Source organism: Tetrao urogallus, assembly GCF_951394365.1.
Source record: "Tetrao urogallus genome assembly, chromosome: 17".
Taxonomy (NCBI): domain Eukaryota; kingdom Metazoa; phylum Chordata; class Aves; order Galliformes; family Phasianidae; genus Tetrao; species Tetrao urogallus.
The window spans coordinates 12,361,675-12,504,049 of NC_136830.1; the positions used below are offsets into that span (position 1 = coordinate 12,361,675).

The following is a 142,375-nucleotide window of genomic DNA, read 5'->3' on the forward strand; positions in this document are numbered from 1 at the left end:
CCTGTCCTGCCTCTTTCTCAGTGACCTTAGAGGTTTGTGACTGATGTCCCACACTTTTGCTCCTTGCTTCTCTGCTTGCTTCCTGTCTAAACTGCTCTCCTGCCTCCAGCAGCTGAGTTCCATCACACTGGGGAGGTCTGGTGGCCCATAACCTCATAACCCACAGCTCCCAGAGCACATCAGGTGGGTCACAAAATGCTGCAGCAATATTTTAGCCCTAAGCTCTGAGTCTTCTTCCCCAGCCTCTCTAAATCCCACTGAGATGCTGTTTCACTCTGTGCTTTCTCCAGGGCTACCAACAGGAGCTGACAAACGCCTTCCCAAGGTGCCTGCTCTTGCCGGCAGCAAAAAACATGTGGAGTTCGGTCCTAATTTGGGTTGAATCAGCTGCACTCCCAAGGGAAATGCTGGGCAGTGGCACCAAGCTCTCTGGTGATTCTGGACATGGCCGGACCTGACATATCTCACCTGTGGGAGAGGAGATGTTTCATCAGCAAAGAGCGGTTGGAGGCTCAGTCTAGCTGCTTGCGGTCTTTTGGGAGCTGCTGACACCTCCCCTTCCCCTCTCCCATGATCCCCTGGGGCTCTGGAGCACCGTTCTGAGCTCCTGACTGCAGCTGTGCTCTCCCAGGTGTCCCATGGGTCCCCTCATGCCTGTGGTCCATAAGGGTTCCATAGCTACAGCTTGAGAGCAGTGCAGTGTTGGATGACACACCGAAGGCTATACGTCTGCTTTGCCATGTTGTTCCCTGGCTGATGACATATACGTGATGCCTTTTTAGCAGCATATGCAGCCAAAAAAAGCCCACACACAACAAAACCAGTAGTTATTTTTGGTATTATATTGATGACAACTCACTTTATGGGTTTATTACAAAATCTGCTTGCAGTGTCAATCTCAGTAGCTGGGAGCTGTATTTGCTAAGGTTGGACAAGAATGTGTTTTCTTTCTCTTACAGCAAAGAGACTGAGAAATACTGTGGTGATGGAGCAGAGTCCTAACTGCCAAAGCTGGTACGAGTCCAGAACTGCACTCCAAGGTGAGCAATGATGTGCTGTGTCTCTTAGCTGACTTATGGGCAGCTAAAGTTTACTGCTTAATTGTGAACCATGTGTTTCTTAGAGCCAATGGAGCGATGCTGTCGGATCTCTCCCCCTGCAGATGCAGATCTTCTGTCTGATGGCAAAAGTTGGCCACACAGCCGGCCGAGATGAGACACTTCTCTGCAGATGGTTAAGCTTAAGCAAAATGCATCTATGCTACACTCTTTGTTGAATTAAATCCCAATCATTTTGGGAAGCTATTGCTTAAAGGAAAAAGTAGATCACATTTCATTAGACGATGCCTGAGATGAGAAACTGGAGCTGGTTTTATAGAAAACAAGGCTAACCTTCTCCCAGCGTGTATTCTTCTCCTGCAGAAGGTGGGAGAGGAATCCTGCAGCTGAGAGCAGTCCTAATGGAGACAGGGAGCGAGTGTGAAGGCAGAGCACAGCAGGGCAGTCACTCCCATCCCAGCAGCACCGAGAGCTGCTGTTGTTCCTCTGGGGCTGAGAGCCACAGGTGGACCCTATAGGAGAGGCTACGAGCACAGAGATAATGGTGACCTGCAGGGTGAACACTGTGTCTGCCGGGTGCTAGCTGAGCATGCACGGTTGGCTTGTGCTTTTCTTTTTTTTCAGAGGCAGTCTATTGTAGGCTTAGGACTGGGACAGAAACAGAAAAAACATTGAGAGATTAGGTAAGTATCCCTGCAGGGTGAGCAAAGAAAGGAGGACAAATGCAGGTAAGAGTACAGCCGTGGCTGTGCAGAAAATGAGTCTATGACTTGCTAGAAAAAGAGCTGGTTTTTCTCCAATCCCCTCCTGACTCAGGAGCAATCCAGAATCCTACAGCTTCTACACAGTCCATTCCAAAAGGAAAAAGCCTTTTACAGAAGTTGACAAATCCTGCTTTCGTAGAAAAGTTGATTTGTTTTGAATTGAACATAGAAAATGAATGTCAAGGAAAAGTCATTTCGAAGCAAGCAAGTCCATCCTTTTCGTTGGGGAAAATGTCAAAAGGGCACGTTGACATTTACATTTTTTTTTCACTCTCCACTTTGTTCCTGAACAAAAATTTGCCAAAGCCAACAGGGTGTCATTTTCTGATGGAAATCTGTTTTGACAAAAATTTTCCAACCAGCTTCATGAGCTATGCACAAACATTTCCGCTCTCGATTCCAGCCTGGATTTGGCAGGAGGGGGAGGGGCTGATGGTTGGAGAGGGGCTCTGCTTTTTGGTACCCACTGGTGATGTATCACCGTGCCCCAAGACCTACTGCTGTCAGAAACATCGCTGCTTCTGATGCTCTGGGCCCAAGGCTCACCCCATTTGACTGGCTGGCTAGCCTGGGTGAAATTCCAAAACCCCCTTAGTGGGAAATGCTCACATGTGAGTTGAATTATAGCTTGATAGTTGTTAATTTGAAGTTAGGTTCCATTTAGACTCCAAATGGAATGGAATGGAATGCAAATATGTTTTTCCTGTGCAAACCTATTACTACTACTAGCAATACTGGGTGTCTTGGTGTGTGTGCTGTGCCTGGGATGGGTTCAGAAACACACCTAGGCTTCACACCAGCTGTAGCCCATTGGCATCTCCCACCTGGCAGCATGGGCTGGAACACTGCTGGGAACAAAGTCAGCAGAAGTTTTCCTTCAACTGGGTTGACCATTCAGGTCAGCTGCAGGTGGTGTGTGAGGGGCTGTTCTGCCATACTGCAGGGATTTCTTATACTTTGGGTATGTTTTCTTTAGGTTGGAGTTCACAGATTGCAGTAGAGATATGAAACAAGGACATCTTCTGGCTCTGGCTGACGGGATAGTGAGTGTCAGCTGCAGCTGTTCCCATGCTTCTTTTGCCATCCTTGGCACAAAACTGGCACCTCTGGAGGTGGCTAAGAAGGGGGCAAGACTCTTCTTGAGGAGACTCCTCACTGCAGGGAGACTAAACGTTATCTTAGATTAGATGTCACTTTCACTTTTCTGAGTTCAGTGGGATTAATTCCACTCCATCTCATGGAAGCATTACAGAGAATACAGGGTGGCCTGTGGAGTTCTCTCTTCCTTGGTGGAGACACCAAGGCATGCACTGGTGAAGTATTTGGGGAACAGATCCACACAACCGTTTACTTCTGGCTGACATCGTCAACTTGTCTTGGAGGGAATGTCCTGGTTGACTGCAGGCTACAGATCTCAGCCAAGTCCTACCTGCTGACAAGGCGCTGCTGAGATATGCGACAACTGCAGATGGCTATCAGCTCTTAGAGAACGCCTGTCTGTGCTCTCCTGTCCCCTCATTTCACTGAATGGCACCAGGAGAAAGTGACAGCTGGAGCACCACCTGACCAGACAAGAAAAACACCAGCAAAAATGCAAGGGGAAACTTTCGGAGTTCTTTCTTTGTTTCTTCTATGACCAGCTCACGCATGCATAGTTGTGATGGAACATCATCCCCACATTGGCTCAGCTGTTCCTTGGCCCAAAACTGGATCTATGAATATCATCTTACAGAGCACAGCTGCTTCGCCCCCATCTATTCACCTTGCTTTAAAGATGAGCCTGAGATCAGCTGAGCCATGGCAATGCTTGCAGCAATCCGCGAGGTCTAGCAGCTCATCTCTCTACGTTACTTGAAACCAGCATTTGTGAAGGAAGAGGTTTGAGTCTCTCCCGCTCCCCTGTAGGATGGTGGAGAGAACCACCAACCTGTGGGCAGACGCAAGGGCCTCAGCCACGCTGGCTGCCCAGCACCTACCCTTGTGGAGAGCCCAGCTTGTGCATCAGCTCAGCACAAAAGGGCTTAGGACAAAACGTAAGCACAAGGCATTGGATCTTACTGGTGGGGGTGGGTGGGTGGAAAGCCACAGAGGCAATAAAATTAATTTCCTTCTCTAATATATACAAGACTTTCTCCAGGAGAATTATGACCCAAGCTGATCAAAGTCTGTAAGTGGTACTTATGCTATCAGTTTCACCCCCTTAATGCCCTCCTGTCAAAACAAAATCCCTTCGAAAGGCTTTGAGGAAAATCACATGAGCATAATGGCTTTCAAAAAAAGGGCCCTAAGTACTCAGTAACATATACAGAGAAGACTATTAGATCGGCTGGTGTAATTGTACTTATATTCAAACGTAAACATTCTTATATGAGCAAGTTACTGCTTACCCACAGAGCAGAGCGTAAGCTGCAAATGCTTCAGTTATCAGCAGAGAGAGGAGGGGCTGGCAGCAGTGGGAACTTTGCCCTAAGACAGGATGGTGACTTTGGGCAGAATTAGATAAAAGGGGAAGGGAAGGAGTGGGGGAAATGATGGGGCTCATTAAAAACTGTTTGGAGATGTACACAGAGAGTGTATATATATATATATATATGTGTGTGTGTGTGTGTATTTCTTTGGAGGGGGGCAGGTGTCATAACTGCAGTGCCATGCTGCTCGCAGGTAGGAGTTGGACACATCAGACTATCTGATCCTTTATCTGTATTTGTTCCAATATGTCCTCCGTGGACTTAGTGCTACTCTGACAGCTCTGGGAACCACTATTCTCCGTGTGTTCCCAGGATGGGGGCACAAGGTGGTGCTGCGAGGTGATGAGGTGCAGCCCAACCAGACCCCCAGCCAGTGGTGCAAGAAGGTTGATGCCTGGGGCAGCCACTGCCCACTGGTACTGGGAGCAGGCTGCAGAGCCATGGGAATGACCAGCCCACCTGTATCTTTGCACAAAATAGACCTGAGGATTTACTGATACACCTGCAGGGATACAGTCTCAGTACTTGCTCTGTGTGCAGCTCCCACTGTATGTTCAGCCTTTTTGCTTTACTGTTTGGGAGTCTTCAGCTCCTCAGACCCCCTTTGCTAGTATCAGCAATGCTTCAAGGGTGTTCCATAGCTGGGGAAGTCTGAAGAGCATCAGTGGCTCAGGGTGAGTCTGGAGAGTAGGGACAGTGTTTGAGCAGATGTGATATTAGAGCAGCACAGCTGAGCGCCATTGGTGACGTGGGCACTTCTGGGTGGAACAGCTCCTTCGAGGGGCAGTGCCACGTGCTTCACCCTGCACAAACCGACAGCAGGCACTGAGAGCAGCTCCCATTCCTTCAGTCCCTCTTCTCTCCTTCAGTTTGCGGTTTGCTCCCCCTGACAAGCAGAGCCCAGAAGTTATTTCTTTGGAGTCTCCTTTCTCTTTCCCAGGGTTTCCACCCTCTTTGTGCCCCAAGGACCATTCATTCTCATTGCCATGTTGCTTTATTTATTTATTTATTTATTTATTTATTTATTTATTTATTTATTTATTTTCACGAAAGCCTGAAATATTTCAAAAGCTTTCTTAGAAAGACAAAATGATACCAATAAAACCATACGTTTTCTATTACTCTTTTTCTGGTGAGTTGAAAACAAATCTTCCCTGGCCATCCCTCTTGCACTACAGCAGAGACAAAGTCTGCTGGAGTCAATGAAAAGATGTCCATAGATCAGGCTAGTCCAGATTCCTAACATCTTATGGAGGTATTTCCCTATCTGTCCCTCCTTCCTGGACTTACTGTCTTGCTCTCCCTTTGGAGGAAATTCCTTTTCTGGTGATAACCATGTCTCTAGCTCATATTTCCTCTTTCTTGTTGACAGTTTTAAACCAATAGATTTATGAACTTTGAAGTAATAGAAATATTTAAGACATACCTACTCTCCCTTATCTAGAACAGGCTGGGATTATTATTCTTCTGGACACCGCACTTGTAAAGGGAGACATTTGCCTTTCAACCCATCTTCTGGACAGCCAACCCCACTTTGCTTAATGAGGACTCTGCTAACCTCTGGCTGTAGATGTACAGCACAAAGCGTTACCACCAGTCTCATCCCAGTGCTGTTGTACTGAATTTTATCCCAGGCATGGTGAACCAGCGTTCGGGGTGGCCACGGCAGTGCCCAAGTGATTACAGTGTGCTTAGGGAGTGGGTGAGGGAGATGGGATTGGTGAAGTGCTGAGCTTTTGAGCAATGTGATTCAAAGGTCTTTTCCTTGGCGGTACCCAGATCTCTGCCCCCTCCATGTGGGATGCTCTAGCCTGGGAGAATTAGACTCTTCACAGGTTTTATTTGTTAGTTGAGAAGGTTTCTGTCTCTTCAAACTCCATGGGGCTTTTATCATACCAAGAAAACAAAGCTTTCAGTTGGGAGATGCCATGCTGCCTCCAAACTCCAGCTGTTTCCCAAGCTTCATGCTGAGGCATTACCTACGTTATGATGGGCAGAGAGGGGTTAGTGGTAGGGGAACTGCCCCAGAACAAAACCCCGCAGCCAAAGAGTGGGATCCGGGAGTCCTGGCTGTGACCTCATGGTTGAGCCATTGAGCACATCAGTACATCAACCCATTGAAAACATCAGCACAGCAGCTTCAGAAACAGAAATACTCCCCCTCACAAAGTGATGCTGGCTGCTGGCCGGGTCAGAAGTAGCCACAGCACCGACAGCAGCTTAGAGCTGTCCTTGTCTCTGTTAAATGGGCAAGGAGGATGCTGCAGTTTGTGCCTGTCCTGGGGGACAGCCTTGTCCCTAGCTCCCAGGGATGGGCATACTGCAGCATCACTCTCCTGTCTCTGAGAGCCTGCTGGGTGTCACTTTCTCCCTCAAAGGCTTTGCAGATGGGTACAGAGTATCTCCACCTTTTGGTTCCTGCTCTCTGCTGGTTTCCTGCTTACTGGATAGAAGCAGAAGGAGTAGTCCTGCCTGACGTACAAGGGTGGCTGGATACCTTCAGGGCATGTTAACTGCTGATTTAATGTTGTCAGTCCCCAAGAAGACAGGGGCTTAAGGTGATTACAGAGGCGGGGCAGCAACCTCCCACCTTAACCTGAGCACTGCAGTCAGGGCTGTGCAAACTACCTGACACTGGTGAGCAAGACTTCCCAGCATCCCCAGAGAGTGGAGCAGGAATTTCACAGCTGAGACAACTTTGTGGTTAACAAGGATTTTCTCATCTCTGATGAGCATCAGCTGACAAATGCCTGCGGCAACATTTCTGTGGCTATGGTGGAGCTGGGGGAGGCAGCACCTGTGCTTCAGCAGTTCTGGTCGCTGCTGACCTGGGGGTGCTATGCTGCTGGCCACCTGCTGAGCACCCTCCTTGGGTCAGGAGGTCTTTATCAGCCCCACTCCCAGTCTGTTACTCCGCTCTCTGAAGACAGCTTAGTGGTGGAAATGGAGCAGGGTGGCTGGGTCTGTGCCCAAACAGATCTATGAAATGATGTTTGCCACTGTGACGAGCAACAGATTTGTGGCTGTTTTCATTTATGCTTTTATTCCTTCTCTGTAGTGCTGGCGTCTCCGAGATGAAGCACTGATCTAAGAGGCAGTGCAGGGAAATCGCACCCTGGCGTTTCCCCAGCTTTATCAGCTACAGGGCTTAAAAAAAATAATCATTTTCCAAGGCCATAAATCTCAAACCTTTCATCAAATCTTACAGTAAGGCACACGTGCAAAACAACAGCAGGCTGTTTACCCCAAATCACCGCAGTGTTTGTAGTGGAGCTGATGAGTTTGCAGCGATGCATTTCCACCCCAGCTGTGGGGCTGGAGCTGTGCTCCAGGGGAGAGGAAGATGCTCTCCCAAAGCCCACACTGGGATATTTCAGTGAGGATAATTTTAAGAGCCCCATTTTTAATTTCTTGCTTCATTATATGTTGTTTTTTAGCTGCGATTCTTCCAAGTCAGCTTTCAGAGCTGTAGAGCTCAGTACTGTAAGGGTTAACTGGGTGTGCTGGGAAGCGCCTCTCTCCTCTTGATCCACAGGTCCTGGCTCTGTTAAACATCTCTCCCTCTCTTTTACATCCAACTCCTTTTTTACAAGGCTGAGCTTGGGAATCAGCCCAGCCAGGAGACGTCTTCCCATCCATTAAGCTGTGTGACAGCAGGTAACCATCACTTCAAAAAAACAAAATCATTCCATTTCTCTCCCTAAATTACACTCCTGAAAAACAACATTCAAGCACGACATAGGAAGCAGCAGCTGTCATTTCCCCTTGTGAGACCTGTTTGCCTCTGCATCCAAATGGACTGTCTTGAGGGACAACAGCAGAAATCTGTGGCCACCGGGGGCCTTTGGGGCTACATGTCAGGGACTGCAGGGCTCTTTGCCCAGAGAGCTTTGCAGCTCCACTTTTATCCCTCACCCTACGGAGGAGCTGAAATCGCTCTGTTTTATCAGCGTGCTGCTGACCTCTTACCCTGGATCAAGCCAGCAAAGGCTGGATCATGTCTTGGCTAATCACTGCAGCTGCAGATCGTAGCCCTAAAGCTCTGCATCTTCCACGGGGGTGCACTGAGCTCAATTTCTCAGCCTGCCTGGAGCTTTTTTCCAACTTCTTCCTTCCCTCCACCTTTGTTGACTCAGTGCAATGTTTCCCACGTCACTTCTCTGCCTGGCCATGCTGGCTGTGCAGCCTGCTGTGTGCAGTGCATCCCCCAGCACACAGGTTGCAGGGCTTCGTGCTGTTCGTGTGTGGTCCTTCACCTGGGAGCAGTGTACAGCTTCACCTCTCGTGCTCGGGCATTACTTGGGATAGCAATAACAGTGGGAGAAAGATCTCCTGTGAGGAGAGATCAAACGGGAGGGGACTGCTATCCTTTAATAAGAAACGCATAAAGAAGAGGCATTGGGGTCATTTATTTCAGTTTTGAGGTAGAAGCTTAAAAAGAAAAGCCTGAAAAATCAAGGAAGCATGCACTGAGCTGATAGATTGGCTACAATATGTATATATTTTTTTCTTTTTAACACTTATTTCTCCTAACAGTTCAGGTAAGACACATTATATTCCTAAGAATCTCCCCTGCCCCTCTCACTGCAGAGGCAGAGCCTCAGCCACCATAGCACACCCTCACTGCAAGGGCTGATCCTACCTGATTTGAGAGGCTGCAGCCCTCTGGCACTTTCCCAGAAGCCCAGGTGGGGTAAAGATGTTTCCTGTCATGTGTTACAAGGTGAATGCTGAGCACCAGGGTGGTGGTCCCCAGACCTGTCCGAGTGTCCACCTGCTGCTGACATGTCGTATTTACATTGTTTTAAAAAATGGAATGGCTTTGAAGTGAGCCCTTGGGAAATTCTTTCAGTCTCTCCTAGGCTTCCTGATGTCTTCTCTCTTAGCAGAGACAGGCCTACCTAAAGGACAACACTCCCGTATTTACGGGCTCAGCACCAAAAACACAACCAATCCAATTGATGAGTAGCCTGGAAATGGCTTTTACAGGACCCTTCCAAAGCAGCATTTTCCAGAAACATGATCCCTTGTGCTGCACCACTCATGGCACTGATCACTCCTATCACAGGATCACAAAGTATTTGTCTGCTATCAGAATTCCTTCTGTTCTAAAGGAAACGGGACTGTAGACAGCAGGCAGTGAATCCCAGTGCCCATGAGGAGCTGGGCTCCCCAAATAGGCAGCAGGTGCAGCCCCTGTGCAGCTGTGGGCAGTGCACAATAAAGAAGAAGGCAGAATATAGCTGATAATAAAAAGGATTTAGGGCACTCCTACAACCTCTGATTTATTTCTTTATCCTAACACCTTAAGGATGCAGCAGAAAACACAAGTGTCCCACAAACACTGATGTACATGAAGTAACCTGTTTCCAACAGCTCCTCACTGTCTCAGTCTCTTCTCTCACCAAAACCAATCCAATATGACATGTCAGCAGCACCTTTCCCAATTATCCCTCCACAATGTGAATATCAAGTTAAAAAGGGGGAGAAAGCAGAGCTCGGAGCTAGCACTGGAGCTTGCATCCTTAGGGCTGTGGGGCTGCTGCTGTGCTTCCCTGGGTGGAATGCCAGCAGCTCATCTGCCCTCTCTCCTGGTCTGCCCAGGAGTCAGCTGCCAGGCATTGGCACTTCTTGTCACATAAAGCTGCTGGGAGCCCCGTGAGATGTGAAAGCCATTTTGGCAGCTTCTCCTCCTTTTGTTGGCACAAGCCATCCTGCAGCACTCACCCCTGCCAGCAGAGCAGGGTGCAGTGCTAGAATGCTGACCCACCAAAGAGCCTCGCTCTCCTGGCTTTTCTCTGTGACGACCCACCTCGACCCTCATGGTCAGAAAAGGGGCTGATAACTGTCCTGAAAGTCATCGTGATCTTGGGTTACAAAGCCTTGAAAAAAAAGAACAACAGGAGGCATTTCAGCAGGAAAAGACACAAGGAGAAATGCTCGTTACCTGCACAAAGAGGGAAAAAGGTGATCAGCGTGCATCCCAATGCTCCTGGTCATATCTCCATCTGCTCTGTGCTCTCCTGAAAGAGTTAACTCCCCAGCCAGTGCACTAAGTGGTCAGCAGCCCAATAAATTATGCCCTCGAAAGACAAACCACAATCATCATTAGTCACGGCTCATTGGCCTGTTAAGGCTCCTCAGTGAAGTTTATCTCTTCCCTCCTGTCCACCGGCAGCCATATTTCATGCTCCGAAAACAGATGACCCCCGAGGTCAGCAAAATGAAAGCCCCATTCAACAGGTCTGCGAAGAGCTCGCCGCGGAAAAAAACGGCCGGGGTCAAAATAACATTGAGATACGGCCAGACCTTCAGCCGCTGCCCTCCTGGAGCAGACACACACCACACGCTCAAGTGACCAAGACATGTTAATCCGTTTCAGGATCAGGCAGGGTCAGGCTGGGGCTGGGAGGAACAGTGGCATAATTAGGTGAGGGTGACCTCCATAAAACAGTAATGGGCTTCCAGAGGTGCCCCGGTGCCCTATCCACAGTACGGCAGAGGTGGCTGTGGTGGGACACTCCTGTCCCCACTGGATGTCCCTGTCCTCAGATCGTGGCTGGTCTCATGGGCAAGTGCACGGCACCCATGTACCTGGATGGGGAGGACATCACAGCCTTATGTGACCTCCCAGGAAAGTGTCAGTGCAAGGCTTTATGAAGAAGGCAGAGGAGGAATCTCCCCAGCTGGAGCTGGAGGAGGAGGAATGAGGAAGGCTCCCAGGCACCGTGTCCTGTGCACAGGTTCCTCACCTCTGGGCACTGACCCTCATTTCATAGGAAAGGACAACCAAGTCTGTCCAGCTTCTGCCATCAGCATCCTCCTTTCTGAACCTTGAGGCCTAGGGGGCAGCTGGGGCAGCACCTTTGCTCCAGGCTTCTTTTTTGTTCTGTTTCTCACTCTAGAAAAATTCTTCTGTGTGATAGAAAGGCAGAATAATAAAGGTGATAAGGAAAGGACCTTGATTTTTTTTTACGTTACGGATTTCTGTTTTTTGGAACAAAATGGCATTCAGTTCTTTCCTATAAAAGAAGCATTATGACTGAGTATTAAGTGGGAAGTCGTAGTCTTAATTAAATGAGTCAGACTTCAAGTGTTTGAGCAACAATACTTTTCAGACGTCAAATTACTTTTGTTCCAAATACTTTATGTAAATTTTTACATGCCCAATATGTGAAATAAAAGATTTAAAACCAAACTGTTACAATCCACTGTGAAGTATCAGTCCAAATCATCACCAGCAGAGCTGTGCATGAGAAAATCCCAGCCAGTGGTCAACCCTGACTCTTCCTTGTAGAAAATGAGTTGCCACCCCCAGTGCAGAATTTTCAGAAGGGATTTGGGTGGGTTTTTTGAGCCTCTGTTCTATGAGCTCCTTAGTGAGTGACAGCACCATTGTATGGAAGCTATAGCTGAGCTGGAATTTGAGGACAGCCCTGGGAAGGACAGCTCAGCTCTTTGAGGACAGGGCTTCCCCAACAGCACCTCTCTGAATGTTAATGGACCTTAAGACTCTTCAGGGCACACTGTACCCAATGATATCATTTTCATGTCACCGGAGGTCAAATCAGAGGCTGAACCCACCTTGACATTTGTGTAGCTATAAAGGAAGGGCTTTAAAACCAGTTTCCTTAATGAAACCCTCTAATTGGTGTCTTTGAGCACTGTAAATCAGGAGTTTCTGGGTCAGGGCTATACCAGCAAAAGAGAACGGAGCAACAGGGGTAATTCTAGATAACACTCCAGTGAGATAATTCCTTTACAAATAGCTTGCGGGGATCATATTTTAAAACTGCTCTTTATCTGCATGTTTACTGCAGCGTGTGTCACGGGCTGCTGTAATACCAAGCAATGGGGATGATGTGGTTGGGGATATTCAATCTCCCAGCTCCCTCCCTCACCATTACAGCTGCGTCCGGGTGCAAGTAACGGCCGGGGTGGCTGGGTCAGGTACAACACATTGCAGATGCCAATGCTGGTGTTGGAGCTGGAGCACTTAGAGGCTTTGAGATTGGTTTGCAGCAAAGGATCCCTGAAGGAACTGAGTACCTGTCCCCAGGGGCAGAGCTTGCAGGAGTGAAGGGGAAGAGAGGTGCTTTCGAGGTTTGCAGGAACACGGTCTGAGGGTCCCTGCCCTCCCCTAGGGAGATGAGGTGTTGGAGTGCTCTGCTGTAAGGTTCTAGGTGGCAAAAGGAGGTGTTAGGGAGCTGAGAAACTGAGCATTTCTCTCCACCCTCTGGGATCCCAGTTCTTCACTTCTCTGCTGCATAACTCAGGCGATTCAGCTGAACAGTAGCATCCCCTTCCCTTGCACCGACCCACCAAACTTCAGTCACACAAAGAACAAATCTGGTCTAGCCAAAGTGTGGGGATGTTATCCCCAGCTGGGGACAGGGGGTTGTGCTGCAGATGCTATCTCCTGGGAAGGAGGGCTGCAGCAGTGCGGGGCTCTGAGCTGTGACTTCCCCAGCTCCCCCCAGCAAAGCAGCCGCCAACACATGCTGGCCATCTCTGATGACATGGTGCAGTCAGAACAAGGTGTGAACTGATGTGGTATTGATTCATTTCTGGGTGAAGGAGAAGAAAATGGATATCAAAGTGAGAGCATACGTGACACAGAGTGAGCAGCAGGTAAGGCTTTGTTACTTAAATATGCTCTTTACAAGCCTGCTGAAAGCAGGCACAGATGTAAGACCGACAAGTCAGGACGGTGTGTAATACATGTGGCTTTTCATTCCCTAGTAAATAAAAAACCCAATTAGTTATGTTGCAGTAATTAGCATCTTATTGTGGTGTTCCCTGCTGCAGACAAGCCTGGGCTGAGTGCTGCCAAGACGTCCCCGCCGCCTGCACGGAGCAGAGCGCATCTGTGCTCCCTATGGATGTGCCTCCCTTCAGTCACCTGCCCGTTGGATAAGGCAGCCTGAGCATGCTCTATTTCTGTTCCCCTTTTCCTCCAATTAACCTTGACCAGAATGAAAGCCCTGTTGCTCGAGTTCTTTCGCAAAGCCTCAATCAGGGAAGCAAAGTGACTGCAGACGGGTCTCAGGAGGAGGTGCGGCTGAAGCCTTGTGCAGGATGACATTGCGGTGCTGGTAGAAAACTTACAGCCTCAGGGTTGGGCTCTGGGCCCCCATTTTATTGCATTTTACACCAAGCAAGCTAGATTGAGTTACTATTGTGTTTTCATCTGCTCTCAAAACCAGAGAGCACAGAGATGGGAACGGGAAGCCACAGAGATGTCAGTTTGGGCTGTCAGCAAATACATCAGATGTAAAGAAAGAGGAGGTGATATTTCATAAGCTTAGAATGGGATTTAGCTGTCCAGCAGGATCTGGAAGGAAAGGAGCACAGCTAGCACCTCCCCAGGACTGTATCATGAGAAGATTCTCCACTTCGCTGTCATTCCCAGGTGACAGAGGCTCATCTGAGTGTTTGCTGCCCCTCCATCGTTCTGCCTTCGGAGGATGACCCCACAATGCTGGCAGAGCTAGCAATAGGGAATCATCATAGCTGGATCCCAGAACAAGAATCAGGGCTCTGGAGCTTGAGAAGAGAGAAGATGTAGTCTCAGCACTCCAGGTAGGGATGGGTGAGCCTGTTTCTGTGCAAGTGAAGGTGCAAAGAAATGGGATATGTCCCCAGAGCTGCTTGCCTCCTTCCAGGGCTTTAGGTTCTGTGGCTGTGCATGGACTCTTTTCACTTCTTCAACACCTTTTAAAGGTGAGCTGACAAATGCTGGTAGATATGGATCAGTCCTCACTGTCTGTGTTCTGGGTGAGCATTGGTCTGCATGCAGAATGTGTCAAGAGATACAGCCAGGAAGCACTGCCCCGAGGAGACTTTTCTTGAAGACAAATAGCTCATGAATGCAAGTTACATCTTGAGCACCAAATCTCAGAGCATTTGAATTGTGCCTCCTAATTATTTGTAGAACAAGCTAAACTCTGAATCCTGCCCCTTAGACCTGACTTTGCATTGCTCTTCAGCTAGGGACGGTGATGAAGGAATAGAACAGGGTAGAAAGTGGGTTTTGTCCCTTGGAGAATAATGAAGAAGCTGAGCCATCCATCCCCATCTGCCTGCTCCCTCCCCAAGGCCTGCGTTTCATCTCTGGCTTTCAGCTGTGAGTAGCAAGACTTGCCTGGGCTGCAAGCCTCTGGCTCTGCCCTCTCCAGTATGCTGCACATGGTGGTAGCAGCTGCTCTGGCAGAACGACAGCGGTCTTTTTCAACAGACAGAGCAGAGTCTGGCATCCTGCAGCAGGCCAAGTTTAATACGGCTTCTCCACTTACAATTTGTCACAACCTTATCAGAACATCTGCATCCTGGCCTCTTATTAAGCCCGTAGAAAAATAGATATATCTAATGCCTGAATAGCTTTAAATTTGGAAGCAGAGTGGGAGTAGATGGAAGAAAATAAATTCCTCTTCATGTAATCACCAGAGGAGGACAGTTCTGAACAATGACCAGATCGTCCTTACACTGATGATGACAGCAATTTTGGACTTATCACACCCCAGCACTATATTAAGGCACTGAGATTACATTGTTATTCATTAGCACAACATCTGTGGAAAATCGGCTCAGAGAGGGCTGATGCAGATGCTACAAAGCTTTGTGATGGGAGCAAAGAAAATGCTCCTGTGAAGGGAGAGCAGTGTCCTTTCCCTGCTGGCACTCCCCTGGCAAGGCCACTCCTTTCCTTCTCACTCATCTCAGGTGATCTCTGGCTATGGTGAACTCTGTTCCTTGCACAGCACATCAAGGCAGAGGTAAGTCCGTGCTGCACTTGTCACTACAAAGGAAGAAGACCCCATTTCCTATATTTTGAAGTTCTAAAGGAGGACCAAACAGCCATTCTCCATGCATTCATACCAGCGTAATTTAATTCCTCAATTTTCTCTGTGTCCTCTGATATGATAGCCCAGCTTTTGGGCAACTTTAGGAGTGATTTGCTGCCTTGGTTGTTCTCCTGCACTTCAGCAGCCTGGAGCAGCACCTCCTTGCAAGCCTATCTGGATCAGTTGCAGGAGTATTAAGCAATTATTCACACCCAGTACTTTGGTGTTTTAAAGCAATTTCAGTTAGCCAGAGTACGAGGAGTTAGGAAAAGCAGGACTGCAGGGGTAGCCTCTCTGCTAAAAATACAGAAAAGGCTCTTAGCTGAAGATCTCCTGGAACTGCAACAGTGCTGGATTTACTTCTATATATAAGTATGCAGCTCCAAAAGCTCTGCTGCACTTCTAAAGGTGATATCTGAGTCTCTACCAGTCATCACAATCCACGGCAGCACATTATTTGATTTCATATAGCATACGGATGATTCAGGGGATGAGGGGCATTATTATCAGGCTCTGTGTTGATGTGTGGGACTGGCCAATCGCTCAGAAGTACAGCACAGCCTTCCCAGCAAAGCTGCCCTGCTTCTGCTCAGGAGTCACTGATGCTGGTCTGCAGAACCTCCACTCAAAGAGCTTTCAAAGCACTATTTTAGCAGCTGGTGTGAACCATCCATCAGTGCTCCTGTCTTCGCTCTAGCTTGCACCATTCTGGTTTGCCTTACTTGTTATGATGAAATTTAGAGGAATTGCTCCTGACAAATGAGACTCTCTAGTGGGTTGCTTCTTTAAACCATTAACACATGCTTAAACATCAACAGAACTTAGAATGAGAACTTTGAAAAGGAAGATCCTTTATTATCAAAGGCAGCTGGTGGCATGCCTTGGATCAGTACTACGCAGTACTGCATCAGTGCAAGCATGGCCTCATCTGATCAACCCTAGGCACGTCAGGAGAAGAGTGGGACAGACTGATGCTGACCTTTAAAAGTGCCTTCATGTAATAAAAGTGGGGTGAAAGCTGTTCGTTTACAGGCAGAACAGGAAAGAGGTGTAGACACCGGTTGGCAGTGCTGACTTGAGGCTTCTCCATGTTCCACACAGACCTCAAGGAGATTTCAAGGAAATCTTGTACTGAGATCAAAGATTTTTTGCAACTCCTCTTCCAGATCAGGTGCCTGATGACCATCACAATTAAGCGTGTCCTCCAAAAGAACAGCTCCTGAGAGGTTCCCCTCTTGCTGCCCTATGCTTTTCCTCTGATGAGTCCCACTGGTGCTGCTGTGACAAGTCTCTCTGAGTGCACCAAGAACTCTGATGGCAAATACTCATTAATTGATTCACTGGGACCAAGAAAGCATCCAGTCCCATTAGAAATAAATAATTTATGCCATTGAATTCTGAGATTGGGACACTATTGATCAAGGGCAAGAGAGAGGACAGCAGCTGTTTCTGTTGTTACGGAACCTCAACTGAGATGATGATGCTTCATCTGGGGTTAGGGGGAGACCACCAGGCTGAAGGTTGACAGCTGAGATCTCCACATGGTGCAGAGGAAACTGCTTCTGAACCTTTAATCCTCCATCTTTGATGATGCCAAGGGCCTTAGAAGCTGTTGAGCTCCTGGGGGCTTTGAAGGACACCTACCCTGGGCAGAGCAGAGGTTTCAGAAGGAAATACCAGTGTTCAGCTTTTCAGAATGGGACCAACTGCCATAATTTTGAAATTAACATTGGTCATGACACTAAGCCCAGTGCTTTAGAGTGCCCACTCCAAAAGCACCAGGAGGGAACCCAGTCATAGCAGGATGGAGGGGAGAGCATCTCCTTTGAAAGGCTTTTTCAAGGATACTCACATGACAGCAGAACCAGAAAAGGGGAGAGTCATGATGGAAACATAACGCTGTGCTGAGCGCCACCAGAAGGCACTGCCCCTGCCTGGGAGCAGCACTGTGCATCTAGTGCCAGCACCTGCAGAGGCCTTTGGAAGGCAGTACAAAGTGGTGCATTCTAATTCAGTTTTAATTCTCAAATTTTGCTCTATATGAAGCAGCTGAGGGAGAAGGAGAGTAGTTTGGTTTTGGTATGCAAAAAGAAGAGGAGAAAGAAAGCGTAGTTCCCACTGGTGGTATTTTTAAGCCGATCTGGAGAGGATGGAGGGATATTTCAGGGATGAGGCTGAAGAATGGGCAAAGATTTTCTGATGAGGTCCAGAGCTGGTTGGACTTTACCCATTCAACCTTCTCAGCAATTGTATTGTCCAGGGACTGTTGAAACCTATGTGAGCCAGCTGGAAGCTTTCCTCTGACTTCAGCTGAGTTTGGATCCAATACAAATGGGTCCTTGCAGAACTCCAGGAGATGAGGGGGAAGCTTTGCGAGGTCCAGCTGATCTGGAGAAACAGGATCACTCAGCTGACATCCCCCTGGAATGAGCACATGCTTATTTCAGGCAAAGGCAATCTGTTATTTCCACTCCTGAACATTTACTTGGGTCTGGGTGGGAAAGTCTGATTGACTTGCCAAAGTCCCTCTGGGGTGGTAACAACCTAAATACCACATATTACTGTGTGTGTATTCTGAAGAGTGGTTAGCGACTGTGTGTTTATTACATTTAGGCTCTCATTGGAAGTTACTCTCTCTGCCCCCTCCTCTAAATTCACGTGTACACTGAATAGGAGTCCCTTAAAACCACTGCAGGGGAAGGAGGCGGAGCAGCTCTGTGTCCAGCCCCTGGCAGGGTTTTCTGTAGCCTGCGGGGGCAGTGAGATCCTTCCAAGCCATCGGTCCAGCCGGGTCAAAGCTGGCGCATGGACAGAGGGTGATGTTGTCCCAGCATTAAAGCTGTGTTGTCTATGGAGACCCATTCTGTACTTCACTGCCTGAGGGTGCACGTAGGTCTCCATTCTTGGAGCTGTAGCAGGGCAAAGGTTTCACCCTGGCAGTGCAGATTTTGGCTTGTGGTGGAAGGGGTGAAGTGGAGGGCAGAGAGGATGAGTGCTACGAGGGTGCTGTTACTACACTTCACCAATAAAAAGAATTCTTTGCTGATTTCCCAGAATGGATGGCAATGGAGCCCTGGATGGGATGCACAGCCCACCCCAAAACCCAAGTTCCTTTTGCAGAGCATCACTTACAGGCTCAGTTCTCAGCCTGTCCTCACCCTGGCCAGGCAAGAAACAGCACAAGCCTACACAAGTTTTGGCAGTGCTAGGAATGGATCGGATCCATGTTGCTACAGCCTAAGAATGCATCATCTGCATCCAAGAGCTACAGCTGCCCATTCCAGAGCTGTTTCTGGATGCGTCTTCCTACCAGAGGAAACTTCAGCTGGAGAAGACAGACTTTCTAACCTCTGTCTCCAAAAAGATGTGATTGCACCTCGGTTTTGGGTGTTACATCGGACACTATGGCTTTCTAAGTATGATTTAAACTGGCTTTATAATATAAGTGCATTGATACCATGGGAAGAGTTGGGGCATGTTTGCAGGCTAGGCAGCCTCTGAACAGGATGGATAATCCCAAATATTCCTCTCCTGGCTATTTGGAACTGCCAGTAGATTGGTGCCTCTCATTCAAATGGTACTTTCCAGCCCTACAGTCCATTTTGGGCCAGAGTCCCTTACAGGCAGCTTTTTATACCCCAGGTCTGTCTTATAACCTACACTGGATATGATTAATTTGACTCCATGCCATTCCCTTCTCTCATCTACTCCTTACTGCAGGGAGATTTGGTGCATGTGTTAGCACTGGGATTTGAGCCTCAGCGTGGGTTTGAGGCTCCTGCTAGTGGCTTACCTGACTTTGTCTGAACCCTGCTGCCTCTGCAGACTGGGGCTGGCCTTTCTGGGGAAAGAGAAAGCTGATTTTCATACTGTGGTTAAAACCCATCAGCACCTGCACTACAGCAAAACCTAAGAATCCTGGTGGATCAGAAACACAAGTATAAGAACGCAAGCTCCTACTAGAGGAGGACTGTGTCTTTCAAGCTTGCATAGCCTTCTGAATGTATTTCATGATGCAGCCCAAGGCATCAGCCAATTCCCATCCCCACGCAGCCATCTGGGGTGGAAGGAGTGCTGCTGCACCAACCAAGTGTTACACTGCCCCATGCTCGCATCACTATCCTCAGCTCAGGGCTGCGTGTGAGCCTTCGGTGCTGAAGTGAGAGCCACAGGGGCTCCTCCACCCCCTGCACTGACAATCCTGCATTTAGCTCTCACCCAGCGCACTTTGTGAAGCACTGAACAGCATAAAAGCAGTGGGGAGGCATATCCCAGCCTGACCTCGGCCTCACAGGGCCCCGTGGACTTGCTCCTTTTTCCTCTGCTATGGAAGCTGGCGTGCATGCTTGCAGATAACAGCTTTCACAAAGAAAACCTGGCATCCTCAGGCACAAAGCACAGGTGATACAGAAAGCAGTTGGCAGAGCCTGCAAACAGGGAGTTCCCTCTCTTGCAGGTGGGAAGTGTATCTTGCAAAGCCTGGATGGGTCTGGCTTGCACTGAGGTGCAGATAGCAGACCCAGTGGTTTGCATTTTGGGGGAATTTCTGCACGTCTCCATACCATCAGCTCCCAGGAGCAGCTTGCTGTTTGCATGCACAGCGAATTTAAAGCTCTCCTCACAGCCTGCTGCTTGCGGGGAGAGGGCCACAAGCACACTGCAGTGAAGGATGCAGCCCATGGGCAGACCCTGTGCCATGCAGACCCCACGCCTGCAGTGAGGACGGTATTACTCCAGTACCAGCAATGTGCTCTTAAAATATATTGAAGGAGAGATTGGGAAAATGAAGTGTGTAAGATTTATCCTGCACCAGAGGATTTCAGCATCCAAGAAAGTCAGAGAGTCCAGTCCCTCAGACTTAATAGAAACCTCCTGCTTTATTAATGTTGCTTTGCTTTTTGCTTTTTTTTTTTTTCTCCTTGTCCACAGGTCCTGGGCAGAATGTCAAAGCTGTACTTGAGGAGTTTTCCTGGAGGTTTTCATTAATAACAGGGCCAGGGAATCCGCTGCAAATGTAAAAATAATAGATCTGAGAGCCCTAAAAGGATGAAGATTTACTTTCTATGGAAATACAAGGGAGAAGGTGGCAGCGAGAGGTTCCTGTGGCTCAGTGCTGCCTGCCTACAGCCAGGGAGCTGCTGGGCATGGGGCTGTGTTGGTAGAGGTCTGAGCCTGAGTGTTTCCCAGTTACAGAGGAAAGAAAAAGGGGACAGAGAGCTCCCATCAACCAAATCTGATTGGCTCCAGGTCCAGATGCCTTGCTCATCTCTCCAAAAAACAGAGGTGCAGAATAATGCTGGAGAGTCACACAAGCATGGATGTGGGCTAGGGTGAGGGATGCTGCTTGGTGCCAGTCCACCAGCATTCAGTTCTTGGGGTTTCTTCCTTCCAAGTGCCTCTGGGACAGTGCCACTCCTGTACTCCACAGCTGTCTCATGCTCACATAGTCGCAAAAAAAGGTGGCACCATGTCTGGATCGGTCAATGGAAAAGGCACAACAGGCAGCAGAGAGACCAGGAGGCCACTGCCCACCTTTCCACCCCTACAGAGATGTCAGCCCCAGCATCTCAGGTTTATAACTTGGGACTCCAGCACTATGGGGGCCACAGGCACTGGGCTCTGTGAGTTGAAGGCTCAACTTACCAGCATACAACTGATTACAACGTGGTCTGAACAGATGACTGCACAGCTTGCAGCAGCAGGAGGGATCCCCACTGCTGTGTGCACCAGGAGTTTGGGAGTGGGCAGTGCTGTTCCTGTGCTGGGTCGCACTCCCCCATCAGACACCCACCCTGATGTTCCTTTGAGATGTTTATGAGCTGCTTCAGCTCTCTGTGAGTGCTGCAGTTAGGGCTGGATTTGAAACCTTCAGCAGTGTGCTTTGGGGTGCTGAAGGGAAGGGTTTGTTCAGGTTGAACACTGCTGTGCTCTGCTGAGGTGCTCCAGCCCAGTCTATCTGCACTGACCAGTCTCACTTTCCAGATCCAGCTCTAGGATCTCTGTCACCATACCTATCTCCAAACCTGAACACAGATTAATTCAGTGCAGGGCTGAGGTGTCACAGAGCCAGGAGGAGCTGCTGCATGGACAGAGCCCATCTCCCTCCATGACAAACTGCTTGCAGCTCCTGCGCTCCCCGCCCCAAATCAAACCCCTGCATGTGGTGTGCGACCTGCTGGAGGTCCCTGTGCTCACACCAGGAGCAGGGAAGCCCTGCAGCCGCACTTCAGCCTCAACACAGCTCCTTCTGCCACGCTTTTCAACAGCTCTGAGCCCCCAAGCCCGGCCGCTGCGCTGGTGGCCAGTGGGCTGGAGGCATTTTCCCAGCGCTGTAATCTAACAGCACCAGTGGGAATGTTTACAGCACACTGCCACTTGAGGGCTTATCAGCTCCTTCCCTATCTCCCACCGCTCCAGCCTGATAAACCGAGGTGCTGGTGGCAGCCGGGGAAGCGCCCACAGCTGGGGATGGAGCTGGAGGCAAAGCCGGAGGTGCTTCAGCACTTCCTTGCTTCATGGAGGGTGCTGGAGGAGGGCTGAAGCCCCTGGGGCAACTGGGCTGACACCTCCCCAAGGAGTGGCAGATAGCAAATTGTGTTTGGGAGCAACGTGCATCCAGGCTTGGTGCAAAGGGAGCGTGCCACAGGGGACGTGCTGCTTCGTGGGAGGAAGGGAGCACATCCGTGTAAGGATTGCAGGCGTGCTGGACAGGCTGTGATATCCTTAGCAAGGGGGAAAGCTGCTACTGACACCTGCCTATCGCGGGTGGGAAAGGGTTTTCTCTAATTAACCCCATAAGCAGGGGGCAAAAGGCGTCTCACCTCCCTTCTCTGCTGTAAGGGTGGCTCTGAGCCACCTGCAGTGTCCCAGAAGCCGGCACGGACCTCGCTCCCCTCACTCAGCTGCAGCGCCCGAACTGACCAGAGAAAGTTCGAAAATACCTTCGTGCGTTACGGAAAGAAAAGATGCCCCGAGGTGTCCGTACGGACCGCGCGCATCCCCGCAGCCCGGCCGCGCTCCCGCGTGGGACAAACCGCTACTGCCCCCTAGCGGCGGCGGGCCGGGCCCCGCCCCAGGGTTGGATCGCTTTAATGGTTAATTAGACGGGTTCCTCACAACTTTGCGTGAAGCTCACCTGGACGACAGCCCCCAGCACGAGCAGCGTGCCAGCACCTCTGGCCTGCTCGTTTCCCCGTCTGGTTTTCCCCAAGAAGGGAAACTTAGGTTAGAGATTTCTGAGAACAATTGGAACGGGGAACTTCATAGAATGCTTAATTTTAAATGCATTTTAAGCCATCGTGATGAGAAACGCTGTGTGCTGGGAAAATGCACAGCCAAGAAGTCTGCTGCTCCTCGTGACGACGTGGCCAATGGAGAGGTAGCAAGGCTGCACGGGAGCTGGGGACTGGGAAAACAAAGCGAGCTCAGGGAATGGATGGGTATTTGTAATGGAAATGATGTAGGATTGATAGAGGGCTGTTCCTCCATGGCAGGGCTTGTGAAATGTGGAGGAAAGAGATGGGCTGGAAAGTCCCCGTGCTGAGAATGCTGAAAGAACTGTGCAGGACCCACTTTGTCAGCATTCCCCCTGGATCACCCCTTTTATCTTAATACATAAGGACCCTTTGGAAACCAAAAATACCCTGCTCTTCCCGGAGCATGTTCCCAAAGTGTCCTGCAGCTAATCCATCCGCTAGCAGAACTGTGGTGGGGTGATGCTATTCTGGTCCCTGCAGGAACTGGAACAATTTTGCGTGACTTGTCAGGACCTGCTTTTCATCCCAGACATGAGATCACAGCTTCATTTTTCATTTATAAATAAATACATTCCTCCCAGAGCTAGATGCATGAAGTAAGCATGATCACAGACATCCTGTGCCTGCTGGCAGCCCCAGATGTTACCTCCTGGGTGCAAGCAACCCATCACAACTGTCCCAAAGGATTTCCCCTTGCTACAGATGCTGCAGGAGAGGATGGAAGTCACTGTCAGACCATTCCTTCGGAGCTATCTGGAAGTGTCTGAGATCTTTGGTGTGAATTCAGTAGCTCCATGGGACTCCCAGAAGTGTTTTATGGCCCAGGGCAGACCCTGGTGCCCACCAATATCCACTGGTGGTGGCCCAGCATCTGACAGAGGTGTCCTTAGCCATGTCTGAGATCTCCAGGCTGCAGAGTGAAGGTGTCAGGGTTGTAGATGCTCTGCGATTGCCAGAGTCCATGGTGTCCATGTGACCATTCCCTTTTGGATGATGCTGTCCCCACATGTAAGCTGGCAGATCAGGACCTATCAGCACCCTCTGGACATGATTTAAACTTCTGTTGATGGTCTCTTGGGTGGCCCTGGCTGACTGCAATACAGGGAGCACTCCTAGGGCTGCTTCTGTGGGCAGAGCAGAAGGAGCAGGGAGGTTCTGGTGGCACAGGGAGGAGCTGGGCAGGAACATCTCTAGCACACTCCTGATCTGTTTCTGAATTTTTACATCCCAGGACGGTGAATCCCATATCTAAAGCTGTAGCATTTGTCATCGAACTGGACAACCTTCAGTGTTTTCCCTTTTTCTAACCAAGACACAGGGAGACCAATCTTCCCTGCCCAGTCAGTCTCCTGTGCCCCCACTGCCCACTTGCATACAGCATCTCCCTGGCACGTCCACCACCCCAAATATAGGTAGCTGAGCCCCTACCCCATACTCCCATCCCTCTGGGGCTCATTGGGGTTCCTAGCTCTGGGCATCCAGCAGCAGCTCCTGCTCAAAGCCCACTTTGACGACCCTCCAGTCCAAAGCAGTGCCAAGGGCACCCGCAGCACAAAGGGTGTTGTGTGGCTGCTGTTTGCCCTCCAGGAACTGAAAGGAAACTTGGCACAGAGAAGAACTTTTAGAAGTTACCAGGAAGAATAGAGATTTATGTTTCACTGCTCTCGAGTGGAGAATAAAGGGAAACTCGAGTGTGAGCAGGTATAGCAGCAGTGATGTAGGCACTTTATTTGTGAAGCTCCTACCTGAAGAGAGCAGCAAATGAGATCTGTCTCCATATATCCAAGAGGAGCATCTGATGGTGCATATTTGTATTTTATATCTTAATAAATTGTCTTTGGCATCTGGGGGAGGTTAAATCTGCTCAATTGAGAAAGTGCTTTTAGTTTTCCACGAAGGGAGGAGGCTGTCTGGAAAAAAAAAGAATCTCAGCCCTGTATTTTTGACCTGGATGTCTTTTGCTTTAGATGATGAAGAACAGCATGAAAGATTAAAACAAATTTAAAAAAAAAAAAATTTAAAAATTTCCCTGCAAAAGAGGGCATGGTGCATGCGTCTGCAAGTTGCAGCAGCCTGGAGAACAAAAAGGCTGCTGTTGGAAATTTGGACAGAAGTATAGAGAAGTTTAGAGGAATGGCACACAGAGAAGCCACTGCAAGCCCCATTGGCAGCGCTCCCCAAGAAAGGACAGCTCTGTCCCTGTGTCACTGCACCAGGCTCAGGCAAGATGAACACGCCTGCAGCTGAAAAGCCGTGTTGTGGATTGATTTCATGCTGGCGTTGCTGAAGGGCTAGGTCATGGATTCTTCTGAGCACTGTGGTTAAGCGCAGACCTTCTCCAACCCGAGTCCCCAGCCCAGCCCAGCTGTGCATGGAATGAGCCTCCCATGGTGCTGGGCTGTCCAGGCAGACTGCAATGTGAGCTGCTCCAGCAGCACAGAGCTGTCCTTCACAGAAGGGCTGTAGCAGTGATGCCACACTGACCGTCAGGCTGAATCTCCCTCTCACCATGCTCTGCCCAGTGGTCCAGCTCTCAGAGCCCTGCTGTGAGCATCCCCAGCCAGAGAAAGGTCTGCTACAGCATCCTGCGACTGCCTGCAGTGAGATGGGCATGGCTATTTCTCCTGCTCTTTTCTGCCATTGCCTAGATCCACTGACATCTCCCACAAGGATCTGAGACCCCATAACAAAGGACTCTTCTCCCCACAGCCTTCCATAGATGTCCCCTGCAGCCTGCAGGCTCTGTGAGGTTAGTCAGCTCAACACTTCAGCTCAATGCTGAGCTCTACATAGTCAGGAGCCTCTGATCTAAGGACATTGGTGCCTTGGGATTGTACAAGAGCCTCCATTCTCCCTAGATCACGCCAGTAGTGCCCATCCGTGCTGCTGGGCTCTGGTCTGTGGGCTCACCCTGCACACTGCGGTCTGTCCATGTGGTCAGAATAAGCACAAAAACAACTTTTAAGAGCTGAGGATGGCTCCAAGCTGAGCTCTCCCAGCTGCAAGCCATTCTCACGAGCTGCTTGCACGAACTAACTTTTGCCACCAAACGTCCATATAATTTTATGGCCCTAGTCTATCCATCGCGCCTAATACATGGATACATAACCCACGTTTCAGTAATGAGATATGACAGCTTGTACATTTCTTTGCGATTATGGCATGTGTCATAAAGCAAAACGCTGAAGGCAATAATCCCCTGGAAACACATTGCCCTGGGGTGTCTTGTTACTATTATGAAATAAAATCACAAATGAAAAAATAATGAAAACATTCAAGAAACTTGTGCACTCGAGCTGTAGGTGTGGCAGAACTGACAGGCAATCAAACCTCCAGCCCAGACTGCGAGGATTGCTTCTATGCATGCATCTCCCACGCAGCCTGGCTATGGTGCTGCGGTCACTGCAGTCAGGGGGAAGCAGCTTTTTCTTGCTGGCTCTGGGGTTCACCTGCATGTTCCTTGGCCTGGGTTGATGTTCTACTTCAAAACCCACAGGAACATTAAACTCATTTGATAAAACCTTTTTTTTAAATTTCTTTTCCTCATTTAAGACACAGTATCTTGTGAATTCTTTGGGCTTATAATCTAAATCCTATTTTAACTAGGCTCAAGGCAGAAGCATTCTTACAGAATGGACTCTCTGTGGAGTTGAGGGATGTGCTATCTCAGGATGGATCAACTAAGAAGCATTCGCCTGGGTTTACTTTGATTCCTCCCTGGGGAATCTCCTCCAAGCCTCTGATCCCACATAGAATCACACAGTCATAGAACCGTTAAGGTTGGGAAAGACGGACGTGATCACCTCGTCCAACCACCCGCTTACCTACCACCAGCCCATTTCAGCCACGTCTCCAGGTACCACACCTGCATGTTTCTAACACCTCCAGGGGTGGTGACTTCACCACTCCTTGGGCACCCTGTGCCAGTGCATCACCGCTCTTTTGGAGTTTTTCCTAATACCCAACCTGTACCTCCCCAGGTACAACTTGAGGCATTCCCTCTTGTCCTATTGCTGTTACCCAGAGAAGAGACCAGTGCTCACCTCCCCACAGTCTGCTGTCAGGACTTATAGAGAATTATAGAGAGCAATAAGGTCTTCCCTGAGCCTCCTCTTCTCCAGATGGAACCATCCCAGCTCCCTCAGCTGCTCCCCATAGCACTTGTGCTCCAGACCCCTCACAGCTTTGTTGCCCTTCTCTGGACACACTTCAGGGCCTCAGTGTCCTTCCTGTAGTGAGGGGCTCCAGGCTGAACGTAGCACTCATGGGACTTGGCCTCCTTATGCAGTTACTAGTCTGATGTTTTTCAGAGGAGACTGTGAACAACAGCTAGGCAGCAGCCTGAAAGCAGCGGGACATCTCTGTCCTGCCCCTTGTCTCTCTTTCTTATATTTGTGTATATGTATATGTATATATATGTACATGCACACAGTAGTGTTAGGATGTCCATTTCCAAAGATTCTAGGTGGACTGTCCTGCAGAACCAGAGATATGTCAAGAACCAGAAGCATTGTGGTGAAGCCGGTGCTTGCTGGGCAAGGGTTAGAGCTCCCACCAGGCATCCAGGCCAGCTGTGAGCAGGAAGCAGAGTCAGGGCCCCAGCTGAGAGTGGGAATTGCTCTTCTGCAGTGCTTCCTCCCAGCTCAAACTGCTGCTGTTATGAAGTCAATGGAACATTTTCCAAAGCAGCTTGTCGTGGTTGTGTTGTAAAGCTAACAGCCAATAATGGAGAAAGAGGCTGACTTGCAACTCCATCAGGGAATGCATCGTAGCTCTCCTAGTGGGTGAGTAATGCAGGCACACCAGCCCCTTCCCAAAAAAAACCTCACGGTGTGCCCTGAGGAGGCTCATCACGTGAGGTGACTTAATAATTATGTTGGCAGACCAAGGGTGACTGTGCCGTCAGGTTATGTCCCTTGTTTTGCTTGGTGGCTGATCATCATCTGGGAAAAAAGAGGGGCGCCCAAAGCTGATTAAAAGCACAATGCTGCTGTGGGACCATCCTCTGCCCCAAGGCAGAGATGCAGCGCATGGTGCTGTGAGGTGCTCAGTGGTCTTCAGCGCCAAGGATCTCATTCACATTTGAAAAAAAAACGAATGAACCAACCAACAAAAAACCCACAAAACCAAACAAAAAATTCACCTATTAATCATGAAGGAAAACTGTGGATATGATCATGTTAGGAAAGGAAGAGGTTTTCTGAGTTAGAGTTAGGAGAATGAGAAGCATTGGGTACAAGTTGAGGTGGGAGGATATGACTGGCTTCACATAAAGCAGCTTTTATTCTGAGGATAACTCTTTGCTGGACCCAAGGAGATGGTGGGATCTCCATCCTTGAAGACATGTGAGGAACCAGCTGAACAAAGAAGATGTGTTTTGTTTTTTTTTTTATTTCTCATGCATAGCAACAAAAAGCACCAGCTAATAACCTTGCTAACCAAAGACCACGCTGTGCTGACTTCCATCCCAGAAAGTAAAATGTCTTTGATGTTTGGTATTATCCAGCATTTAGGGATGATCCAACTTTGGCCACCCTCTGCAGTATAGGACTGGAAATCTTTGTCCAACCCGAGTCCTTGTATCAAGGGGTACCTGGCGCTCCATGTGAACACACTTGCACACTTTTGGCTTTTGTGAGAAAAATAAATGTTTGTCACCGGTTCCATTTTCTCGGGTCATCAGAGACCGAAATCTCTTCTATCAACTGCCCCAGTGTTTTGTGTCATTGGTTACCCAAAAACAACGATGGAAATGAATGTCTTTCCCTTCTTCTTTTCCTTGGAGGAGAGAAAAAATATTCTGAGAAGTTCCAGTAGCTTGAGAGTTGACTGAGAACTGCAGTTTTTAGCTGAAAACAATTGAAAAGGAAGTTTGCACATTCTGAAAAGCAATTAGAAGTCAGCATTTTTCATGCAGTAAAAATTGGATAAAAGCAAACAAGGTTTTTGGAACTCTTTGGAAGCTTCCCGACACTTTTAAAAGAAAAAAAAAAAAAAATCCATTAGTTTATATAAAAATCTGACATTTCAATATAAGAAAATATTTTGCTTGGGCATCTGTACACATATTTTAAATTTAAGATCATAAAATGTTTTCTTGCATTTAACATGCAATAATATGACTTCAAATATTTTAAAATCATTCAAACAAAATGCTCCAAGGAAACAATGTCAAAAATGAAAAGAAACATTCCAGCACTGCCCTTGAAAAATCACAGTGAAAGCTTTGACACTCTGGCTATGAAAATTTAGTAGAAATCAACGACTTTGTGCAGAATGTTCTGACTTTTATCCAAATGTGGTTTTGGAAGGCAGACCTCCATCAATAATGTTTACCAACCACTTTTGATGTGTGTTCTTCCAGTGCAACAGCTTTGCTGGGCTGTACCCAAATAAACCAGAGTCCATGCAGCTGGCTCCTATTGCACCTTGGCTTGGTATTCCAGTGTGTTGCAATGACCAGTCCCATTTTGCAGTGACGTTGATTACCCCAGCAAATTGCTGCACCAGCAACGTTGTGTTGGGTGCTCTCTACAGCGTTGTGTTGGGTGCACTTTGATGCTTGATTTTCCCATCCTGCGCTGTGAAGATGGCAGTGGGGACAGTACCGGCCTGGAGAAGACTCAGGGTTGAGCAAAGGTTGTATCCCGTCTCCTGAGGCTCTACTTGATCTTGATGTCTGGAGAAGCTTGCTCAAAATAACCTGACAATTGTCATTTGTCCCATCACAGCTGAGGTTTGTCCCATCAAGTTACCTTCAATGGATCTGCAGCAGATGGGGTGTTGACAAGATTTCTGAAAGCTGGAGCATGTGTTTCTTTTTTATTTTTACAGTGCCTGGTACTACCTCTGCAGTGCTCAGTACAACTAACTGGAATTCATAGCTTCTATCTCTGTATGCAGAAGAGTTAAAACCTGATTGAAGCTAAACGTTAAAAATCTGACTGATTTTTCTTTGAAATTTCTATTGAGGACAAACATAGGCTCACACTGGTGTATTTCCTCACTTGGAAGGACAGAACCTTGATAACCAAACCCTTGCTGAAAGACATTTATGAGCCAGTGTCAGCCTGAAGCCGGTCATGAATGTAACCTTCAGCTCCGAACCCGTCTGCGGTCGCCTCTCAACTGCCGCTCCGTGCAATCAATCACAGCAGTGCACTTCGGGCTCTGACCTTGGTGCACGAGGTCCTTCGACCTCGGACAAACACCCTGGGTATAGTTTGGTGAGACGGGCTCGCTGAGGGCACGGTTCTGGGTATGGCAGCACAATGGGATGTTCTGCCTTCCCAAAGCGCCCATTTCGCTCTTTGGAGGAGCTAACAGGAGCCCAGTGCCCTGCTTGCTTCGTAGGGATCGTGGTCCAGGAATCCATATTTCCTGCTTTTGCTTTTATCTTATTATTTATTTATTATTTATTTATTTTGTAACTGTCCCTTTCTAATGTGCAAAGCACTTGATGCAGTTTTGAGCCATGCAGTCACAGCAGCAATGGGTTGGAATGTACATGAACTCAGCGCTGCGCTTAGATTCTTCACTTCTGACTCAACGGCTTTTGAGCAGCTTTGTGGGTTTCATGTGACATTAATGATAGCACAGAAACGAAATCAACCTTGCACAGAAAGCCCTTATCTGTTCCGACAGGAGGAAATTCCAACTTGTTTCTAAACATACTGACAGTGGGCAATCTGGGAAGCAAGGGAAGCAATATACCTAGAATTTGGCCATAAATGAGGAATTAATTGAACACTTTCTTTTAATTTCCCCCCTTCCCCAAGGCTGAGCTGAACTTGCATCCCTTTGGCTGACAGTGTGCTTCCTGGTGGAGGAGAGGTGTGTGCTGATTGCTTTTCTCTGTTGCCTGATGTTTCATTTTGATCCCTGCTTGCTTTGCTCCTTTCACAGCAGCTCTTACCTCTTGGTGCTCCCTTCCAGGGATGGTAGAGCTGGGAGGAACATTCAAGTTGCATTTTGTGGGTGCTGTGTGAAGGACAGCAGGGATCTGGCCCTGCTTTTACCCCCACTGCCTCAGGTTGCTCATTGCATTGCTCCTGACTTCGTGGAAGTGCATGGAGCCAGCTGTCCTATTTTGCAGCAAAATATGAGTTTACAGGAAGGAAATCTGTCACTAGGAGACCTGGAGATTCCCTTTCCATTTTTGTCTCTCTCTGGTCCCCAACAAGTCCCTGCCTGGCCCCAATTACAGGGGACGAGGAGCACTTCAAACACAGCGAAGCCCCATCGTGCGCCTTTCCTACAAAGACATCTTCTGGCCTTCTGCCCTAATGAGAGCAAATTTTTTGTCCAAACATTTGAAGCGAGGAGGTGCCTTCTCTTGCCAACCCCTGCTGGGATTAATATTATTATCCCATTTGCTCCAGTTAGAAATTAAAACAAGGGTATTGGCCTCTTTTAATGAGACATGACAGTGGCTCCAGCACTTCAGAAGGGAATTAGGCGAGGAGAGCTGGCTGCCGAGCCCGGCTGTGCGCTGCCGCATCCTGCGGCCCCTCTGCCCCAGGATCAAAGGGCTCCTCCTGCTGCTGCAGCCTTCCCGGCTCCCCTCCTGCACGGGAGCAATAGCAATTACCCAGTGCACTAATTCCATCTATTGCATCTATTCTATCTATTGCATTATTCCACCTAATGCTTCTATTATACCTATTTTATCTATTCTACCCAGTGCCTCTACTGTATCTATTGCATCTATTGTGTCCATTGCATTTATTCCACCTAATGCATCTATTCTGTCCAATGCATCTATCGGATCAATTGCATTTATTCCATCTAATGCATCTGTTGTATCTGTTGCATCTACTCTATCCAACGCATCTGTTGTATCGGTTGCAACTACTCTATCCAATGCATCTATCATATCTGCTGCATTTATTCCATTTAATGCATCTATTGTACCTATACATTCACCTATTGCATCTATGCTATCAGATTCCTCTACTGTATTATTGCATGTATTCTTTCCAACATCTCTATTCTATCCATTGCATCTATTCTATATATTGCATCCATTCCAAAATCAGAAATACCCACCAAATGGTCCCCAAGACACACCAGTCCTATTATGGAAAACTAGTGATCCAAACCTGTCCTTGTGTTTTTCTCAGGATAGGTTTGATTAAAAATGTCAAAAACAATATGGGGCAAAAAGGTGAACTTTTAATCCCATTTTAAAGGGGTTTTAGCCATGCGTGAACTCCTCATTTGAAGTGCTGTGTTCAGATCTTCCATGCTCTGCGACCACAGCCTGAACAAAGGGTCCTGGCAGAAGCCTCTGAGCAGCAGCACTGGTTGCTGAGCAGAGCAGGACGCCGCAGTGCTGGCTCTGTGAGCTGTGTGCTTGGCTGGCATCTGGGATGTGAATAGAAAGTCAATTTGCAGGCATGGCACGAAATATCTGGTGCTGCAGGGGTGTGAGGGATGGTGAGGAGCCATCCATAGCAGTCTAAAGCCCATAACACAGACCTTGCGGTGTGAAAGCTGTTTGAACAGACTGCTGGCAGTGACTGCAATGAATTTTGTTGTCTTTTGTGTGTGTGTGCAAGAGTATCTCCTAGCTGCTGTGTGAATGGTGAATAATTTTCTTTGCTCCAGTTCCACCGTGGATGCCTTTCACACAGTTTAACTGCAAGGCTGGTGTCTTATGAGCCAGGATCTTGCTGCCACTGGTACTGAGCTGGCACTGGATAAATTCAGCCCAAAACTCCCCCATCTCATGCAATGATGCTCTTGCAGGGTTGAGCTCCACATGCTGCTGTTGCCAGCGTGAAGCTGCGTTTGAGGGGGGATGCTGAGTGGTGGGTGGAGGCAATGCTGCTGGGGGCTCAGGAACACAGTTAACACTGTCCCTGTTGTGGCAACAGGACTCAATTGCAGGAAATAATGATGGTGGCATCAGGGCACCGGGAAAATGGGAGCAGACAAAAATCCCTAACCCCCTATATCCACCACAGAAGAAAATGTCTGCGCTTTGTTTTATTTTTTAAATGAAAAGATGAAAATAAATGCAGTTTTATGCTTTCGAATGAGGCACATTTAATGGCATTGATAAGGACGTACCCATGCCTCACCCATCCCTGTACGGGGCCAGGACTACTGGCAGCACGGGGAGCAGCACCACTGCACTCTGCAGCACAGCTCTGCTCAGCGCACAGTCAGCCTGTCAGAAGAGAAGGGAGCTATGTGACGGATTGAGCAGAGCTGCATGCATTCAGGAGCCCAGGCACTGGGAACAAGAAGCTGGTGCTGAAGGAGACCAGCACAGAGACTGGGTCTGGATTTTTGTGGCTGCTGGTGTTCTCTCGTTCAACTGTGTGCCTGCGTGCTGAGATCTTTTTTCTTTGGAATTATGGGGGCTGTTTTAAAAACATAAGTAAATGTTCCCAATTTTCATTCCCAAATGAAAATCTTTCTGTGCAGAAAGCATCTGAATTTTTTGTGGATTGCATTTTAATGTCATGTTTTAAAAAGGTGAAAAACATTCGTGTTGAAATGTACGCTCCTAGCTAACCTAACCGTCAGTAAAAAGTGACAATAACAAAGGGAAATGAACCAGCAGTGGCAACGCTCTCTTATGATTCCTCTGGCTGCAGCCAGTGGAGATAACTCTGCATTCAGCCTGGTCATTAAAGCCCAGCTTCTGAGATACTTCAGCTGCTTTTGATTCTGGAGAAATACCTGAGCTCCCAGATGCCAGACTTCGGCTTCTTACCCGGCAGGAACTTGTTAGACTGTCAGCCCCAAATGTTCAAACATCCCAGGTTAACCACCTCCCATCTTCATTTAATTATGTATCCATACCCATACATGCACGTAAACGGTCCTGCAGCTTGTAGGTTGAAACCTATGGCTTTGGAAGGACGGGGTGTAGGAGCACGCTGGTCTTTCCTTTTGTTCTTTGACTACCAGGCAGATGTTAAACTGCGTGCTGATGAGTTTGTGTGTATCAGTGATAGCAGCTTTGCTGCTTGCATGCCTGGTGTGTATGCAGATGTGTTGAGCTGCTTAAATGTGGGGTTTCTTGCTTTGTATATAGGTTTGACATTGAAAAAGGATGTGTTCTTAATTTCAGTGATGGTTTGGGAAGGGAATAAGAGGGTGCTCTAGTTTGAGAAAGGTACTATTTTCACTCTTTTTTTGGAATTTTTTGGGAAATCAGGACGAGAGAACTCTGTGGTTTTGTTCAAACCAAAAGCAAATGGGAATATTATCATGGGAAAGCTTCAGGTTGGCTTGGGTGGTGGTGGTTTGTCCACGTGTACGTCATGCTGCTCAGCTAAGCCTTGCTTCCCCGGTGCTCAGTGTCTGTGTGCAGGAGGGGCTGTCACAGGCAGTGCGCTTTGGGGCATCACTGCGCAGTCCTGCCAAGGCCAGGGGGTGCCCAGGTTTTGGGGAGAACAGGGCAGAGCTTTGGCAGCCAAGCACGTTTCTTTTCCTACCGGCTGCCTGCTTTGCTGGCTGCTCCCTCCCAGCCTACCCCGTCCTGCAGCACGAGCCCAGCGATGTTATTTCAGCAATCAGCTGCAAGACAAAACAGCTGGCCCTGTCAGCCAGCGTGCGGAGGTGTGGAAAGTCCGCCGGGGGATTAAGCTGGTCTTACCATCAGTCCTCACTTGTGAAAATACAACCTACTAAGTTTGCCTAGATGATGCAGTTTTCAATTGCTTTTGTTTGCTTTGCAGACAGGTCCTAAATCACGCTGTCAGTCTGCTCCCCGCCCGCCCCAGCTTCCAGGTGCAGGACCCACAGTGCCTGTCCTGCTGCCGGCGCTGCCCTGGCCCTGCCGGAGGTGCACCCTGCCCTGCTGCCTTTGTGCCCAATTCAAGGTGCCATCCAAATTTCTGCTTTCACAATTCAGATCTGCAGCAAAGTGCAAAGTACGTCCTCAGCCCCCAGCCCTCTTTTCACGGGGGATTTCCACAGAGTGTTACCCACAACTCTCATCTTCCTCCCTTGGCTGCTACATCCATCTTCCCGGCTGCAGTAGAGACCTGTGCTGTCCCACGGGCATAGCAAAGCTGGCTTTGAGATCCCGGCCAGCTTTTTGTATCCTGACTACAGGAGGGTGCCAGCAGGGGCAGTGCTGGTGAAGATGTGGAGGAAGAGTTTTGCAAATTGAGAGGTTGGTGGGAGCCACCAGAGAAGTTCTGTCTCAGCAGACACCTCACTCCATACCTGTAGGTGCCTGAGCACAGTGTTGTCGGTGCCCGTGAGGAGAGGTGGTCCGAGCTGCAAGTGCACAGCCAATGCAGAGCGGTGTAGGGACTGACTGCTTGATGCCAGAATGCAGAACCCTGAGGATGGGTGTTTGGGGCCATGCTGGGTGAGCCCTGCATGTTTCCATGCATCAGCTGGCTACTCACAGCCACAGCAGGCAGCTCCCGGTGGCAGATCTGCAAATACCTCTATAAATCTGGCCTGAATCTTGTAAGAAGTCATGGCAACATCTCTCTCCCCCACCCCGGCCTCACTGCTCCAGGTGTTTTCTTCCGCCTTTGTCTCATAACACAATACACAAAGGACAGAGCCCTTCCAGAGCTGGGGATCTGCACGCCAAGTCCGCTCCCAGCAGCCCACTAAATCCTACCCCTCCATGTAATTTAAATCGCAGCCCTTGTGCCTAGAGGAAGGTGGGGGAGGTGGTTGTATGTGGACGTCACCTGATTACTGAACGTGCTGCAATACTGTTTTCCCTCTGCCTACAGCCATGAGGACAAATATCAGGGCATAGAGTGGGATGGGGCTGCTGGGAGTGCTGCTTGCTGCAGCTGAGCTGCTGGCACAGTGCTGAGCGTGCTGCTGGTGTGGTGTGATGCTGAGGCACAGAGAGTGGGACAGCATAACAAATGTTCCCCGAATGATTTTGCTGGAGGAAAGGATGGGTATGTGAGCAGACTGAAGGCGTCTGAGGATGGGGAAAGAGCTTGGTGTCAGCTGGGGATGCGTGGCATGCTGATGAGGGGTGATCTTCTCTAAGTGGCCACAGGAAAACAACAGTGCATGGCATGTAGGGACAGGAGGAGGCTGCAGGATGTTCCTCCCACTTGTATGACAGACGTGTGCTGGCTCAGATGCTGGAGAACCCTCGCAGGTCCCTAGCTAAACCCACAGGAGTTCCTCACTCCCAACCTGACACTGGTTTTACGCCTCATTTTAGCCAAGCCAGAAGAAAATCTGCATCTTGGTAAGGCTTTGTTTTTCTTCTCTCTGCATACCCTGCCAAACAACTTGGGGACAGCTGGAGAAACCTGCGTCCTCCATTGAGGAGGAGGTGCTGGGACCAGACAGGGCTCTTCCGCCAGGATTTCCATCCTGTTTCTGCAGCCCTGAAGGCCCAGAAGGACCCAAATTCCTGCTTCTTCATTTGCATAGCCAGCAGTAAATCAGACTGTTCTGCAGGAGGAAGGAAGAGCTGGATGGGAAGATGGAAGCATCCATGCCGACAAAGTACTCAGCCCCTGGAACGAGAGGAAGGTGTGTCAGTGCCTGGAGCCATCTGGGTGTCTGCAGTGCATGCTGGTGCTGACCTGGAAGCTCCCTGGTGAAGAGAATGCCTGTTCATTTCTCCTCTGCTTTTCAGGTGGAAATGATATTTGCAACGGGTAGAGATTTGGGACTTGTTCCATCCTTGCTTTTTGCAGCCCAGCAAGCACAATGGCTGATCGGTGTCTGTGCAAAGCAGCTGTATGGATTACATGCATGATATGTTGCTTTACAAAGGCTGCTCAGGAGTCTTGATGCATGAGCTGGGCTGCAGTTAGAATTAGAAGCACCTCAGGGAAAAAAAAAATAAAAATGAATTCCTCAAGGATTCCTCCAAAAGAAGAGCTGTGGGGATACCAAAGGGTTAAGGTTTGAGCTGAACTCCTCCTCCTTCTGAAGCCAGCCTCCCTGGAAAACAGTTTTTCAAACTGATATAGAAAAATAAAGAAAATGGCACACATCTTACATGTGAGGGGGATTAACCTTGATAGGAGCACCCAACGCCAGCACCATTCCTCAGAGGGGCTCTGGAGGGGAGAGCTGGAGGGAAACCAGACTGGGATATGTGCTGCACATGGCATTGCCCTCCTGCCTGCAGGGCTTGCAAGGGGCTTTTGGAGTACCTGGGAATTTTGGATAAAACGTGTGGTGGAGTTGTTTTGGTCAGATGAGACTGACTGCGTGGTTTGTGCTGAATCTGGAAAGAGCTTCCTCCATCAGAGAAAGAGGAAGCATGCATCCAGGAGAAGCAATGGCTTAGGGCAGCTGTGTTCAGGAGCTCCAGCTGCTCCAGGCATCATGAGTTGGACCTGCCTACCAATGCACAATACCTGAGCTGGTGCCACAACCACCACACAGGGGCTGCTGCTGTGCCCTTCCCAGCACTGGATGCCAGAGCTTCATGCCCCACTCGTGGGGTCTTGCTTGAACTGGCAGTGAGCTGCACTTTGCTCACTGCCACCTTGGAGCGTGATCTTCAGCCTTAGCAAGGGGATGTTCTAAAAATCTCGAAATTCTTCTTCCACATCTCTTTGCTGTGCTATGAGAGAAGTTTTGTAAGGTGGCCTCTTCAGCATGGTGGTCAATAGGGAACCTTGGAAATGTCCCTTTCCATGAGGTCAGTAGTGTTTGCACTGCTCTGGGCACGGTGAGGCCGGCTGGAGAGCCTGTGCTGACGGTGAGCTCCCCTCCAGCTGCTCCTCTGGCATAAATCTGCCCTGCGAGCTTACCCAACTCATTAGACACTGCCTGCTGAAAGGGCAGTAAATCAGTTACAACCTCAGTCAGAACTGGCTTTGGCATGTTTTATGGCAGAATTAGAATAATGAATGTGGAGCTCACTGTTTATGTTAGTTTTGGCTTGTAAGCTGAAGAAAAATCTTGGTGTTGAACATCGTGATAAACTCTCCACACGAGTGGTCTCCAAGATTGGAAACAACCTTTAAAAGCCTCTGAGGGGCTGAGAGGGTGAGAGGCTGGCACAGCACGAGCCCAGTGAGCATGAGGGTTGAGACAAGGTGCCATGGGATCCAAGGTGGGATGAGATCTTCTCCCGGAAGCCTAGGCACCTGCACTCCTCAGCTTCTCAGAGTTAGCTTCCATCTTCTATGCGTGAGAAGTAAAGTGAACTAACCAAACTTGTAAAAGTCTAGTCAGCTCCACGCTCAGCTTCTGTCATTTGCACCTCTCATGGATGCTTTGAGATTCCACCATGCCTTGTGGCAAACCAGCAACCATCTGTCTTCATTGGATTTCCTTGCAGCTTAGCTCTAATGTCATAGAATCACAAAATGGTGTAGGCTGGAAAGAATCTCCAAGACCATCCAATTCCACCCCTGCTGTGTGCTGGTTGTGCCCCAGAAGATCAGGCTGCCCAGGACCCTGCCCAGCCTGGCCCCAAGCACATCCAGGGATGGGGAACCCACAACTTCCTTGGGCAACATATTCCGATGTCCTCAGTTAGGTTCTGATGTGTAAAGCAGGCTCTGCGATCTGGATGTGCAGGTGTGCAAGATACAGACTGAATGTGGCTTTCTACAGTACGTAACGTGGGTCTGGTTGGCTCACAGTGCATCTGGCTCGTTTTCCTCTCATTGAGGAAAAGGTTCCATGGAAAAGTGTGATGAGGGGTCAGTGGAGCACAGTCCAGATGCAGTGCAGTGCATGAAGCACTGCTGAGAGCAGCCAGGGAGGCACTAAAGGGCTTTGTTACAGGGGTAGAAGGAGATATGAGGTGTCTTCTGAGCACTCTGCATGGAGCACCACTGAGTTTGTGATCTACATTATAGAAACTGTGTTTGCAGTTATGTCCTCCTCACTGCACATCGCAATCCACATGTGAGCACAGGGCTGCGCTGAGAATTATTTCAGTTATATTTTCCTTCTGCTTGGTGAAAATAAACAGGAACCATCTTTCATTTCTGTACTGTTTTTGTCCAACTATGCCACTGGATGACATGAAACCAGAAAAGGGAAAGAAGACAGTGTGTACTCGTGCCAGGGTGGAGCACCTTGGGCTCTTGCCACCTGCAGGCTGAGGTCACTCAACAGCCAGGTTTATGGAAAGGTCTTCTCCAGCCAAAATGGCCCAGTCCTTCAGGGATAGCTGGTCCTGAAGGGACCATGTGTCTGTGACAGTGCAGCAGAATGGCTGTCTCAGCAGAGGAGCTCTAGGAGCAAGGAGTAAGTCCAAGAAAGCAGCTATGGAGGTTTGTTTGCAAAGAAAATAGGAAAAATACCAACTCTTAGGTTCACACAATAACCTGCTCAACTTGTAACTCCAGACCCTCTAGGCTCAGCTTGGACTCCAATGCTTATAATGACTCCAACATCTGCATCCCAACATATCACCAATTGATATCCACCTACTTTCTTCTTGATTTAGCTTTGATAGCCAGTAAATTGAAACTGCAGGTGGAGGTGTGCTGCAGTAACGTTTTGCTTTCATCGCTGCTTGGTTTCTTCCAAAGGGCTGTGACACGTCTGCCCATATGCAGAACCCAGCATTCCCGGGTTTGTCATTGTTCATCCTGGGTTTTTTTTGTGGGACCTTTGAGCTTTGCATTCTCAAACTGAGCCTTTGTGGAAAGGCATGTTAAGGAATGCACAGAAGTCTTTTCCACAAGGTTGTCCAGAGAAGATGTGAATGCCCCATCCCTGGAAATATTCAAGGCCAGGATGAATGGTGCCCTGGGCATGATCTGATGGCTGGCAGCCTTGCCCATGGTAGGGGGGCTGGAACAAGGTGATCTTAAGTTCCCCTCCAACCTAAGCCATTCTATGCTTCTATGATTACACGTGAACTAAGAAATGCAGCCCGTAGATGCAACAGATTCCCGTTCATAGATGCAACTTTCATAGTGGGGCTGAATGCTTTGCTTAGAGCGAATCTTGAAGCATAAACTTTAATGTATTTCTAACTGAATTCAAATTCCAAAACTAACAAAGGCAGGAGACGTGTGTATGGCTTCCATGTGCTGCATCTTCTGCAGGTAACTCGGTGCAGACACAGGAGCTCAGACCTGCTGAGCAGTAAGCATAAGCTGTAGGGATACAGCCACACTACTGCCATAGGACAGGGCTGTGGGCTTTGTACCACGCTGTGCTCCATGCACAGAGCTGGAGCCCATATTGCTCCAGTTACCCTGCTCCTCCCCTTGGCTGTCATCTCCAGACTGCAAAATGGCCTCAAGGCTTAACCTCCAGCCTGCAATCCATCCCCTCCACTCCCTCCTGCCCATTTTCCTGCTCTCCTGGTGCCTGCAGGGCTTGGCTGGGCTCAGGTAAAGTTTATCCTGGGACAGTTTTCCATGGCACCGTGGCTGCCGCCTGTTGGAGGGGTGTGAGGGCAGCCCTCTCCTCCGACTCTTTGAAGATGAGGGGCTTTAGCACATCTTCAAAGTGGATTTCTCCTCCACACCCCCCATCCGTTTTATTATTATAATTGATGACCAGCAAACTTTTCTTTTCCTTTATCTCTTAAATATGTTTCTTTACCCTTAAAAATGTAATATTTCTTTTAACTCAGAATATGGATGGGTCTGTGCCTAGCAGGGCCGCCTCCGCATCATCTGTCAATGTGATCGTGTGAAGCCTCTGTTTTCAGCTGGCATCCAGTGCAGATTGCAAAGCCGTGACTCACCCGATCCTGCAGAGCTAGGACTGAAAGTAAAGGTGAAAGAAAATAATGAAGGAGAGCCTCTTCAAGCTGTTAATTTGATTTTATTCAGCGAGGTCCATGTGGGTGCTTATCAGGGAGCTGATCGCAGGAAGGATTAAAATCACTGCAGGATTTCAGGAGCGAGGGTGGCAAAATGAATGGGTGCTCCCCAGAAAGTGTCAGTTGGAAGAGTTAAAATGATTGCAACAAAGTTGGGAGGCCAAGATGCAAACTCTTTTATGGAGCATGAGGCAGTAAAGGGGAGGGCGTTTGAACCATTTGTAATGCAGTCAAAACATTGCTCTTACATACAACGCCTATAACCGACCCTTCTTTCTCTCTCAGCACACGTCTGCACAAGTAGCTAAAGCAAGCCCACCTTCAGAATGAAAAATCTGTTGATTTGAAAAACAGAAATCTCATTTTTGCTGAATAGCAAGCACACTTTTCTGCAGACCCAGGCTGGGCTGGGCTGGCAACCCCCACATGGCCTGGATAGAAGCAGGGATCCCAGTGCAGGATGCCAGGCTCAGCCTGTTAAGGAGGGCACCAAAGTAGTGCTGCTGTTTCTGTGGGGCTGCTCCTGCTTGGAGGCAAGAATTTTAAATCAACATTCTCTGAGATGATGCTGTAACAGCTCTATTTAGGCTTTATCTTGTTGGTTTGGATGTAGAGACAGGTGGTGTTTCTTGTGGGTCCCAGAGGGGATCCCAGGTGTCTGCACCAGAGAGTGCTCTACTTCCCACCAGCACCAGCTCTGCACTGGGACCCGCCAAGTCAGGGGCATCATTTCGGTATTGTACTGAGGACATGGTCTAGTGGGAAATGCTGGTGATAAGTGGACGGTTGGACTGGATGACCATAGAGGTCTTTTCCAACCTTGCTGATTCTATGATTCTACGGTCACGCACTGGGCTCATGTATGGGGCAGCACTGGTCAAGTGCACAGACATGGCTCTAGCTCCCGGCCCAGTGCTTTGTTCCATCACTCCCCATTCCAACGCACTTATTTGGGGATTCTGAACAAGCTGGCTTTGATGTCATGCCTGCTCAACACCTTTGCAACACAATACATTTTTAAAATGAGATTTGCAAACAGCTGCTAATGGGAAGAACTTTGTTATGTCATGTACTCGAGAGCTGGGATTTCATGGCTGTAGTCAGGAGAAAGACTGTGGTTCAGGGGGCGATGAGGCAGCAGTGTGAGGTGCGCAGTGCACAGAGCCCAGCCCCCTCGATTTCCCTTCTATCAGTCACTCTCTGTAATTATTCCTTCCATCAGGCACCTAAGGTCCCTGAAGCTCAATGTGTCATTGCACCTCTGGCTTCATCCTGCACCTGTGTGCTGCCAGATGGGCTCTGCTGGGTCTGCAGCACACTATGGCCATATGAAACAGGCCCCTTCATGGCACCATGTCATCACCGAAGCCTCTTTGCTCAGAAGGCACCTTGCTTGCTGCCAGGTGTTGCCTGAAAGTAGTCACAATGTTTTCCTAGTCAGCAGCTGGCTGCTGGGAAGAAAGCTCCACAGGCACTAAGCAGCATCTGCACACAGTCCTACAGGCAACCCCAATGCTGCTGAGTTCTTGAAATTAGCACCTTGACAAACCTCATCATCCGTCACATGGCACTGTTGGGCAACCCAAAAGAAAGTGGAAAGTGCAAGGTAGGGAAGGGAATGCCGGAGGGAAATGGTGGGTGCCCACCAAGGCTCGGTGACCACTACTTTACTTTCAGCCCCAGAAAGATGGATTCCTTGCAGAATATCCCAGTGCTGCGCTGTTTCACCCGCAGGAGCTGGGAATGGGAGTTTTGGAGTGACTCTGAGCTCACCAGCAAACCACTGTTCCTGCATGGACGGAGTGGCTCAAAACCCAAGTGTGAGCCAGAGCTGGGCGCAGCCTAAGGTGAGCCCCCTGCCAATGGGCACTAGGGGCTCTGGGGCCACAGCTAGCAGCAGCTGGCCCTCTAGCCCTGTGCCCATGGATGGAAATGAGAAATGGAACTGCGTGTCCCAGAGCCCACCCAGCCTTGCGCCCGGCGGGTGGGTACAGGGCACGCGGGGACCCCATTGAGAGTGGATTTGGTTTGTCTTGTGTGACACACAGAACCTGAGTTATTATTTGATCCTGCTCTGAGTAATAACCAGATAAATGGGCCTGCAGATTTCCAAATAAACATTTTAATAAATGATGGGTGAATTAAAGGAGAGCGGCTCCCCCCCTCCCCTGCTCCCAATATTAATGTTCAAATGCAGGCAGGCAGTGTCTAACAGAGCCCTGGGTACTGTAAATACATTTCTTGCACTGTCACACATAAACACTGCAGAGATGGAGATCAAAAGGTCTCGCTGCGCAGAGCGGGGCGGCGTGATGGAGTGAGCATGGTGCTTTGTGGCGGGCGGGGTGCAGGGACGCTGCAGAGGAACAGACTGCCTGGAGACGTAGGAGCCCAGAAGGCCTGGGGGGCCTCAAAGGGGGAAAAAAATCCCCGCTAGCAGCAGGAAAAATAAATAATTCCGTTATCTCTGATGAATTTCTGCCTTTGATCTGGTTTTTCCTCTCCCTCGCGCTGCCTTTGCACCCCCTGCCTCCCCCCATCCCTCACGGTGTGATTTATCCTGCGGCCAGCCGGGCTTGGGGCACCTGATGGTCGCTGATGGATGGGCACTGCCTCAGCCCTGCGCCATGTCGGGCACACACCCCAGTGCCCCGTGTTCCCCACAACCCGCTGTCCCACAGCACGCAGCACGGCTGTGCTGGGCTGCCCTCTGCCAGGGGATGGATGCATGGAGTGCAGCTTTCCTGGCCTGGGGTTACCGGGCTTAAGTCTGACAGCTGCTAAATAATTGGGTGTTTCTTCCACAGCCAGTGCCTCCCTTTGGAGCCAGGGGAGGCCACATGGGTGCCTCTGATATTTCCCTGCAGTGTAGCCAAAAAGAAAAAAAAAAAGCTAGAGTTCTGGAAGTGGGCACTAGCAGAGGAGCACTGCCAGTCACTGGGAATGACTAGGAAAGGATTACTGCAGCCTTTGTGATGGACCAAAGCTCCCTCCAGCCAGCAGCTCCTCAAGCAAGAGGTGGCCTGTGCCACGAGAAAAACTTCCCTGCTCATGATGTGCTGGGATGAGAGGGAATGGCCTCAAGTCATGCCAGGGGAGGTTCCGGTTGGATATTAGAAAAAGGTTCTCCAAAAGAGCAGTCGGGGACTGGCACAGGATGCGCAGGGAGTTGTGGAGTCACTATCTCTGGAGCTGTTCAAGAGCAGTGAACTTTTGGCACACGGGGACACGGTCAGTAGGCATGGCAGAGGTAGGATGGGGTTGGACTTGGGAGTCTGAGAGGTCTTTTCCAGCCTTCATGATTCTATGATTCTATGGATAAGGAATAAACACCTGTACTACTTTTAGAAATAAATAGATGCATTTCTTCATCCACAAATAGGAGATTTCAACATTAATGAAAAGTTCTGTTTTAAGAAGGAATATTTTTACCCCTGAATTTTTCCCTAAAATGATCGTTTTAAGACATCAATCAACAACTGTATGGTAACGAAGGTCCCCACTGTGTTTCTGTAGTGTTACTTTGGTTCTTTGTTCTTCATTTGTCTATGCAAAACAACTGTAAGGTGTACACCATATGCAATAGATACAGCATCATAAAACCAAAGAAGGGCTTGGTTTAGAGGAGACACTGATGACCTTCTCGCTCCAACCCAAGCCATTCAGTGATTCTATGATGTTACATCTATTGCACATGACACACTGTGGGCAGGTTTGCCAATACTTGATCGTGTGCTAGTACAGATTGGGAAAAAGTTTGGGGAAAAGCTGCAGTTTTCCACAAACAGAAAAAATCATCCAAATGGTGTCAGCATAACAAACTGTTGGTATTGGTCCATAGTTGAAAAGCTTTTTCAAGAGCAATATGATACTTTACAGATTGTTTGCTTGAAGAAAGCTTGACCAGTTTTGCTGATACGAATCAATGGCGTTACTTATGCTAATGTTATTCAGCGACCTAATAATCAGTGGTTAAAACAGGATACCAATTAACTCCAAGAAGCACCGCTGAGTGTGTTTTCTGTGAGGTACGTGGAGATTTGATTTTGTTTGGGGAATGGGGGGGGAAAGTGCTGTTCTCTTTTTTGACTTGTTTTGGGGAGAAAAGTGTTCTGCCCTGAGTGCTGCTGGTTCACTGTGCAGAGGGAGGGCCCTGCTTCGTGGATGAAGCTCTGGGCAGCCTGATCTGGTGGTCGAGCCCTGCCTGTGGAAGGGAGTTGGAGCTCAGTGATCTGTTAGGTCCCCTCCCACCTAAGCCATTCTACGAGTCTGTGATTTGTGGGACCAAGGTGCAGCAGTCAATCCTTCTCTGTCCTCAAGAGGATTACCCTGAGTCACTCTGTCAGAAGCTGTTTCAAAGCTCTTAAAGAAGAGTGCTCCTGTTCCAGTCGGGACAATCCTGGAGCAGAACCAGGTGGGTAATGTCCAAAGCTCAGGAGAGGGCTTGGCTGTCTCCAGAAGAGAAAGCAAGAAGGAGAATTGGATCTGATCAGGTTTTTGGATCTTTATTTTTCTCCTTTACCTTAAAACAAGACCGACAAGGAGAAAATAATTGGAATAAACAGTTTTCAGGTGGTCCTGCAGTAGAAGTAGTGGGTGAAAGAACTCCTCTAGTGTTCAAGGAGGTGAGCTGGGGGCTGATGTAGAACTGCTGCGGGCAATGCTCTGCTCCTGCACCTGCTGCACCTGGTGGCACCTGGTAGAGCACTGGCCCCTCTGCCAGCCTCAGGAACAGGGTGGGCTTGGGGGAAAGCTCTGGAATGCCAAGGGTGAAGGAGAGCTTGGTGGGTAGAGCTCTTGAGGTTAGGAGCAGCAGTGAGTGCCCTCTAGAAATAAGCTCCACACTGTAGGTGGCTTGTTGGGGGATGGGGTGTACATGAATTGCAATGGGAGGGTGACTTGAATGGCTCTGTGCTCCAGCTTTGGGCAGGAGGCTGTGGGTGCAGCACGGCTGCAGGACCGGGTGTGTGCTGTGAGTGATGTGCAGGAACAGCCCAGGCTGTTCCCTCCTGCAGTGCGAGTGCGCCACAGCCTTATCTCGCCCCAGACATCAGAGGAGCAATCTTGCTCCTGAGGCCAGGACCTGACAGCCTTGTACATTAGCACTTTTTAAAAGTGATGTCCACTTTTGAAATAGTACCTGTCCCGAGAGTGGTCACTTCATTTGACAAATGCCAGTGATGACAGCTGGACACCGTGTTACAAACTCCAGCCTTCTGCTTGCCCAGCTCCAGCCATCACAGGGAGTGGAGCACAGGGAGCTATGTTCTCCTTACTGTCCAGACGTGTCCATTGTGCCTTCCCAAACATGCAGCTATGCTCCAAGGTCTGTTTGGACTTTGGGTTTGGGCTGCTTGCCTGCAGGGTATGTGTGTGGAGCATTACCAAAGAGGGAAGCTCCACGTAAGTGTGGGTTTTCCCGGGAGAATGGTGGCGTTTTGCCACCCTCTTCCCAGTGTCTTCCCAGTGCAAGGAGGAAAGCAAGCAGAGAAACACACTGTCTTCTCATTGTACAAAAAATCTTGCCTGAAAACTTCTGTCTGCAGCTCCTGAACTCATTGGTTGTGCCAGTGGTTGGCGCAGAACCTCTGCAGAGCTGTGCTTTTTGCATGGAGCCTGCAGAGACCTCCCCAGCTGTTTGGGGCTACTCCAGGTTCTGTGCTGAAAATCTGAGCCAGAGGGGAAGGGAGAGACAGGGCAGAGGCTCCCTGTGAGCATCCATCTGAACTGGGGTGGATGGAGTGAGCTCTCTGCCTAAGAGCCCTTGTAGGGCTGCTTGGGGAACCACTGTAAGAGTCACTCCAAAGACCTTCACTGAGATGACATTACTGAAAGAACAAGTTAGGACTGCGCAGAAGCTGGGAAACACTGGAACTGCACTGCTGGAGTGATTTGTGTTCTAGAGAAGTACAGTGAGCTGTGTTGGTTTTTCTTCCATTTCGTGAACCAAAATGTGTTGAAAGGAAGGCCAGAAAGATGTGAACCTACCTCTGCCACTCTCCATCACTCGGTTCCACCTCACTCTGCTTTGCACAGCCCTCTCTCCCTGTCTTTAATGTAAGTCCTGTCGGAGTCTTGGGGTGACTGGGTTGCTTGGGCACAGGGACAGCTGTCTGCAGGCAGATGGCACAGGGCATGCTCCTGGGGAATGGGGCATCGTGGCCACTTGCTTATAACTTTTTTGGCAATTGTGGGGAGAGAGGGAACAAACAAATCAGATGAATTCTTTTTATTCTCTGAGTGGCCCTTGGGTGCTTTTCTCAGCCGATAACCTGACCCCTTCTGGCTATGCCTCTGCTGAATGCCTCCTGGTGCCTACCCAGCCCTGAGGAGTGATGAAGAGTTCAGGCAGATGGCACAGCCCAAGCTGAGCCTGCGATTTCCTGCTCTATGAAATATGAGTTTCCTTCAGGTCTCTGTCAGGTCACTTCCACCCAACTCTTGCACCTCTCTCCATGGTCCCCTTCCTACCCTCAGAATATTTTGTGATAGTAGTTATGAGCTTGGTTTTTATTGCCCCATATGTTGGAGATGCATGGAAAAAACACATAGGAGAAATCCCCATAGTGGGGGAGTGAAAAGCCACCAAGTTTATGGGGTGTTGCAAATAATCTGAGGCAAAACAAATGTTTAAAGCTGACCCCGCTGCCAATTGTTTTAAACATGGAAAAATGGGCCGAGGGGCAATGGGTAATGGGCCAGTAATTTTCTTCCTTTCTGGACACCCCAAAGCAACAAATATCAAATATTCTTTGAGAACGGAGGGCGGGGGTTTTATTGCCCGTACCTGGGGGCAGCGCTGGCTCACCCTATGGAGCAGGGCTTTTACGAGCAATAACCCGTTTGTGGAGCCAGGCTGGGGGATTAGCGTTGGTGCTGACTTTTATAAGACACTGTGGGGGCTCGCAACAGACTTGCTTTTTGTAAACCAGTCCATTAAACAACGCAACCTGAGCTAAACAGCGGCAGGGGACCGAGCCCTGGGGACCTTCTGAGCCGACCCCTCTGCTTCTGTAATAAACTCAGCAGCATCCCACTTCCAGCAGAGCGCCTGCACAGAGAGCCTAATGTACTGCTGCAGAGGAGGTCAAGGACGAAAAGACCCGGGCTGTTTTTTTCTAGAGTGTTGGTTGTTGCTGCAGTGGACAAAATGCTGCCGGTCTGTACAGTTTTAGTGCTGGGCCTTGTCTCTTACGGATTATGGGATGCCCTTCTGGGAAGGTCATCCTTCTCCAGGATTTCATGGGATGGTTACAGAGGTTGACAGCCCAGGTTTGACCTGCTGGATAGTTGTCTGCTCCCTGCCAGGGATGGGGTGGCAAATGGCCCACTGTAGAAGATGCCTAAGGCTTGCTTGTGCTAATGCTGGGGCTCATGCTGCTTACAGTTTTCACCAATGTTTGTAGGTGGAATAAATACAGACATGGCAACAGAGGCGTACTGTGGGCATTCCAGACCCTCTTGTACATTGATTTAGAAAAATCAGTTTCTCACTGAGTCAAAACTGCGTGCCTCTCTGTATTCCCAGCCAGTCCTGACATTTATCTGGCTTGGATAAATCTTTTCTTTTAAAACTTTATTTCTTTTATTTCACTTAATCTGAACAAGAACCTCAGAACATCTGTTAGAGCAGAATATCTCAACGGATCCATAGCTTACAGAACTTTCCAATTTACTTACAAAAATAGGATATATTGTTCAAAGTCAGGGTGATACTACTCAGACTTTGTGCTATTTCAGCTGAACATCTCCCTGCACTAACCTGCTATTGTGCCCCTGAGCCTGAGAGCTTATCCTTCCAGCTTTCAGACTGGCTTCTTTCAGCCCTTTGCAGTCTGGGCTGCAGGACTCTGGATGTACGAGGACTTTAAGAACAATCCGCTGACTCCATGAGGGGGAACACAGGGCTGGGACAGAGAGCACCTGCACCAAGCCTGGCCTGGCACTGCTCATCGGGGATGCTGCAGGCAGAGGGTTTCCATGGAGACGAACGGATGCCGAGCTGGGGATGCGGTCTAGTGTCCTTTGACGCTCCGGGAGGATGAGGTGCTGAGGTGCCCCAGAGAGGCTGGGGGGCCCAGGGCACGTTGCCCTCAGCCCATTTCACGCTCAGCCCTACGGGGGGCTTTGGGCGAAGGGTGCGGGTGACATCTGGTGGTGGCGGCTCCTCGGCAGGGCTGTGCAGCGATGCTGCTGCAACAGCAGAGGCTGCTCGGCCTTTTCGGGTCCGACCAGAGCCTGCGGAGGAGAGCACCTGGAGATGCAGACAAGTGTGCCGGGGCATCGCTGCCAGGTTTCCCTGCTGGCTGGCGTTCAAACCTGTTGTGCATGGTGTAAGGATGAGGTAATGGGAAGGGCTGAAGGAGCTGCTTGGAGCAGGGAGAAACCACAGGATCTGAGGCTTTCCCAGACCCACGATTTGCAGGGTGCACCTATGTCAGTGATGCTCTTCAGTAAGGCTTTGTCCAACTCAAGTGAAACCACGAGGATCTGTAGTTAAACCCAAGCTCATGGCTGCAGGGTGCCATGGAAGCTGAATTCAAAACGGGCTGGAAACCTTGAGGAAGAAGGTGGCTCTCTAGCAGACAATGTGAAACACTGCTTTGGAGAGAACTCCGGATGTCCCCAGACTGCTGCCCACCACCAGCAGCTGAGGCAGAACTAACTCCATGCATGCATTCCCTACCCACCTGCCTGGGTGCCGAATGCTTGCTGGTGTAAGGAGGAGGATGCTGAGTGAGCTCAGCATTTGTCTTGAGCTCTTCTTGCTGGTTTTCATAAATTATAGTCATTGGAGACACTCTCCTGCCACCATTCCAGCCCTGCAAATGAAAGAGACCTGCCTCCTCCCAGCCGTGGAGCAGCCCATGGCAACACTCAGCACACCCCCGTGTGGCAGTGCATCCAGCTGCAGAGCAGGTCTCATAGTAGGCGAGGAGTGCTGGGACCACATCTTTCTGGTGATTCCTACCTCTGACATCCTTTCGTTCAGCTCAGTCTCAAGTCTGCAAATCTTGTGCTGCTGCTTCCCTGCTGATGGTGTTTCAAACCTTTGGCCAGTGTGAACTTAGCATTGTGCATTTTTTGGGAGTGGCGCAAAGTCTCTGAGTCCCAACAGCTTTTTTGGAATAAGACCTCCTGAATTCATCTAGCTCTGAGTGCAAGCAGGACTTGAGGTGCAGCTAGGATTTTCTGTATGGTGGAGCTGTAAGATACCACAGTACTTTAGTTAAATGGGTTTTGGAGCACTGTAGGGGAGGAGATGAGGGTGAATCCCCATCCTGGGGGTCACAACTCTCCTCTCCTCCCCATGGATCCATGTGAGGTCAGATACAACCCACAGCAAACCCTGAGAGCCCCTCTCTGGGTGGCTGAGCTGCTGGTGGGTTAATGAGTCGAAAAGGCTCCGGCTTCCTCGGTGGGTGGAAAGGTTTGACTCTGCCCTGCCACAGCCACCATTTTTCTGGTCGGGTGGGCAGGAGGCTTAAAATGCCACTTTGGCTGGCAGGAAGATGAGGGCCAAGAGAAGGGCAAAGTAGAAAGCTTTTTACTTCCAAAAATAACTCTGCAACAAAATGAGGAGGTCGGGGGGTGAGAAGAGAAATGGAGAAGCACCTTCCCTGGGGGCCAGCACTGAAGTTTTTACCCTCGGAGTAAACGAAGAAGGAAAGCTTGGCTACATGAAAGTCTTTCCCTTCATGCTATGGCTGTAATGATCTGTAAGGGCTGGCGTGAGAGCAGCTGGGAGACAGAGCATCCCCCTGTCCTTCCTTTCTGTTGGCCATTTGCAACCATCAAACTGCTTCCCCACCTTGTCTAACTGCAGTTCTCTCGCTTGGATGATTGGAGCTGGGACAAGATGAAGTTGGGATGTGTTGTCTCAGCCCCACATCCCAGCTTGCTGTTTTCCCAGGAACTGGCTGATCTCAGGATGGATGCTCTCATGGTTCTCCACCACGACAAGCTTACAGATAGATAATGGACTGGGGTCTGCTGTGTTCGAGCCCAGGCAGAAGCATGAAGTCATCAGGCCAGGCACGATCCCTTGGCTGGGAACTGACATTATGGACAAGGTTTGGTGCAGAAAGCATCCGTGAGGAAAGTCCATCTGCAAAAGCAGCATGCATGGGGCCCTCCTCTCAAGCAGTGGGTTTGCAAAAGAGTTCCTCAGAGAGGGTGTTTCCCAGAGTGAGTGTTGGGTGGGCATTTTATCGCTGGTGGTGGCCGACGTGCCAGGAAATACTGTTATTTCTTCCCTTCCCGAGCTGGGAGATGATAAACACTGGGCTCTGCCTGCATTCAGCTGTGATCCATCAAGGCAGGGAGGGGGGACTTGGACCAGAGCGTGGGTGAAGGGAGGTCAGTGATTGTGTAAACAGGCACTTCAGGGTTCACCCGAGCTGGTATTACTGTAATTCATTAGAGGTGTCAGCCCTCTTTGTAGTCCTTGCTTGGAGAGCCCCTCGCCTGGCAGCTCCTAACATCCAGCATTGCCAGCAGAAAAATAAACGGCGTGAGGTGTCCCTGTGGGAGAAGAGGGCTTTCCTGCAGCTGTGGTGGGGGTTTGCCTGGGGGGACCCCAGTCTCACTGGTGCTTCCTTGCAGAGACACACCCAGAGCAATGTGCTGGGATCGAGCTGCTTGCACCAAACTGGTAATGCTGTTCCACCTGGTGTACGTCACAGGATGGTGCAGGGCTCAAGCAGGCTTTGCACTCCTGTGGCTTGATGCAGAGCTCCTTACCTTGTGTTAGCAGCTGGGGATGGAGTGGGGCTCTACACAGTCTGCTGATCCCTAGTGCCAAATGAGGGCTGCAACAGCTTTTTCCCATCGCCAAACCACTTGCTATACTGCAAGGAGAACCAACACCCTGCTCCCAGCAGGCAGGAAGGCTGTGCTGTACATAAACCCTGGGGCTGGTGCTGGAACAGTTTGGATGGAGCCTGGGGAAGTGACTGCAGCACTTGAGGCTGAGCTAGTGCTGCAAGATCCATCCTGTCCTCTCCTTTATGAGTGGGGTGACTGTCTCAGATATTATGCTGCAGCACAGGGATGCCCATGCACGCCCTTGGGAATGCAGAGGGATTTTCAGAGCATTGAGATCTAATGCAGTTTAATCTGGTCTTTGCAAACCTAATGGCCAGCACTCAGTTCTTCTCCTGGGCAGGACTGCAGCATCCTGGTCCAGTTCAGCATCATTTCCCAGTGTTCCTCTGTGGTGTGAAAGAAGTGGACAAATAAGTGCAGAGAATGCAAAACTGCTCCCAGATGTGGGGGCCTGGGAAAGCCCTCTAAGGAGGACTTGCAGTTGTTCACTGCAAGCTGGTGGAAGGCATGGGAGATGATTTCTGGTTTGCTCTGTATCACAGAGTTGAACCAACTTTTTGCTTGCAAGGAGTGGTTGGGATGCACACAATGTGAGTGGTAAGTGTGGCATGAGGAAGAATAAAAGCCATGGCAGAAATGTGAGATTTTACATCTCTGCAAAGCCCAAGAGGGCAAAAGCTGTCAGAGAGGGGTTGGGCTGGGGAGGCAAGCATGCAGTGCCCCCTAAATGGTTCTATATTTAGTGTGAAAACCTTCTGTCAGTTTCCTGAGGCTTTTCCTTTCTTTAGCATCTCAGATTTGTGTGTTTTCAGGCCAAGTTCTGCTGCACCAAGACTGGAACTCCTGTTCCTGAAGGAGACCTACCTGCTCCTGTAAAGCACAGAGAGGTGCAGTGCTGATCGAACCACCCTGGCCAAGAATACAGGGCTCACCCACAGCTGAAATTACAGGATTTCCTTGTAAAAATAAGCATGAGAGCACTGGATGCACTTTGGCTTTCATGAGGTTGGCTGACTGCTGCAAGTCTATGGAAATGCTTGCTATTGGTGCACCGACCCCAAGGAGGTGCTGCTAAGGAGGGCTGTGCATTGGCTGAGAGGAAGACCCTGGGATGCAATGGAGCTGCAGTGGAGCAGCTTTGGAGATCTCCGTGCTGGAAGGTGAAGTGTTGGCCCTTAGCTCTGTAGCTGCTAATAAACCATCTGTCATTGCTTATTTTAATTGCACTGTGCTCCGGTTTAGGGCAGGTGAGCAGAGAGGGTGCCCTACATTCTTGCAAGGCGGCATTTGGTCGGGGATAATTGTGCTGGGTGAATATAGGATCCGGCACTGGGGCCTTTGACTCCCAGCCAAGGGAGGCAGGTGCTTTCAATATTAGCCCTGTTAAGTGTCTCCGATAGAGAAAGGTGTTTGCGAGATATGTACGGTGGAGGAGAGGCTGAGGAGGGGGTTAAGTCCTAGCAGAGCGGCCCCATCCTTCACTGTGCCCTGCCCTTGCCATGCTGCCTGCCAGTGTGTCAGCAGTGCTGATGTGTCAGTGGTGGCCTGTCACCCAGAGCATCCCGAGCAGTGACAGGCTGTGCCACACACCCCATGCTCTTTTCTCCCTTTCTCCAGCAGTGTGCTGGGCTGTTCCTTCCTCTGCTCTCCCGAATCATTCGTCCCTCTGTGCCCAGAGTCTGGCTATGATTTGCCTGGATGGGATGAGGAGCTGGGGGGAAAAAGCACTCTGTGGCCTTTGGGCTATTCTGGCAGGTGTTTGGTGGGTAGTCTTTGGGCGACGGGACTTGTACAGGGCTTGGCTCCCATGTACAACCTCTCCCTGGCTGCCTATCCTGCTCTGGGCGCTACTCATTTCCCTGCTTGCCATGGCAACCCCATCATGGTGCAGAGCATCACCGCTCCAGAAGCAAGTGGGAAATGTATCCCTTGCACTGCCCATCCATTCACACTGTTCTTCCTCTCCCATGTTCCCTCCCACAGCTTTTCTCTGTTCTGGCCCATTGGCTCCCACACCCCGAGACCTCCATCCTTGCACCAAGGCTTGTCCCTGCTCCACCTCCCCAGTCTGGCAAATGAGAAGACACCTTTATGTCTTGATGTTCCCAGGGTTTACTGATAAATGCTGTCTCCACAACCACAGCCTTCACTGACTCGTTATCAGGACAAGCACTGCTAGGAAGCGACCCATGACCCTGCCCAGGGAGGTCCCAGGGGAATTGCCCTTATCAGCTCTTTCTAAAAGCTTCCCTTTTCGACATGACAGAGGAGTCTTGTCCAAGAAATGTGCAAATAGAGATGGGGCAGGGAAAGGTGCAGGGTGCTGTGGGCATCAAGGGATTCTTTTGCTCTTTGCTGGGTGGTGCTGAGGCTGGAAGAAGCGTCCTTCCCATTGGAGGGGCCAAACACTGCGGGCAGTGGGTCTTCACACTCTGCCTTGCTGGGCCAACCTGCTCCATGCAGAAAGGTTTCCCAGCTTCATGCCTGGGGTTATCAGGGAAACAGACAGCAGATAAGAACATCTGGGGCAGAAGGAGAGGTGGGAATGTCTTGGGGGACTGCATGCAGACTCACTCAACTGTGGGGTTTCCTCTCTGAAAGGGAGGCTGGCTGTTAACTTCTCCAGTGACCTCTGTTCACCCCTCAAGAAGGATGATCAATTCTTCTCTTCCTCTAGAAGCCACCTTTTAATCCAGCCTCATCTTTATATAGGTGACATGTTGGGGCATTGCTGTCCCATTTTCCCTCTGTGTCACCTCTCCATTGGAGCAACCAGCTGTGTGCAGTATTTCTGCTGCCAAAAGGCACGGTTGGGTTCAGGTGCCAACAATGAATTTTGGAGGCCACTCTCCAGCTTGGCCTCCCATCCCTTTTGACACATCAGCTTGTCCATTCTGATGGGCAGGCAGATGGACTGTATGGGTTGCTAGTCCTACCTCCAGCTCCCTGCTGGGGATTAGCAGGGATGGGCTCTTGCAGGGTCCAGGCTGTCACTGACTTCCCACCTTTGATCAGGAGTCGGCATTCCTGAAGTGCTCCATCTCCCACATGTTGCACTGATCAAAGGCAGCTGTTGCCTGGACCCTCCCCTGAGCCCCTTTGTACACAATTGAAAGTACAGAAACACGAAGGAAACCGAAGGAGGTGGAGATGGTGATGGATGGAGGAGAGAGCGGGCAAGGGACAGCAGCAGGCGGAACCCTTCCCCTCATAGAGTGTCCCATATGTACCCACCAGAAGGATGCCGGTAAGCCTTCGTGGGTCAGGAGAGACGCTGATGTCTGGCTTGGGGCATTCCAGGAAGGGGGCTGGACCTTATCTGCCACCTGAAGGAAATGCTGTCATTGCTAGACGGCAGTAATTGCTTGGATCAGGAGCAGCTGCATGGCCAGCAGGACGCGGCCAACATGTCCCGTGGCTTGGTGGGTTCAGGAGTGCTGCCAAGCGATCTTAGCCTTAAAGCTGATCCCTTAGCCTTAAAGAAGTTTGTTTGCACAATGCCAAGGTCCCCTACAGTCTCTCTGGAGGACCGTAAGTTGACCTTTGCTTGGTTGATATGTTGCTGGAGTCCTGTAAGTCTGAATCTCTATGTCCGATTGCCCCATGGCAATCCTGGCTGGTGCCGGGGCTCCTCTGAGCTCACTACAAGCTCTCCTGTCCTTATCCATCCTCTCCTGTCTACTTGTTACAATTTAGCTTTCAGACTCTGGAAAGACATATTCTGCTTCAAAGTTGCAGAGAGGAAGTACAGAAACCAGGACCACAGGACACAATTGCAGGCCAGGTGACAATTTGTCTGGGTGAAAGGTGAATTCTGCCCATGATGATGCTGCACTAATCAGCAAGCAGGAAAACATCCTCTCCATGTAGCAGAGGATTTACCCACTCTAGGTGACGCCCTTCAGCAAGGCAGCATGTTCTGCTCTTCCCACGGGCTCCATCTTCTTGTGCAGCATGAGGGAGATGGATTCATCGGGCACCACACTTCCAAGATCTTGATGTCCTTCCTCTAGGATCAAGTAGGATCAATTTGCTCGTATGAGGTGGTTCCAGCCATCTCTGCTCTGAAAGATCAAAGTCTCCTGCAGTCTGGAGCTGACTGCAGCAAAATCAAACTTAGGGAAGCATTTCCAGCAAAGCTGTTCCTGAAATGTTCTCTGCACGCACAGAGTGTCTTTGCAGCAAAACGAACTGGTGACTGTTGCTTGGTCATGCTCATCTTTGTCCTTGCTAGTACCTGTGGATTAATTAAATTAGGTGAAAAAGGTCCTCAGCCAGCTCACAGCCCACTGTGGGAACACCCTGAGGCTGAATTTTGCTCATTACCCACATCTAGAAGAAAAGGGAGGGAGTGGAATACTGCCAGGGAAGCTGAGTGCCTCCATTACCTGCTGTCCTGCAGGGCTGCAGGCATGCTCAGCACCCCTGAACAGGGTCAGGCACCCTAGAATTCCTAACAGCATACTGCTGTTGGTCCATTGAGGGTGACCCCGGCTCCAGCAACCCTCACCTGCCCTGCACTTGCTGCGTACGTAGTGCCCCTGCTCAGACAGGCATGAAGGGCTGCCCTCAGCTGTGCTTGTCCTTCTCAGGCAAGACTGGCAGCAGGCAGGGTGGGCAAGCTGTAGGTGACCTGGGGCAAACCTCTGGTGCCCTTTCGGACACATGACAAAAAGAAGCATCTCTCCAAAACTGTGGTAGGCTTTGCATCTGACCCCTTCTTGTATCGAGGGATGGACAGGACCTGCAGCAGCTTCTTCCTTTCTCTCCTCCAGCCCTGCTTCCCAAAGTTCAGCTTCTTGGCTGCAGGCAGCCCATAGCAGTGTTTTACAGCAAGGTGACCCCTGCTCTTTGGTGCTGTGCAATTCCCTGTCCGTCCTGCTGATGAGCCGTTCGCCAAACACATTGTGACAGCTCGGCTGGAGCCGTGCAGGACCGCATCTTCTGCTGTTGGCGGTGGGCTTGGACAAAGCACTCGTCACCTCCTGCCAGCCACAAGGGGATCTTGGATTAAGGGGTGAGGGGACAGGCAGTGCCTGCACCCTGCCACTAGCGTGACAGCCCTACACAGAGCTATTGGCAGTGACCAGAGAGTAGCCCTGCTCCTCTATCTGTGGACACCCAGGCTGTAGGTTGATGGCACATCACTTTTGCTGGGTGCGTTGCCCACTGGGTACCCTCTTGAATTTGTCTGAATGCAACCTCCCCAGGCATGAGCATGGGATCATTTGAGAATGAAAAACAGGATGCATTCAGTCTGTTTCTGAGGCTGCTCTGGTGCAGTTTGGGGGTTGAGCTGTTTGTCCTGCACCCAGTGCTATGCAACACCCAGCCTGTTCCCTACCCACACCATGTGCCAGCAGCAAAAGGGCTAAAGATGGCCTTCAGGACAGATGTTCAAGCACTACGAGCAGCTTTACAAAAGCCTCCTTTGACCCTTCTCAAGCTAGGGCCTCAGGTTCCCTCCCACCTGCCTGGGGCTGCAGCCTCCCTTCAGAAATAAGCCTGCCTTGGGGCTTGCATGGCAGGCTCTTTCCTTGCTGATATAGCCACCTATTTCTGATGCCCCAGAAGTCCCAGGTTTTGCCAGAGCTAAAAACCTTCAAAAATAAAAGTTGTTCTAGTTCTCACACTTGCAAACATAAAAACTGGATCCAAAGGCATTCTTGGGGGTAAAATGAGCAAAGGAAATTAACTACAAAGTCAGTGTTTTTAAATCTTGTGCTTCTGTAGCTAGATCACCTCATTGAAGCTAAAATACGTTATTGCTAAAGGAGGAGGGTTAGCAAAAATGTACATTCCTGTGGTGCTGGCAAAAGCTATGTTTCCCCATGGGTACTGAGGCAGCCCAGAGCTCAGCTATGTGGAGGACATGTCCCTGGTGTCACCTGGAGCTGGCTTTTTGTGACTTGAGCCCCTTTGGAGGGGGCACAGACACAGCAGAAGGATGCTGGGAAAGAGCAACCCCCATCACAGGAGGAGCTGTTGGGAGAAACTGCAGCTCCAGGTAAAGCTGGGGCAGGAGATGTCCTGCATGGCACAGATCAGCTGATCACTGCCTGGTGGCAGCTCTGTCCCAGCAATGCCTGCTTAGGAGGACAAGGACAGAGCTGTCCTGGACACAGTGTGCTGGAGCCGCACCCGCCGGCGGCCACAAGCAGCAGGTGAGAAGAAGATGGGGAGGGATAGAAGGGGACAGACATCCCAGCAAGGACAGGAGTGACAAGGGCACGGTCTGGATGTGTCAGTGATGGTACGTAGGGCCCTGTCAGTGCCAGCCTGTGTCCCAGTGACAGGCTGACAGCCTGGCAAGGACAGCAGCAGAGGGCAGGAGGAGCAGGCCCTGCGCTGCCATCTCGTGCGACCCCTGCGAGGAGCAGGGCGATAGGAGCAGGCACATCTTGTCCCAGGCTACAGGAGGAAGGCTTCGTGGTGCGTGCTGTCCCATAGAGCAGAGCAGCAGACAGCCATCCTGCTCCAGACATCCATCTCGCTCTCTCCTTTCTCCTGTGCACTAAGCTTGTCCACCCCTCCAGTTCTTCATCCCTGGAAATGCAGGTGTTTCCCTTCATGCTCACCAGGGTTTATGCTGCGCTCCCCATATACACACCTGCTCTCTAGTCCTGGTGGGATGCAATAGGGCCCTTCTGCCATACACTGCCTGGGTTCAGGGGATGGGGAAGCAGAAGAGCACCGGGCCCAGCAGCAAGCCCAGCACCACCACCACCACCACCCGCACTTCTTCCTGCGGGCAGGGCTGGAGCTGCGCAGGAATTGAGCCTCCTCCTGCAGACGAAGCCCTCTGGACGAGGCAGAGCGGGGCTGCGCGGCTGGAAGCGAGAGGAGCCATTCCCCTGTTCCACCCCGTTGCTAAGGCCCGTTGCTAGGGCCTGTTGCTAAGGCCCGCCGCCAGGCCCCGCCTCGTCGCGCCTGCGCGCTGCCTCTCCGTGCTCACGTGATGCAGCGGGAAGATGGCGGCGCCCAGGGGCGGCGTGCGCGACTCTGAGGCAGGTTGGGCCTAGTGCCGTGTTCTGTCGGGCTGCTCTCAGAGCCGACATGTCTCGGCTCATCGTGAAGAACCTTCCCAACGGGGTGAGTCTGCCTGCGACCTTTGTGTGACAGCGTTCGGGGCCCAGGAAGAGAGATGAATCTGATGGCTGCACGGACGAGAAAGGGCCGGGGGAGGAGAGGTGCCTCACGGAGAGGCCTGGGGAAGGGGCGAAGAGCAGGTGGAGGTTCTGGGGGAGCGGGTGTTTTCCGCGAGAGATGGCCGTTGGTGGTTATGAGTTGTGGAGGTGCCCCGGGGCCTTATGGAGGAGAGAGGAGCTGCCATGGGGGTGGAGGGCTCTGTATGAGGAACGATTCGGGTTCTGTGGGGTCAGGAGGAACCCTGCAGCTGCCTTCCAGCCTATGCCTCTGCACCCAGGGCACATCCGGCAGCTTTCTGAGGTGGAGGAGAGGGGCGGTTTGTGGCTCCCTATCCTCCCCGTGTTCCCAAGGAGGCAGGAGAGGTGTGAATGGTTCTGCTCCCCCCTAGGGATACTGAAAGTTATTTGTGGGTGGACTGGATGCTCCACTGAGGGCATCCCAACACCCGGGTGCAGCCTTTAGCTATGGAGGTTTTGTAGGCATAGAAGCATACATGTAAGGAATTTGTGAGGAAGAGGACAAACTTTCATAGCTGACATGCATTTCTTATCAGCCTTGCCACAACATAGAGAGATTTCTTCAGAAATCCTCTGTGTTAGTAAACGTTTTGCTTTAGACTTATCTGTAAAAGATCGCTATAGTTATGTTGCTGACCTGCCTTCCGTTTCTTCTTCCCTTCTCCAGATGAAGGAAGATCGCTTTCGGAAGCTGTTTGCAGCCTTTGGCACACTGACTGATTGTTGCTTGAAATTCACCAAGGATGGCAAGTTCCGGAAATTTGGCTTCATTGGCTACAAGTCTGAAGATGAAGCTCAAGCAGCACTGAGCCATTTCAACAGAAGTTTCATAGACACCTCCAGAGTCACTGTGAGTTGACATATAAAAATACCTTCTTTTGATTCTTAAGAAACTTAGTCACTGGGGGATTTGATGGTCTTACAGATGAATACCTAAGGGCCAGAAAAGTCTGAAGACTGAGTCCTTTGCAGCAAAACTCCATCCCTGGAGGCATCCAAGGCCAGGCTGGATGTGGCTCTGGGCAGCCTGGTCTAGCAGCTGGCAACCCTGCCCACATCGGGGGGGGTTGAAACTCGATGATACTTTTCAACTCAGGCCATCTTATGATACAGTTCTATGAAAACAGCAAAGCCTGATGCCCAGACTCCTTGCTGCTGTTTCAGTCAGGTACTTGGTACAAATGGGCTGTCTTCTGTGCACTAGCAGTGATTTCAGTATTGGTTGGAGCAAATGTCAGGTTTTGAGCTGTAATAATCTGAACTTTTGAACTTGAGCTTGTTTTTTCTTTCATTTAAAGTGATTCGTCTTAGTGTACTAGACAGGAATTTTCATTCATGATAAGCAGGAGAGCTGATTTAATTCTCTGTAATTGAGCATAACAAACTCCCATTTTGAGTAAGTATGAAGCTGTGTACTTCTAGAAAGAACATCCTTAACCTACACCGTCCGTTCTGTCTGGATTATAAGATTCTTGATTAAATGCATCCTGCAGTTTCAGAACAAGACTGCTGAAGGTGAATTTGATTAAAAACTTGATTTTTTTTCTTCTCAGGTTGAGTTTTGCAAGTCTTTTGGTGACCCTTCAAAGCCCAAAGCATGGAGTAAGCACTCTCAGAAAGTCCCTGCCTTGGAAAAACAGCCTGAGAAACCTGTGACAATTGCAGCTCCTGCAAGCACAAAGAAAGTAAGTCTTGCTTTTTTCCTTGAAGATCTGACACGTGTCAGTGACTTGGCAGAGAGAAGAGTAGCCTGGCGTGTGGAAAAGGGGACAGCTGATGTTGGAGTACTGATTCTGGCATTTTCTGCCTTAGGAAATTTACCTATTTAACCTCTATCGTTAGGTTACCTGAGAAGTATCACTGGCTCTGCTTCTAATAAGGCTTTCTAAAAATGGCTTCTCTTCCTAGGATAAAAAGAAGAAAAATCCATCAGAAAACTTTAAGGAGGTGAGTAGAGTTTCAGTTCCAATGCCTACATTGTTGATAACTTGTATTAAGAGATGAATAGCCCTTTTCTGTACTGTTACAAATTTAGCAAGATGTGTGATTTGAAGAACTGCATTGCAGTCCAATTCCACGGTAACAAATCACAGTTTTAACACTGAACACTGAGGACTGATCTGTGTGTGTGTGTGTGTGTGTATGTATATATATTAATTTTTATCTTTTTTTTAATCGTTAAATACTTCTCCATGAATAAGCACTCTATCCAGGACAGATCTTTCAACAGTTATATCACATGCAAGTTGTGTCATGTTTAGTTTGCATGCTTTTTTCCTTCTTTAATATCTTCTTGTTTTCTTTAAAGTGTTTTCTAAACATTAACAAGAAGGACTAGGGCTGAAAGACTGAGAAGATGTTAGTGACTAAGTGCTCACCTTGTGAGTGTACAATGGACTGCTCTCTATGAATTGTTCTTTTTTATGGTACTGGAAATGAGTTTCTTTGAATTTTAACATGCCACTAGTTCAGTTTTGTTTGTCTTCACGTTTTTGTTTTTGTCTTTTGCTTGGTTTGTTTTTCAACAGCTGGAAGAAGATAAAACATTCCAGGAATTCTTGGTGGTCCACCAGAAACGGTCTCAGGTGGCCACTTGGGCTAATGACACTTTGGTGGAGGAGCCCAAGAAGGAAAAATCAAAGCTAGTGGCTGATTATCTGAACTTTGATTCAGATGAGTCTGAGGATCTGAGTGAGGAGGAGAAGGATGGGAGTGAATCCTTTAGAGATGAGGAGGAAACCAGAGGTACTAAAATGGACTATCACCCTTTGCTTGGCTTTGTCTTGGTGAATGGGAGACCAAACATGCTGATGGAATTTGATTCAGTGTCCTGCTTACAAACAGTGAGTGTAATCAGAAGGGTAGTTTCTCCAACACATAACTCGTGTGCACTGTGGAAGTGCAGATGCCTTCCCAAGTACGGAGAAATTTGGGAAACACTCTTTCTGGTATTAAGGGGATGGCATTTGTGCTTTCTCCTGGGTCATTAATTCAAAGCCTAGGAAAACGAGCAGGGCAGCCCTCTCCAATTTGTATTATACGTGAATTGTTGCTTAAAAGAAAGAAAGCAGGAATCCAGGCATGTTAGTGTAGAAGTGCTGGTTTAAAATCGCTCTACTGTTTTCTAGACTTCTTTTTAGGTGGAAAGTGTAGAGTAGAAGGTCACAGTGATTGTGCCTGTTCTCAGCTTTAACTTGGCAGGGGAGAGAGCAGCAGTATCTGTAGATAAAACTTCTTTGGTCTCTCCTTTCTGACAGCAAAGAAACAACAGGAGAAGAAGGCAGCTACGAGAGAAGACCTCTCAGATATGGATTACCTGAAATCTAAAGTAGTGAGGGATTCCTCCTCCTGCTCTTCATCCAGTACAGAGGAAGAAACAGATAGTGAGGAAGAGGAAGAGGAAAGCAAGAATGAGGAGGATTCAGGCATTACAGAAAATATTGGCACCCACACAGATAAAAGGAGGAAGTCAAAACCCCAAGAAGCAGAGCAAGAGACACCAGCAGAGAAGAAGAAAAAAGGATCCACACTAGAGGTAGAAATGAATTACACTTTTGTCACGCTTAAGGCAGGAGCTTCATGGGATAGTGTTTGTTGGTTACTCCAGGGATGTAATTGAAAACTTGAAGTCTGGGAGACCCCTAGGCACCAGCTTTTTTGGCTTACCGGGTTGGACCCATTTAAAAAATGGATTTGTCAGATCTCCTCTCAATGCTAGTTAAATTTCTTTTTCTGGAAAACAGAACTTCCTAAGGGGTAGTATTAGTGCCCCTTTCATAGGCTTTTCTCTCTTCTTACATATGTCTGCAGGGAATACTTTGCAGAGCTTGTTTTTAGCATCTGCATTTGACCATCCCAGTCAGGCTTTGCACCCTTATCTAAGTCCTCCTGCCCAGGCTGATGGAATTGTTTTTCCTCCTCCACTCTTCAGCCTCCTGCTTGCTATTCAAAATCACCTGGTTGTGTCATGACTTCTACAGTTTCTCAGTCAGCTTCTTTTTTTCCAGTCTTCTGTGCAGCAGAAGCACCAAGTCAGTTCAGCAGAAGCAAGCACACCACACACAGTGAAACTACGTGGTGCCCCTTTGAATATCACTGAGGTAAGCTTGGCTCCCGAGCTGAGAATTCCCAGCTTGTAACTCAGCAAGGTCTTTGCAGAGGCCCTGTCTTCACTTGGTTGAACTGTGCTGAGGATTTTATGGGCATCTGGGGAAGCTTTTTTACTTGTACAGATACTGCTCCAAAAGTAATGCCTCCTGTTGTGTTTTTTTGTTGGTTTTTTTTTTTAATGTTGGCCCATGACATCAGAAGTGGATGTTGGTATGGCAGTAGGAGTTGGCCTTTCCCACCAATATTCCTTTACATTTTGTTGCTGTGCAACAGATGGCGGCAGAGGAGAACTGACAAAATGGTATCTGACGTGGAAGTGCATATGAAGCAAAGATGAGGAATGGAGTTTCTCCTTGTAAAAAAAATTTCACTCGTTTACATCCATCAATGCTTGCTGAACATTGATGGAGATCAAACAGTGGATGTGAGCACAGTGAGGGGGGGGTGCTTTGTTTCAGTGTGACAGTGACTCTGGGTTACCTCCTCAGGTGCAGATTTTTATGAGTGCAGCATCCAGGCTCCTGTTCACTGCTGGTGAAAATACAGAGCTAATGGTAGTGGCTATGTTGAAAAACAGTTTTTTGTAGCTGAGAACTGCCTCTATCAGATAATATTACACTCTTTGTATCTGTTGTAGATTTCATGGAAATAAATACTTTTACTTTTGGAGTGAGCTACCTATATTACATGTGGTGTTTTTATGGTACTTCTTTCAGAAAAGGTTGTCTGATGACAGCTTTCTGTATCCAACAACTCATTTAAACAATTCTTATTCTTCCTGCAGCAAAAGATTCGAGAATTCTTGTCACCTCTGAAGCCAGTGGCAATCAGGATAGGAAAAAATGCCCAGGGGAAAAATACAGGTAATGTGTATTTGTGGAAGAGGGTTGGCTGTGTGAGTCAGATGACCTCTCAGTCACACCTTTGTTCTTTCCATCTGTAGTTCCACATTACTGGCTTGTGTCCCGTTTCTTACTGACCTTTCTGTGACTTTGCAGCTCACCTGCCCTAGTTGCTAGCCATGGGATGCTGTGGACAGAGTAATGTTGGCTGTACTCCCTTAGGGTAATGCAGCAGCATTACAGTAGCGGGAGCCTTTTCTTTGGTTTTCTTTTGTCTTTGAAGTTTTCCTAAACTTCCCCAACCACGCCAAGGAAAGGCCCCTTCCTCTGGGAAAAGCTGCTGCTGCAGATCTACCTTTAGCCAAGGTGCTCTCCTGACTGGCTGTGGTACTGGAAGTACCCATCAGAAGGTGCAGGTCCTTAGAGCTGGCAGGGAACTTAGTTATATGCTTTCCTTTCATAGCCTAGAAGCAGATGCACCGTTTCTTTGCTCTGGAAGGTGCCTGTGGAAAGCCTACTTCAGCTGTTAAGACAGGCTTGTTCAGTTTATACATAGAGAATGAGCTATTAAGAGGCAGCCTTCCAGTCTGCCACAGCCATTTTCACTCTGGATTGAAAATTTAATGGGAGCTGAATGCCTTATCTGTAGGAATCTATGTTTTAAAAATCTGATTCACCCTTAATTAGCCCATTAGTGACTGTGTTTCCCTGCATGATGCTCAGCTGAACCTTTTCTTCCTCCAAGGTTATATCTTTGTTGATTTGAAGGGTGAGGCAGAAGTGCAAAGGGCCTTGAAGCGGAAAAAAGAATACATAGGTAAGTGCTGTTTGTTCCTTCTTGTTCTGATGTCAGTGACAGAGTGCTCAGGTGTTAAAGTGCTCCATGTGAAAGAATCTCCCATTGCTTCAGTTTCTTCCATGCAAATGGTGGGGGAGGTTTCCTCTGCACAGCTGTTGTGGGATAACCAGTTGCCATGTAAGTGCCATCAGGAGCAGCTCGGAGTGGCTGACCTATGTTTGTTACTCTTTGGCTCTTGATATTTGTCATGTGCCTGATGTGTATCTTGCTTTTGGTAAAAAATGATACTGTAAAAATCAAGTTGGGATAGTGCAGGGATTTTTACAAATGATTCTCCAAGCCTGCATTTGAAACCCATTCTTACTGAAGTCCTTAGTGAAGCTGCTCATACTTGGCAAAAATCCCATGTAGGATTGGAACATAGACTTAGAAGCCTGTGGAAGAGGTTGATGGAATCAGAAGGATTGAAGCTGTCTGAAGGGAAAGGAGTCTAAAGATGACTAGCAGATGTTCTGCTAATCTCTTGAAACTGTCTTTCTTTTATTTAATCTGACAGAATTCTACTCAGTTCTTTTGAATTGTGATTGCTTTTCTCACTGTTGTAAGCCTAGACTCTTAACACATTGATATTGATAGCTCATGGCCTCAGGAAGCATCTAATGTGCCTGTGTATGTTTGTTGACTAGGTGGGCGATACATTGAGGTGTCCCGATGTGAGAATACCCCAAAAGAAACTGTTACAGCAAAAACTCCTGGCCAGCCTTGGCAACGAATGAAGAGGGATGATGAGGAAGAGGAAGACTTGTCTGAATCGGGGAGACTCTTTGTCAGAAATCTTCCTTTTACTAGCACTGAGGAGGACTTGGAGAAGATCTTTTCCAAGTATGGTACGTACTTGCTGTAGTGCTGGGACTTGCAGTGCTTTGTCTCCTTGCAAGCAGAGGTTTGCTGGGTGGGAATGCACGTATGAATCTGCACCTCACACCTCTCAGACACAGACAGACTCAAATCATCTTCAGTGCCTGGTGTGACAGCATGTGGCTGCTTGGTATTGAAACTGATGCTGTACCACTTAGCTCAGGTGTGCTGTGTGTGCATCTGCCCTCATTCTTCATATCTCCAATCCCACAGTTGAAGTCATGTGTGCTACAGCATATCTGGACTTTGGGTGCTACTGCTGGGCCCTCCTTGTTGGTCTGCAGCTAGTGGCTCCGCACCCAGACTCATGGCTCATCACACACCTTCCTGCAATGTTCAGACCTGCTCTTCTCTCTCTGGCTCCTTTCCTAGCCGTGACCAAGGGATGCCTGTTCAGAATGCTGCTGGCGAGTGTGATGGCCGTGTAAGTGATCGCTCCCTGAAAGGCTTTTTCTCTTGCAGGGCCTCTCTCAGAGATCCATTTCCCTATTGACAGATTGACAAAGAAACCCAAAGGATTTGCTTTCATCACCTACATGATTCCTGAACACGCAGTGAAGGCCTATGCAGAAATGGATGGGCAGGTGTTCCAGGTACAGTGACTTGAGTCTCACATGCCATCAGCCTACCTGGTAAAGGTGGTTATTAGTGAAGCACACAGGTGTTTGCTCCTAGGTGTTGCTGAGCAGAATTCCCCTAGGTGCTAAGGGCTAAATTCTGCTTTACTGTCTAGGAACACGACTGCCTCTGGCAGAGCAGCCTGGTTTGAACAGTTTCACAGATACTGAGGTCTGAGTCTGTCATGCTTTGTATGGTTATTCTCACCTGCAGTATGCCTTCTCTAAGAAGGAAGGTTTACTTTCACCTAGTTCACTTGCCTAAGAGAAATGTCTGAAAATTTCTTTCCTCTGCTTAGTTCATGAACTTCTGTGAATTATTTCAGAGCTTCAGATCAGTGTTTATAAATATCTGAAGTGCAGGTGTCAGTTGGATGAGGGCAGACTCTTCAGTGGTGTGTAGCGATAAGACGTGGAGCAAAGACCAAAAACTGAATCATAGGAATTTTCACACAAAGAAGAACTTCTTTACAGTGAGGGTGGCAGAGCATTGGGGCAGGCTGCCCAGAGAGGTTGTGGAGTCTTCCTCTTTGGAGATATTCAAGACCTATCTGGACACTTACCTGTATGACCTACTATAGGGAACCTGCTTTAACAGAGAGGTTGGGCTCAAAGATCTCTAGAAATTCTTTCCAACCACTGCAGTTCTGTGATTCTGAATCTTGTCTTTTCTTCTAGGGCAGAATGATGCATCTTTTACCCTCCACAGTCAAAAAGGAAAAAATTGAAGATATTGATGCAGAAGAATCTTCCTCCTACAAAAAGCAGAAGCAGGCCAAGGACAAAGCCAGCAGTGCCAGGTACGGAGGTGTCTTGTGGCAGGGTAAGACAACACAACCTGCCAAATTACCAGATGGCCAGAACGCATCTTTGTAGGGCCTGTATAGATTACCAAAGTCAGTAGAGAATTTGTTATGCAGCTTTCTGTTTCGTTTACCTCTTACCTACTTAATTCCTCTTTCCAAGTAGCTCTAGTAGTTCAGCAAGTACTGAACATACTGAACATATATGGAAAGAAATGTGGTTTTCTTTGGCTTTGTGTGTGAATTTCTCTGGTGTCTAATAAAACTGATCTCATGCTGTAACTCTTCAGAGTAGTGGCTACAAATCAGTTACACCTTTCTCATCCACTCGGTCACCTGTATTCTGAAATGTTCAGGAGTTATCTTTCTAACAGACTGGTTTGAAAGTTGGTAGTATTTTCAGACCTTACAGGCAAGGATTGCAACTTTCCTTGCGCAGGATTTTGCTTTTAGAAAACCATATGAAAAAACACATGTTCCTCTGAGCCAGTTTCCAGTTATAACTGCATAGCTGTGGCCACTCACATGCTAGGGAAGAAGAGCTAAGGTGCCAGCATTGCTGCCTTTGTTTGCTCACCAGTCATGTCTCTCTCATCCTGTCCATTTTATAAGGATGTTCTACTGTTATTTCCCCCCATCTTATCCTTGTTACTAGTGGTGGCCTTGAAAGCTCTTCTTTTCCAGGACCATTGAGCAGAGAGATGTCAGTGGAAGAAAAAACTACAAGATTTGAACCTCTTTCTCTTTCCAGCTCTCACAATTGGAATACGTTGTTCGTGGGGACAAATGCTGTGGCTGATGCAATTGCTCAGAAATACAATGCTTCCAAAAGCCAAGTGCTGGATCATGTGAGTTGGGGTACTGATCAAATGGGGTGGGAGACCATTTTCTGACCTCTTTGCTCATGGCTAACACCCGCCTGGTCATTTTGCACAGCAAGAGCTGCTGCGCAGTCATAAGCTCCACACTGACTGAAAGGTCAGTGGTCCTGTAGCCTGTCTGTAGGTGACAGTCTTTGAAACTAGAACTCAAAATGACACTCCTATCTCTGCTCTTTCCCTCCTAGTTAGGCTTTTCTGTGCCTGAGGTTTGTATTTGCATGTGACTAAAAATTGATGGGAATTCACAGACTAAAATTTAGAATCACTTCACTTTCCTTGAGAAGTTCTCTAGCTCTAACAGCAAAACTCCCAGCAGCTTCAGAGGAACTGAACCATTTTGTCTTCAATTTCTGTGCTCTTCTAAGAGCAGCAGGAATAAGTGCTCAGCAAATTCCTGGACCAGGCCCCTTTGCTTCTGTTTTGAACACTTACCACGTTGTTGACTGTTATTCTTGCCTGCAGGAGAGTAAAGATAGCGTGGCAGTGAGGGTTGCTCTGGGAGAAACCGAGCTGGTCCAGGAAATCCGACGGTTCCTCATTGAAAATGGAGTTAGCCTGGATTCCTTCAGTCAGGTGAGATGCCTGCCATGAGGCTGCAGAGTGAGCCTGGTTCTTCTGCCCAGTCCTGACATCCTATGCTCTTTTTAAGATTTTTAATTAAAAATCTTCATCGTGCAGGATTGAACTGTTAAAACAGTTCTGAGTTGTTCTGAACTCTTAAAGATGAAGTCGTGCTTGGGATAGTTGAAGTACATGCGATAGTGTGACAACATGTTAGTAGCAGAGATGAAGTCCTGTGTCTGTAGCAGGATGCAGCTGGAACTGAAATCTGTGTGTGTGAGAATTTGTATAATGAGGTTTGTGCTGGGGCATGCATCTTCTCAACAGAAAGCCTTTGCTAAGTGGTGGTTGTCACTTTTGGATCCTGGAAGGGCCTGACATGGCATGAGAGAGCACACTGTATTGAAAATGAAATCTTCAGTTAGTAAGAGATCGGTTTTTGCGTTCTGAAGTCCTAAGTCCTCCTTCTCCTCTTCTCCCACTGAACATGTCAGGCTGCTGGTGAGCGAAGTAAAACTGTGATCCTGGTGAAGAACCTCCCAGCCACCACAAGCACAGCAGAGCTGGAGGCTGTCTTTGGCAAACATGGCAGCCTGGGCCGGGTGCTACTCCCAGCTGGAGGCATCACAGCCATTGTGGAGTTCCTGGAACCAACCGAGGCCAAGCAAGCATTCACTAAGCTGGCCTACTCCAAGGTGAGTGTAGCCAGAGGGTATGCAGCTGCCTGCAGGATGTTGGCTAATTGTGAAGCTCCTGAAAAGAGTGCATGCTAAAATTGAGATAAAGATGGTTTTCAAGGGAAAGTGAGCTAACAGCATTCACAGAATCACAGAATGGCCAATGTTGGAAGGGACCTCAAGGATCATGAATTTCCAACCCCCTGCCACATGCAGGGCCACGAACCTGCACATTTGATACCAGCCCAGGCTGCCCAGGGCCCCATCCAACCTGGCCTTGAACACCTCCAGGGATGGACGGGGCATCCACAGCCTCTCTGGGCAGCTGTTCCAGCACCTCACCACTCTCATAGTAAAGAACTTCCCCCTGACATCCAACCTCAATCTTTCCTCCCTCAATTTCAAACCATTTCCATTAAAAAAAAAAAAAAAAAAAAAAAAAAGCTGGAAGAGTGTGCTGTGACAAGCGTCCAAAAACCCTCTGTGGCCTGGGAGAGGGTTTCTGATGCCTTTTGCTATAGTAGAGTTGGTACCACCTAGCGGTGGCCTTCCTTGTTCCTTGTCCTCTGGTTTCCATAGGCTTGTCCTCTATGAATTTGGATACTGACTCACTTCTCCAGTGAAAGATGGTTGAACCAAACAAAGATGCTGCATAGCTTTTCTTCTCTTGTCCATAACAGGGTGTTTGAGGGGAAAATGGAGCTGAGAGCAGACTTTTCTTCAGGCTTCAACTTTTGCTCTTCACATTTCTCCTGTGTTCTCTCCACAGTTTCACTCTGTGCCGTTGTATCTGGAATGGGCTCCAATGGGTGTCTTCTCCAGCCCAGCCCTTCAGAAAAAAAACATAGAAGCTGTGGAGAAGGAGGGAAAAGAAAGGCTGATACCTGGTAAGAGCTTTAACTGTATCAGAGGAATCTGCCTTTGTTTCCATGCTCTTTTCCATGTAAAGTAGCAATGCTGACATTCCTGAACTTTTTGATGCACTGGAACAGGTTGCTCAGGGAAGCTGTGTGTGTACCCTGGAGGCATTCAGGACCAGGCTGGGGCCTTGGGCAGCACGGTTTGATGGGTGACAACCAGCCCAAAGCAGGACAGTTGCAACTGGATGAGCTTTAAGGTCCTTTTCAACTGTAATGGCAACAAATGCAAGGTGTTACAAAAAGAAGGGTGCTTACCTGCCTCTGAAGATCTAGGCTTGTAGAAAGACTCCACAAAGGATCTCTTACTAGAGACCCTTCCCCAGTGGCAGTCAGCCCTTAAATGAGGTCTACGAGAGGTGCAGCCAGGCTCCCCCCCCTTCCAGTCACACAGCTGAATTGCCTGCACCTGTGCTTTCAGGGCTGACCCAGTCTTTTCTCCAGGTGCTCAACCAGTGATTCAAGCTGTTAATCAGCAGCTCCTATACACTAATGTAAGCTATTCTGTAACTGGAACAGAACCAGCCTCATGGCATTCTGTACATGGTTCTTAGGGTCACCTCACTGGGCAGTGTGGTTGCTGATGTTGCCACTCAAGTTCTGGCCTTAGTCCTGTCTCACTCCTTGCCTGTTGGATGAGATGTGGAGTGCGGTACTGCCCACTGTACACCAATCCAATTTGGATTGGAGCTGATGCTCTGGGCAAGGGCAGGAAACTTTTGGTCCATTTTGCTCTTGGCAGCAGCCACTGAGAGCTGTAGTTACTCTGTAGGCCAGCCCTAACCCCAGAGTGCATGTGGTCTCGTGCTCTGCAAGGACACCTCCTTGTGCAAGAGCACCTGAGCAACTGACTTGCACAGCAATGGAGGATCTGGCAGCTGACTTGCCAGTGGCAGGCTATGAGTCTCTACTCTTCTTTCTCTGTTTCTCTTGCATCAATTCCTGCTGTGTGCTTTGTCTGGATGATTTTCCACTGCTGCAAGGGCAGAGCCTTCTCTCCACTGGTAAACTCTCATTTTCCCCATCCTGTAAACATTAATTCTCGCCTGTATATTTAAAACCTTTCAAGACTTGAAAAAAAAAAAAAAGAAAAAAGAAAAAAGGTTGGCTTTAAATAGGTTTGTCTCGTTGGAAGCTATTTCAGGACTGAGGTTTTGGGAGGGGGGAGAAAAGCTAATGAAAAGCCTCTTCGTGGGCTGCTGTTCTGCACGTGGGTCACAGGGGATGGCTGGAGCCCAAGGGAACTGGGGGAGCTGCTTTATCTCCCTGTAACCGAGACCCTCACCTCAAGATAAAGGGCTTTAAGCACAGGAGCTCCTGGAAGGCTGCTCAGGGCTGATAATGGTCTTTTCTGCCAGCCTCTGGAGCTCTGCATCTAGGAAAGGGGAGAGGAAGGGGATGTGCAATAAACTCATCACCTCATTCACAAAAGGGCTTTGGGCGGCTGCACGTGGCCTCTTATTGTGCCAGCTACAGATGGAGGCACCTTTTTCTCCTACCCTGTCTCACTAAATCTCTTCCCTCCCTTTCTTCAAATGACTTATCTTCAAAGGCAATGAGTTTTTTCCATGCTGTGTTGGCAAACATGCTGCGGGTTGGGGCAAGGAGGGTTTGACCACCTGACTGGGAAGGCTTGGGCTGTGTGGTGCCAGCAGTAGGGAAGGCAACTGGATGGAGCCCTGTGGGGTTGTTGTTGGCTATGGAGGTAGAGCTGGGAAGTGTCTAAGCACCCCTGGCTCCATGCAGGTTCTCTCATACCAAATGAGCGAGCACTAAGCCTAGAAAAGTCATCGAGGGGATGGTGGTAATGCCAGAGGGAGACGCTTAGCTTGGTCCCCTTGAGCACAGCATCAGCTGTGCTGTTAGGGGCTGAAGCTGGTATGGAAAACAAGTTGTCTAGGAAGGGAAGAAGTTGGAAAGCCAGTGGATGACAGCTAGTGTGTCTAACAACGGCCTTCGTGTGCTGATGCGGAAGTTGTGGTTTCACACCCTGTAGGTATGTATTATCAAGAGATGAGGTGTTAGATCACTGCAGAATTGTACTTAAGCAAGTCCAGGGCTCCTTGCCTAGCTCAGTAGGTGTCTGGCGAGGATTGATGTGGGGTGTTTAAGGGCCAAGCAGCAGGCTTATGGAGTTTCTGCGTTCAAAGGATTTTGTTTCTACAGGGACCTGTTCACATGTGCGTGCTGAGTCAGCCTCAGTCTCTGTTCACCCAGTAGAGGAGTGGTCTGATCTTGCTGAAGCAGTGACTGTCAGCTGGGGCAGGGGGCAAGCTCACCCAGATTTGGCTTTGTTGTGTCTTACGGATTGAGTTTTCTCTTTTTGTATCAGATGGTGACACAACTGTAAAGGGTTCAGGGGAAACATCAGCACAGGATGAGGAAGAAGATGAAGAGGAAGATGAGGAAGAGACCATTCCAGGTTGTACCTTGTTTATCAAGAACCTCAACTTTACCACCACAGAAGACACACTGAAGGAGGTAAGCCATAAGCAAGGAGTGGAGTCTGGGTTTTGCTTAGTATAGGCAGGGCTGCTGTGATGGATAGGAGCAGGTTGAGACCACACTGGGCGCCTTGTTGCTGGAAGGCCCCTACTCATTGCATGGGCTTGAAGAAAGGGCTCACCTGTGTTGCAGAGTGCAGGGAGAAAGGTGTCCTCCACCTCTGATGTGTTAACGATGGTGTTGAAAGGAGTTAAATTGTCGGTGGCGTGGCCCTAATGGTACATGAGGGAGCACTGGGAGTACTGGGGCAGGAAGCCTCCACTCTTGAGTTTTAGGCTTCTATTAGACAAACGTATCTAAAACAGTTTTGATGGATTTGAATTCTACCTTGGGACAGGTGGAGGGAGTAGGAAATCTTTTAAGACTCTTTGTTTCCCATTCTTCTCCTTGGGATCAGCACTTGTGCATCTGTAATACTGCACGGCATGCTATGGCCATAAGTGATTATTTCACTGACATGTGCTTAGATTTTGTGCCAGTATGGAGCTGTCTGTGCTGCTTTACCTCAGCAAAGCACTTGGGGGAGATTGTAGCGTTTCTAAAACCACATGGAATATTAATAGTGAGGCTGGGAAAAAACAGTTGCAAGTTCTCACCTTTGCCACTTTCTGTAGCCTCGTGACATGCCGTATTTCATGGTCCAAGAATGGTGGTGGGATGTCAGTCCATCCTGGACCTGTGCTGCTCCACCTTGGGATGGAGGTTCTAGTATAGATCTGGTCCTGCTGGCTGTGGGGACAAACGTTAAATACTCAGAGAAGGACCAGGACTTCTTTTTTTCTTTTTTCTTTCCTACATTCCAGTTGCAGTTGTACAAGGGAATCATACAAATGTTGTGCCACAGTAGAACAGCCCATGCTGCCCTGCAGCACCTCTCTTACAACTCTGGAAGGAGCTGTTTTCTTACGAGGATCACAAGAGTTACCTGCAGTTGGGTCCCTGCCTGGGTGCAGACAGCTTGTGATCTGCTGTGGTCCCCCACAACAACCACAGAGCTCAGTGGTTTCTGAGGAGTGGTGAAGGATTTCTGGGACCATCTGTGTTGATTTATTTACAAGTCTGTCTGTGTATTTGTGCAGAAATAATCTTGTAAGAGAAAAAGCAGCTGTGCTGCCTGCTTGTCAGGTGTGCCTGGCGGGGAGGTAGGCTTGCAAGCATGTGCCTCTGGCTCTGAAAGAGTGCTACACTGTCACTCAAACTGAGTTATAAGCCTCTGACAAAGGGTGTCTGAATTCCTTGCAGACGTTCTCCAAAGTGGGAGCTGTGAAGAGCTGCACAGTATCCAAGAAGAAAGACAAAGCAGGTACTCTAGATGTTACTGTTCAATTCCTTCCCGCAGCTGGTTGCTGAGGGCTCAGGTGTGGCATTGCGTTAGCATTCATCTGGATGAGCATTTGTTATTTTTGCATTGATGAGGTCTTCAGTGTTTCTAGAAGTGTGCCTGTTGAAATGGCTGAAAACAGCAGCCAAAAACACACGGGAGTTCAGTCTAGAAGGTTAAGCTGAATTGTGGAATTTGTGGAGATGTGGCCTTTTCTTGAGATCAGGACAGAGAAGCCAACTCCTTCAGGATCACAGAGCAGGATGCAAGTTGAAAGGGACCAGTGCACTTAAATGATTGAACATGTGCACAACACTTTATCCACAACAGCAGCCACAGTCTTCAACTTCTACTGGCTGAGTACTGCGCTGAGCAGGCATTGTTTGCTGCCTGCGCTGATCCCAGCAGGATCTCTGCCTACCTCCCATGGGGTTGGACAGGAAAGGGATTGCATAAGGCAAGCTGGATGGGCTGCATCTTTCCAGATTTTAGGCTAGGGATTGCACAGCTCTGTGGGATTTTGCCTTGGGGAATAACTCCCTAGGCATCCTTTTGCATGGGATGCTTAAAAACTCCGATTTACTGAAAGAAAAAGAATAAAGTCCGTTCTTCAGTGCTGCTGACGTGTGTGGCATGCTCTTGACTAGACAGCAGCGTTTGAATCTGGTCTGAGCTCATCCCGCCTACCAGCACTATTGGTTTCTGTTGCTGCAGGGTGACCTCAGGATCCTGCTGCCTCTCAAGTTCAGAAGTTAGAAATTTGGTGATGTGTTTTTGCTTGTGGATTTTTCCTTTCCTCTCCTAGCTTTATTTATGGGCCTGGAAATTGCAACTGCCTTTCCAGGTTCACAGAAGCATATTCTGTTTTTTGCCTGCCTCACAGATGTTCTGTCTCTCAAATGTTGGGCTTTTGTTTTGTTGTAGTGGGAAATCATCCCATTACTAGCACATGACAGTTTGCCTTTAAACAGATCTCAAATGCTTGGTTCCCAGCAGTGGTCATTAAGTGCCTATTTGCTGTCTGTTAACCAAAACCAATTTCTGAATGGGTTGCAGATTAGAAAAGCCTCATCTGGGGACCAGACTGCAACCTGCGTATTTCTTTCCCACAGCAAAAGTCACACTTATGTCTGGGCTGTGTACAAATTTCCCCAGTGAAGGTCTTGTTTCGTACATTAGGGAAATGTCCTGTGTATAAGCAGAGGCTTGTGTATCTATAATAGGATCAGTCACCCTGACTACAAACAGCGGTAGTTCTATAGGACATACAGTTATTGTTTAATTTATGGAGGCTGTGCTGAAATCTCACAAAGCTCAAAATCAGTTTGGCATACAGTGCCATCTCTGATAGCAGCATCAAAACAAGCTCCTCAAACTGAGCATCCATTCTAGAGCAGTATTTTGTTCCATGCAAGCTGGTAAGGAGTGTTAATGAGGAATATGACAGTCAGGACAAGGACAGACTGGCCCCTTCTTCAGTGTATTAGTTTTTGCTCGCCCCCCAGTTTTAGCAGTCAGAGATTCAGAGAATTTTTGTGCTCACAGTTGTCCCTGGATCCCGCTGGGCACTGCAGTTAATGGTGGAATCCATGTAATGCTGTGGCAGTGTTAGTAGTTAGTATGCAACAGCACTTTGTTTTTATGTTTACTTTTTAGTATCCTTGTTTCCTGCTATCATAACAGTTTTCCTTTATCTTCTTATAGGCACTTTGCTTTCCATGGGCTTCGGATTTGTGGAGTACAAGAAGCCAGAGAGTGCTCAGAAAGCATTGCGACGGCTCCAGGTAAGCTGAGGCCAGGTTTATTTCCAGAGATAGTGAGCAGTGATGTAGATAAACTGTGAGGTTCAAAATCTAGTTGAGGAAGAGGGGTATGTACCCTCTTCCTACCAGTACTTAGAAGGGTATTTCATACCAACACCTGGAGGAAACCTACATGAAAGCAGGAGTGGGACACTTTATCGAGGAATGTCATGATAAGACAAGAGGTAATAACTTTTAAAATAAAGAAAAAGGATCTAGATAATATATTAGGAAGAATTCTTTACTCAGAGAGTGCTGAGTCACTGGAACAGATTGCCCAGAGATGCTGTGGAAGCCTCATCCCTGGGGTGCCCAAGGTCAGGTTGGATAGGGCCTCAGCAGCCTGATCTGGTGGGAGGTGTTCCTGACCACAGCAGAGGAGTTGGAGCTAGATGCGTAAGCTCCCTCCTCGCTCAAGCCGTTCTGTGCAAGGGGAAATAGCTTGTACATAAGAATGTTTTACTAGCACTGATCCTATGCAGAGATGGCAGAAAATGTGGAATTATTAAAATTCAACAAGTTTATTCTGCAAGGTTTACTTTGCACCAGTGACAGAGACCCAAGAATAAGAGACCCCCACAGAATAAGTGTAGCTTAGTATTTGGTGTTGTGGGGTTCAGTTTCATCTTCTGTGACTCTACCAGTGCTTCAGGGACTAGGGCTTGGATGCTCTTCAAGGAAATAAGTCATTTCTGCTGCTGCTAGAACAACATGCTAGTGTCTTGGTCCACATTACCTGCTGATGCAGGCTAGACAGCAGGAACACTCCTTTTCTATATAGACCTGGAAGAATTGCTCTGTGTATAATGGCTGTTTGCTCCATGACTGCAATCCATGGGTCTCACCTTCAACAGGTGGTGATTTTGCATTGCACAGCTGTGTAGTCCTGAGATAGATGGGCGTTCTGCATTGATTTGAACATAGAATCCTGGAGTATAAGAGTAAGCAGGACAGTGGAGGTTTTGCAGAGGGAGTGGGCGGCAGGGCTCCAGGTTCCCAGCATAAAGCCTTTGCATGTCCTGTGCTGTTTATGGACTGATTAGGCAAGAGGCTGCTTGTTTTCTGTGCTTTAATGTGTGGGTAGCAGGAGACAGAAGACTTTCCGTCTTGGCTACTGACAGCAAGTGAGTCATCCTTGGCTCATTCCAGAACAAGCAGTGAGGTGCTCCCTGCCTTGAAGAGTTTGCAGTCCAGGAGAAGAACCAGTAGCCCAGGGCAGGGAAGTGACTTGCCTTTGCCAGGTTAGTGCCAGCGCTGAGGCCAGTGGGCAGACACGAGGGTGCTGGCTGATTCCTCAGTTAGACAGACTGTCTCCAGCTTCATATCAGAACCTTACCTTGTATGAATAGGGAAGAACTTTAGTGAGGAGAAGGGGAGGAATGTATGGGAAAGAATAAAGATGTGAAATGTGAAGATTGTGCTGGAACAGCTGCCCAGAGAGGCTGTGGATGCCCCGTCCCTGGAGGTGTTCAAGGCCAGGTTGGATGGGGCCCTGGGCAGCCTGGTCTAATATTAAATGGGGAGGTTGGTGGCCCTGCATGTGGCAGGGGGTTGGAGATTCATGATCCTTGAAGTGCCTTCCAACCCTGACTACTCTGTGATTCTGTGAAATGCTATGCTTGTATCCTGGAAGCTTGAATGCTGTTGTGACTCATATTTTTTTGTTTTCATTTTAACTTTTAGGGCTGCATTGTAGATGGCCATAAGCTGGAAGTCAAAATCTCTGAGAGAGCTGTCAGGTAAAGCTGTCTTCCTTCTGTAGCATGGTTACATTTAGTCTGTGATAAATCTTGGTAGGTTCTTCATTTCTAAGCTAGTATCTGTGCTTCATAAGGATTTGTGGCCAGTAGTGCTTTGGCTGTCTGACACATCAGCCTTTGTTGCACGTTGCATGGAGTCACCTTAGTCAGTACTTGGAAAGGAAGAAGGAAAAAAGAGGAGAGAAAAAAAAAGCAGATGTGAAGGTGCTTGCTTACTAAGAGACTGACTTCCAAGTGAAACCTTAAGCAGCATACACTGATGGGGTGCCAAAAGTGGGTCCAAGATGAGAACCAGGCACGCGATACTTGTTTCATGTTTAAGGAAAAGGCTTCTCTGAAAAATGCCTAAGGTTCTTCTGGTGGGGAGCCTAAGAGGCAGACCTTTCTGTGGAGTTACATTTCCTGATGTCACATAAAGAGGTGACTGACTCAGGTTTATAGCTTTACTGTTGAAATCTGTGTCTCATATCTACTGGGATTTTGATGATCTGTACCTATGAGGTTAAAAAAAAATACACCAAGTGTTTGAAAGTGATTACTGGCACCCTAAAAACTGTCTTGTAGACACTTTGGAAATGCTGTGAGAAGAGGTGTCTCTTACATGGCATAATTCCTTTGCAAATCTGGTACCTGGGGCCCAGAAGGCTGACAGTTCACTATCTGCACTTTGCATTTTGTGGCTTTTTTTTTTAATAAAGCATTCATACCCATTCTGGGTTTTAAAATCCAGTCTGTAATGTAGAATGCTTTACTCTAAGCTGCTGTTTTGTTTTTTTTTTTATATTAGGTAAATTTTTATCTTATTCAAATGCAACACAACCTGAGCAAAATAATTTACCAATATATTTTAGTTTTGTTTACTGTTCTCTAAGTCAGTAGGAAAAAGAATGAACAGTCGCTTGCATTAGATTACTTGTTTGAATACATGCAAATGGTTCATCACCTGGTACTGAATAGACAATGTTTGGAGTCGGAAGAAAAGTTGGTGGCAGATGTGAGTACAAGCCTGCTGCCTGAGCTCCGTTGTGGCTGCACTCAGCAAGCCAGAAGCTCTGATTTTAAATTTGGGATTTAAATTACTTGCATTCATTCCTTCTCTATGCAGCTAATGAAATATCCATTGTCACCAGTGTGAGACCGGCAGGGATGCCATTGTGAGCTAGCTGGCTACTTCTGATGGCTGGCATTGAAACAGACAACGTGCCCTGGGCGTGTTGCTCTGCAGTGCCCCTTACCTGCCCTGTCTGTTCACCTGACAGGCCTGCTGCAAAGTCCTCCCGAAAGAAGCAGACGGTCAAGAAGCAGAAGACTTCCAAGATCCTAGTCCGAAACATCCCATTCCAGGCCACCGTCAGGGAGGTCAGGGAGCTCTTCAGGTAGGAAAGCATTCTCTGTCAGGTCTGGGCAATGCCCTGCTCAGGAGCCAGCAAGGTTTTAATGCAGGACCTTGCTGATGGATTGTAGTGATGAATTTTGACTTCTTTGTGGGAGCAGGTGAACTTGTAAGCAGAACTGATGTAGCAGGTTTTTCTGCTGTGAGATGCTGTCTGCGAGACAGATGACATATGCCAGAGTTTTGACTCAAGTGCTCTGGTCTGCCGCAGCTGGGTGGCCCATCACTCTGCAGTAGGCATGCACGGAGGATGGACATCTCCCCCTATCCAACAGATGACACAGCCTTGGATATTTTTTTTCCCTCTTGTTTGTAAGGCTTGCGGCAGCATTCCTGCTGCTTGGCACACCTGGCTGGGAGGAGCACCAAGAGTCACTGCAAACAGCTGGTGTGAGAGGTATCAGCTCGGGCTGGCTCCTTCCTCCATCTGCCCTGCACACACAATGCTGTAGCTCCTTCCCAGCCTGCAGGGAGCACATAAATCTGGCTCTGCCTTTGCTGCACCTGGGTGTGTACCTCATGTGCTTGCTGCTGTGCATCCCTTGTGGCTGCAGGGATGCGAGGTATGCAGCTTGCCAGAGTCCCTCCAGCGAGAAGTACCTGAGCGATGAATAGGGGTTTCAGAATCTTAGCCTGCTCTCTTCTCTTCCTATCCTCAGCCCAGTTGTGCATACAAGGATACAATAAGCCTTTAGTGTATCCCAGAAAAGAGTTGCAGCTTTGTAAAGTGCAGCTTATGTCATCTGCTGCTGCCAGGGTAAGAATCCGAGCGGTGGGCCCAGGCCATGCTCCCTGCTGTGCTGCTGGCTTACTGGAGGAATCTGGGAGAATTGTTGTCCAGCTCCGTCCATCCATTTTGCTGTCAGCAAGACCGAGGGCGACAGCATCCATCTGCAAGATGTGAAGTCCTGAATCAGGAGGAGGCTTTACCGTGGAGTTGGTGTTTGTCTCAGCAGCAGGCAGTGTTCTGCCGGGTCAGGGCTGTGCTGTTCCACTTTAACCCTTTGAAAAAGTTATCAGGCTGTGCACAGAGCCACAAGGCTTTGCTGGGAGCAGGGGAAGCTCCTTTCTCTATATACCCCTCTATGAGCTGTGATGCTCTCCTGCCCTGACAGTGTTAAGAGCAGTGGATACGGACAGTAGGTCTGTGCTGCTACAGCCTGTGTTCTTGTAGGGTAGAGGAAAGCCACGGTGGTGACAAAAGCTGTATGCTGCAATGCTGTTTTGGAGTGGGGTCTTTGGTTTTAAGTGGGTTTTAAGCACACCATGATTCAGCCCAGACGTGTTCAGGAAAAGCATGATGTAAGGATTCATGTAGAAGAGCAAAGGGATTTTCGTGCTGTGCAGGTGTAGCCTGGATGCTTTTGTTTCAGCATTGCCCTGGGAGCCCCAGTCCAAACAAAGCCCAAAAAAGCCTGGGGCTTCAGGGCAGCATGCTGAGGGAGCATGTTAGGCACTGCTCATTCAGAATTCAGCCTCTGTGGTTGCAGCCATATCTCTCATAGCACCAGAGCAAACAAAAGCCTGGAACCTATTTGCCTTTTTGGGTGCTGAGCTATGTTCATGGAGTGGGGAGACTTGTGAGTATCAAGAGAACACACGAGTCCAGCAGAGAATGAGGGCTTTGCTTTGTGTTTTATTCTTGTCCTGCCTTGTCTGACACCTGGGACTGGGGAGAGGCTGTGATTCACACGGCAAGGAGCGCACAGCCTCCAGCAGCACACTGCTGCCAGCACTCCAGGATGATGCGCGAACATCCATTTTGTTTACCTGGGCTCTGTGGAGATGGGAGTTTGGTCCTGAAAACAGCAGCGGATGGCTGGGGGGAATCCATAATCCTCCCCATGCCCAGCCAGCCCTCCTGGCCTGCTGAGAGGCTGAAACCGAGCACAGCTGAGCACTGTCAAGTGCTTCGTGCTCTGAGATGGCTCTGACATCAGATGCCTGCGCTCTGGAGCTTCTTGCGTTTCTGTATTTAGGAACCCGTCTGATTTTTGTCACTGGCTTGAAATCGCAGACAATGGTTGGGCGGCAGAGGCGGCTCGGCCAGCAGGGCTGCAGGGGGCACTCTTAGCCTGCCCAGGAGAGCAGCCGGGGCTGTGCATGGCACCGCCAGCCTGGGGACACAGGGACAGAGCCAGGGCACAGCCCCGGCGCAGAGCCGAGCCGGTGAGCCTGCAGGACTAGCTATTGTTTCACGTGCTCCAAAGCCCTGCAGCTGATGTCTCTCACCCTGCTCCCTTCTGTGCTTTTTTTTTTTTTTTTTTTTTTTTCTTTTTTTTTTTTTTCTCCTTTTCTCAATTGCTTTGGCAGGAGAAAATGCATTTGTTTTTACCCCGCAAACAAATATTTACATGTTTTGAGCTTTTTTCAAGAAGCTCTCTTCATTTCTACATCTCTGATGGGCGGGTGTTAATGGCGCTGAAGCAGCAAAGCAAGGGAGCTGGGTGTTTTCAATAGCAATCGCGAAGGCTTCTGTACACCGCTCGGGATTTCCTGAGCTGGCACTGCTACCCCACTTGTCGTTATGCTTTTTAGTGTCATTGATTAAGGATCTGTGGCTTGAACGCTTAGACCTGCCCAGCGCTGCCGCTCTCATTCTTACAGCGGCTGACAATGGATGCGGCTGCTGCCTTCCTCCGGCTGCGGCTGTGAGCAGGGCTGTGCTGCCCATCCTGCTGGGGCGGCGCGGCTGTGCCTCGCAGTGCTGCTGCAGAGCTCTGCCCTCCCATCCCCGTGTGCTGCCCTCTGCCATCCATCGGGGCTGGTTTTGTGAGATCTGATGGATGTTATTTTCTCCAGCGGGAGAAATGCTTTTCAATTATAGGGGCGGCTTTTGGGCTAGGTGTGAAGATCTAGCTTTTGTGGGTGTGTTTTTTCCCCATTTTTGTTCTTTATTAGATTCTACTGTTATCTTCACTACCTGGAAAAATAACAAAAGACAAACGGTCCTTCGTTCTTCCCCAAGAGCCATAGTTAGGGGAGAGAGACAAAGACTCTGATATCCCATGAAGACTGCTAATTTTTGCTACCAAATTGGGGGGCTTTTATGGTGTGACTTTTTTTTTTTTTTCCAAAAGGAACTCAAGATGTGGCAGGCTGAATTGGAGATCTGTAAAAGGCCACATTTTCACAGATTGGAGCTCTGGCAATTTCTGAAAATTAGTCTCCTTTAAAATCTATCACATTAGATCCATACAACCTTCATTGGATGTTTCAATTAACTGTTTGTTTCACGGCATGCTCTGCCATCCTCCTTCCCCCCATCTGCACCAACTTTCATGGATATCAAAGACATGGCTGATTTGCAGCTGGCCCATGACATTTCAAAGAGACACAGGTTTTATTTTAGCCAAAAAGGACGTGGTTAGATTTGGAAAGAGTTGTCTTTCAGATCTCTGCCCAATTGAATACTACCTGAGATACAGATGGAGGCAGAGAGCTTGCCTAGAGTTGGACATTCTTGCTGCTTTTGCCACCAAAGGAACTGCATCTTAAGCTGCATGTTTTGAGGCTGGCACTGTTTCCTTTTAATTTCCTTGCAAAGTACACCTGAAAGTATGGAGAAGGATCCTAAAATTGCCATGACCTCTGCTTCCAGCCCTCCTCTGCCAATTGGGCACCCAAAAATCCTGAGCACTGCTTGAGGTGAGGTGTCAGGGCAGTTCTGATTTTCTCCATCCTAACAAATATGTGGCAGTTGATGCATCTGGCAAAACAAGTGCCTGAGCCCGATGAGGAGGAAGCCGATCTCGTCCCCCTAACAGAGGGCAGAAGTGAGAGCAGTGGTGGGATGGGGCATCAGAGTGAGAGCTCTGCTAGGAGAAGGAACATCTCTGAAGAGAGGTGCAATGGATAAACTGGCAGAGATTTTTTTTTTTAAAGGCAGTCTTTATGAAGTTAATTTTATAAGATGATGCCTTTCACTTCTTCTGACCTATTATAATAAAGTGTAGTTATCAGAATGGGCTTTTCATTTCCCATTATGAAGGATACGGTGGTATAATGAGTCTGTCTGCCAGACACTCTTGCTGTTCACACCTTTCTCCCAGTAATGGAGCCTACATGGCTGCAGACAATTTCTCCTTCCTGGAGTAATGAGTAACATTGCCCTGTTGAAGCTGTGGAAATCTTTGCTACTGAAAGGCAGAGGAGGGAAGAAAAGAAAAATAAGAGTGCCTTCATAAACTTGTGAGTTTATTAAGCAACTGCTGGGCAGTATTAATTAGGATGCACAGTGGAAATGCCCCTGGGATGCATGGCGCTGCAAACATCACTCTCTGAGCTGTCCAATGTCAGCTCATTCTGTGTGATATTTTGCTTTCAAAGCCCTAGACGTTGTACTAGAAAGGTTTCAAAATCCATTGCTCTTCCTCCTAGTTGCTTCTATTTCCATCTCAGTGATTTGAGGAGCAGAGGTGGGATTGCTAGCTGTGCAGGCGCTGAGTGGGCTGGACCCCACTGCTGGGGCAGGACTAGGGGAATTCATCTCCCATTTGTAAGAAGGGCTCCTGGAAGCTGCTGGGTTGTGCCCTGCTTGCCTGGGCTGTGTATGTGAGCAGGCTGAGCTGCATTTCTAGGCCACTGTATCAAGGTGGTCCAACAGTCAGCTTGCAGCTACAGCCAGTCTGAGGGACTTGTGCACTGAGGAGGAGGGGACAGTGTTGGAGTAACAAAGCCAAAGTGAAACTCCTCCTGTCCCATCCGGGGTTGGTTGCTGGTTGGAAGCCAGCAGCTCCTGCTGCCCCTGCAGCAAATGCAGAGCTGTTTCTCAGGCTGCTTCTGTCCAAGTAGAGCCTCGTGGTCCCTGCCATGACCTGGTGGGCAGGGGAGTCCCTTGGTGCCCTCAGATTGACAACCCTTACAGCACTGGGGAAAAAGGCTCATCCTCACTACCTTTGTGTACTGGGCATTAGGTGCATTGCAGAAGCGAACCCTACTACTGAAAAGAGATCAGTGTATGAGATGCTTGAAGGGATGCTGCTGTGGCAAGGCCTGGAGGTGTCTGAGCAGCTGAGCTCCAGCTACTCCACAGTGCCTGTAGTCATGGGGCCAGTGCTGGACACCTCCCTGTCCTGTCTGGCTGCTGGGGGCTGGGACAAGGAGCAGGAAACATGCAAGAGGTGCTCTCAGATGGGACCAGGCAGGAGCAGCTGAGGAGCAAGAGGTGGGACTTGACTGCAAGCGTGATTGCTGACAGCTGTGGTGAGGCCTGTGCGTTCCTACTGGAGTTCGGTGGAATCGGTGGGTTGTGTCCTCGAGGAAAGAAGTAAGCAGTTTAAATAAGCAGTCAACCTTTGAGGACCGCAGAGCAGTCATAGGTGCATGTGTGTGCCCTGGTGCCCCCATGGTACCCTGGATTATGTGCCAACAGAGCTTCTGCCCTATTTTGCTGATCTTATGGGGAAAAAACCCACGTGCTGCTGATTCAATTCCAAAGACGGTTTCCTGTAACCTGAGTGCTGCAGACCTGGGCCTGGAGTGCTGTGGGGCTGCGTGCCTGGAGAAGCAGGGGCCCCATCCTCAGGGGGTGTAATTGCAGGGGCATCCAGTGATGCTAGCAGATGATGGCACTTCTTTAATACAAGATTGCAGCTCGCTCTTAGGATGTGAGGTGTGCTCGTTGCTGGCACCTTAGGGTGTCTGTGTAGGGCTACTGGGGCTGCACAAAGCTGCTCTGAGGTCAATGCTTTCAGCCTAGATGCTCCCACTGCAGCTCAGCCCCTCTCAGCCCTTGCCATGCAGGCACCTTCTGCAGGTGAGATTGGACGGCATCTGGAAACGGTGCATCTTAGGTGCAGTTAGGGATTAGCTTGAGTGATGACTGCCTCCTTCCTGGCTGAGAATCCTGCCCCATGGTGTCCTGCTCCCATGCAGGGCTCTGGGCACAGCCGTGCAGATCTGTGTGCTGAGAGCTGCTGGGATCTGTGGGGCTGCTTTATTTCTGGCGCTATCTCAGAAAGCATAAATTAATATATATGTGTATATATTTTTGGTCCTTCTTCTGTGTTGGAAAACCAAACGCAGCAGTACTGGGCTGCTATTCAGAGAGTAGATACGTAACCGGCTGCTTTAATTTGACTATCCAAAACAAGCCATGGGGTGCAGGAGAGTGAAATAGGTTTTCGGTGCTGTTTTTCAGTTTGAATCAAAAAGGTGTTTAACATAGATAAGGAAATGTTTAACTCTGTGTTATGTTGGCAGGGCTGCTTTAAAAGGTGGATCTTCCCAAGAGCAGAAGGAAGATTTTTCAGTATATCCCTTTCCCTGCCTTGAATATTCATTTCAGCACTGGATTTTAATTTTTTTTCCCCTCTCCCATGCTCAATGTGCTCCACACCCGCAGGTCCCTGAGCCACAAGGAGCTCTGGCCGCCTGTCCTGCTCAGTCCTGTTGCCCAGTGCCATGCAGGGCAGTGTCGGGCTGCTCCCCTGCAGCAGTGCTTCTCATCGAGCTGCGTTCATTTGTGGTCATCAGCGTAGAGGGGCTGTGGAGGTGAGGAAAGCTGGCAAAGGGGCTGCGTGTCACACGTGTGTCAGATGGACTGTGGTATTCTGCTCTGGGGCTTTTGCAGTTTTTCTGTGCCATTGAGGACTGGCACAGGTGCGTGCACACGTGTTGTTTTCTTGCTCAGTAGGAAACGAGCAATGCAGCCCATAGAGGAGATAGCAGCCAGGGTTTCTGAGTAACCCGCTCTTACTGTTAGTATTATAAAGTCTTCTTTTGTCTGAACTACTCAGAAGCTTATATGCATGTTTGTATATAAGGAAGTGAAAACATGTACAACAAAGAAGTAAGACCTCACACTGTAGCTGCGTTGCCCGTTGGTCATCCCTCTGGGGCCGGCAGCGGATTTGCGAGATGCAGGAAGTTGCAGTGATGCTGGCCCAACTTCTGAGCTTGTATCTCAGCTTTTAGGACATGGAGCAATCAAGGTGATTGTTTTCTTGATTTTAAAATTCTGCTCTGTGTCATTTCTTAGCTTGATGTTGACCCAGCCACCTTCCATGTCTTTTGCTAGCATATGTGTGAGTATTTTTCTGTCTCGCTTCACAAGAAGGCCTTGAACGAGCCCCCAGTGAATCACAGTTTCCAGCTCATGATGACATTGTGTCCTTTATTTGCATGTCTGTTTACATTGCTGCCCATTGCGGTGTTTCTTCCTCCCCATCTCCTGTGGGTTTCCAGCCCTGGAGCTGGGCTCTTACTGCTCTGGGCAGGCCCTGCCCTGCTCTCCCTGTGCCCAAGCACTTCTGTTGGCTTCTGCTGCCCATGGCACTATGAGCATTTGTCTGCACTCCTGCCTGCACGCTGCTTTTCCTGATGAAACCAAGCCAAGGCAGAGCCCGCTGCCATCTGCCTTCTCGCCTGCCTTTGCTCCTCCCTCAGCAGTACCTGAACCAGCTGAGTGCTTCCAGGCATGAGGCAGAGAGATCTGAAATGTGACAGCCTGATCCAAGTGAGTGTGGGCAGCTCCTGTGGCTCATCCTCCCGGGAGCAGGGTGCTGGGGACAGACTCCTGTAAGGCATCCGGCAGCTCACGTACTGCCCCTTACTCGGTGCCTGTTTTCAGACCAAGGTTTTGTTAAGGGCGTGGGGAGCTGGTCCTAGGAAGATGCTCTGCTTTCTGCGTGCTCAGTGGTGGACAGACTGCTGCTCCCTCTGTGCTTCTCTCCAGTTTGGGTCTGACTTCTTGTCCTCTTTCCCTTTCACCACATGGCTGTGCCAGCAGCCAAAGGGTTAAATGAGTTCGGGGGCAAGGGAGGGGGGTACAGAGCTGAGGTATTTCAGATGCTCATTACTCACTGCCAGCTTCCCCCAAAATCATATTAATTTCACTGTCACGCAGGACTGCGCTGTCTTTCCCGTCAGCATCCAGGAAGGGGGGTGTGCTCATCTCCGCCTGCCATGGGGATGCTTGTGAGGAGAGCTGCAGCCCCTGTACCCATGGCCGTGCCCCCTCAGCAGGGCTGGGCTCCCACTGCCTGTGAGGCCCAGGGGCCTGCTGAGCTTCTCCAGCCGCCCGCTCCTGCTGATCGTTTTCCACCCCACTGCTTGTGCAAGAACCCCATGAAATGAGGTATGCTGCAGCAGGAGGGAGGGGAGCGGCTTCTGCTGTCACTGCACACCACCGCAGCCCAGCTCTCCTGCCACCTCTGTACTGCCTACATCACCTCCTTCACTTCAGGATATTCTATTTCTTTTTTTTTTTTGGGGGGGGGGGGGGGCAGGGTGGGGAGGGTTTAGACTAAAAGGATCAGGCTATCTCCTCCTTGCCTCCCATCACCCTCCCATGGCTGTGCTCCTTGTGGCACATGGCCCTCCCAGGTCACAGCACCTCGATTCCCCTGTGTGCAGCAGGCTCAGAAGGATGGCTCTGCCCACCCTTAGGTGGGAGCTGATGCTGGCTATCCTGCAACCTGCAGGACCTGCTCGCTCTCACGAGCCATTTTCTTGAGGAAACAGGGCTCTCCATCTGCCCGCATCACTTCTTGAGGCTGAAGAGGGTGCAGGGCTGCTGGATTCCTACCAGTAACACAGAGCTATGGTGGTGGATGGAAAATGGTGTGCAGACCGCTGCTGCCAGCATGCAGTGCTGCTCATTGCCAGTTCTCTGATACCATTAACCAGCTGAGTGGCAATGAGTCCGGCGTTATTTCGTGTTTTATAATCTTCCCTTAAGCATCTCACTCTTGCTTTCCCATCTCCTTTTGAGGTCCCTCTCCCTGTAGATGCCATCCTTTGAGGTATGCCCTGCAGCGCACTACTGGCACACAGCTGTGGCCTTTTGTCAGCCCCAGCCCTGCTGGTGCTCCTGCTCTGCTCTCCCCCCAGCAGCTCATAGGGAGCTCCCAGCTCTCCTCAGCAAGAGCACTGCATGCAGCAGCCAGCAGAGCCAAGGTGTATGGTGCTGTGAGGGGATGCTTCAGCTTCTCCTCCTGTAACAGGGAGCTCCTGCTTGCCAGCACTGCTCTGTGCTGCAGATGGAGCAGATAAAGGGAGGAGAGCACACCCTGTATCCCCAGCAGAAGCCCTTTGCATTCAGCCCCTCACCTGCCCCGTGGATTTGACACGTGGGGGGCATCACCGTCTGGAAGCAGGAGCACTTAAGGGTGCCCACTTTGTGCCTGGTGCTGGAGCACAGGTTCAAGGCAGGAGGAAGCAGCACTGCTGGGTTGTGCGTGGCACACACGGGCTGCCCCTGAGCCTGCAGCCGTGTCAGCATGGAGTGCTGTCCCAGTGGTGCAGCATTGGGGTGGTTGCTTTCTACCCAGGGCTCTGCTGCTCTCTCTCGGTTGTTGCAAAGCAAGCTGAGGGAACACGCAGAACATCCAGAAATATTTCTGTGCTTGCAGTGCTTCTGCAGCACATCCAGCTGCGTGCAACCTGACAACTGGTGGCGATGCTGCTGCTGAGCTGTGCTCAGCTCCACGTCCTTTGTCTCCTCCTGGTCTGAGGAGCTTGGATGCGGCTGTGAGAGCTGTGTGCACTGTGCTGTGCTCAGATCTCACCATCCTTGCAGTATTGAGGCACCAGAATACAAGTGCTTCACTCAGGCTTCCGCGTTCTGAATGCATTTGCATGCATTTGATCTTCCCTACATGCTTCTCTTTCTTCATGATGAAAATAATTAATCTGGGTGTTTTTCGAAGTCATCCTGCAGCTTTACAGGGACACGGCTTAAATAAGGATTCTCTTTAAAGAAGAGCTATGTTAAAATAGCTCTCTGCCTATAAATACCTCCTCGCATCTATATTTGTTCTCCAGCTCGGTGCAGGAGGTTGTACAGTCGGGTCTGTGCTGGTTTCGGCCTGTAAGTACAAGGTTGCAGCCAGCGTCCTGCAGCATTGCTGTTTTCCACGCAGGGTGCCCTGTGTGTCCCTTCTGGGGCTTCAGGGCATGGCTGCATCTCTTCTCATGTTCAGTGCTTTGCCAGTTGCATGAATTCCTCTTCTCTCTTTGAAATCAGCTGACTCATAAGGAGCACAGAGCAAAGGAGATTTGTACCAGGCCCTCCTGCAGGCACTATTTTTAGCATAACTTATTTTTGACCGTAGCCGCGCTATGATCAGGATTTTCAAAAGAACCACAAAGAGATGGATCCCCAATCTTGGTGCTGTTTGGGCTGTGGGTTGCTTTGAAATCCCAACATGCGGGAGGTGGGTGCGGGCACCACCACTCCCCAGCCCATGCAACTGCATGGCTCAGGAGCTCTGCAGAGCGGTGTGGGTGTGAAGTCCATCCGCAGATTCCAGTTCCTTGGGTTTGGGATGTAAGGGTGTCAGCCTGGTTCTCTGGTGCCTGCAGTGCTGCTCAGCTGGTGCCGTGCCAAAGCCAGCACTGTGCCTTCCCTTTGCCATCCCGAGCACTGGGATGGAGAGGTACAGAAGGACATCCATTCACGCTTTGAGTAGTGAATCTTTAAGCACGAAAATAATTGCAGATAGTTCCCAGGTGTCCACTTAGGGGGTGTGAGCATGCTCGGTGAGCCCTGGGCACTTCTCTTTGGTCTCGCCAAAGAGAGGAGGAGAAGTGCCTCCAGCCCTGACGTGAGGCAGAGCCCGGTAAGGAGCCGCATCCCAGCACCGTGCTGAGCCCATGGAGCGGGATTAAACGTGACAGCATTACGACACCAAACCCGGTGCTAGCACCTGTTTAAAAATGACTTAAGTGGAGGGATATTAAAATTTTAAAACCTGCCACTGTGCTGCTGATGGAGGATTTAAAAAATAATAATTACCGGGCTGTTCTTGTCCCTCTTTTTGCTTGGTTTTCAGAATTGGTTTCTTTCTGTTTAGCATGCAGCCTAATTGCGTAATTACACGATAGACTGGAGTAGAATTTAGTGCGTGTAATACCAGTTATAAAGAAGAGACCTAATTATGTATATCTTCTCAGGTAAATAATACATCAGGGGCACAGAGTGGCCTAATTACTGCTCTGAAAACCTGCCTAATGACTAATTTACTTGGAATTTCAGAAAGCTTTTGATAAGGTCCCTCATAAGCAACGTTAAAGAAAATAAATCGAGAAGGGGTAAAATGTTTTGCTACATTTTTAAGCAAGCAGTTGAGGCGAGGAGGAAACAGCCCCCATATTCCTGTTGTGTGTGTCCTGGGTGGAAGGGAAGCCCTGGGGCTGCTGAGAATCCCAGAGCAGAGCCTGAGAGCCCTTCGCAGGAGCCTCAGGGTCCCACGGAGCCTTGGGGGGGTCCCATGTGAGCACTGAGCTGCTGCAGGGAGGAAAGCAGGAGGCAGCAGCCCCGTAATAGGAGTGCAGAGGGGCAGAGAACATTCATCCCAGGGCACCACAGCCGCTGGCTTTTGGGCTCCCCGTTCAGCACAGCTCTGCCTTGTGGGCATTGTGTGTATCCTACAGGGTCAGCCAGGTGACAGCAGGCTGTCTGCTGTGCCACCTCTGCACAGCCCTCCACTTTGCTTTTCGGTTTCCTCCGTGTGCTCCCAGCTGCAGGATCCAAAGCAGAAGGAGGGAGTGAGCACGACGGGCTCATGCATGCTGGGCAAAGATGGAGCATGGGGATCATTGTGCCTGGCCGGCGACGTGCTAATTGGCTTTCTTTCCTAGCAAACTTTGCAAATGATGCTCTTTTAGTTGTCAGCAAGATAAACAGTTGCTGCAGCAGGTGTGCCAAAAGCACCGTCTGGATGTAATTAGGCATGCTCACCAGAGAGCACCCAAGAAATGCAACAGAGCTTCTTGTCCCAGTCTTGTCTGGGGGTAGGAACGGGGTTGGCGGTGCTTTCCTGTGAGCTCAATGATAATAAGGCCTAGGTCAGGGGTGGATGCTGCTGGTGCTGCATAGCACAAACATACGGAACCCCTCTGTGTATGGCACAGGAAGGGAACAGCCTCCTGCAGGGCCCAGAGCATCCCCTCCTGTGCTACAACAGCGTGGTGCTTGTGGACCCTATCCTCTCATATTGGATCTGTGTCCTGGGTATGGGCACGCTGCTCTGCGTGGCCTGGCTGTCAGCACCTGCCCATGCCCCTGTGCTGCCGAGGTGTTCTTGCAGCTGCCTTTGTGCCCTGCATGCTGTGTACAGGGCCTTGAATGCTCACGTCGTGTTGCACCATTTCTTTTCTTAATCCCAACTGCCTCCACTGGCTGACAGGCTTTGTGTGTCTGTGTGAGGCTGGTAAGCAGCAGCCATCAGCTCAAGCAGCGGGCAGGGGTTGGCTTTCCAAGGCTGCCAGGGTGGCCATCTCGACTGCAGAGGCTTTGGAAGTGCTGCTGGTGAGCTTCTTCCATCAGAGTGAGTCAAGTGGTGTTCCCCGCGGAAAGGCTGGCTCCAGCACCTGCCTCCTGGAGAAGCCTGATGTGTCCTTCAACCCCTCCGTTGCCTCACAAGCAGTGTCCCAGAGCTCCCCAGGACTGAGTGTTCGTGCAGCCCAAGGCTGGAGCCATGCAGGCAGCACCGCGCCGGAGCAGTCTGTGGTGGCATGGGGCATTGCCACGGCCCTGCTGCAGGACGGGTACAGCTGCCACTGGCTGCAGGCACGGAGGGCTCCGGCTGTTGGTGGCTGCTGTGCCCTGGAGCTGCTGTGCCCCTCTGCAGGTGCCCCCCGTGCCCCATGTGTCTCCCCTCCCCAGCTGCTGGGTTACCAAGGAGACGGCGCTGATGGTGCTGGTGATAACGGTAATGGGGGAGATAGGTGGCAGATTAATTCCTGAACTCCCTAACAGGATTTGAGCTAACAAGAGAGGAGGGCTTTTTTTCTCCCTTCCTTTCCCTTCCTGCTTTCAGATATTTCCTGTGCTGAGGATAACAGCACCGAGGAGTGTTAAATTGGCTCTGAATGTCCACCCCTGGCTGTCCGCATTCTTGTAACGATTTCATTAGCTTGAATTATCCACGTTATTTTCTTGTAATGGGATTAGCCCAAGTGGAGTCAGCCCAATCCTGCAGCGGGGGGCGGGAGGGCCGTCCGTGCGGATCTCATTAACTCCCACATGGTGGGCCAGCAGCTCGCCCGGCACAGCCCCTGGCAGGGCCCTGCTTCCAGGGTGGGGGAACAGGAAGGAACATTCTTTTTTTCCTTTTATTCCTTTCTCCCCTGTAATCAGCACGTCAGCGCAGAAGCAGAGGAGGGCGTGGACATAATGTACTGGGGGAGGGAAGGTCCTGTTTGAGGGTGAAAGGAGAGGGGGAAAAAAAGCAACAGTGACTGTTGTGCATCGAAGGAATGAGTTTAAGCAGAGGTGCACTGTAGGGACATGGCTCTGCAAGGGGGAAGTTCTCATCTTGCTTGGGCCCTGTGTCCCCTTCCAGAGCCATTGCAGTGAGTGGGAGCTCTACCGAAGCTCCATCCTGGACCTGTGTCATGCATCCCCAACCAGCTTCCCATGCCATCATTGCCATTGGGTTTTTTTTCCTGATTTAGGACCATCCAATGCTGTGGGACATGAGTATGTATCTGAGGACATAAGAACAGTTTGTTTTGCACAAGGAGGAAGAAGGTTCCTGCAGAACACCCCCAGCAGCCCCTGAGCCCATCCTCCATGTGTGGCCGTGCAGATGGAGAATGCACAAACACCTCCAGAAAATGAGCACAGCCCAACACACAGTGTGCTGTCACCAAGTGGGAGTCTGCACCTTCAGTGGTTATCCTACAGCTGGTCACAGCCTCAGCCAGGACTTTGCTCTGTCTGGTGCTCCCATCAGAGAGCTGCAGGTTACCTCCTTGTATGCTATCTGCTTCCTTCCTTCTTGTCACCCAGTGGGGACAAGCCATGTCCCCATCCCCACTGCCAGCACCGCTCCCAGGGACTTTGCAGATGGCCCAGTGCAAGGAGCCTTGCTCTATAGGAAGCAATCAGTTCCCCTGCCTCTGCTTCTCTCCCCCATCCTCCCCAAATCTGGAGGAAATAATTGGAAAAGAGAGGTGTGAGCCTCTGCCTGGCACTGGAGAGGAAAACATTAAAGGCCTGGGCTCTCCACTTCATTCACAGCTCCTGGGATGGTAATTGCTGTGTTGTGGTTTCTAATTAGCACCACAGCAGGGGAGTGTTTTGCTTCTCAGCCTAGCAGGGCCAGCCCTGTCCCCCACTGCCCTGCTGAGCATTGCAGTGCTGCTCTGGGTGCTGCTGTCCTGGATCAGCTGCCCCACGGCCGCCCCACTGCCACCTGATCCCACAGACATGCTGCTCCAAGTTTGGACCCCACTCCGGCTTTCTTTGCAGCTAACTTTTTCCCTCTGCTGTTCTACATCGCCACAACTGCCCTGTGCCCCCCGTAGCCACCCTGCTGCCAGTCACCGTGCGGTTCTCTTGTTCCCTGTGCTGTGCATCAGCTCTCGATGCAGTGACCAAGAGAGGTGCTTGGTGCTTTGGTGCACAGAGCAATGCTGTAGCACTTCAGCCAACATTCTGTTCCCCCATGCCACACATCTCATTTCCCACAGATAATGCACTGGGGCTCCTGTAGTGCATCAGGTAAGGGCTCAGTTCTGGATTCTTTAGGCTGGGAGCCCTCTTGTTGGGCACCCTTGTGCCCCCTTCCCAGGGTACCAAGCACCCGCAGAGACACAGAGCTCTGTGCCCCACGCACAGCCCTGCAGCCGAGGTCACGCGTCCCCCAGGGGGGGTTGTTTGTTTGTTTGCGTGGCAGTGGCCCGAAGGGGGCATGAGGGAGGGAGAGCTCAGGCAGCCCCGAGGAGGAGGCGTGCAGATTCATTTTGAGGCTTCATCATGGTGCATTTACACAGCGCGTTGCCTCAGGAAATTGGGCGGATGGATGCCTGGTCATGCTGCCAGAGCGCAGGGTTAACTCCCAGATTTAGCTTATATCATTTCATGAGAGCATTTACGGCCTTTACTGTGTTTATTCCCAGGTGCTCTCTGGCACTGCTGCATCCTGGGCTCCTTTTGTATGTGCGCGTGTGTGTGTAGGTTTTCAAATAAAATAACACATCCAGTCCGACCCGGTCTGCATTAAATATTTATTGGTTGCAGTTTGTGCATATGTGTTTGATAAATGGAAGCGAGGGGAGGGGAAGCAGGAGCTTGGACACAGGCAGAACACGGGCGTTATCCTGGATTCTCAGGGGTGGCACGCAGTGAGCTGTGCTGGAGTCATGCTCCTAGGACTGGGGTGGGGGCTGCAGGGTGCCCGTACCTTGCCGTACCTGAGGGCCCTGCTTTCTGCACATCTCCTCAAAGGAGGGGAGGTACAGAAAGTACACTAAGGGAGGTGTTTGCTCTGTGAAGGTGTCGGCAGGACAAATGAATGGCCTTTGGGATCCAGCGGAGCTTCCAGCTGTTACAGGATGCTCTGGGGGTGCTTTCCCTTGCAGGAAGTGGGTGGCCTCCGAGCATGGATTGCTCAGCCTCAGGGCTGCCTGTAGCTGGAAGTGCCATGGTGTGGGATAAACATGGCCTTCCTATCAGTCTTGGCATCCTCACTTCTCCCCCTCTTGTTCACAGCACCTTTGGGGAGCTGAAGACGGTCCGGCTGCCCAAGAAGATGGCAGGAACGGGCTCACACCGCGGCTTCGGCTTCGTGGATTTCCTCACCAAGCAGGATGCCAAGGTGAGCCTCACTCCCTTCCTAGCCCTTTCTTGGACCAGGGGGACTCGGGAGCTGCTTGCTGGGACTTACCCCAGGTCTGACATGCTGTTGGACTCACCACAGAGCCGTGATGGAGCCAAACCCCAAAAGTGGGCAGCCCCCAGGTGTGCTTTGTCTCTGCATTCAGAACACTGGCATACTGTCACCCCCCTCTGAGGTCAGCACTGAGTACCCTACGGAGGTGGCTTCTGAATGGATCTTCTCTGTGGCTGTGGGGAAGGCCAGGAATGGCTGCTGGGACAGCTGTGCCTTGCAGCGCCATGCTTCAGACCTGCAAGCCTCTGCCTGCGGGAGGAATGGCTTACAGAGTAGTGCTAACAGCCACTGGACAGTCAGATGTGCGCTGTTATGGAGCTGACACCCAGGGCTCCTGGGGACAGCTGGCTCTGGGACATGGCATGGGCTTCACTCCAGAAAACAAATGGTCCCATGTGGTCCTGCTTGAGCTGGCTAACCGGTGATTCCTGGAAGGAGAAGAAATTCCATCGCAGTATCACTCTTTTCAAAGTGCTTCTTGGAGAAACTTGCAGGAGAACGTCCTGGGAACCTGAGCAGTGCTGGTTGGGACTGAGTTCTGAGCAAGTACCTGCTCAGAGAGTAGTGTGACAGCAGCCATGTTCCAACCCCTGTCCTCCAGCACTCGTGAGAAAGAGAGTCAGCCTTGGGGAGGGTTTGCTCCTACTAGCACCAGTATTTGCAGGAGGGCAGGGCAGCACCTGGTGTGCTGGGCAATGCTTCCAGCCAGCAGGTAGCACTACCAGGACTGCAGGCTGTGCTGGGCAGCTTTGTTTTGTGTGGGTGCAGTGGGTGCAAGTTGTTGTGAAGGTGCTGTTTGGGTGTCCCTGCTGCTGGCGAGGTGTGGGATCTGGAGGAGGAGCGGCTGTGGGTGTGGGCCAGGGGTTATCACTGTGGTGTTACTGCCTGAAACCAGTCCCAGTTTTCAAGACCATGAGCAGAGGTGATAGAGGGAGGAGCAGGGAGCAGGCATAGCCTGTGTTTATATTTTTAGACAGGATCCATTGATCCAAGATCACAAGGGACTATTAGATCATCTGTTCCAGCATGACCTCCCCTGTAGCACAGCACATGGGGTTTCTGTGTTAGTCCTGTATTGATCCACATTCAAACCTCCTTTGACTCAGCGCCATGCTCCCTTCCAGGCTGCGTTCCTCCAGGACTGGACTCTGTTTGGTACACTTCTGCTCATACAGGAGCCTCTGTCAGCAGCTCTTTCAGGAGAATCTGGGTGCAGGAGAGAGGTGCCCTGCTCCAGGTGCTCCTGCTGCCAGCATCTAGCAAGGACCAACACTCCCCTGGTCCCACAACGCAGGGACAGCCCTGGAGCTTGAGCCCTGAGAAAGATCACTCCAAGGGTTCCTTCTCTTTTCCAGCAAAGCAGCTTTTCTTCCTTCCTTCTTTTTTTTTTTTTTTTTTTTTTTTTTTTTTTTCTTTTTTCAACCTCTTCTCTTTTAGGGATTTAATTGTCTCACAAGTGGCACATCAAGTACACTCCATTGGCCGTCTGGAAAAGGATGTGCTATGTATTGATGAATAGGATCCTGAATATTGTAAACACAGCCATAATTGGCTGAGAGTTTATTGCTAAGTGAAATGAGAGAGGAGGGGAGTGGGCCTGGAGATCTCTGAGCTGAATGGCTGCAGGCGATCAATGACTTTTTTTTTCCCCTAAGAGTGGTAATTTGGAAATCACTTATAAGCGTCCTATAAAACATGATGCTTTTATAATAGAACAGTTACGGTGGCTTTGTTGGGCATTTAAAACCTGTGACCTCCCCGTTTGTCTTTCTCTGAGCCACGACAGAGCACCTGCAGAGGTTCTCCAAAGCTGGGACAGAGGCGTGGGCTCCCACTGCAGTCCTGGGGCTGAGCCCATGAAGTTTGCTTCCTGCCGCTGTCCCTGGGGTTGTGGGGTGGTCCTGGTGTGCACCAGGTGGGCACCATGCGTGCAGTGTCAACTCTGGGTACGGAAGCGTTAACCATGGGCTACGTTTCCTGAAGTTCCCCATGCAGAATTGTTGTGGGATTGTTTTTATTTTTAAACTATTAACTGGGAGCCAAGTTTCCACTTTTCTCCCTAGTCAATATAAAAATACATCTGGTCTCCAAATAGAAATTGCCCTTTTGGGAAAGACAGCCAGCCCTTTAGAAATGTGCACACATGGAAGGAAAAATCCTGTGCGCAGCTGGCAGTGCCTCAAGCATCGTCGGGTGGGAGTGTTTCTTGTGAGGAAGAGAAACGTATCAGTCTCCCAGTGGTGGCGGCCCTCTGTCCCTCCAATGCCGACAGCCTGAGGCTCTTCAGCTTGAGTGTTTTACGGAGCAAGGCAGGGGGCTGCAGACAGAGCAGCCCTGTCCTCAAATTAACAGAGCACACAGGGGTGGCCTCAGCGCCCAGCCCAGCTGTCCAGCGCAGCACAGTGCTCAGCCACAGCGGGTGCAGCCCCCAGCAGCATCCCGTGCCCATAGCCCGTCTGCTCGTCTTCCCTTTGCACTTTTCCTGTTCAAATGTATCTTTCTCCTCCCTGTTTTTTTTTCTTTTTCTTTTTTTTTTTCGTGCAACAGCAGCAGCAGCACATTTCCCCTTCTTGCAGGAAGACGTTGGGCCTTTGGATGCATGGGGGAAGCTTTACTGCCCTCCACCCCTTTGTTTCTTGAATCATCAGTGTATCCTCTCTTTTCCCTGAGGTAGTATGGATCCCACTCAAAGCAGCAAATGCAACTTGTTTATTTTCAGTGGTTCCCAAAGGAAATGACATTTGGTGTTTTCCATCTGAAGCGCACGGCTCCTCCTCTGCAGCCCCAGCCTGGGGAGCCCCGCAGTACTGGGTGCTTTGCTTCTCCCATGTGCTGGAGCACTGGGGCTGGGCAGGAGCTGTGCACCTCCCATGTCCCACCAGCAGGTTCCTCCATCACACAGCAGCCCTCTGCATCATGGGTCCAGAGGATGCTTTATGCACCTATGCCCTGTCCTACAGCCTCCTCTGCCTGGTGCTGCAGCTCATGAGCAATCCAGAAGTCAAAACGAACAAATGAGAGCCAATGGTGAGCGCTGCCGTTGTTTGCCAGGCGATGGCAATGGCTCTTTGTGCCAATGCAAACAGCCATCACAGCTCCCCACTGCTGCTCCCCCTGAGTGTTTATTTAAGCCAACACATTGCTCTGCTAATTGGATCCCATTCTGAGTGGAAATGGGCCTTTAAAACAACAGCAGCTGCAAATAAAGGCAGCTGTAGCTGCAGAAGGCTGCAGCCTCATACAGAAGCACAACCGCCCAGAAATGAGGCCTGTGTGGGTCTGTGGGGGTGGCAGGGTGGAGAGATGGAGAGCACTGATATGCCAGCAGGGTGCAGGGAATGGGAGATGTGTTCCTCTCTTCTGGATTGAATGGGAGTTTTGGGAGTGATGGAGAGTCAGAACCACTGAATTGTTAAGGTTGGAAAAGACCTCTAAGATGACAAGTCCAACCCCAACGCATCCCCACTGTGCCCACTATCCATGTCCCTCAGCGCCGCATCTCTGCGGAGCTCGAACAGAGGGGTGTGTTTCTGTCTGCTGTGCCTAGAGTGAGTTTACAGACTTTATGAATTTACGTAATCCTAATCCTGGCTGAGGGTTTTTAAAGAGCGTGCTGGATTCTTTGCTTTGTCCCATGCCTAGCCATATACTGCACAACTGTGCTGGCCAGCTTGCCAGCTTCAGTGTCAGCAAGAGATAGCTGCTGTATGGCTGATGGTGAAGACAAAGGGAAGTCAGGGAGAAAGCATGGGGAAGGCAAGGGGAAGGCAGACTTCCTGGCACAGGCTGAGACTCGTCCCACTGATGGACTCAGAGCAACCTCTGCTGATGTTGGGTTGTGCTTTGCTGTGCCAGCATGGAATGGGAGGGTTCCCAGGTGCACCAGGCAGTTAGTTGCATCTTCCTTTCCCTTCTCAAGGGCACGTGCTGCTGCAGTGCCAGCAGGGACCAGGTGTGACCTGACGCCCTGCACCATCCCCCACCTCACCGGGCAGCAGCGCTCCTGGCCCCAGGGCTGCACCCAGAGCTGAGCAGCTGTGAGGAGCTCCTGCTGCAGCCTACGGGGATAGTGGGTGGTGATTTCTCTTTGCAGATGTGTGGAAGGTAAATGATCAGGCCAGAGGTGCTGATGGAGACGAATCCTGCCCTGTCAGAGCAAAGTGCTCAGAGCAGGGTGTTCTCTCCCCTTTAGATTCAGGGCGGAGGGAGGGACATCTTTGTTTTTCCTTACTTCTTATTTTCTCCTTTTTTTTTTTTCACTTTGATCTTCAGAAAGCATTCAATGCCCTGTGCCACAGCACGCACTTGTATGGCCGCAGGCTGGTCCTGGAGTGGGCAGACACAGAGGAGACGGTGGAGGCCCTGAGGAGGAGGACGGCTGACCACTTCCACGGTAAAGCATCCTCCTGGCTGCTGGCACACCCAGCTGGCACCGACCCACTGGCACACAGCCACACTGCACCGGCCCTTCCCCACCCAGGAGAAGGGGGCACGCTGCTGGAAAACTGCTGCACTCAGGGAGCAGAGCATGCAGCTCTGTGCAGGTCGAGCAGAGGGCAGCAGGCTGGCTGCTTTATCTGACACAGCCAGGCATATGTGCCAGCTACCCACTGCACTGGCAGCACCAGGGCTCTCTGTGCCAGCTGCAGGCTCCGCTGTGCCAGCACCCTGCAGTGCTGCAGAGGTGGGAACAGCAAGGGGTGAGCAGCCCTTTTGGCACTGTGCTACACAGAAAACCTCCCAGCAGAGGAGTGTGGGTAGGGATGGGCACTGGGAGGGTGATGGAGGCACAGAGAAGCTCGGTTACAAAGAAGAAATAATGTGACCATCGGGTGGGATCCAGAGAGTGCTGTTTGGATCAGGTGCCCGAGAGTGACAGCTCAGTAGATAGCAGCGCTGCAGGCTGCTATTGACAGCCACTGACAGCACAAACGCTTGGCTTGGCAAATATTTATGTAGGAAGGGCTCCCCTGGGCTGGAGGACTGAGCTGGAGATCGATGCTCTCCTCCTGAATCCCCAGCAGCATCCCTTACCTCTGCCACACACCTGCCTGTCACCAGGGGTGGCACAGCACCGTGGGGATGGGCAAAGCACTGTTCCCAGTACTGGAGGCTGTAGATGAGGGGGAAGAGGTGGGTGGGAGCTAGATGTGCAGTGGGGTGGACATGGGCTGAGCACCAGCATGGCACTGAGAAGACCTAAAGGAGCCCATTGATGTCTGCCATGTATAACAGCTGCAGGCATGCGTGGGAAGCAGGGAGGACAGGCACTGCCTAGAGATGGATGCACCCTCTGGAATGTAGCTCCCAGCAGCGGTGTGGAGCCAGACTCCAGGCAGCACAGCTCATGGCACAGCTCATGGCAGAGCTCATGGCCAGGCTCTGGGCAGCACTGCTCCATGGCACAGCTCATGGCACAGCCCACGGCCAGGCTCTGGGCAGCACTGCTCCAAGGCACAGCCCGTGGCCAGGCTCCAAGTGGCTCAGCTCCAAGTGGCACAGCTCATGGAAACAGCCCATGGCCAGGCTTCGAGTGGCGCAGCTTGTGGCACAGCCCGGGCCAGGCTCTGTGCAGCACAGCTCCATGGCATAGTTAAGAGCTGCTTGCCCCTTAGCAGCTCTGAGGCAGTGTCAATTTGGTCTTAACACAGAAGCACTTCCCTGAGCCCTGATGCTGCAGGAGATGGAGCATTCCCCATTCCAGCTCCACCTCCCCTCTGCTGCAGTCATGCACCTTACTTCTGGACACTGCTTACACAAATTTGACTCCTCAGGTCTTGTTTGTTAGGTTGGAGAGCTCTGAACCTCAAGTCTCGTCTCTTGTCATAGGCATTGGTCATAGCAGTCAGGTCATATCTGAGCCATCATTTCCAAAGATCCAACAGCCACAGTAGGATGGAGCAGGGCCCCTTCCCTCACTGCACAGCACCTGGTGCTCTGCAGTCCCACTCAGAACTGTGTGTGTGCGTTTATGAGCATCCCCAGTTCACGTACTGTCAGTGTCCAATCCCACACATCTGTCCATCCATGCATCCGTCCATCCATCCATCCGTCCACCTCCTTCGGTTTTATCCCTTTCCCTCCATGCCCACCGCAGGCAATGCGGCCGCACCACGTCCCGCTCCCATCCTCCCCACTGCCATCGACCTGTGTTGGAGCACCGTGCCAGCGGGCCGCCGGCCTCCTGCCAGCGCTAACGCGAGCGCCAGCTGCGCCGGGCGCTCGTCCTGCTCCTCGCCATCGATCAGAGAATTAACTGACAGATGGGAAATGCTGTGCTGAGCACAGGAAGGGGAAGGGCTGGCTTCTGCTGGGGGTGAAGCAGTGGGAGCCGTGGGGCTGGGGTCCGGCCCTTGTTTGGGTAGGAGAGGGCAGAGAGAGGAGGGCAGGGGCTGAGCCCCGGCTTGCTCCCTCCCCCAGGCTGCAGCCCCAAGCTGGGGGCTGCTGCTTCCCCGTGGTTCTGGCTCCCTTTGTATTGTCTTTCTTCCTCTTTTCTTCTTTCTTTCTTTTTTTTTTCTTTTTTTCTGAGAGCGCCTCTGTAACTAATGCAAACACATGCCGTAGCCAGAGAGTAAACCCCGCAGGATTAGCATGGCATCCGCAGCCCCGCCACAGTGTAATCCCGCCGTAATCCCTGCCGGCCCGCCCCCGGCTTTGGTTGCTGTTTAAAGGAAGTAAATGGGATCGTTAGTGGAAAACCCTAACCAGCCTGAAGCAGAACGGACATCCGATCGATCCACTTGCACCCTGCTCCTTTTATATTATGTCATTCCTTTATTCCTCTTTCGCCTCCCTGTTAGGTGGCCGTGGGATGCCTGGTGGCACATGGCATGGCGTGGGTGTCCGTGGTGTGGGTGATTGTGCGTGGGGTGTAGGTGCCTGCACAAGTTGCAGTGTGCTCTGAGGGGCTGCAGGGTCAGGATGTCCCCGTGCCCAAGATTTGTGTGCAGTGGATGTGGGGCTCTGGGATCACGCTTGGTGCCGCCTCACCTCAGCTCTGGACAGCAGGCAGCAGGAGCTGGGTTAGGGCCTTCCTCTGGCCTCAGCCATCCTGTTTTGTGTCCGTAAGAGCCCTAGTGGGGCAGAGCTGTGCATGGGGCCTGGGGTGGCAGCCGCACCCCTTCCCACAACCCCCAGGAGCAGGCGGGCCCTGGCACTCTGACAAGGAATTAATTGAAAAATAAAATCGTTAGGTGGGAACTCCAGAAATGCAAAACTGTTCCAAGCTGGGGGAGGCAGAGGAGGGGGATGTGAGCTTTTGTCAGGTTAATTTCTTCTGTATTGATGTTTTGTGACATTTACTTGTTGTTTATCTCCCGCAGCAGCTGTAATACTAAAAGAAAACGCACAGCTTGTTCCATTTATTTATTTTACACCTTTTCTTCAGTCCTATGGTATGTTTGTTTGAGAAACCCGGCGAGGCTTTTGATGTCTGAGGCAGGATTCAAACAGCTGTTCTCCATGTGCTCTGCAGCCGCTGGCAGGGAGTGGGGGGGGCAACTTCTGCGGAGGGCACTCTGCGCCTGGCGGGGGACGTGGCACTGCCGTGCACCCAGCATGGGGCGGGCAGATCCAGCACTGCAGGCCTGCAGCATCATCTGAACTCCACTAGGACTGGGGCCCGGCCCCAAGGGACCGGCCTGCTGTCCGGACAGCTGCTGCAGCCTCTCTTGGACGTGGGATGGGTGAACTGCATTTAAGGGTTGGCATTGCTGTGTGTTGGCTGGAGGTGGGCACGTGGCTTCCAGCAGAGCCTTGGAGTAAAGGTGCTGTGGGTGGGGAGACAGCTCCCCAGTGGTGCCCAAGGGGTTGGTGGGGCAGGACTGGGCTGCATGTGGTGCACGTACCCCTTTGTGACCCTCACCTTCATTTTTCTCTCACCTGTGCCTCTACAGATTCCCCAAACAAGAAGAAGCGATCAGAGGTGTTGGGTGAGATCCTGGAGCAGCTAGAAGAGGAGGAGAGCAACAAAGATGAGGCCCTCTAACCAGTGTGCAGCATGGTGAGGTAGGTATGGCAGAGGTGGCCCTGCAGGATATGCTGCTGTTGTGGGGGGGACAGCTCCTGGGGACATGTGGCAGGGACATGGGTGGCTCAGAGCCATGCTCAGTGCATGCTTCCTTCCTCTCCCCCATAAAGACAGGAACAATCCCAGCAGGGTTACATTGCTTCCCACTTCATGCAGCGTGTTGCCGTGTGTGCATGGCCTTGAGTTAGCATTTGTTCCCCTGGAGCTGCTCAGCTGAAGGATGCATCCAGTGGTCAGCAGCTCTACAGCACGCAACTGGAGAAGGGATGGAGCTGCAGTGTCCAGAGCCAGGCAGCCCCAGCTGTTTGGACACAGCCCGCCCCAGCTCCTGGATGCAGTTGTGCCATTGCCCACAGACAGTGTCTGCAAACCTCCCCAGCTCTGCTCCTAGAGCCAGTACTCCCAGCTCTGCTGCTTCTTCCTGGTGCCACACACTGCACCTCTCTGCCCCCAGGAGCCGGCATTGCAGGCACTGGGACTGACCCCCGGACTCATTCACAGGTTGTGGGATACTAATGCCTGCCTTTTGCTGCAACCCCAGCACGGTGCCCAGGCCTCAGCCTTGCCCCGAGACAGGTATTTGTGCCCACTGTACAGGTGGATAAACTGAGGCACATGATGGAGCAGCACTATCAAAGCAGCTGTCAGTTGAAGTAGAGATGAGTTCAGTGCAGAGTTCTGGAATCCGGGTTTTTTTGTTGTTGTTTAGGCTTTTTTTGCCCAGCATTGATGAGTGACAATCCTGGCGGGGCTGGGAGGGTGGGAGGGTGACAGCAGGGGAGCAGGGTGGGCAGCAGAGCCCTGTGTGTCAGGGGGCTGCCATCAGTTCAGCCTGGGGGAAAGAGACATCTCTGGGGAAGTGACAGTGAAAGGTGGGGAGGGATGGGAGCACGTGGCACTGCAAGAAAAGATGAAAACCAGCGCAGATCCATGGGAAGAGTGCTGCAGGGTAATAATGTATATATGAAGTGCTAGGTAAAACAGAAGGGTTGGACAAGGATGCTCAGCGAGAGGGAGGCACTGGCACCGCAGCGCAGCCAGGACTGAGCGGGGCCCTGCCCACACTGCCCCCAGCACTCACTTTCAGCAGAGCCTCACAGGGCTACAAGTTTGGGTTGGATTTTCCCGTGTTGGTTTTCTTTTTCTTTTTTTGTGTTTTTCCCTCCCTTCATTGTCTTTTGCGGCAGGGCAGGGTTCTTGCTGCGCATCTCTGAGGTCTGCAGCGGCGGCGAAAAGGATTAGCACAAGCTGAGCATGTAGGCTTTAGAGAACAGAGCAGAGTTTGGTTTCAACATCTAATTCAATTTGTTCTGCCGAGATTGAAATATGAAATGGTTGCCAGTCAAATGTTCAAAGGGGGGAGGAGGGAGGAGAGGAGAGAGGGAGCCTTCCAAATTTAAATTTTAATGAAAATTAATTTAACCCTTTGATATGTTTTAAAACATGTTATTTCCCTGTCTGGATATGGACTGGAAAACATTCACAGGGTTTTTTTTCCATACCTTCAAACATAATGAAGGTTTTCTTTTTCCCTTAATGATACTTATCTCGTTGAGCAGTTCGACACTGGTTAATTTTTCAGGCAATTTGGTATCGGGGAAATCTGTTTGATGTGTGCGGGTGGGGGGGCTGTGTATGTACACAGCTCTGCACCCATACATTAATTATGGAAGTGCTGATCGCAGCTCTGGAGAACAGTTGGAGTTAATTCCCACTCTGCAGGCAAGGACCCGATTTCTCCGTTGCACGCGGAGGATTCCGCACAACGCACCCCAAAATGACAGCAGGTGTAACGGCAGCATTCGGAGCTGTGGGGCAGCTCTGGGTGCTGGCTGCAGCTGTGCTGGGCTGGGGGCACGAGCTCCTCAGCTCTGCATGTACTGCGCACAGCCAGCAGCCCTGCCCGGCTCTGTGCCCCAGAGCACCGCGTGACACGGGCGCGCTGCCTCCTGCTTCCCGAAATGTATGCATCTGAGAGGGGGAGAAATCGCATGGCAGGGCTTGAGATTTCAGACTTATCCATTCATGAATAATAATCAGGCTCAGTAATTCACAGTAAATGGGTATCCAAATTGGCTAATAAGGGAGGCTTTCACCCCAAACTGGAGCTGGGAAGAGAGGCAGAGAGAATATCAACAAATGTTGGCTGAGGCATATGTGCACGATGTGACCTGAATTGGAGAAATATGCAAAGCGATGGGAGCCGGAGCACAGCTCTGCCAGGGGGTCCGTGGGGCAGAGGGGCAGCAGCAGCACCCTGCACCCTGCCTGGGGCCGGCACCTTCCCATCACACATTCCACCGTTGCAGGGCTGTGGGTTGAGGCTGGATGTCAGGCCTGTGGGATGGGTCGTTGCCTGTGACTGCTGCCACTCACTGCACACTGGGGCTGTCCTGAGGGCTGCAGGACCTGGCAGCAGGCATAGAAGCTTTGCCTTCCGCCTGGCACGGAGCCTGCAGGTGTTCAAGGAGCAGCTCGCGAGCATCCGGGTGCATGCAGGATGCAAGAGGAGGAAAGGGGGAAAACCTGCAAGGGGCTTTGTGGGGTGGAAGGTGCTGAAAATGAAGGAACCCACCAAAAAAAAAAAAAGAAAAGGAGGAAAGCGGAGAAATTGGTGCATGGGGATGAAGTCAGGATGGATGCTGGAGGCAGCGAGCCAGGGCGGCTCCTCCTGCCTGGAGCTGGGCGCTGGGACACAGGAGTGGGCATGCCCTTCCCAAACCCCACAGTCAGCACTGGCAGTGCTGTGCCCGGCCCTGCAGGCGGGAGGCAGAGCTGTGGCTTCGTTAGGATGCAGCCCTCAGATCTCTGCTCTCCCTCTGACGGCTGAGTGTGATTGACACTTACAAATTACCCAGCCAAAAGTGTCGAGTCTTTGACCCCTGAGTAACATCTTTGGCAAGCCTGAGATTTGCCAGCATTTTGTCATCTAATTACTACAAATCCCTTGAAAATTCTCTGGCTGGTGAATTTTTAATGTGGGACAATCTCAATGTGATGCATCGCCCAGATGGGCACACACACACACACACATGCTCCTGCCATTCCCCTTCACCCACCCACTCTCATCCTTTCCCTTCCCTCTCCATCACCCCTCTGCCCTAGCACTGCAGGGCCCAGGGCTGCACCTCAGATCCTCCAGCCCCTCCACCTCCTGCAAACTGTACAGCAGTGACTGGTGACTGCTTCATGGCATTGCCTTTATTCTTTTTCCCTAGGGCTGATGGATGAAGAACTGATGGATTCTCAGTGAACACTCACCTGTTGTGTACCCACAGTCCATCCCTGGAGCACAGAGCTGCGCTGCTGCCCCAGGACCCCCCTCCATCCACAGCACCGGGGCAGGAGCACAGCGCTCAGACTCCAGCACTGAGGTGGGAGTCCTCGCCACCCCAAGCAGTCTGGCAGATTGCTCTTCATGTCTGAAGTAAACAATCATTTGTATACATTAAAAGCCACGCGTATATTTTTAATAAGAGCTTTACGAAATCTCAAGGTTTGCTTGGATGTATTTCTGAATTCATGGGGTTATTCTGTCCTGATGGGTGGATAAGGGTGATAAGGGAGCGGGGTGGGGGCCGTGGTGCTTTCGGCTCTGCCTGTGTCACTTCTGTCCCCTCTCGCAGGCAGCTGCCTCCCGCCCCTGCCTGGCTTTCAAAAGGAAAGAGGCTTTGCTTTGCAGCCAGGCTACCACGTTACATATGTACGCAGCTGATAAAGTATTTTCACTTCGCCCCTTTCCCCTCTGGGAATCGCTGTCTTATGGCAAAACTGTTTTGTCTGACAAGGGCTGAACAGATTACACGTGTTGGCTGCAAACACGGGGCCTTTTTTTTTTTTTTTCTTTTTGAGAACCTCATACCTTAAAAAAAAAAAGATCCCTGCAGCACCTCAGTGCCTGGGGTGCCGTGCACGGTGCCTGTGCGTCTCTTCAGGTCTGTGTCTGCTGTGTGTCTCATGTCGTCCCATCAGAGCCCCAAGCCACTGAAGTGATCTCGATGCCATTCAGCGCTGCATCAGTCTGGCCAGGAGTTCTGGCTGCAGCGTAGGGTCGGATGTTCCAGCACCCCTCATCTCCACTGACAGCAGTGGCATGGTGCCCTCATGAGGAAAGCATAAATGTTTCTTAGGAATTACTTAGGAAGAATCATGTCAGACGTCAGAATCATCCCACTCCACGGCAGCAGTGCAGCGCGCTGGGTCCCACGCAGCTGTGTGTGTGGCCAGCAGTCCCTGGTCCAGGGACCCCTGAGTGAAGCACAGCCAGCTCTGCTCTGTGATCGCGCACACTCTTTTTTTCCCATTTCACAGTACTGCATGTGAGGTGCCACTGAAGCAACAAGTCAAGGCCCCGCGAATGCTTTCCTTCCCCCAAGTCATTTCTGGAGATGAAACCGGAACCCACTGTGGCCGAGCCAAGCGCAGGGAGCCCAGGTTGTGCAGGAAGTCACTGGAGTCTGAGGGCTGAAGCCTCCGGGCTGGATAGGCACTGGACTCCTGCTCCTTGCCTCAGTCTCCCCTGCTCTTTGCCTCATTTTCCCCTCCCAGCTGCCTGCAGGGGACTCTCCATACACAAACGTGTGGCTGCAGCCCCCTGCAGAGAAGAGTGTTCATGAAAATAATGAACCTGGGGGGCTGCGGTGATAATGCCTAAAAAGGAAACAAGAGGAAAAGGGACGACCGTGTGCTCCCCCCTGGGGAGTGTTCTGCTGTAATTCAGGCCTTAAAAATTCAGATGAGAGGAAATGGGATTGAAACAGCGCAGCACCTTCGAGATGATTGAGGGCTCGGAAGAAGCAGTGGCTGAGGAGGGCCTGGGCCCCTATAAGCCCCTCCTGATCACTGCCCAACATGCCCTTGTGCCCTGCTGGTCTTGCCCTGTCCTCCATGAAGGCCATTGGGGTAGCCATGGTGGGGCTGAGCAGCTCTTCTCCCCATCCATGCACCAAAAGGGAAAGGGAGGGAGAGAAAAAACGGGAGGGTAAGGAAATGTCAAATCAATCATATTTAAACAAAAGCTTCTTCGGCCCAAGGGCCCTTTTAAAAGCTGCTTATTTAATTAAAAGTCCCATTTTCCATATTTATGGCTCTTATTCAGTTAAATATTAACTGCCTGGGCCAAGGCTGGTTAATTCTTTGGGAAGAGGCAGCATTGGAGTTCATTAGGAGTTTGTCAGGTAGCCGGCACACTCGGCAGATGGAGAGTGGATGGGGGGACAAACGGATGGATGGATGGATGGATGGATGGATGGATGGATGGATGGATGGATGGATGGGTGGGTGGGTGGATGGATGGATGGATGGGTGGGTGGGTGGATGGGTGGGTGGGTGGGTGGATGGGTGGGTGGGTGGATGAGTGGGTGGGTGGATGAGTGGGTGGATGGATGGATGGATGGATGGATGGATGGATGGATGGATGGATGGATGGATGGATGGATGGGTGGATGAACAGATGAATGAAGGGACCAACAGAAGGATGGATAGATGGATGGACGGACGGACGGGTTGATGCAGGACAGCGCATGAGTACACAAGAACAGCACCATCACCAGCCCGACTCACCAGGGCCATCCCTTGTCACCTTCCCAGATGCCATTCTTTAGGTGGGATACAAGGGAATGGGAGGGGAAATGGAAATTTCGGCTGTTTGGCCAAACCCTCTTGAGCTGAGCAGGAGGGCAGAAGAGGTTTAGATGTGAGTGAATGGGGTAGAGGTGGAAGACATTGGGGTGCAGGGATCCCATGGAGCAGAGCAGGGGAGGTGGCCGTATCTTTGGCTCTTCAATCAAGGTGACAGCACAGCCACATGTCCCACACTGAGCCTGTCCCAGGGGACCTGATGTGATAGAGGCCACCGTCCTTCTTCCTGGAAATGTTCAAGAGGGTTTTTAAAAGGTCATAATGGAGAAATGAAGGGGTCAGTGATTGGCCTTGGAGAGATGCAGGCCGGGAGCTCAGTGTGGGTGCAGATGAAACTCACTGTGTGCCAGCATGAAAGCAAGCAGCTGGCAGTTCCCCCAAGCGGAGTGGCAGCACAGGGAATCTGAAGCTTCTGTAGGATCCTCTTGAGGAGAGGTGACGTGGCTCCTGGGCTCAATTAGGTGCACCAAGAAGCAACAATATGCCTTGGCTGTGACAGAAGCACTTGCTGCATATCCAGCTCTTGCTGCACAGAATACCCATGTCCTTTCTAGTGAGCATTCTCCCTGCTTTGGGTGGCTGTTTCGGCTGTCTCAGGTGAGTGCTTGGCTCATCTTGGTTGTGACCTTAATGAGAGCTGTCTGCTGTTTTGCTGATGTCCAGCTGCTTTAACCTGCATCCCCGTGGCACTGTGGAGAAGGCTAGGGGCTCCTCCTAGACTCTCTAATGTGTAGATAGTGATTAAACACCTCTCATATGTCATTTTAGAAGACAATTACAAAGTCAGAGGGATGAGCTGGGCTCTGTAGTCTGGCTGGAAGCTGCACTGGTGGGAGAACGTGGTGCAGCACGGCCAATCTGTGGGGTGTGCAGCAGGTGACTGCAGTGGAGGGGAGTCTTGGGAAGGCTGCTGGGAGCGGGGCCCACTTGGGCAGTCGCAGTACCTCGGCACAACCCCGTGGTGCTCAGCACATCCCCCTGTTGCTCTCTGCCCGCGTTTTAGGGAGCACGGCGCGTCCCCGCGCAGCCCTGGCGCCACCATGCCGATCGGTGATGCAGCAGGGTGGCTACGGGAGCATCTCCCCTTCCGACAGAGACGCGGTGCTGGCGGGGTGGGCAGGGGGAGGAGGTGTTCTCCAGGGACGGCAGGCGAGGAGGGGGAAGGCTGGCGCGAGCTGCGGGGACGGCGGCGGGAGAGGGAGAGCCACCAGGTTATCAGAGAAGTGTGAAGACAATAATGCAATCTGACATTTCTGAAATGAGACCCCCTGGTTGCCCTGGCAACGGCTCACGTGGGAGCAGTTCCCGGGAGACGGCTCCGAGATGTACCATAAATGATGTTTGATTAGAATTTAAATCATTTAGGCGGAGAGAAGATAGGCCTTTTGTCAGCGAGGGACCCGCGGGGGTCAGGTTGCCTCCCACCCCCCCGCCACGAGGCCGGGTGAGCGCGGCATGTGTGTGCTGCAGGGAGGAGGAGGAGGAGAAAGAGGAGGAGAAGGAGGAAGGGGAGAAAGATGCCTTCGTGCCCTGGGAACGGGGCCGGCACGGGGTCTTGGCTGCTGTTGGCAGCAGTGCTGACCCTCATGGGAGATGGGTTAAGCCCAACACGAGTCTGAGGGGTCTGCTCCCTGCCCCCCTGGCTGGGGGAGCCGTGCCAAAGGAAAAGCAGAAGCTCTGCACAGTTTCTTCCTGCAGAATTAGACAGTAGCTCCTTCATGCTATGGTTTGGGTCCAGGGGAGCCTTCGGGGCTTACTTCTCAACTTCCAGAAAATGCCATCTGATCATGAAATTAGAGCTAAACTAATAAGTCTCCACAAATATTAATCTAATGAATTTAGCTTCTCTCTGTTTGTGGACTAGCAGTGAGGGAATTGCAACATTCTCACATGTAGTAATTGTTTGAATGTATTCAAAAAACCTTTCTTGACTGCTTCAACCATATGGCTTTGGTCATGAATATTCCAGCTCCCACTTTTCTTTCCTGGTTGCGATCACTCTGTAAACTGAATGACAGACACCCTTTGATGTGTGCTAGGATTTAACCAAGGGAAGTGCTGCGTCCTGAATGCAAACCACGAGTTCTGATGGTGGCTTTGCATCTCTGGAAAACCTCTGCTCTCCCGTGGTGTGTATACAGACCAGATATAACCTTATAAACACGTGGGGATGGACCGGGACCAGGGAGAACCTGGGCAGCTTGAGTCTCTTTGCCTTGTAACCAAGTGCAGGTTCTGCAGATGAAGTGCAGTTTGGAAGGTGGACATCATGCAAGGTGTGAGCTTGTTCCACTCATGGTGCCCACAGAACATCTCTGAGTGGGCTGTGGATGCTGTGGATGCGGTGGATGTAGAGGACGCAGGGAATGCCATGGAGGCAGGGGATGCGGTTGTCAGCTCCGGGGACCCAGCTGCGGTGCTGATGGTGGCATGCTGTTAATTGGCACGTGCTGCAAAGTGCAAACCCTGTACAAGACCAGGCTTGCCATCGGCAGGCACTGCCCAGGCAAAGTGCCCCCTAGCTCCCTGCACACCACATTGGGGTGCCGGTTGCTGAGGCTGCCAGCAGCAGAGGGCTCTGCATTTGCTGGGGCTGCACTGTGCCAGTTTGAGCACGCCAGAGAAGGGGCTTGGGAATGTGTTGCTTTTTAAATTAGCGCTGCATTGATTTGGGTTGGGAAGCAGGAGCTGCTGTGGGGTCCCGCTCCGCTGCACGCCAGCACTGAGACGTGCAGGATGGAGGCACAGGTCTGGAGCCTGGTTCCGGTGTTTTGCGATGGGGGGAAGGATGCTCAGGCTCTGCAGTGCTCAGTGCTCACCCGTTCTCCCTTGGCAGGCACTTGCAGCTTGCCCTGCTGCTACATGGGATGAAGGGAATCAGAGTATTTCAATCGTTCCGTCTTCAAGGGGAAAATAATGGTGTGGGCAGCTGAAGAAGCCAGCAGCTTCTTTTTCACATAGAGCTCTTGACTTTAGCAGAGGGAGCTGCTGCCTCTCGCACTGGTATGAAAACAGGGCCAGTGGTGACAGCTGCCAGTGGCCATGGCAGTGTCACACAGCAGCTCCGCAGTGTTGGGATGCTGCGGGTCCTCCGCACCGCCGTGTCAGTGGCTTTCCCCAGGCCTCACACTTTCAGTCTGAGGCACCAAAGACCACAGCCTGCATCCAGAGGCTGCCAGCCTGCAGTGATGGTGGGAAGGAGAGACCGCTATGCCTTTTGTTCTGCTCCTGATGGAGGTGAAGGAGCGACGGATGGAGTGGGAAGCAGTGGGGAAATGCTGCCGGATGGGCTTGAGGAGCTCTTCTGCTCTGGTGCCTCTCCCTTTCCCCTCCAACACCCTTGTTTTTGCATGGCTCTGTGCTTAACCCCAGCAGCGACATGAGGAATCCACCCTCCAAGACCTCACATCTTTGGTTTTTGTTTTCCCTTGTCTCTGTTGCATTGCCTTGTGTTAACAGAGCAATTAGGTCTGAACCTCACCAGACAGGGACAGCAGGGACAGCCGGGTGTCACATCTGGGGACACTGCCGGGCTTGTACTGATTCCCATGCCTTGTGCTGGTGGCGTATGGTTGGGACCAAGCACTGACGTCCTCAGAGAATCTGGTATAAAACCAACCTGGAGGCCAGGGATCATGGTGTGGGCCCTGACCCCTCTTCTTTCCTGTACCACAGGGATGGACGGAACCCAGCGGGGTGACATGGGGTTGGGGTGTGGCTGTGCAGCCTTCCCTTCCAGTGCCCCGTGCCTCCTCCTGTCATCCCATGCTTGTTTTATACCTGTTCCCCGCTTCATGCACTGCTTGAGTGGCTCTTGTCTGTTTATTTTCTCTAATAGCATCAGGCTACAAGTGGCTGAATGCTTAAAATGAACACCATCAGGCTTTTTTTCTTGCATTCGCTCAGGAAGGGGGAATCTTTGCTCAGGTTCCTAGGGAAGGTGTCAGCCCTTCTCCCGTCCCTCTGTCTCCCTCTGAGCCCGGCAACCCAACTTCTGCCAAATTCAAAGAATGAGGAGAGAGCTGGGCACAGAGCTTGCGGAAGCCAAGAGGCCATCTTCTGCGGGATGCAGGGCCGACAGAAACCCCCGCATGAAGTCCGATGGAGATACATAATGCTGCCAACCCACAGCCTTGTGCCGCCTGCCACTGCTCCGTTTCCCCTCTTTTACCCCAACATCGCGATGGATTTCCCAGCCATGAGACCTGAATGCAGCCACAATGCAGAGAGCGCTGGAGCTGGAGCAGGCAGGGGGAAGGGGGAGGGGGAAGTGCAGCCGGCGGCTGAAGTGCTCCAGCCCCACTCGGGCAGTGGGGGGCAGCAGGCAGCAGTGGGATGGCAATGTGGGGTGACGGGGTGGCCATGGGGGCCATGGGATGGCAGTGGGTCGGCAGTGAGGGACAGAAGGGTGACAGTGGTGTGCAGTGGAATGGCAGTGGAAGGCAGTGAGAGGAAGGGGGGTAGCAGTGGCAGTCAGTGGGGTGGCAGTGGTGGCAATGGGGTGGCAATAGGGTGGCAGTGTGGGGCAGTGGGGTGGCAGTGGAGTGAAATGGCAGTGCAATGGCAGTGGGGTGGCAGTGGGAGGCAGTAGGGGACAGTGAGGGTGGCAGTGGGGTGGCAGTGAGGGGTAGTGGGATGGCAGCAGGGGACAATGAGATGGCAGTGGAGTGGCAATAGGATGGTAGTGGGAGGCAGCAGGGGGCAGTGGGGCTGGGCAGCTCCGCACCGCAGGGCAAACTCTGTTGCCCCGCACCTCTCCTCCCTCCGTCCCTCACAGCTGCTTTCTCCTTCTGCTCTGCTCCCTTCTCACTCCCTCCACTCTGCCTCAGAGACACACATAACTCTCCCGTGAAATATATACAGTGTAAATATATAAAAAGCCAGCGTTTGCCTGCTGCTTATGTATTCATGAAATAGTAAATAAATTTTATGGGATAATGTGAAGGCTGCCAGGGAGCAGGAGGATAAAAACTAACCCCTAATGAGCCTCCGTGTCAGTTTGGCACACTCGGGATCGATCTGCCGCTTCCATTTAGCACCCGTGTGTGGGGGTAGAGGTGGTGCTTCCTTGGTACAGCCCTGAGCATCGCTGGGCATGGGGTAATGGGTGGGGCAGGGTGATGGTTTGGGAGTGGGGGGCTGCTTTGGGGGGAGCACACAGGTTAGCATGTGTGCTAAGGCAGGGATGCAGGATTGCACAGGAGGAATACTGGAAGGAATGGAGGCAGGGATGCAGGATTGCATGGATAGGATGGAGATTTGCATAGGAGGGATGCAGGAAGGCATGTGGGCTTGTACAGCAAAAATACAGGGAAAGAAGCAGGGAGGGATTCAAGCTCGCACAGGAAAAATGCAGGTTTGTATGGAAGGGATGCTAGAAAATATAAAGGTTTGCATGTGAGGGAGAGAAGGAGAAATGCTGGTTTGCAGAGAAGAGATGCAGGAAGGGATGCAGGAAAGGATGCAGATTTGTATGGGAGGGATAGAAGGAGGGATACAGGGAGACGCAGGTTTGCAGAGGAGCGTTGCAGGTTTGCATGTGGAGGGCAGTGCTGAATTCCTGGGGTTTCAACGGGATGCTTTCCTATGCAGGCAGGTCAGGGTTGGGGCTGGCAGGGCCAGCCAGGAGGCCATGGCAGGGTAACATCCCAGTGACAGCCAAACATCATTTTCATGCGAGGGCTCCCAGCCTGCTGCTTTGGGTGGTTCAGGCACTGGGGATCCACCCCAGCATGAGGTATTCCCTAGCCGAAAGACAGTTCCTGCAGCTCACTGCCATCCCTGCTCCTTCCCTGCAGCGTGCCCAGTGCTCCTGCCCCAAGACATTGGGTTTTCCCCACCTGCTCTCACTCTTCCCAGGCTGCAGCTCAAATCCATCCTCGCTTGTCCTGAATAAAGTCAGGAAGCTCTTCCCCTCCTCCCTTGCAGCTGGTGATGCATTTGGAGGCATTAACCTCACCGTTTGGGTAATTTTCAGCAACATTTGCATCCACATGGTGAAGCCAGCAGGGTGTGGGTCCCACATGCAGGGAGAAGCACGCAGCGCTGGGAGTGACGCTGGTGGGAATCCCGAGCGGGTTGGGTGAGTGTTCTGTCCAGAAAAACATGGACTAGAGTCAATCAAAACTCCAATCTCATTAGCATTTGGGAGAGATGGTGATGTTTGGAGGGATGTCGGAACATTTTGCCTCTACCATCATCTGCTGTGAAATGAGGAGATAACACACGTGGGACGCAGCAGCTGTTGCAGAGGCAAAATAATGTGGTTCTTGCACTGGGTGCTTCCACTCTGGGAGGGCCCTGCATCCCCTCGACCTGCAGTGCTGTGCCCGGGGCTGCAGCTCCCATCCCCTCCCTCCCCCCTCGTATCCTTTTTTATGGAGGGAATGAGATGGAGAAGTAAAAATTATTAACCCCGGGGTCAGCACTGGCTGCCTCATTCCTCTCTAGCTTCAAGCACTTTCTCTCTCATCTGTTTTACAGACAGCGATGTTCGGCTCAACACATTTGCATATACTTATTGCATTTTTTCTTCTTCTTTTTTTTTTTTTTTTAGTCTTTATCTATTTATTTATTTTTAAAGAGACAGCGCCATCCTTGGCTCCATTTTTTCCCCTCCTGTGAGTTGTCCCCAGCTGCTGGCTCTGATATGGATGTCCATGCTCTCAGCAGCGCCGCTGGCAGAGCACAGTCGCACTGCGCATGCTGTCTCCTCCTTCCCTGCATTTCTCTGCTGCTTTTTGGCCTTTCTACGGGATGCCCCGCTGCCATAGCCAAGCACTTGTAGGTGCAAACCCAAACGATGCTCCCACACAAAGCCATCAGCAAACCTGTGCTGTCATTCAGGCGTGCCAGCAGCATCCGCTTTGTCTTCGGAGACTGACCACAGCAAAGGCTTTCTCCTCCCATCTGCCCTGAAAAGATCTAAAAAAAATAAATAAAAAATGGAGCACGTTATATCCGAAGCTCAGCGTCTCCCAAAATCACTCACAGATATTCATAATGGCCCGGCAGCTATTAGAGGTGCAAGAAGGAGGGAAGGGAAGGAAATGAACACTGGGGAAGAGGAGAAAATTCATGGCCCCGCTGATACGCCATGATAAATAATTATGAGTTATTAATTTTAAATTACATCCTTAATGCGTTGCATGATTTTAATTCCCACCACAGTATTAATATAGGGGCGGTGGGTTTGATTAATCTGAAGCGGAACGGAACGGTGTCGGTTCCTGGGGCTGCCGGCACCCACCGGGTGCAGCCATGGGCTGTATGCGGGAAGGAGCCAAACCTGGGGGTGGGGACATCTGGTGCCTGGGGTGGGAAGCAGCTAGGAGTGTGTGGGAGCAGCAGGGCGCCAGCAGTGGGGCATTCTGGAGCTCTGCTGTTTTGAGGGGGATCTGTGAGTCACTGCATTGCGGTGCTGGGCACCACTCCCGCATCCCACCAGGCATGCTCGTGCACCAAGTGCGGGGGAAGAGCACACATCCTCATGTTCTCGTCCCCTTCACCGCTCTATCCGAAGCCCTTATTAACAAAGCCTGACCTCCCTTCCTTTCATTGCCCCAAAGCCACTTGCCACACCCCATGTTGAGCTCTGTGGGGCCAGACGCTGAGCATCCAAACCCCCCCAGAATGGGGCCAGGAATCTGCTCTAAGTTTGCTTTCCGAGTAAACTTCCCTAAGTGTGACAATCGCTTTAGCTCCCCAGCGAGGATTTACCGGGCTTCTGTTATCTCTTTGAAAGTCGGGAGTTCTCCAAATGGGCATGAGAGAGCAGCCGGAGAGGTCAGAGCCGGTTAGGCTGCACAGCCGTTCAAAGCCCCCTTCCAAGCGGCATTAAAGACGGGATTAAGTCTAAGAGGGTTATGGAGGGAGGAGTAAAACAGCCTTGTCCTGCACAGAGCGCAGAGATAAGGCTCTGTTCTGGAGGTGTGAACTCCCGCGTGTGCGAGCCCAGGCACTCGGGGGGCTGCAGTGGGATAATTCCAGAGGCGGCGGATCAAGCTGCAGCCGGAGCGGGCTCCTCGCGGGGCGGTGCCGCCCCTCAGATGGGATTCTTAATCTGGGGAACCGTGGCACAAGCAGCCCTGATTTTCCACTTGGTGGGGCCGTGCTGGGTCACAGTCCCTCGGCTGAGGCGACATTTGGGGACCCATGTCCTGTATCAGGTGCTGTAATCAAAGCCAGCCTGGCCACTGTGTCCCCAGCCTCTTACGTCCCCAACCTTTCCCCTACCCTTTGCGTCCATAACCTCTTATGCCACCAAGCTCCTGGTGTCTCCAACGTCTTGTGTCACCAACCCCATGTGTCCCCAACCCCTAGTGTTCCCAACTCCTTGTGTTCCCAACCTCATGTGTCCTCAACCTCTTATCATCCCACCCCTTGTGTCCCTAACCACGTATGTCGCCAACCTCATTTGTCCAAACCTCAAGTGCCCCCATGCCGTTGTGTCCCCAGTTTCTTGTGTCATCAACCTCCTGTGTCACCAACCTCTTGTGTCCCCAAACCCTCGTGTCCCTAGCCTCCTGTGACTTCTCCTGCCACCTCCTGCAGGAGCTGGAACACTGCTTGGATCAGCAGTCACTGCACTGTCCTGCATCCCCAAACGTGTGCTCCAGATGGCTGAATGGTAATATTAATATTTTTATCCACCTCAGTGTGCTCAAAGAAGCAATGTGGCTATGCCATACAGTTAGGGAAACTGAGGCTCAGAGACACCCATCCTGCAGTAACCTGGGTGCTTGCAACGTGCCATGGGGCAACATCACCTTCCTGGTCTATAGTGCATGGTGGGCACCAGAACTCTGCCAGCATTGTGAGAGGGATGGGATGGGGATGGATGTGGTGGGGATGGATGGGATGGGGATGGATGGAGATGGACGCTGCTGCTGCCCCCACAGACTCGCAGTGCCCAAGGGCAGGGTTTATGCTTTTCCTTTCTTGGCTCCATCCCCAGGCCACTCTGCAAGATGCCAAGTTCCAGTGTGATGTCTGCATGTTCAGAGGCTGTTAAATTAAACAGTTTGGGGAATTAGCTGCATGCCGCGAGCTGCAGCAAACATGCTCGCAGCCAGAGACAGCTGAATTTGCTCCTTTCCAAAAAAAAAAAAAAAAAAAAAAAAAAAAAAAAAAAAAAACACCAAGAAAAGCAAAAAGGATAAGAAAATCCCCCCCGGCTGCATGGGGCCTTTTATTTCTCCTCCTTTCTTCTGGACTTCTTGCAGGGCTCCTGTGTATGCTCTCCACATCCCCTCCTCAGTTCTGGTAGCACTGGGGCTCCACTTTCAGGGGCTGCCCCTGAAATGCAGGCAGCCGTGTCGCTGCTCCATGCTCACTCAGCGCCAGCATCTTTCTTCTCGATTAAAAACCAACCCAAAGGGGCTGCTCTAAGGTTTGCTCTGCAGACCAGCCTACTCCAGCTGTTCCCCAACCCCCGCCGTGGGACTGCAATAGGAGCTTTGTGCAGGGTCTGGGCTACAGAGGGGGCTTCTCCGGTGCACAATTCCCTATGCTTTTCATGAGCATTTCAGTGCACAGAGAATCCCAGTGCTGTCCACCTGTGTGTGATCCAGCTGGCTTGCTTTCATTTTATTCTATTTGCAAAGGAAGTTGTTGGCACTTTCCTACTTATTTATTTTTATCTAATGCCTTATCTGCAAAAAGCGAAAACAAAACAAACACAGCAGAATGAAAAGGAGGAGCGCTCTCATAGCCATGGACATAAAACTGTGCCCAACAGAGCCCAGAGTGCTCCCAGCTCAGCCAGGCCCCTCGCTGAGCACCCATGCAGTGTGCTTGCAGCCCCACAGCCTCTGGGAAGGATGTCCCAGGCAGAAAGCCTGCATCTCCCATCCCATCAGGATCTCCCAGCCCACTGCTGCATGTGCTGCATGTGTGCCTACTGCCTTCCTCCTCATACACAGGAGATGCTCAAGGATCTAGGGCAGCCCCGTCTCCACTGCCTTGGCTCTTCGCTCCCATCTCGCCAACACCAGCATCTTCACGCTGCTGTCAGGAGGAAGATGTAGAGCAATCACAGCTCTGTGCTGCAAATATTAATTATCCACTAACTGCTCTCCAGGCAGCCATTAGATCCCAGCTCCCTGACAGCTGTTCCTGGCCGCCTGCCTGAGGGACACTGCTGTGGGAAGCAGGCAGGGGACGGTGGGACCGGGGGTGGCCGTGGGGAGGGGTTCCTGTTCCACAGCACCCAGGGCTGGAGGATTTTGACGGGACACTGTTATTGCCCTGCCAAATGGGTTTATTTTAGGGGCTGCTTTCTCCCAGGGGGGGCACAGGGTTCAAGCTTCCCCTCTGCACAGCCCTGTGCAGTTTTTGCTTCACCCCCGCGGTGGAAGAGCAGGAAATGGGAGAAATACGCCTTTTTTTCATTGATTCCCTCTCCCCCACTCCCCACCCCCTCCCCATCTCCAAAACCAGGCATGCTGGTGGGAAGCTGCTCACTGCAGACAAAGGCAGCACAGCCAGTGCGATGGGCAAGGAGGGATTTGCGGGTGGGCGCTACCTGCAGACCCACTGCTCTGCCCCAGTTCAGGCTGCAGAGCTCAGCTCAGCACCCCCACACCCTTTGGGGAAAGCAGGGGAAGGATGTGCATGAGGCAGGGGAAGAGCACACCTGCACCCCTCTTGTCTGTGTCGCCCCACGGCAGTGCAGGGCTGAGCCAGCAGAGCCAGTTAACAAAATAAATGAGTGAGGTAGGCCTGAGAACATATAAATCTCTCCCAGATAACATTTAGATGTTCCATATTTGAGCCGGCCATCATTTAAATTACCACTCTGCCTCCCCTCAACCTAGCCCCTCATTACTGGGATTTTAATGCTCAGGGCTTAATTGCTGAGGCTTAGTGGGAATCACCCGCCTCTGCCCAATTGGGATCCCTTAGTCTGGGAGGATCCCAGGGCTCTTCCTGGAAAAATCCTGCCTACGGGGTCAGATGAGGGCTTTGAATGTTTCTCCACAGCTATCCGTGTTTCTAGGGCTGGAGAACCCCTGGAAAAGCTGCTGCAAGGAGGCTGAGCTTCGGTGGTGGATTGCAATCCCCTCTGCACCGTTTACCTTCTCATCCCTCCTGTACTGTAGGAGTACAGGAAGGGTTTGTGCGACACCAGTGCAAAAGCAGGAGTGGGAGTTTGCTGGAAGAAGAGCGAAGAGACCAAATGGGAATGGCTCTGCTTCTGAAAATGAGCCGAAGCATGAGCCCATGAGAGATTCCAGAGAGCTCTCAGGAGGTTTTATCATTCACCAGAAGTTAAGAAATAAGGTGGAATGTACTTAGGGAATAGCGCGTTTGTTGGAAACAATAAATCCTTGCTACTTTGAGGGAACAAGGAGATCTTGAAATTCAGCACAGCTTTGCCACTGGGGAAAATCACATCTCCAGCCAGAGAACCAGGGCGTGGGGCAGCTGGGGGCCAGGGCAGCGCCGTGCCCTGCATGGGGCCGGCTCTGTAATTGGCAGCCCCTGCTCCACTACCCCTTCTGCCGCCTGGTGTTTAATTGCACTGGCTAACAGTTCAGGGGCAGAGCTGCTCAGGGGCCTTATCTCTGCTTTCACCATTTTTCTTTCTGGGAAATGAAGTTAAAAATCCCTTCACAGCAGCTCCAGCGGAAAAAAAAAATTAGTCCCATATCACTATTTAACATGCACTGCTAAAAACTAGATAAACACAGGCCGTCACTTGGAGATTAGCTCCTCACATGACTAAATGATTTATTTAGAAGATTCCTTCTTTTCTCTCTCTCTCCTTCTCCCTCTCTCTCTTTTCCTTGGCTAAGAACATATTAATCAGAAATTAGAGGCAGGCTGAGGGATGGAGAACAACCTGACAAAGAGCAAACGGAGACAGAGAAGGGAGAAGGATGGGGGAAAGGAGGGAAGTGGGGACAGGGCCGGGGAAGGGGAAGAGGCAAAATGACAAAAGGTGGGAAAATGGAGAGGGAAATACAGGGGGTAGGAATGGGGATGGGAGGGGAAGTGTTTGTTTGAGAAGGGAGGCACAAAGCAGAGAAACAGAGATGGACCTGGGATGGAAGCAAAGCGGCGCCAAGAGAGGGCCATGCGTGGGGCTGAGCTGCCCCCAGCGGTCAGGCCTGCTGATGAGGGCACTGATGGGGCACAGCAGCCCCCAGGCCCCGTTCCCTGCAGGTGTGGGCGATAAGAGCATCCTGGTGCTGCTCAGGCATGAAGGGGCCGGGGATTTGTAGAGAGGGATAAAAGAGAACCTGCACCGGCTGATTATGGGGCTGTGTGCTGGGGTGGGGGCAGCGCTGTGTCCCTCCCCGTTATCCGCAGTGATAAGCAGCCCCGAGGCTGAGGCCGGCAGCGATAAGGAGATTAGGCAGTCAGCTCTCAGTAGCGCTGCTCCTGCGGGATTTCCTGCTCCCGTGGGCTCACCAAAGGTTATCTGCTGTGCTGCACTTGAACCTGCCTGCAGCCCTGCCAGGGGGTGCTCCCCAGCCCACAAAGCTGAGGATGGTCCCAGCCCACAAATCAAAGGATGCTCCCACAGCAGAAACAGGAAGGACGCTTCCTATCCCGTAAAGCAAGGGATGCTCCTCATCCACAGAGGACCCACCCCACTGATGGGATTGTTCCCCAGCCCCACGCCAGCCCAACCCCTGCACAGGGGCACCCCAATGCCAGGTGACCCCACCCTGCAACCCCAGCCCTGCCAGCTTCCACCTGCCTGCAGGCACAGTGCTGCTGCTTCGAAGCACTGAACACTTGGCAGTGCCCTGATGTGTCACAAAATGGCCAATTACCCCTCTCACTGGTTATTAATTTACTAAATTTTAATTTTGCATAGAGCACTGGCTAGGTGGGAACAGAGCTCTCTTTGCACATCAGGTGCAGCGTGTCAGCGTGGAGCATCCTCTGCAGGGACCTCGCTCACAGCCCTGTCAGCTGAGCAGGAGGTGGGTGATGGCCTCAAAGAGCTGTGAGGGCTGCAGGGGGCTGCAGTGTCCTGGTGAGGTTGGGCTGGCAGATGTGGGAGTGCAAACTTGTCCGTGTAAGTGAATGAGTGGAAATTCCTGCATGCAAACCCACGCGTGCAAACCCTTGCATGTGAACCCTTGTTTGCAATCCATTGTGTGCAAATTCTCGCATGCAAATTCTTGCATTCAAACCCAAATGTGCAAATGCTTGCACGAAAATTATTGTATGCAAACCGTTGAACACAAACCATGTGTGCAAATCCTCACATGCAAACCATTGTGTGCAAACCCTTGCGTGCAAACTATTGTGTTCAAACCTATCCATGCACACCTATATGTGCACATCAACACCTCAGACTCTCTGCCAGCCCAACCTTTGCTCTCACACTGCTGGAGCCATGTCCTACAACCCACTAGGGCCCCATTTCCTTTGCCCCATGCCAGTGTAGAGGGGCAGGTTGGGATGTGCAATGTACCCCTGTAGGGCATGATGTTAATGCACCATGATTACCCTGCAGCTGGGCCAGTCAGTGTGAGCCCCTGGGTGCCCAAAGAAGGGGAAAGGCTGTCGGGGCCCAGGGGCCATGCTGGCTGTGTGGTGTGTGGACACACTGTGATACACTGCCCTCCCCAGCCCTGCACCTCATAGCCACGGTGTCTCTGTTTATCTGCACCCATGGCTCCAGGAGCCTGGAAATAATGTTTTTCATTTCGCCAGCCTGTTTCCCCCACGCTGCTTTCCTTCCTGCGCAGTGCTCTGCAAGCTGACAGCCGCCTCACACTCCCAGCCCCTTCCCAACTTGCCCCCTTTTTCTCCGCATTTTTTCCCATACACTCTTTTCTCCTTCCTCTTTATTTTATCTCGATTTGCCACAAATCTGTTCCCCCACAAAGCAGCTGCCATCTTTGTTCTTTGCCATTATCAGCTGCGGCACACGGGCCCGGCCAGGCTGCCTGGCAGACAATTGCTGACTAATAGACTGTCTGAGAGCTATTGTGGAGTGTGTCCGAGGCAGATCTATCACCGTGTCCTATCACCCATGCCGCATTGACACCACAGGAGAGCGGCACGGAAGGGGGAATGGGGAAAGGGATGGGAAAAAGAAAAAAAAAAAAAAAAAAGAAGAAGAAGAAGGGAAAAAAAAAAGAAAAAAAACATTCTTGCTCGGCACAGTGCATCGCTGCTCCCTGGACAAGGCAGGAGCAGATGTGGTCAGCATCTCCGGCAGGCTCCATCCTGCCTCCATCTGCTCCTGGAGGCTGCTCTGCAGCAGGGGGCTGCTGTCAGAGATCTACAAGGGGTGAGGGGCTATAGGGGATGGGGAGTGCTGGGGGCACTGGGGGGCGAAGCTGCTGGTGGTACAGTGGGGTAGCAGGGCACTGGTTTACCTTGTACCTGTGCTCTGGTGTTGGAGGAACCTCTGGGAGCCCGAGGAATTGGGGATGCAGCGCTGGCCTTTCCTCCTGCTCAGAAGGCAGCGGGGATGATGCTTGGGGTCCAGTGGCAGGGAGAGCTTAGTGTATGAGGCCATAGCTGAATATATGAGCAGGGGAGAATGACTCAGAGATGGCCCCCCACTCACACACAATTCTCACTGCTGTTAATGAGGTCTGAGTGCCCAATGTAAAATTTGGTGGCACAGGACCATCACAGCTCCTCATCCTGTCAGTGAGTGCCCTGTGCAACATCCAGGCTGCAACCTCAGCCCCGCAGTGAGCACTAGGACCACGTCCCCGGCCCTGGCAAGAGGGAAATTGAATGGGAGACTGGGGTTGAGTTTTCTCGGCTCTTCATCCCTTTGTTGTGTTGGTCTTGCACTAGGGAGGATGCCCAAAAGGCCACTGTCACTGCTCGATGTTGGCTGGAAAGGACGCAGGGAGTCCCAGGAGATGGGGACAGAGGGGACACAGCCACAGGCATGAGCTACTGGAGTGGGGCAATGAGCGGGTGCTTTGAGACCCCCAGGCCTTATGGGGCCGTGGACAGCAGAGGGGGCTGCAGGTCAGCGGGAGAGGTGACATCTGCGAGCGCACTTTGGGGACAGGAATGGAGCAGCCTGGGACTCGGGGTGAGGGGGGATCAGGCCTGGGTCAGGAGGCAGCCCTGCTGTGCTGGGGGATGGGAGGATGCTTACAATGCACGACCCCTCGAAGGGAAATGAGCCCCTGTGCTGATGTGTGACCCCAGAACGGCACCCGTGGGTGGTGTGCAGCCCACGGCTGAAGTACAAAGGAGTGCAGAGAGGGAGGCAGCGGGTTCTGTTTTCCCTGGGCTGTTCTGCCTGATCTATGCATGCACACACAAGGTGAGATGAGATGAATAGTTAATGTCCCCAGTGGGTTTTGCTCCTGCTCGCTGCAAAGTTGTGAACAAAATGACCGGCCATGCATTGAACGGGCTTACATCGCTCTCCATATGGAAATGAAGATAATCCAGGGCCTTGCTTTGTGTTCTGCGGGAGAGCGGGTGGCAGCGGGGCTGGGGGGATGGGGCCAGATCCTGCCCTCCTGGGGAGGACACACAGAGACCCCAAAGCCTCAATCCCATCCACATGCACATGAACTACAGCCTCATGTCTCACGGCTGCCTGGAGGTTCTGCACAGCTCTGAGAAGCACTGGGGGCCACGCTCTGCCTTGCACCCCCCCCCGTCCCCCAGACTCAGTTCTGCTTCTCTCAAATCAAAGTGACAAACCATGGTTCTTCCCAAACTTCTGCTAATGAGACACTCATTCAAGAAAACCCCCAAAGTGCTGCTAATAAAGTCTAACTTAAGGGGATAAGAAAAAAACAGACAAACAAACAAAACAAAACAAAACAAAAAAAAAAACAAGCAAAATTATCCCCAGATTAAATCTTCCTCCACTGGGCAGTTTTCAAGGCTTCATCTCGTGCTGTGCATCTGGTTGACTTTTTGGCAAGCCCTGCAGTATGTGCACTGCTTGTGATGGATTTGAGGTTCATGCACCTCCCGTGGTTCCATTCCCCTTTTGTTTCTCTGTCTCCAAGCGGAGGACGGAGGACGGAAGTGGGGGATGCCGAGCAGAGACCCAGCAGGGCAGGATCTGTCCCCAGTCTGGGCTGTGCCCCCCCCACATGGTGACATGGGGACCCCTGAGCAGCTGTGGATCCCCACAGAGCGCAGCAGCAGCAGCGGGCGCTGAGCACACCGCATAGCTCGATGTCATGGCTCCCCCTGTAGCCATGTAGAGAGAGGCACGGCAGCACGGAAGCAGAGGGGAGCCCCTCCACCAGCTGAGTTTGTGGGGGCCCTGCCAGCCCATAATATGCCGCAGCCACCTGCACTGCCCCATTTCGGAGTAGTGGTGAGTTCGAGTTGCACCCAAACGTCCCCATTTCAGGTGTCCATAGGGCATCCTCCCTGGAGCAGGAGGGCTGGTAGCTAGAGTCATGCACACACCATGGCACACACAGTAGCTGGGCATCGCCGTGCAGCTCTGTAGGACCGAGCCAGGGGGATGTAACCCCGAGCTGTGCTGGAGATGCCTCATGGGGCGTGTGAAGGGCAGTCCTGCTGCTGGAGATACCTGGTGCCAGTGTGGTACTCGGGAGCCTGGTGCAGCAGGGATGCACGCAGCCAGCAGAGAAATGGGGACAGCCTCTTGATCACACCACGCAGAGTTGGCAAATTGCCGTGACTTAACAAATTCCTGCTGCCGAACTGAGCCGTGGAAATCACTCCAGCATGCGCTGGCGGCCCCTGCACGTGTGCAGGTTTTGCTTAAGCCACATATTCCTCTGCTGCCAGGTAGGGCAGGGTCCAGCCTGTTCACCACCAGGTGGGCCGTCCCCATCTGACCCAGCATTTGGGATCTCCCTGTGTGCCTCAGTTCAGGCTATGAAGGCTTTCCAGATTGGGGTGATCTGAGGGTCAACATCCCCCACCCTGTGCCAGCTACTGTCACCGGGGGGGCAGCAGCCCAGATGTCTCCCTTGACCACTGCAGTGGGAGGGGAGCGGCAGGCAGCCTACAAGGGCTGACAGATCGCCTCTGATGGGCAGCATCAGAGATACTCCATGGGCCATTTGTCGCCACTCCTGCCAGGGATGTGCGGGGGGAACCATTCCCACTGGGGACCAAAGGGCATGGATTGCTGTGGAGGACAGATGAAGCCCAGTATTAAAAGGATGAGTTTCTACAAGCTGACAGACAATACTCTGTGCTACAAGGATCGAGCATGGCAGGGACCAGGGCTCAGTCCCTTTTGCTGCCCCAGTGCTGAGGCCTCGGTAATGGGGCTGGAGATGCAGCCCAGAGCAGGCTTTGGGCCACTCTACCCATGTGACAGTGTGGCTGTGCATTCAGCCTCACTGGAAAATCAAAACCTCGCTGGTTAATTAAAGTCTTGGGCCCTGAGATCTGCTTATTCCGTTCTGCAGCCGTAATGCCATAAAAGTGTTCCGCACAATTTCAGCTGCAGCGGCTACAATCACAGTTAGAAACCAGCGGTTTGGGGCAGGAGCAGCTCTTCTCCTTATTCCCCAGGCATCGCTTTGCATGGACAGAACAAATACCACAGGAAAACATGTGCCGTGTGCACACATCCCCACGGCTGCACCTCTGTGCCTACCTGTGCTTGATTGCAGGGGGTGGTCCTGCCGTGTCCCCATCCCAAATCTCCACCTTTTAAACCCAAAGCAGTCTCATCCGCCCCATCACCATCCAGCCTGCTGCGCGGGCAGCCCAGCCCCACAGCCCCGCAGGGCTTCAGGGCGGGGGCCAGAGGGGAGGGGACCGTGCAGGCGGGTGTATGCTTTTTATTTCAGTAATTCTTTTATCTTGTTCTCGCACCCTGAACAGTATGAGCGTTCATCAAAGTAATTGACGCGGATGAAATTAGCGCTTCCTGCTATGTCGGACAGATAAACTTTGCTGAATATTGATTTTGCACAAAGAAAATGACATGTGCTTGGTCCTCACCCTTTATCTGGACGGAGCAGGGAGATGCTGGGGGAGGCGAGGGGGGAAGGAGGCAAGCCTTCGCTGGAGAAGCATCCATAAGAATTACTTTTATCTCTTCTTCCACAAGAAGACAACAGAAGATAAGGCTGGGCGACAGTGCTGGGGGAGGCTAAGGGGGAACAGGGGAGAGGAGCTCAGCAAAGACCTCTGTTGGAGCTGGACGCAGGGTTGAGCTGGGGGCTCTTTGTCAGCTGCAGGGTTTGGGCATATAACAGCTTCCCAGGGATGTGCGTCACAAAGAGTGGAAAGGAGAGTGGGCTCCCTCTCATCCCACCCTCGAAATGCCCCCAGCAGGATGCCCTGCCCTGCAGCCCCAGAGCAGTGCCCGCCCATCCCCCAGTCCAGAAGCTCAGCTCCGTCCTTGTCTCCAAACCACCATTTCCCACTCCAATGTTTGCACAGAAGGTTTGCAGGATGCATTCACCCAGCTGCTGGGTTTCGTGTTAACACCACACTCTGCAGAGAGGGGATGTGGGAACAAAGCTTGTACATGTGCTGCTTTTCCCAGAGCGTCATTTTCCGAGACTTGGGGTGACCTGAGCTCTGCACACAGAGCATTTTGTGGTGTAAGCAAGCAGCCATAGGCTTTTCAAAGGCTACGAAATGTATTTATACATGGTATTCTTCCTGGCACAGCACAGCGCAGACCCCTTCAGATGAGAAAAGCAGAGGTAGCTCTGACCCAGGCTGATGGTTCCTGAATCACAGGAAAACTAAGCACTACCTATTAACAGGGACTTGTGGCTGTTCTTGCGGAGCCTGACATCCTTGTTAACATCAGCTTACATAGCAAGTGCTTGGGAAATTTGAGGAGTTGTTTAAAATTGCCCTGTCTGAAGCCCCGGGAGCAACAACGCAAGACTCGGGGCAGGATTATGCAGGCCAGGGGCAGCTCATCAGCACTAGCATGGGGATACAAATGGAGTTTGTTTGAAAAGATCAAAACAAGAGGGAGTAGAAGGCGATCTACCTGAATTCCCTCAGCTGTGCTGGGACAGGCTGGGCATAGAGCAGAAGGCAGTAGGGACCTTGGGGATGAGTACTGGGGGCTCTTCAACCCTCTCCTGAGTGGAATCATCAGCAGGTTCAGTCAGCACTCTGCTCTCCTTGTCAGGTTCAGGAACTTCATATAATAATGGATACTTGGTGCCAGCAAGGTGGTAAATAGTGGTGCAGAGGAGCTAGCGGTGGTCATGGGGGGTGCTTGCTTATATGGATTTTGTTTAGACATGTAGATGTGAAACACCACAAAGCTTCGCAGCAGACAAAGCTGAGGTCCTCCTGAGCAAGGTCATCTTGGTCTTTCACTGTTTCCTATAAGCTACAGGTGGACAGAAGGTGGGATCTGCCCTCATCTTCCTCCCTGGAGCTGGTACTGTACCCCATGGCACTGAGCATGGGAGCTGGGCAATCCCGGGAAGAGCCCAACACCCTTCAAATACCAGGAGTGTGAACCAGCCCAGCTCTGCTCTCGTTTGACTTCCCAACATCCATCCAGACACCTCAACTAGAGGAGTATTCCTCGCCTCCTGTGTTCCTTGGCAAAACTCAATCCAATATTAATTACTCACTATCTGCAAACTTCAGTGTCATTTCTGTGTCAGTTTTTCTTGGCTAATGTCCACCGATGAAGGCTTCATCCAGCGCTCTCGGCGTGTTCTGTGTCCCGCTCACATCAGGCTCTCCTGTTTTCTTCTTGGGTAAGGGGAAGAACAGCCTCACATTGGTTGGATTGTTACGATTTCTAACATCCCTTTCTTGATTTACTCCCTCTCCAGACATACCAGGCCTTAGGGGATAAAAAATTAAAAAAAAAATTCAAAGCCCTTATTTTGCTGCTTGTATTTTCCAGATACCATGCCTTGACATTGGGAGCAAACAGTTATTAAAGAAATGCATTGTTAGGCATGCTTTTAGTCCTGACACCTCTGGTAAATCTGCATTTGTTATTTAGTGAATTAACTGGTTTTAAATCAAGTTATAATCAGTGGGTGCCCTTGTAAGTGGTATTTTATATCCTTCTGAGCATGCTTTGTTTGCAATTTCTGTACAATTTCTTTAGGTGCATTATACATTTTCCTTGAAATAACAGCATTCTGCGCTACAGTATCCAGCTGCATAGAAAACTTCCTGCCATTAGCATTAGCCCTTCTGTCACAGCTCACCAGCCCAAACCTTGTCCACATGGGCTCAGTGTCTCTATCTTGATGTGCATCTTTTGGGGTGCCCATCCCAGCTGGCTGCCGCAGCAGGTCCCCATTTATCATTTATCATCCCCATGTCCTCAGGGAGGTTGTTCTCTGGGGTCTCATTGCCCACCCAGCTTCTCCCTGAGTGGATCTGCCAGGTTCGGCAGATCAGTGCTTGCTGCACCAGCTCCCGCTCTGTGCTCACATATAGGCAGAGCCGGTCCTTATACTGCAGCTTATGGCTGTTCTTCCTTCTGCTGTGATCTGCTTCCCAGCCTTAGCCAACATGAGGCCACACAGTGGCCAGTTTGCCATGATGTGGTCACCTCCATCTGCCCATGGCCTGGTCACCTTTGTGATGTGTTCATCTCCATCCACGTTGCGATCACCTCCATGGTCACATCCATGACAGGGCCATCTCTACCTCATCACAACAAGGTCTCACCTAGAGCTTAGAACCCTGATCTGATACTCAACGCAGCACTTCTGTGGCAAGGACCAGGGCTGAGAGCCACCTCCTCTAACTTTCTGGTGTCTTAAGTGACCTCTCACAGCTTGACCTAACGGTGAGCTTGACCTAGCCTTATGAGCCCAACATTGAAGGCCTTAAAAATGCAGAAGCTAGGGCTTGACCAGGCCCCAGGCTTCCCAACAGCCATGCAGCAAGCCCTGCTCACCATCCCATCACAGGCAGCAGCAGTCATGGCATTGCCCAGGTGCTGCCCTTTCCTTACTGCCCATCCCTGTCTTGCCCCAGGGTGGCATCCACTCCACCCCACTCCCAGTCTGTTTTCCCATTTATCTCCTCTGCCTGGTGAATATACATAAATATGAGCAACTGTGTCTGTGTGCGACCTTACCTGCCCTGACTAAATTCATGTAGTGTCTGTGAAGATAATTCTAAAGCCATAAGGAGATAATAAAAAGGAAAGATTAAAAAAAAAAAAAAAAAAAAGGGCAAGCATTGTGGTTTGTGTTCTCTTATCTAACCTACTGCAGGCCTGGGTGAGAGCAGTCCCTTGGTATTTAAAGGGAAGCTGCATCTGGGAACATAGCAGCAAAGGAATGGGGATGGGTACCACTGGGGACAGGCCCCTGCCCTCCCCATAGGACATGCGGAGACTTGGCATCAGGGGAATTGGCCACAGGGAAAGCCCAGTGGCTGCATCCCCCAAACATCTGCCCGGCTTGATCCTTCAACACAACATCTACAAATGGTGGGCAATGGGAACAGATGGGGTGTGCCTAGGGTGGCAGCAAGTGGATGCACAGCCCCATGGGCAGCTGACCTCAACGAACTGGGGAGACCAAGCTGGGAAAAATGAAGCTCCAGGTGTGATTTTCCATCTAAAAATACCACTGCAGCTGCACACAGCCTTTGCATGAGAGCGCATCGATTGCAGCGGAGGAAATTATCAAAGGGTTCATCTCAGCGGTGTCATCGTTGAATGGAGCAGGTTGTCAGATAAATGTGAGCATGCAAATGGAATGATCAGAAGAGAAAAACCGTGGCAGCCTCCTCAAAACAAGGTTCCAAGGAGAGGGCGAGATGCCCCCAATTGTCCACCAGCTCTGGAGGTAGTGGGGGCATGGTGAAATGTCAGAAAACCAGGCACTGGTGATTGCTTTCTCACCGGAGTAAATATCTATGTGCTCTGAGCTCAGAAGGCACAATGCTTGGGGGAAAATAAACTCCAAATGTACACAAGCTTTGATCAAGCGCACTTTCCTCTTTTTTCCCCCTTTTCTGTGGGGTTTTTCATGACTGGGATCTAAATGCAGTAAGCCAAATCATCACAGTCAGTAAAAATACTAAAACGGTACGGAAGAACCAAAAAACGCCCTGAACCTGCGCAAGGACAAAGCGGTTATTGGGGTCACCACACCTGTGGGTCTCCCCACAGCCAGGGACACACAGTGGCACGACATCCCCAACGGGCAGGCTCCTGTCTGGGGAGCGGCTGATGGCTGAGGACAGCCACAGTCAGACACGAGAAGAGGGACACCAGCCCACTGCCCCCTCCCTCTCCCTCCCCCCCCCCCCCTCCCGTACATGGAGAGGGCTTTCTTCCGCCTTTGTTCGGCATCTCCGAAGTGCTGTCGCCACAATGGCCGAGGTGAAAGGGGTTAATTCGGGGGACAGAGGTAGGATGTGAAGATGCAGAGCGGGACAATGGGCTGCCTTCCTCTTTTGTCAGTGCAGCCATTGTGCCGCGTGTGAAAAATGAAATCTGTTTCATTTTGCTTCCAGATGCGATCGGGCGCCTCTATTTAGAAGCCATCAAAAAAAGCCATCCAAGTGCTGGGGGGGACATGGCAGGGGGAGAACAGGCCTGCCAGACACAGGCGCAGCCCAGCCCCACCCCAGAGCAGCTTTTGTTTATTTACTTGGGATTTAACACTTATTTAGATTTAACCCACTCCCTGCCTCTGCCATTCAAGTGGCTGAAACAATCGGCAAAGTCAGTGGGGAGAGGTTTTAGTTGAAGGAGTATCCTTCTGCCACAGCATCCTCCACCCAGAGCATCCTTCCAACAGAGCAACATCCCACTGAAGAATCTTCCATCCAGAACATCCTCTCACTGGAGCATCCTCCCATCCCAACAGCAGCAAGCTGAATGCTGGGATGAGCTCCAGCCCATGATGCTCCTCATGCCCATCCCATAGCTGAGCGCTGTGACAGCTGCTCTTAATGTGCTACCTCACCCCCAAGTTTTGCAGGAAGGGTGGGCAGCTTTGGTGTCATTATTCATCAGCATTTCCCCTTGCTCCCAGCACTTCAGGTGACAGTGCAATGAAAGCCAGGTCCGCTGCTCTCCCCCTCCTTCTCCCCAAACCAATCTGTGGGTTTGCTACCAAGTGAGAAATTTTCACCTCCAGGGAAGGTGTGAAACTTGGCAGTTTTGTTCCCTCCAAGGGGAATTACAGCCCTTGCAGAATGCAAACAAACAAATGCAAATTAACCCTAAAAAACTTGTTTTTTCAGTGCACATCTTGGCCTTTGCCTCAAATGAACAAATCCAGCTGGAAACTCTCAAGATTTACTTTTCCCATCCAAATACACAGCTGTTTGTCCCTCAAGATGTCAGTGCAGGAAAGGGACAGCAGGCAGTAGTTACCAGATTTCGACAGTGGGCAGAAAAGACCCAAAAGGCCTGGATTTGTGCACTGGGCAGCCCTCTCCTTCCTGAAACCCAGCAAACTCACTCCAGCCATGGCTGGATAGTACCCTGGGCAGTGGGGAGAGTGCAGGACGGCACTGCCAGCATTGCCCCAGGCAGCCCATGGCCCCCAGCCCCAATTGGCCATGTGGGGATGGGGCCACTCTAGTCCTCTCTTCTGCATGACCATCCCATGGCAGATGGGCAGTCCTGCCTCTTCAGTGACTGCAACCCCACCCCAATCCAGCCTTATCTGCTGGCTAATTGCCCCCGTTTGTGCCCACCACCACATGGTACCCCCCAGCCTCCTAGCGTCACCAGCGAGTGAGACCTCCCTGCACAAGGCAGGCAGGATGGCAATGTGGCAGTGAGACCGTGGGTGTCACATCGCATAAATCAAGCTCCGGAGCCTTCCTATTTAACACACTCTTCCCCTTCGAGTTGTCAGTGAAACCGTTAATTAATTAGCTAATCCTGCAATGAAGTGGATTCTAAATGGGTCTCCCCTCCCTTCCCCCCATTTAGGTAATTACTGCTGAGGGAGCTTTTGTGAGAGTAATTTTCCAGCAGGGACAGCCCCGGATGGCTGAGGAAGATGAATTTAAAGAGTGGGGGAAATAATAATGGGGGGGGGGGGGGGGGGTGAAGGACTCCTTCTGCAGGGTGGCATGCACCAGAGACCCAGGCAGAGTCAGCAAAGTGCTCCATCACTGCATCAAGGCATTAGGGTCCCTGCATCAGTTCCTGCATGGTGGGACCTGCTCACCCCACATCTCCACTAGCATCTCCCATCTGCAGCATGTACACATCTGGTTGTAAAGCGTTTTCCATCACAAGATATTCTACAGGAGGAATGAAGACAAAACCCCAAAGCCCCGAGGGGAGGTTCTTTTTCAAGCCAAACAAAGCAAAAGGGGATTGGCTTTCATGGCTAAGCAGAGAAATATCGAGCAGTCCTCAGGCCAGCACCTCTTGGAGCATTTATTTCAGAGCCAAGGCACCAAGGTTTCTCCATCACTTCTTGCTGTTTGCCTGCCCCTGAGCAGCTTCAGACCCTTTTTTGTTCCTTACTATGTCAAACTCAGTCTCAAAGTGAAGATTTCAAAGGCACACACGTTCAGATCCTCAGTTTTGCCTGCACAAGTCCTGCCGAGTCCAACAGAGATATGGTACAAGCAGTGCAAGCTGCCTGCTGCAGCTAAGCATCCTTTGAACCGCCTCGCATCACTCACAAAAGCATTCAAAATCAAACTCTGTGCCTGAAATTCATGGCCTGGCTGCACTCCGGGTGCAGACACCCATCACAGCTGCAGACCTTGGCCTCCAGTTCCTGGTGGGTGATAAAAGTCAGAGTCCTGGGGACATCCTCAGCCTGGGGACTGTGTTGTAAGAGCCTCCCTGGAAGTTGCTGCATGCTGGGCTGGGTAGGAAAGTGCAGGTTTGGGTGCCCAATCTTCAAGTGATCTGTCTCAGGGCAAGAAGATGGGCTTGCTGTGGGCATACTGCTCTCGTTTTAACAGCTGTCTGCAGCTCTTCTGTATGGGAAATGCTTCCTGAGAGTTTGGAATGAAGTCTTCTCTCTCCTTGAGAGAGGTTCCCTGAGCCACCAGCTGATTCCCCCAGATAGGCACACTCTCTATCCTCTGCCTGTGATGCAGAGCAGCAGTGTCTCCTTTTGGCAGCTCACTGCACACCACAGCAGGTCCCAGAGGAACATCATCACTCCCAGAGGCGACCTGAGAGAAACAGGGATGGTGGAGATTACTTTCCTCTGGGCCTGAGGACATGATGAGTGGGCTGCTACAGCAGTGGCTTAATACCATTTCCCTAAGGCTCTTCCCAAATACAGCTTGGAGAAAAGGGGGAGGCACCTCTGCAGCTTACCGTTGCCTGCTGCTGCTGCTGGTGCCACTGAAGCATCCTCCAGGACTCCCCACCCTCATCTTTTTACATGGATCATTCTCTTCCAGCTGTCTGCAGAGACTTCCAGAGACAGCTCTCACTTGCTGCCCCCTCCCACAAAGTAGCCTGAAATCCAGTGTTTCGTACTACTGCCTCAAGATAGAAGTGTGCTGGAGCAGCCCTGGGAAAGGCTAGAGGGCCCTCTGAGCTGGGCTGGGAGAGGACCCCAGAGGTGATGACGAGGCCACCAGGGTCCTTTAAGACCTGGGAGGATATTTCATAAGATGTTGTGGAAAATCTGTAGCCTTTCTGGGTTTTGAGATAACGCTGGCTAAGCTGCAAGGCTGAGGAAGATGGGTGGGTCTCAGATTTAGGGTGTAGCATCAAGAACTGAAGTGACAAGGGCTTAATGCCACATTCCAAGGGATGCCGTCTTGGCCACCATAGAGTGAGATGGTGCCATGCCTGCACAGCAGGCTTGGTCCCACCAGGACAGCATGAGGAGGGGGCAGCCCAGCACACCTACTCCTTCCCTGTATCTTCCTGCAGCCGCAGCACCAGCTCTGCTCCCTGCAGCCTGCATCCCCCTCCCTGCCTGGCCAGCAGCAAGTGCACTCGGCTGGAAAATTAAGACCCAGGGTTGAACCCAGAGGGGCACAGCTCAGGGCCAGCAGGGATGGGAGCAGCCAGCCGCAGCCCTGTGGCACCGCTGTGCCAGCCCCACTCCCCAGCCAGGCCCCAGTGTCACTGTCACCCACCCTGGGGCCGCAGTACATCATTGGTGACAGCTCTGGTGTGCATGGCACAGCTCACGCGTGCCTGCCTGCTCCCACGGGCAGCTGGCGCGGGCAGAGGTCCAAGGTCAGCTAAGTGTTTAATGGGCCTCCTGCGAGGACCTGTGATGAAAGGCAGGCGAGGAGGGAGCATATGTCACCGCCAGAGCTCCAGGGCTAGTGTGAAGTGACAGGAGGATGCTTCCCATGCAGATAGGCAGGCGCAGAGCATTGCTTTTCTGAGCATGTATTCTCCCTCCAGAGTGCTGAGAACATCAGCACCCATGGGCCTGCATCCCGAGGGGTGAGGGACACCTGGGTGCCCACAGCACCATGTCCTGCTGGGACAAAGAGACTGCTGTTCTCACAACAGCTGCAACAAAAGCCAGGATACAAAGCAAACTCAATACAAGTGATCAAAGCCTACCCTGAGTTTGAGGTTCTGGGTCATATTGCCTAATGCTAAGATAGAACATGCTTTGCCTCTTCCCTACAGATCTGATTGCTCCAGACTCCCACTTCACTCCTTACCCGGCTGCACATCCTCTCTGCCAAAAGCAGTGCCAGGCAATGATGTCTCCCAATGGCACAAAAAGCCTGCAGGAGAACTCCCTCCCTGTGACAGACCCCAGGGGTTGTGGGCTTACCTCTGTTTGCCCACATCACTCTGAGGCTCAAACAGTTTCATTTCAGGCAAGAAACCCACAGGCTCAGAGCATTCCTACCCTTGCTATAGGGCTGAGCCATGCAAGGGGCTCACAGGGGCTGCCTGCACAAGCCAAGGTTTATTTGGATGAGAGCGCTGTGCAAAAGGACAAAGTGTGGGCATGTTTGCAGCACTGGTTTCAGGTGCGAGCAGGAGAAACACGGGAGAGCAACTGGTGGTGAGCTACCTAGCAAGAACATGCTGACTGTCCCCTCGGGGTGTCCATCGAAGCACACCCAGACCCAGGTAGCCAAGAACATCTGCTCACCTAAGGAGTGCTAGTCAGCATGAATACAAAACCTGTCTTGGAAACTCTTCCCAAGCTCCTGTCTAAGCCACAGGCAGAAATGAATGACAATTTCCACAGTGTATTCTCAATGCGCTCCCAGAATAAAGAGAATGCCTTCCTCTGACTCAAACGCAACATTTTAGAGCCGCTGAGATATTTTGGCATCTGAGTGTTTGGCATGTGAGTGAGATTTTGATCTCTCCATGTCACCTCATTGCATCCTGTAGTGATTCCTCAGTAGATAACGACTTTCCTGTGCAAGACTTTCTGGATGAACATGGGGGTTTCTCAAGCAAGAGAAGTGCTTCTCACTGCTGCAGCCAAAGGAAATGTAGGCTCAGCCCTGTCCCTGGGAGAGCAGCTGGTTAAAAGGAGCCATTCACAAGCAAATGAGGTGCTGTCTTGCTTCCTGCAGGCAGGACTGCAGCTCCCATAGCTCCTGTAAAATCTCTTGCCTATCTCTGAAAGGAAAACAAATCACTACCTCTGTCCCATGCCAGCTTTCCCCCTTCTACTTCCTCACAACCTGGCTAAGGACCAAAGCTGCACAGGGACTGTGCTCACACTTCACCAGCTTGCTTGTGCCTGCTGCTCAGGCAGGGGTGGCATCCCAGCAGAGCACTCTGGGCCAGATTTTCCCCACATTTGAGGGCTGGCAGCCACCAGCAGCAGGAGGACTTTGCTGCAAGGGGTGCTTCTGCACCCTACCAGACACGTGCACCCCAACCAGTGCACATCCAGGTGTCGGGGAGGTGAGCTGGGCTGGTGCCAAGCAGCACGTCTTGGTAGGAGGGGAGGGAGAGGAGCCCGCTGAGGACATGGGAGGCAAGGTTTGCTTTTGCAGACTGAATCAAACGTTGGAAAGCTGGTGAATTAGCAGTGTTTGCTGAGCAAACGCTGCTGGGTGGGGATAGGCAGAGGAAGAGTGTTTAAGCACACAGTCCTTTATTTGCTAGCAAACATCTCCTTCTCCTCCTCTCCCTCCTCTGTTCCTCCCAAGCGTTCCTGAGTTTGTGCTCCAAAGAGGCAGGATGGTTCATTCCAAGACAAGGAGGGGTGAGATTCCCAAGAGGAGAGAAAATGTGACAGAAGCATAGTTTAGTTTCATCAGCCTGTCTGCACCATAGAAACCAAGGGGGGGGGGGGAGGGGAAAGAAATTTTATCTGAAACCTACATTCATCTTCAGTATTGTTTATTTTCTATCTTGCTTGAGCCGCACTCTGGAGAGCAAAGACACTGAGGGCACTGCAGAGCACTGGGTATCCTGCCAGGGTTAGGTGTCATTGCAGAGAAGTTTGGACTTGGTGCTGCAGAGTAGGAGTACTTCTTGCAAGCCAACGCAGAATGCTTTTGGGTCTCACATGGCTCCTGGGTTTCTGGTGCTGATCTCAAACTCTCTCCTGGCTGCAGCCCCAGGGTGAGGAATTCACCTGGAAGTAGTCAGGAGGTAAAGCAGGGGGTGCCATGTCATGCAGCACTCGCATCCGCAATTGGAGGGGTCCGTGCTGAGGTTGGAGTGGCAGACCCACATCCAGCCATAAGCTGAGACAAATCTCATCTCACGGTACTGCAGCTATCAATAGAGATGGTGGAGCTTCAACTCTCTGGAGAGAAACTGATGAAAGCACCAGAATAGGCTGGATCACACCTGCTGTCCAGAATTCATCAACATCCAGCTCACTGGGAGCTGCTAAACCTTTCTCTCGGCTCCTTCATGCTGTCTGGTCTTTAAAGCCTACATGCACAAGTACGATCTTCTGCAGTCACAAACTCCTTGATGAGATTTTGTTTATTCTTTGGGCGCAAACCTGCACCTTTATGGTATGGAAGCAGCACCAGACCTGGAGCACAACTTTGCCAGCCATCTGAGCTTCTGCTGGTGACATTCAATGGCTTTGGCTCAATGGACAGGACTGAAGACAGGAGCTGTGAACTCAGCCCTTTCTGACTTCTAAGCAGGTCCTGATACGTCTCCTCTGGAAACCCTAGCTGAGGAATTCTGCTATCTTCCCACATGTTGATGCTCCATGTCACTCAACTGCAAATCTGTAATCTCTGGCAAACTACTGCAAAAATGCTTATGTCCAGGTTGCCACTCTGTTCATAAAGCATTCCCCTCTGGAACTGCTGGATTGGCTTTTATGGAGCAGCCTTAATGTTCATTCACCCTTTGAAGGCCAGGTGCTTAAACAGCAGCAGTGTTACACACGGTGCTGTGTGAATTACTCATCACTGACAATGCATGCATCATTCATTATTAAAATGCTTGTGTGTTCGGCCTGCAACTTAATCCAGTGTCACCACAGCGGCTGCAGGAGAAATTCAGCATTTTCTAAGAGCAACAGCAGCCCCATACCCACATCTGACAGCACTAGCACTGCCCTGGTATTCCCACAGCACCCCAGGGGGAAGGGATTAGAAAGCAAAATGCAAAAAATTAGTGCTCCTCAAGACATAAATTACAGGTGATGAGAAATCTTCAGCTGCTGTAAATCAACAGAGCTCTGCTGCAGCACGTGGAGCAGTGCTGATTTACACCGCACAGCAGCTCGTTCTGACCTTTGGGTCTTTGTCTGGGATTAGCAGGAGGAATTGTTGGGGAGGGGAACAGGCTCATTACCTTGTCCTGCCCAGTGCCTTGCTTTGCTCTGGTGCGTGTTGTTGTTGGGAGCTGGATCTAATTAGTTACTACAGGAAATGCCTCGGCTTCTGTCCCACACTGCATGGGAGGGGGGCTAATGATGTCCAATGTGGGAATGTGGGAACGAGGGCTGATGCAAAGAGCCCTCGGTCCCCTGACTTGCTCTACACAGGAGCACATGCCTATGCACACAGAGCCTGCCCAGCAGAGAAGGTGCCCACCAAACCCCTGCAACAGCCCCAGGCAGGGTTAAGGGCCTGAACCAGGCCCAGGGGGTCCCTGACCAGTAAGGGCATGAAATAAGGCTGGATACAAGCTGCTTACACTAAAGGGCCAGAGAGGGGCAGCAGTGTTGAGCTTTGGGTGGAGATGGGTGGACCCCAGGTGAGGCTCAACAGAGTAATTAAGGCCAATTAGTGCCTGCCGGGCTCTGATGAGGCTTATCTCTGCACATTCATGATTCCCTCCCGATGAGTTGGCTTTAGTCCTCTTCCATCAAGTATCAACTGCAATAACCTCGCAGACCCCCAGGAGACACTCTAGTGCAGGACACCTGGCCTTGTCCTGATCTCTGCTTGTTGCACACCCCAGTTAAGGTTTGGGGTGCTAATGAAGATGTCTTTCTTTGCAGATGGAGCTCAGTGAGTGCTTTGTAGGCTGTGGAGCGATGGACATGTGAATATTGTGTTCTGCAGATACAAGGTCTCTCGTGGGGATAAATGAGTGTTAGCAGGACCCTGAGCTCATGGCAAGTTCTGGGATCCCACAAAAATCTGAACTTACTGACTGGGGTGACCTTGTGGCATCAGGACTGTCTTTCCCAGCCCACAGAGCTCTTCAATTGAGCTCTGGCATCTGGCTTTCAGCTCACGTGCTTGCTAGGTGTAGTCCGTGCAGCTCAAAGTACTGTGGTGGTGGTAAATGCTAAAAGGGCACAGAGGATCTCCTCCCATTGAAGAGGGCTGTGGTTCAGTGTAATGCATTTAGCATTGCAGGATGGCACGGGGCTGGTTTACAGTGAACCCAAAAGGTGGGATTGAAGGAGAGGGAGGAGTTACCACCTTCTGCAGCTGGACCAGTGCTGGCAGATTTCTCCTCGTGTCTCAGCAGCCGCAGCTCACCATCTGAAATCCCACACAGCTCCCTTCCTGTACCCCAGAGAATAGCTGGGGAGATCCTACAGACCAAACCCAAAGGTTTCCTGTGGATAAAACTCATTTCATGGCTGTGGGCTGAGCCACGGAACACCCCTCAGCAAATTTAATTTCTTCTCTGTTCTTGATTTATAGTAACTGAACCTTTGGCTTGAGCAAGGACATCTGCCAAAATCCTCACTGCCTTTTGAAATCCTCAATATTCAATTATAAAATTAAAAGAGCAGGAAGACATGAGCTGCTCCCAGTGCCTGATGGGGACAATCGTCTTTTGATCCTGAGACCAGCCTTGTTATGCCAAACCCAGGTCTCCGGACGGGCCCTCAGCCTCCTGGTTTGGTTCTGGTGACTCAAGTGAACATGGGAAGACCCTTCCTAGAGCCCTTGACTGGAGCACTGGGTGTTATACCCCTCAGCACCCCCAGCTTTTCTCCTGAAGGGACCTACTGCCACGTCCCTTACACTTGGAGCTGAATAGGCCATGCATAAATCTTTCTGGGATCAAAAACCACATCCACAATGTCAGGGGGAGATGAAAACCTGTAGCTGGGGCAGGTAACACACATAATGATGCACGTGCACACACAAATGCACCGCTCCCCATCTCCTCCTGCTCTTTCCATCTCTTTCATTCCTCTGAAAGAAAACTTTGCCATTCCTGGGCTTTGTTGGTGGCAAGGAGGACACTGGATAAAGAGTCTGAGAAAGAGAAAGAGGGTGCGCATGGCTGCAGAAGGAGAAGGAGGGGAGAGCAGGAGAAGGAGGGATTCTCGGTATCTACAAGGGAATTAAAGCGCTTTTACTGAAGTGAAGAAATCAGCTAAAGAATGGCAGGCGAACAAAAGCAGCAAGGCTATGGACAAGTCCCTCTGAATAGATCCAGATCCCCTTAAGTTTGTAACACCCCCTACACACTTCTTTTTTCCCCTTCCCCCCCTTAAGCCTTTGCTCCTCACTCCTTCAAGAACAAATGCAGAGGGGGGAAAAAAAACTGGAAAAATAAAAAACCCACGAGGGAGGGGAGGAGTGGAAGAAAGCTAAGAAAAATCAAATAAAATAAAAGGTAATCCTCAGCCACTTTGCCCCTCTGGGGCTGCTCTGGGCCAGATTAAAGGTCCGGTGTGAAACCATTCTGCTATTCAGATGCGATAAGCAGGATTTACAAGCAAAGAGAAAGAGAGAAAAGAATGGGTGAGAGGAGAAAAGGAGAATTATTTGTGTCTCTTAATACTTGTTAAGCACTTCTCTTTTGCTAGACCAGACAAGACACAGCTATGCTCAAAGTCCATGCACAATCCTGCCCGCTTGTCCAGCCCCCCCCTCCCCTTTGGTTTGCTTTCCCCTGCCCCCAGCAAAGCAAGCAGGCAACACTTTGTTGCTACTGAGCTGAAATTGGTCTCCTCTCCGAGCGGCACACAAAGAGAATGGCAATTAACCTTCCGTTCCCTGGTGACAGCGATCTAATCAGCGCAGCACCAGGCCTGTGCCAGCAGCTCTGAGCAGTGAGCTGCTCACACGGGGGGGCATGGCACGAGGAGGGGACTCTGCCCTACATCTAGGATGGAAGGGTGCTCCATGGACAAGGAAAGAGGAATATTTCAAGCTGGACTACTTGAGTGGACAAGAAAGGCCCTTTGGTGAGACCTAGGTGGATGCAGGTGGGAATAGGGTGGGAACTATGTGCCGTGTCCAAGTGAACCATGAGCCCTGGCCAAGTGCATCCCTGAACAAGGTCGACAAAATTACTACTGAAGTCAGAGGGAAGCAGCAGCATGACGCTCCTTCCATCAGACCGTGTCCTCGGGATGAAGTGGTACAGCCCCAGCACGGATGGTCCACATGGAAACAAAGCACTGGCACTTTCCCCTGCACCAGTACTCACGGGTTAATCAGTTCTCATGTTTTTTCTGCATGTGCTCCAAAGCTGGGTGATGGAGAACGCCAGCTCTGGGAGAAGGGAAAGGCCAGCTCAAGCTCCATCACCAGCACTCTACTCTGGAAGAGGAAGGTGTTTCACACCCAAGAACTGCATGCTGAGACCTCCAAGTGTAGTCCTTAGTTTTAAAACTTCTGCATGGGTTTGAAAGCTCTTTTTTTTTTTTTTTTTTTTTTTTTTTAAATGGAAAATTGGCTTGTTAGAAAAACCTCAACTACCCTTCACAAAAGAACCACTACTCATCAGTGACACTTTTCAGCAGTGCTTCTCCACTCCATATTTTTCCTTTTTTTTTTTTTTTTTTTGCAAGAGCTGAAGATGAGAAGCAACTAGCATCTTGTTAAAAGACCAAGATGTAAGTGTTGGGTTTGTACTACTTTCAAGGGAGAAAAGTGAACCTCTTGGAGGTCAGCTGAAAATTGAGAAATGCTTTATTTTTTTAAACCTCTGAAAAATACAGCCACTGGCTAGTTCTCTAATTATGACCATGTATCCAAGAAACTGAAGCAGAAATCTCAGAATCAGCCATTTCCTGTTGATGAGCCTGGTTTCAGATCCCAGCAATGTTGGAAAATGGCAATGGAATGTCCAACAGAGGAAAGGGGAAGAAAAGAACAAAAAAAAAAAAAAAAAAAAAGGAAAGAAAGAGAGAGAGAGAGAGAAAGAAAGGAAAGAAAGGAAGAAAGGAAGAAAGAAAGGAAGAAAGGAAGAAAGGAAAAGAGAAGAAAGGAAGAAAGGAAGAAAGGAAGAAAGGAAGAAAAAGAAAGAAAGAAAGAAAGAAGAAAGAAAGAAGAAAGAAAGAAAGAAAGAAAGAAAGAAAGAAAGAAAGAAAGAAGAAAGAAAGAAAGAAAGAAAGAAAGAAGAAAGAAAAGAAAGAAAGAAGAAGAAAGAAAGAAAGAAAGAAAGAAAAGAAGAAAGAAGAAAGAAAGAAAGAGAAGAAAGAAAGAAAGAAAGAAAGAGAAAGAAAGAAAGAAAGAGAGAAAGAAAGAGAGAAAGAAAGAGAGAAAGAAAGGAAGGAAGGAAGGAAGGAAGGAAGGAAGGAAGGAAGGAAGGAAGGAAGGAAGGAAGGAAGGAAGGAAGGAAGGAAGGAAGGAAGGAAGGAAGGAAGGAAGGAAGGAAGGAAGGAAGGAAGGAAGGAAGGAAGGAAGGAAGGAAGGAAGGAAGGAAGGAAGGAAGGAAGAAGGAAGGAAGGAAGGAAGGAAGGAAGGAAGGAAGGAAGAAGGAAGGAAGGAAGGAAGGAAGGAAGGAACTGCTTTCTTTCTATTGCTAGTTCAAAGAAGAAAAGAATGTCACCTTAGTACTACTGATGGGGTTTTCTCAAGAATTAAAATTCACCTGTTCCTCAAGTGTTTCAATAAATATTTCCTGCTGCAGCTAAGCAGGAGACCCATGCCTACATCTCAAGGATGTCATGGTGGGAGATGGGCATTAAGCTTGGCAGTTTGACATCATGTCCCACAGGAGTTCCTCCACTTTGGCTGAGTTTCCTTACTCAATTGTTTCAAGTGTAACAGCTCACTCATATTTATTATCCGATGGCCTTTGTCCAATACACAGTGGCTTTTCAGGGATGAAATTCAAAGGTGAACCGTTGTCCATAACCAGATGATTAAAAACCAATTCCTGCTTGTGTGTGTGTGCCACAGAGCCTAAAGCTCTAGTCCTTCTGGTGGCAAGGGCTCTTCTATTGATCTTTTCCAGAACTGGGCACATCTCAGGATGCATTAGCATGACCCTCCGGCAGGGCTTTGTACTCCAAAAAGGTGCCAACACCTGTAGCTTCCTAACTTGCCTAGGGACCTCCCTGCTCAGATTTAGCCCTAGCATGCCCCAGCAACAAGAAAGGAGTTGACTGTGGGAATCCTCTCATGAGCCCACCTAGGGCCAACCATTAGGAAGGTGATCTAGTCACTGTCCTCAGCCTCTCTGATCTACAGTGCTCCGGGGGATAATTGCGTCTACCTCAGACAGATAGGCATAAACATCTCAATTACACCTGAAGAACGAGCATAATTGAGCCTGAATTGACTCAAACAGAGGCAATTAAAGCAAAACTCAGATCCCTGCCGAGAAAGCAAAGGCACGGACTATTTTTTACTCACAACCACCACCGCTATAAATAATAATAATAAAGCGGCATTACACGCATTCCTTTCAGCTGGAACGGCGGAGGCAGAGAAACCAACGTCAGGCCGCCCCGGGCCCGGAGCCGCGTTCAGCACCGCGGACAGCGCCACCGCCCGCCCCGCTGCGGCGCCCGCCCCGCCGTGCCCCCGCCGTGCCGAGAGGCGCAGCCCGAACCTTCCGGGCTCTCCCAGTTTCTGTCCCAGGAACCGCCGGCCTGCCCTTCAGCTGCCTCCATCTCCCAGCTACGCCAAGC

At 50.7% G+C, this 142,375-nt stretch overlaps 1 protein-coding gene across 1 annotated transcript; it reads left to right on the top strand.

Annotated features, from left to right (window-relative positions):
- Window positions 1-57,989: 57,989 nt before the first annotated feature.
- Window positions 57,990-101,618, top strand: RBM19 (RNA binding motif protein 19; the record flags this gene model as incomplete). Its single annotated transcript, XM_079544094.1, has 24 exons — window positions 57,990-58,025; window positions 58,767-58,949; window positions 59,653-59,784; window positions 60,008-60,046; window positions 60,628-60,844; window positions 61,357-61,634; window positions 62,122-62,199; window positions 62,994-63,072; window positions 63,797-63,868; window positions 64,537-64,737; window positions 65,231-65,361; window positions 66,064-66,185; window positions 66,940-67,036; window positions 67,532-67,642; window positions 68,125-68,325; window positions 69,077-69,194; window positions 71,557-71,705; window positions 72,972-73,032; window positions 74,755-74,834; window positions 76,536-76,591; window positions 77,872-77,988; window positions 93,451-93,556; window positions 97,904-98,024; window positions 101,527-101,618. 24 exons carry the CDS (start codon window positions 57,990-57,992, stop codon window positions 101,616-101,618), a joined length of 2,877 nt encoding a protein of 958 aa, XP_079400220.1.
- Window positions 101,619-142,375: the final 40,757 nt, after the last annotated feature.